Source organism: Hypanus sabinus, chromosome 14, assembly GCF_030144855.1.
Source record: "Hypanus sabinus isolate sHypSab1 chromosome 14, sHypSab1.hap1, whole genome shotgun sequence".
Taxonomy (NCBI): Eukaryota; Metazoa; Chordata; class Chondrichthyes; order Myliobatiformes; family Dasyatidae; genus Hypanus; species Hypanus sabinus.
The window spans coordinates 16,492,450-16,636,628 of record NC_082719.1 but is presented as its reverse complement, the minus strand read 5'-3'; the positions used below and the strand labels follow the sequence as shown (position 1 = coordinate 16,636,628).

General features: G+C 40.2%; 1 protein-coding gene across 1 annotated transcript; it reads left to right on the top strand.

The window, feature by feature from the left end:
- Positions 1 to 55,024: 55,024 nt before the first annotated feature.
- Positions 55,025 to 134,860, top strand: rbm46 (RNA binding motif protein 46). The gene is made up of 4 exons (XM_059988517.1): positions 55,025 to 55,175; positions 80,718 to 81,185; positions 109,051 to 109,845; positions 134,658 to 134,860. Exons 1-4 carry the CDS (start codon positions 55,025 to 55,027, stop codon positions 134,858 to 134,860), a joined length of 1,617 nt encoding a protein of 538 aa, XP_059844500.1.
- The last annotated feature ends 9,319 nt before the right edge of the window (positions 134,861 to 144,179 follow it).

The window sequence follows — 144,179 nt, the reverse complement described above, 5'->3', positions numbered from 1 at the left end:
ACTTGTCTATATTAAACTCCATCTGCCATTTTTCAGCCCATTTTTCCAGCTGGTCCAGATCCCTCTTCAAGCTTTGAAAACCTTCCTCACTGTCCACTACATCTCCAATTCCTGTATCATCAACAAATTTGCTGATCCAATTTACCACATTGTCATCCAGATCATTGATATAGATAGATCTCAACAATCATAAGGGGATAGAGGAACAGGAATATAGAAAGATGTATAAGTAACAGGGTTGTCTTAGGCATTTTGCAGGAAAACAATGGGAAAAATTAGCATAAAGGAGAAAATTTATGCCTAGGTCTTGGACAGGCTACATTGAGTACTTTATGTTTAGTTGGTATTCACCAAGCAAAGAACATGGAAGATAGTGAAATTAGTATGAGTATGATAATATACTAATGTTTGTGAGATCAGAATGGAGATGGTGATTGGGTCTTCTGAAGAGCATTAAAGTAGATAATCCAGAGTGTCTGCTGTGGTGTATTCTGGATTATTGAAAGAGACAGGAATGGAGAATGCTGGGGTCTTTGTATCCTCACTAAGTACAGGTGAGGAACTAGAGGCTGGACAGTACCTAAAGTCTCTTCATTCCACTGCAAGTACACAACATCCACTGATGCTCCCTTGTTTATCCTGCTTGTTATTTCTTTAAAAAAAATCCTACATATTTATCCAGCAACATTGTCTCTTAAGGCAGATGGAGTTCAACCCAGATAAGTGTGAGTTGGTTCATTTTGGTAGGTCAAATATGATGGCAGAATATAGTATTAATTGTAAGGCTCTTGGTAGTGTGGAGGATCAGAGGAATCTTGGGGTCTGAGTCCATAGGACACTCAAACCTGCTGCACATCATTGGCCTTCATCAATCAGGGGATTGATTTTAGCAACCAAGAAGTGATGTTGCAGCTATATAGGACCCTGCTCAGACCCCACTGTGCTCAGTTCTGGCTGCCTCACTACAGGAAGGATGTAGAAACTATACAAAGGGTGCAGAGCAGATTTGGAAAACATAGAACACAGAAAATCTAAAGCGCAATGCAGGTCCTTCAGCCCACAAATCTGTGCTGACCATGTCCTTACTTTAGAAGTTGCCTAGTGTTACCTATAGCCTTCTAAGCTCCATGTGCCCATACAGGCATTTCTTAAAGGACCCTATAGATTGCTGCTCCACCACTGCCGCTGGCAGCCCATTTCACGCACTCACCACTCTGCGTAAAAGAAAAAAACAAACTTAACCACTGACATCTCCTCTGCACCTACTTCCAAGCACTTCAAAACTATGCTAACCATTTCAGTCCTGGGAAAAGCCTCTGACTACCCGCACAATCAATCCCTCTCATTATCTTCTACACCTCTATCAGGTCACCTCTCAACCTCCATCGCTCCAAGGAGAAAAAGCCGAGTTCACTCAAACTATTTTCATAAGGCATGCTCTCTAATCCAGGCAACATCCTTGTAAACCTCCTCTGCACCCTTTCTATGGTTTCCACGTCCTTCCAGTAGTGAGGGGACCAGAACTGATCACAGTACTCTAAGTGGAGTCTGACCAGTGACCTATATAGATGCAACATTACCTCTCGGCTCTTAAACTCAATCCCGTGATTGATGAATGCTAATGCACCATATGCCTCCTTAACCACAGAGTGAACCTGTGCAGCAGCTTTGATTGTCATATTGACTCAGATCCCAATATTCCTCTGATCCTCCACACTGCCAAGATGTTATATGATGCTATATTCTGCCATCATATTTGACCTACCAAAATGAACCTTCTCACACTTATCTCATTTGAACTCCATCTGCCAGTTTTGCAGCCTATCAATGTCTCCCGGAAAGGCCTCCACTTCCTCAACCAGGTCATTTATAAAAATCGTGAAGAGTAGGGGGTCCCAGAACAGATCCCTGAGACACACCACTGGTCACCAACCTCCATGCAGAATATGACCCGTCTATAACCACACTTTGCCTTCTGTGGACAAGCCAGTTCTGGATCCACAAAGCAATGTCCTCTTGGATCCCATGCCTCCTTACTTTCTCAATAAGCCTTGCATGGGCTACCTTATAAAATGCCTTGCTAAAATCCTTTTTTTCTTTTTCAATCTTTTTATTGAATTTCATATATAAAAAAAAATAACATAATAATGAATAGGTTATAAGTGCACTAGACTTGAAATTAAATTAATAATAAGATAACAATATCCTATTAAAATATCAACAAAAAAATAGTACATTAATCAATCAAGCCTATAATAATTATACATGAAAAAAAGTAAGAATAATCATCAAAAGAAAAAAAAATTAAAAATACAAGAAAAAAATATATATTGGGAAAAAAAACACTAAACTAAACTAACATGGGCAATAATAACAGTTTATATGTATATGATAGTGTCAAAAACTCCGGAACTCCATACCAGAACAAGAATAAGCAGAGAAAAGTTCTGGAAGAGGCCAGATTAATTCATATGAAAATGTCGAATGAACGGTCCCCAAGTTTCTTCAAATTTAATTGATGAGTCAAAAATAGTGCTTCTAATTTTTTCTAAGCTCAGATAAGAAATAGTTTGAGAGAACCACTGAAACGTGGCAGGAGGATTTACTTCTTTCCAATTTTGTAATATAGACCTTCCGGCCATTAATGTTACAAAGGCAATCATTCGTCTAATTGAAGGGGAAAACTGATTACCATCCTCATTTGGTATACCAAAAATTGCAGTAATAAAATGAGGTTGTAAATCAATATTCCAAATTGAGGAAATGGTAGCAAATATGTCCTTCCAATAGTTATATAAGGTGGGACATGACCAAAGCATGTGGGTCAATGAAGCCACATCTGAATGACATCTGTCACATTGAGGGTTAATATGAGAATAGAATCGAGCAAGCTTATCTTTAGACATATGAGCTCTATGTACAATTTTAAATTGTATTAAAGCATGTTTAGCACATATAGAAGAAGAATTAACCATTTGTAACATTTTTTCCCATTTTTCTGTTGATATATTATATTGAAGTTCTTTTTCCCATTCTTGTTTAATTCTACCTGATATTTCTGGTTGTATCTTCATAATCATATTATAAATAAAAGCCACTAATCCCTTCTGACAAGGATTTAAGGTAAAAATCAAATCTGAAAAATCTATTGAAGTTGAATTGGGGAAGGATGGTAGAACTTTATGTAAAAAATTTCTGATTTGTAGATATCTAAAAAAATTAGATTTAGGTAACTTAAATTTGTTGGAAAGTTGGTCAAAAGACATCAAACTACCTTCAAAAAAAAGATCACGAAAACATTTTATACCTTTCCTTTTCCTTATGCTAAAAGCTTGATCTGTCAAAGAAGGCTTGAAAAAGAAATTAAGTAAGATAGGACTATCAAGAACAAAGTTTTTCAGAGTAAAAAACTTACAAAATTGAAACCAAATTCGTAATGTATGTTTGACTACAGGGTTGGATATCTGTTTATTGAATTTAACTAAATCAGCAGGAAGAGAAGAACCAAGAACGGAGAATAGAGAATATCCCTGTGCATCATTGCATTCTAAATTTACCCACAGTGGGCACAATGGTGAATCCAAATTTAATTTCCAATATATTAAGTTATGAATATTATTCGCCCAATAGTAAAATCTAAAGTTAGGTAAAGCTAAACCACCATCTTTTTTAGATTTCTGTAATTGCCTTTTACTTAACCTGGGGTTTTTATTTTGCCACACAAATGAGGAAATTTTTGAATCAATGTTATCAAAAAAAGATTTAGGAATAAAAATTGGTAAGGCTTGAAATAAATATAAAAATTTTGGTAAAATCATCATTTTAATAGCATTAATCCGACCAACTAATGATAAGGATAAGGGAGACCATCTTGTAGTAAGTTGTTGAATTTGATGAAGCATAGGTAAAAAATTCAGTCTAAATAAATCTTTATATTTCTTGGTAATTTTTATACCTAAATAGATAAAGTTATCAGTAACAGCTTTAAATGGTATCCTGTCATTCAATAAAGTTTGCGCGTTTAAAGGGAATAATTCACTCTTATCCAAGTTTAGTTTATAACCAGAAAAACTACCAAATTGAGCCAACAAGGATAAAATAACGGGAATAGACCTGTCAGGATCAGAAATATATAACAACAAGTCATCAGCATAAAGCGATAACTTGTATAACTTCTCATTGTGGGTAATACCAAAAATATTAGGAGATTCACGAATAGCAATGGCTAAAGGTTCTAATGCGATATTAAATAGTAAAGGACTTAAGGGACAACATTGTCTCGTACCACGAGATAATTGAAAAAAATTATTTGTAAGAACAGAAGCAACAGGTTTATAATATATTAGTTTGATCCATGATATAAAATTAGGACTAAAATTAAAATTTCTCAAAGCATTAAATAAGTATGTCCATTCAACTCTATCAAAAGCTTTTTCAGCATCTAATGAAATAACACATTCTGGGGTTGTGGGTGATGAAGTATAAATTATATTAATCAATTTTCTAACATTAAAAAAGGAATGCTGATTCCTAATAAAACCAGTTTGGTCTTCTGAAATAATCTGTGATAGTACCTTTTCTAACCTAATAGCTAAAATTTTTGTAAGAATCTAAGAGTCTACATTCAATAGCGATATAGGGCGATAAGATGCACATAAAGTAGGATCCTTATCTTTTTTAAGAATTAGAGAGATAGTAGCTTCATAAAAAGACTGAGGTAATCTCTTCTTAGCAAATGCATCATTAAAGATTTCACATAACCAAGGGGAAACCAAAGAAGAAAAAGTTTTAAAAAATTCTATAATATAACCATCAGGACCAGGAGCTTTCCCTGAATTCATTGATGAGATAGCCTCTCCTATTTCGGCCATAGAGATAGGAGCATCAAACAAGCTACGATCTTCATCTGTCAGTTTGGGAATATTCAAATTGTTAAAAAAATTATCCATCATGGACAGATTGTCATCAAATTCTGATTGATATAAAGATTTATAAAAATCTTGAAAAGTGTTATTGATTTCTTTATGATCAGTAGTCAGATTACCGTCTTGTTTATGAATTTTAATAATTTGTCACTTAGTCGAATTAGCTTTTAATTGGTTAGCCAACAATTTACCAGTTCGATCACTATGGATATAAAATTGAGCCCTGGTCCTAATTAATTGATTCTCAATTGAAGAAGATAATAATAAGCTATGCTCCATTTGAAGTTCAACTCTCTTCTTATAAAGTTCTTTGGTAGGAGTCACGGAATAAATCTTATCAATTTCTTTAATTTTATCCACAAATAAAGCAATATCTAAATATCTTTGTTTTCTTTTACCAACGGAATATGAGATAATTTGTCCACGGATAAAAGCCTTAAAAGAGTCCCAAAGTATTCCTCTGTCAATCTCTTCAGTATAGTTTGTTGAGAAAAACAAGTCAATTTGCTGTTTTATGTAGGTGATAAATTCTGGATCTTGAAGCAAAGTAGCGTTAAGTCTCCAAGATCTAGTATTATTGGAAAAGTCTGAAATCTTGATAGATAACTTCAAAGGTGCATGATCCGAAATGGCAATAGAATCATATTTACAATCAATAACATCTGTTAATAAACGATGATCAATAAGGAAATAATCAATTCTAGAATAACTGTGATATACATGTGAAAAAAACGAAAATTCTTTATCTTTAGGGTTCAAAAACCGCCATATTTCAGTAATTCCTGAATCAACCATAAAGGAATTAATAAGTGAGGCTGATCTATTCGGAAGAATTCAGATAGGTTTAGATCTATCCATCAAAGGATTCAGACAACAATTGAAATCTCCACCCATTATCAACATATATTCATTTAGATTAGGAAGGAAAGTAAATAAATGTTTAAAAAATTCATGGCAGTCAAAGTTTAGAGCATAAATATTAACTAGAACCACTTTTCGATTTAAAAAGTGAACCAGTTATCAACAAAAATCTGCCCTGTGGGTCAGAAATAATTTCATGATGTGTAAACGAAATTGAGGGGTCTATAAAAATAGACACACCCCTAATTTTGGCGGTACAATTCAAGTGAAATTGTTGATCATTCCAGAACCTAAAAAAGCATTGATTATCCTTCCTCCTAATATGGGTCTCCTGTGCAAAAATAATATTAGCACTTAGTCTATGGAATACTTTAAATATTTTTTTACGTTTAATCGATGATTTAAACCATTAGTATTCCAAGGGATAAAGTTAATAGACTTATCCATCATGCCAATATTAATTGTATATATCATAAAAGGTTAAAAAGACACATAACCCATAGTTCAGGAAGAAGGAAAAATGATTCTGGAGCAACCGGAGAACATGACACCTCAACAATATTAATAATTTAAAGTTGGCCCATAAACTAAAAGCAAAAAAATAAAAAGCAAAAGCATGAAAAAAGATCCCTACCCCCTCCCCCAACCCCACGAAAAAAAGCCAAGCGGCAGGCGCACAAACTAATACTAATATTACCCCCATTTTCAAGATGGCAACTCCATGAAAAGAAAGAAAAGAGAAACTGTATAACACCCAGATATAAATACAGGGTTGTAAAAAGAAAGAATATATATCAATCAAAATGAAAAAATAATATAAAAAAGCAAAAAATCATTAATATAAAAAAGGATAAGCATTGAAGTTTAAAGTAGTGTAATATGCCTTTAAAAAAAGATTCCATATTCAAATATAAGAAAATGACGTTTCAAAAACAGAGACTTATGGGAAGAAGAAACGACATTTTGAAAAGACCATATTATAGAATATAAATGTAAATTCACCAATCTGTTAAATTTTTTTTTAAAAAAAGGTCATCAAAACAAGATTAAAAAAGGATTCAATAACCACTACAATATATATATAAAAAAAGGTCCAAAAATTCAAAACGTTCGTCCCATTCTCAAATACAAGCAAATAAACGCTTACGGAAAGCAAAGTCTTATGGGAAGAAGAAACAACATCTTATAAAATAAATCATTATTACAAAGTCTTAACATGTATATCTAATCCAGAGGGAAAAAAATTAATTAAGAAAGAAGACATCATAGTAAAATTAAAAGAGCATCTGTAAATCATGATAATAAAAAAAAACAGGTCTACAGACCAAAGTAAAAAGCTATACCGCAGCTTCATAAGTTAAAGCCTAAAACGGAATGGCGTCTTCTCTCCAAAAATTCTTCAACATAACACATAGTTCAAATTGTACTAGAAGACCGATATTCTTCAACGAATTTCTTCGCTTCTTCCGGAGTATTAAAGAAGCGCTGACTGTCATCACTCAACGTAATTCTGAGATTCACTGGGTATCTTAAAGATTGTTTAAGTCCAATCGAATGAATCTCTGCCATCACCAGTTTAAAAGCGATTCTCGCCCTCATCACCTCGAATGAATGATCTTCAACAATACAAAAGTTGTTGCTTCTGTGAGAAATCATACCTTTCTGATGAGCTAATCGAATTAAAAGCTCTTTCTCCCGAGGATAATGGAGACGGACAATCACAGCTCGAAAAATTTCCCACAATAAGTTAGAGAAATATTCAGTTAAGTCACCAGACTCAACATTTTCGGGAAACCCGATAATACACAAGTTCTGTCTGCGAGATCGGTTTTCAAGATCGGTGATTTTAAACTTATTCTGCTCCACTATTTTAGCAGTCGACCGTACCTTCTCCTTCAAAGTTTCGATTGTACGTATTTTTTCACAAATTAACTTGTCAACAGTCGCAAACTTTTCTTCATGCCGTTCAATATCTGCTGCCTGCGATTGAAGCTTGGTATCAAACGATCTAACGACCTCTTCAAGCTCAGACATTTTCGCAGTAAGTTTATTTTCCAGACTTGCAAGTTTAGTGTCCAGAAGACTAGAGATTGCATCGAGTGATAGAGGGTCTTTAGACGATTTCTTAGGTACAGACATTTTAAGTTGGAAAAAATTAAATCAAGTATTTTAAAAAAGAAATAAATCGTAAATATCAACCCATGTAATTAAGTACGAAAAGATTTGATTAAAGGGTGATTATAGCTTAAAAAATGAAGAGCGCCTAAAAGGCAGATGTCTACGTCGCCATCTTGAAACTCCTCCCCCCTGCTAAAATCCGTGTACACCACATCTATGCCTCTACCTTCATCAATGTGTTTAGTCATATCCTCAAAAAATTCAATCAGGTTCGTAAGGCACAACCTGCCTTTGACAAAGCTATGCTGATTATTCCTAATCATGTTATGCCTCTCCAAATGTTCACAAATCCTGCCTCTCATGATCTTTTCCATCAACTGAAGTAAGACTCACTGGTCTGTAATTTCCTGGGCTATCCCTACTCTCTTTCTTGAATAAGGCAACAACATCTGCAACCCTCCAATGCTCCGGAACCTCACGCATCCTCATTGATGCAAAAATCATCGCCAGAGGCTCAGCAATCTCCACCCTCGCTTCCCCAGTAGCCTGGGGTATATCCTGTCCTGGTGACTTTTCCAACTTGATGCTTTCCAAAAGCTCCAGCAGATCCTCTTCCTTAATATGTACATGTGCAAGCTTTTCAGTCTGCTGCAAGTCATCCTTACAATCACCAAGATCCTTTTCCATAGTGAATACTGAAGTTATGTATTCATTAAGTACTTCTGGTATCTCCTCTGGTTCCATACACAGTCACACTTCATTGGTCCTATTTTGTAATGTCTTATCCTCTTGCTCTTCACATACTTGTAGATTGCCTTGGGGTTTTCCTTAATCCTGTCTGCCAAGGCCTTCTTATGTCCCTTCTGGCTCTCCTAATTTCATTCTTAGGCTCCTTCCTGCTAGCCCTATAATATTCTTGATCTCTATCATTACCTTTTGAAGTCTCTTGAACCTCTTCTTTTCTTCTTGACTAGATTTACCATGGTTCCTGTACCCTGCCATCCTTTCCGTGACTCATTAGAATGTACCTATGCAGAAACCCATGCAAATATCCCCTGAACATTTGCCACATTTCTTCCATATGTTTCCCTGAGAAAATCTGTTTCCAATTTAAGCTTCCAAGTTCCTGCCTGATAGCCTTGTATTTCCCCTTACTCCAATTAAACCCTTTCCTGACTTGTCTGTTCCTATCCCTCTCCAATGCTATGATATAGGGGATAGAATTGTGATCACTATCTCCAAAATGCTCTCCCACTGAGAGAGCTAACACCTGACCAGGTCCATTTCCCAATACCAGATCAAGTACGGCCTCTTTTGTAGGTTTATCTCTATACTGTGTCAAGAAATCTTCCTTTTCTTTCTTTTTCAATCTTTTTATTGATTTTCACATATACACAAAAAAAATAACATAGTAATAAGTAAATTATAAATACAATAGACTTGAAATCACATTGATAATAAGATAATAATATCCTATTAAACATCAACAAAAGAAAATACCTTAATCAAGTCCACATGATTATATGAAAAAAAAACAAAAATAACCATTAAAAAAGAAAAAAAAATATTAAAAAAAAATATGTGAAAGAAAAAAAAAATATATATTAAAAAAAAATAAAACACTAAAACTAAACTAACATAGGCAATAATAACAGTTTACAAGTATAAGATAGTGTCAAAGAACTCCGGAACTCCATACCTGAACATGAATAAGCAGAAAGGTCTGGAGAAGGCCAAATTAATTCATATGAAAATGTCGAATAAACGGTCTCCAAGTTTCTTCAAATTTAATTGATGAGTCAAAAATAGTGCTTCTAATTTTTTTCCAAACTCAGATAAGACATAGTTTGAGAAAGCCATTGAAATGTAGTAGGAGGATTTACTTCTTTCCAATTTTGTAGTATAGACCTTCTGGCCATTAATGTTACAAAAGCAATCATTCGTCTGATTGAGGGGGAAAACTGATTACCATCTTCATTTGGTATGCCAAAAATTGCAGTAATAAAATGAGATTGTAAATCTATATTCCAAATTGAGGAAATAGTAGTAAATATATCTTTCCAATAATTATGTAAAGTGGGACATGACCAAAACATATGGGTCAATGAGGCCACTGCTAAATGACATCTGTCACATAGAGGGTTAATATGAGAATAGAATCGAGCAAGTTTATCTTTAGACATATGAGCTCTATGTACAATTTTAAATTGTATTAAAGCATGTTTAGCACATATAGAAGAAGAATTAACCATTTGCAAAATTTTTTCCCATTTATCTGTTGATATGTTGTATTGAAGTTCTTTTTCCCATTCTTGTTTAATTCTAACTGATATTTCTGGTTGTATCTTCATAATCATATTATAAATAAAAGCTACTAATCCCTTCTGACAAGGATTTAAGGTAAAGATCAAATCTGTAGTGTCCATCAAAGTTGAATTAGGAAAAGATGGTAAAACTTTATGTAAAAAATTTCTAATTTGTAAATATCTGAAAAAATTAGATTTAGGTAATTCAAATTTATTAGAAAGTTGATCAAATGACATCAAAGTATCTTCAAAAAAGAGATCACGAAAACATTTTATACCTTTCCTTTTCCATATGTTAAAAGCTTGATCTGTCCAGGAGGGTTTGAAAAAGAAATTAAATAAGATAGGGCTATCAAGAACAAAGTTTTTCAAAATAAAAAACTTACGAAATTGAAACCAAATTCGTAATGTATGTTTAATAACAGGATTAAATATTTGTTTATTAAATTTAACTAAATCCGCAGGAAGACAAGAACCAAGAACAGAGAATAGAGAATATCCCTTTACCTCATTACATTCCAAATTTACCCATTGTGGGCACAATGGTGAATCCAAATCTAATTTCCAATACAATAAATTACGAATATTATTTGCCCAATAATAAAATCTAAAATTAGGTAAAGCTAAACCACCATCTTTTTTTGATTTTTGTAATTGCTTTTTACTTAACCTAGGGTTTTTATTTTGCCACACAAATGAAGAAATTTTTGAATCAATGTTATCAAAAAAAGATTTAGGAATAAAAACTGGTAGGGCTTGAAATAAATATAAAAATTTCGGTAAAATCATCATTTTGACAGCATTAATCCGACCAATTAATGATAAAAACAAGGGAGACCATCTTGTAGTAAGTTGATGAATTTGATGAAGCATAGGTAAAAAATTCAGTCTAAATAAATCTTTATATTTCTTGGTAATTTTTATACCTAGATAAGTGAAGTTATCAGTAACCACTTTAAATGGTATCCTATCAGTCAATAAAGTTTGTGCATTTAAAGGAAATAATTCACTCTTATCTAAATTTAGTTTATAACCAGAAAAAGTACCAAATTGAACCAACAAGGATAAAATAGCAGGAATAGACCTATCAGGGTCAGAAATATATAACAGCAAATCATCAGCATAAAGAGATAATTTATATAACTTCTCACTACGGGTAATACCAAAAATATTAGGAGATTCACGAATAGCAATAGCTAAAGGTTCTAATGCAATATTAAATAATAAAGGACTTAAGGGACAACCTTGTCTCGTACCACGAGATAATTGAAAAAAAGAGGATCTGTGGTTATTCGTAAAAACAGAAGCAACAGGTTTATGATATATTAATTTAATCCATGATATAAAATTAGGACTAAAATTAAAATTTCTCAATGTATTAAATAAATATATCCATTCAACACTATCAAAAGCTTTTTCAGCATCTAATGAAATAACACATTCTGGGATTGTGGGTGGTGAAGTATGAATTATATTAATCAATTTTCTAACATTAAAAAAGGAATACCGATTCCTCATGAAACCAGTTTGATCTTCTGAAATAATCTGAGACAGTACTTTTTCTAATCTAATAGCTAAAATTTTTGTAAGAATCTTAGAATCTACATTTAATAATGATATAGGGGAAATCTTCCTGAACACACCTAATAAACTTCACCCCATCTAAAACCCCTCACTTTAGGGAGATGCCTATCAATATTTGGGAAATTAATATCTTGCACCACAACAACCCTGTTATTATTGCTCCTTTCCTGAATCTGTCTCCCTATCTGCTCCTCAATGTCCCTGTCCCTGTTGGGTGGTCTATAAAAAAAACACCAAGTAGAGTTATTTACAAGGATGTTGTCTGAATTGGAGAGCATGCCTTAGGTTGAGTGAACACAGCCTTTTTTCTTTGGAGCAACAGGGAATGAGAGGTGACCTGATAGAGGTGTATAAGATGATGAGAGGCATTGATTATGTGGATAAGCAGAGGCTTTTTCCCAGGGCTGAAATGGCTAGCACAAGAGGGCACAGTTTTAAGGAGCTTGCAAGTAGGTACAGAGGAGATGTTTTGATGCAGAGAGTGGTGAGTGCATGGAATGGGTTGCTGGCAACAGTGGTAGAGGTGGATACTATAAGGTCTTTTAAGAGACTCCTGAATAGGTACATGGAGCTTAGAAAAATAGAGGGCTGTGGGTAACCCTAAATAGTTTCTAAGGTAAGGACTTGTTCAGTACAGCTTTGTGGACCAAAGAGCGTGTACTGTGCTATAGGTTTTCTATGTTTCTATGAAACAATGCTAACTACTGCCTGTTTTAACATGTGACTCCAAGTACCCTCCAACTAGATCTTTAACAGTGAAGAATGATGCAAAATATTATCCAGTATGACCTCTCCAGCATAATTTTTCAGCAGTCTTCTATCTACTGTCACCTTTCTTTTATACTTCGTATATTTGAAGAAACTTTTGGTATCTTCTAACTTCCTTCTAAGTTTTGCTATATTATATTGTCCACTCTTTGGCTTTTATGTTGGCTTTGACTTCCCTTGTCTGCCATATTTGTGTCATCCTGCCTTTAGAATACTTCTTCATTTGAATCTCAGTTCTGGCCAGCTCTTCTCTCATGCCTCTGTAATTCCTTTTATTCCATTATTATACTGATACTTCTGACTTTAACCTCTCCTTCTCAAACTGCACAATGGATTCTATAATATATGATCACTGGCCCTTATGGTTCAATTACCTTAAACTCTAATCAATTCCGGATCATTGCACACCACAAAATCCAAACTAGCTGCTTTCCTAGTGGGCTCAACAACTAGATGCTCTTAAAAAACAACCTTGTAGGCATTCTACAAACTCTCCCTGTTGGGATCCAGCACCAACTTGACTTTCCTGATCTACCTGCATATTGAAATCCCCTGTGATTATTGTAATACTGACCTTTCGACAGGCACTTTCTATCTCCTGTTATAATTTGTAGACCACATCTTTACTATTGTTTAGGGGTGGGGGGGGGGGGGTCTGTATATATCTCCCATCAGGGTCTTTTTATCCTTTTAGCTCTATCCACAACAATTCTATACCTGCTGATCATATGTCACCTCTTTCTAATGATTTAATTACATTTTTTTTTACCAATAGTGCCACCTGCCAACCCTGTCTACCTGCCTGTCCATTCTCCTCAAATTACAGGATGGAATCCACCATTTTATAATCACTATCCCTTAATGGTTCCATTACCTTAAGCTCTCTTAATTAATATCAGATCATTACACACCACAGAATCCAGAATAGCTGCTCCTCTAGTGAGCTCAACACGAGCTGCTCTAAAAAGCCATCTCGTAGGCATTTTAAAATTGGTGCTGTTGGGATCCAGCACCAATCTGATTTTCCAAATGTAACTACATATTGAAATCCCCTTTGACTATTGTAACATTGCCATTGGATGTTAACCTCCCAGCTATGATTCCATAATGCCCACGACATCATACCTGTCGATCTGTAACTGTGCTACTTCATCTATCTTGTTCCGTATACTGTGTGCATTCAAAAATAATGCCTTCAGTACTGTATTTAGATTTTATCCACCTATTACAATGCAACTCACCCCATTCACTACAATTTTGCCCTATCATCATCCTATCCTTACTCGCAGTCTCACTATACACTGTTTCTGTTTGTAAACCAACTACCCCATCCTCAGCATTATCACTTCATTTCAGGACTGTGTAGGAAGGAATGATTAGATATATCAGGGAGTAGCTCTGCATAGTGTTGTGGGTTGAAGGGCCCATACTGTGTTGTACTGTTCTATGTTCTGAGATAGGACTGAATTACAAGTTAATTTCTAAATTAAGTCAAGGCCTATTTTAAAGAAAGAACCGAAGGTAAAGAGGTTTCAGTGTTAGAGATGAAAAGTAAAATATCATCAGCGTATAACAAAATTTTATAAGTCATACCTTCCCTTAGTATACCAGAAATGTCCTTAGATTCTCAAAATGCTATTGCTAAGGGTTCTATAGCTAAAGCAAAAAGTAAAGGACTTAAGAGGGCAACCTTGACTAGTTCCCCGCTGTAACTTAAAGGGCTTAAAAATTTGAGAGTTAGTAATAACCTGAGCAGTAGGAGACAAGTAAATTAATTTAACCCAACAAATAAAATTAGGCCCAAAATTAAACTTTTCTAAGGTCTTAAAAAGATAATTCCACTCAATCCTATTAAAGGCTTTTTCTGCATCTATGGATAATATACATTCTGATATTTTTTTGGATGGTGAATATATCATAATCAATAACTGACGTATATTAAAATGTGAGTAACGATTTTTTAATAATTCCTGTCGGGTCATGTGATATAATAGATGGTAAAATATTTTCAAGTCTTCAAGCTAAGATTTTGGATAAAATTTTTGCATTAACATTTAATAAAGAAATCGGTCTGTATGAAGAATATTCAGCTGGATTTTTATTTTCTTTTAAGAATAAGAGCAATTAAAGCTTCATAAAAAGATTAAGGGAGTTTACCTGATTTAAAGGACTCTGATAAAACAGAGGATAAATAAGGTGTAAGTAACGTAGTGAAAGTTTTATAAAACTCCTCAGGAAAGCCATCAGGTCCTGGGGTTTTACCAGAATGTAAAGCACGTATAGCCGCAGCCACTTCTTCATTAGAAATAGGCTGATCTAACTGTGATAGGCTATCAGCAGATAATGTAGGAATGTTGATATTACTGAAAACATTCATATAGGTATCCTCTGAAGAAGAGTCAGACTGATACAACTTAAGGTAAAAGTCTTTAAATACATTGTTAATTTCAGAATGGTCGGATATCTTAGTACCATTATCTTTAAAAATTTCTGTGATTTTGGCCTATTTTGATGGCATAAGGCAAGAACTTGCAAAAATTGATTTGGATAGGATGTTTTTAGCTGAAGGGACATTTAGCAGGTTAGACATAGAAAATTGACCAACATATTATTGTAAGAGTGAAGGGTGAGACTGGGAGGATTAGGGAAGCCTGGTTGATGAAAGATATTGAAAATCTGGTCAGGAAAAAGAATGTCAAGCAAATCCCTAGAGGAGCCTAGCCTATTTGTAGGATTATAGATAAGAGAGAATTCAGGAGGATAGTATAAAGAATTTAATCTAAAGAGATTTTCTGAATACATTACAAGCAAAGTGTCTGTGTATGGAACTATAGGAGATGGATGAGGTCTTAATATTTTTCATTTCAAGGTCAGAGAAGCCAGAGAATACAAAAGAGAGAGAAATGATGTGCTGAAGCATATCCACATTTCAATAGAGGAGATGCTGGCAGCCCATTGAGTTGGATAAATTCCCAGGGCCTGATCAGATGAATTCAAGGACATTGTAGGAAACCAGGGAAGAAATTTTTATGGGTCCAACAGAAGTTTTTGTATCATTGTAGCTACAGGTAAGGTACCACAAGACTGCAGAGTGACTAATGCTATGCAAAGAAAAGATTATTGAAGAAAGGCTGCAAGGACAAGACATGGAACTTCAGGCCAGTAAGCTTAACATTAGTAAATGGACGAAATTCTAAAAGACAGAATCTACTTGAATTTGGACTTGGGAACAGTCAGCATGGCTTGAAGCATACCAAATCATGTCTTGTGAATTTACTTGAGACTTCTTGATGAGGAGAACATGATGATTGGTAAGTGCAGGGTAGTAGATTCTATCTATGTGGACTGCATGTTAGGATATGCTGAACGGTTAGATCACATGAGATCCATGGTAAACTAATTCACCAATTACAAAATTTGTTTTCTGGTATAAGTCAGAGAGTGATAGTTAAGTGTTTTTCAGATGAGAGAGAAGTGACCAGTAGTATGCTGCACAGATTTGTGATGGATCTGTTGTTTGTCATCTATATATATTAACAATTTGGATGAGAATGTACTTGCACAGTGAGCAAATTTGAAAATGACGCCATAATTGTTGGTACAGTGGACAATGAAGAAGGTTATAAGACAGCAAATTTAGGCCATTCAGCCCATCGAGTCTGCTACGCCATGGCTGATCCCAGATCCCACTCAACCCCATCCCTACCTTCTCACCATATCCTATGATACTGTGACCAATCAGAAAACTATCAACTTCTGCCTTAAATATACTCACAGACATAGCCTTCACCATAGTCTGTGATTCCCTACTCTCTAGCTTAAAAAATTTCCATCTTACCTCTGTTCTAAAAGGTTACCCCTCATTCCCTCATTTTTGAGTCTTGTGTCCTCCAGTTCTGGATGCCCCCACCTTTGGAAACATCCTCTCCACATCTCTATTCCTTTCAACATTCTGAAGGCTTCAATGCGATCCCCTTGAATTCTTCTAATTTCCAGTGAGAACAGGACCAAAGCTACCAAATGCTCCTCATATGTTAACCCCTTCATCCCTGGAATCATCCTTGTGAAGCTCCTCTGGACTGTCTCCAATGACAACATATCTCTTCTGAAATAAGGGGTCTGTTGACAATAGCTGTTGACAATACTCCAAGTGCAGCCTGACTAGTGTCTTATAAAGCCTCAGTTTTTTCTCCTTGCTTTTATATTCTATCACCCTTGAATTAAATGCAAACATTGCATTTGCCTTCTTTACCACAGACACAACTTGTAAATTAACCTTCTGGGAGTCTTGCACGAGGATTACCTAACTCCCTCTGGCATCTCTGATGTTTGAACCTTCCCCCCATTTAGACAATAGTCCGCACTACTGTTCCTTTTACCAAAATGAATTATCATACATTTCTCAACACTGTAGCCACTTTTTTGCCCAGTCTTCCAATTTGTCTAAGTGTTGCTGCAATTGCATTGCTTTTTAGCACTACCTACCCCTCAATTATCTTCGTATCATCCGTAAACTTTGCCACAAAGCCATCAATTCCACTGTCTAAATCATTGACAAACAATGTGAAAAGTAGTGATTCCAATACTGATCCTTGAGGAACACCACTAGTCACAGGCAGCCAACCAGAAAAAGCCCCTTTATTCCCACCTGCTGTCCCCTGCCATTACTGTATCCATGCCAGTATCTTTCCTGTAATACCATAGAATTTTATCTTGTTAAGCAGTGTCATATGTGGCACCTTATCAAATGCCTTCTGAAAATCCAAGTAAATGACATCCACTGCCTCTCCTTTGTCCAGCCTGCTTGTTACTTCCTCGAAGAACTCTAGCAGATTTGTCAGGCAAGATTTCTCTTGACAGAAACCATGCTAACTTTGACTTATTTTATCATTAATCTCCAGGTCTTGGCAACATCCTCATAAATCCTTTCTGGACTCTGTGTCATTAGAAAAGGCCCAGACTGACCATTGTTCACTGCAGTTCAGCAGAATGGCTATTAGGGGAACCCCTATCTTCTCATGGGGAGGAATTGCTGCACACACCCAGCAGGCAAATAAGTTAGTTTTTCCAGCATAACTATAGCAAAGTGACAGGAAGGTGTTTGAGCAACACACACACAATGCTAGTGGAACACAGCAGGCCAGGCAGCATCTATAGGAAGAAGCACTGTCGACGTTTCAGGCCGAGACCCTTTGTCAGGACTTCGTCAGGACTGACAGGAAGGTGTTTGGCTTGGATACTACAATACAAATGCTTAAGATTACAAGTATAGACAGTAATAGGTTAGTCATGAATGCACACATTTGACTTGTCTTAGATATGTCCATTTTAGAAATCCTTGTAGTTTGACTGCCGTCAGAGTGGTCAGTATCGCTCGGTAGTGTCCTTTCTAATGAGGCTCAAGCTTCTTTCTAAGATGGTTCTTTACGAGAATAAAGTCTCCTAGGCAAACTCAATGTTCATTTTCCAGTTCCTTTCCTTCCCAGTGGGCCTCCTTCACCTGCGAATGCAAGACCTGGAGAGATTTGGTTAGTGCCTGGATATACCCTATAATTTCATTTGACATTTGATTCAGGTCGATCTCAGGTAATTTTGGGGTCGGCAAGGCAACCCAGGGGCTTCTTAATGGACTGCCATATACTATTGGCTGCTGACAGACCATGTTTGGTCTGATAATGAGTTCTCACCTGGAACAAGACTACCGATAGCACTTTGAGTCTATTTTGACTGGTTTCTTGTCTTAATTTAGCCAACTTATTTTTCAGTGTCCCATCAGTCCTCTCAATCAGCCCAGTGGCCTGTGGTCTGTGGGGGCAGTGCAATGCCTGTTTAATAACTAGAGCCTGGCATAGTTGGGTATTAATCTTGCACACAAAATGAGGGACATTTGTCAGATACAACTTGCTCCAGTACCCCAAATCTGGAAATGATTTCTTTCAAAAAAATATGCACCATGGTATCAGCTTTGTTATCTGTGGTGAGATGTGCTTCGATCCATCTTCTTAAAAACATCAAGAATTACAAAACAATACTTATAACAGCGTATGAGCAGTAATTTGATAAAATCGAGTTGTAGTTGGCAGAACTGGTATCTTGGCAATGGGATATATCCCTTTGGGCGTGGGGTATCTTTTCCTGGATTATGTTCTTGGCATATGTGCTACATTCTCCAGGTCCAGGCTCTACCATGATTGCAACCATTGCCTTACCATTCCCTCCTTGCCAAGGTGAGTATTGGTATGTACAAAATCTACAATGTAACCCAGTATAGTTTCAGGTACGCAGACCTGAGGGGCAGGTAGTAAGCCAGAGGTCCTTGGTCAGTGACTAAAAACATCCAGCCAATTCCCAGGTGGCTTTCTCTTTTTCAGAGGCATCCCTCTGTAAAACACACACATCCTCAATACCAGGCATAGCCATTGATTCGGAAATGGGGGATTCAGTTTTTCCCCAGTGACTGGTCATGGGAAACAATCCGTGCTGTGGTAAGGATAGCTTGTTTTGCAGCTGATTCAGCTCTGTTGTTTCCATGGTGAATTTGACTAGTGCCTTTAATGTGTGCAGAGCATTTAATAATGGACAATTGTGAAGGAAGATAGATGGTGGATAAAAGGTTGTCAATGTAAATTTTATTAGTGATGAGCTTAACCCCTAGCTTTCTGAAGTTGGCCAAGCCATGAGCGACTCCAAAGGCATACCTAGAGTCTGTAAAAATATTGGCGATTTCCCAGTGGCTAGGATGCATGCCCTAACTAGTGAGTGCAATGAGTTTAGCTTGCTGCGCTGAGTGAGGAGAAACAAAGGAAGTGGACTCCAAGGTTTCCGTATTGGAAACAACAGCATAGCCTGTACGGCGCTGGCCTTGGTTGTCTATAAAGGAGCTTCCATCTACATAGAAGACTTAAGTGCAGGTTATCGAGGGGTGTGTCAGTCATGTCAGGTCAGACTTCTGTCAATCGGTGATTTATTGTTGCACAATCATGGGGTGGTGATTCTAGATGCTCAAGTGGGCATTCTAAAAAGGTGGCTGGGTTCACAGTAGAACAGGAAAAATGAAGAAGGGGGTTCTATAGGAGAAGGAGCTCCTATCTAGTGCAGCAGAAATTGACAAGGCCCAGGAATTTATGAATCTGAGTCGGTATAGTGTATTAACAAAGGGGGTTAATTAGCACAGGTCAAGGGCTGAATCTGGTATCTTCTGGTCTATTAATGTCTGTATTGCATTGGTGCCACATTTGATAACAAAACCTTTTAAAAACATATCAATCTTTTTTTCTGACAAACTAATACACTAGATTTTTAAAAACAGTATAATGTAATGCTTTTATATTTGTTCAGAATTGGACAAAATCAAAAATCGACCTTTCATCACAAGGAGAGAAAACAAATATTAAAATATAGAAGATTGCTCTAGCTACCCACTGAAATGTTAAGTAGATTTAAATGACCATTTTTCCCTTTAGATGGCCTCTGTGGTTTGCTTTGAAAGTCTGTACTATGACACTTCTTTCTGACAAGGCCACAGATTTTTAATACAACTACAATGATAAATAATGGATGTCTTTTTCAGATTTACAACTTTCCTGAAAATGCTTCATCTTTGTGAACTACAGTACAAAACTAATTTTAAATGGCTTTCTGAAGCTTGAATGGATTCTGACAGTTCATATTGACTTTAACTTTGTCAGCCACCTTGCTGGGCAGGGTGAGAGCACAGTACTGTTGGGACTGCTTCCCTTCTGCGTACAGTGGATCTGTTGATCGTGTGGAATAAACAGCATTAAAGTGTTCTAGGATGTCATCAGGGGTTTCATCTTTCCTGGGTTTACACTTAGTTACTTAGTTTACCTTAGTTACATCTATGGAGGGGACCAGAATGTAGGACAAGGTGTCCAATATATTTTCAATCATCTATGGTTCAGTCTGCCCAGTTGCGATTTCCTGGTCATAGTTGCCACGTCCAAGCCTAGTGGTGAGTCGTGTCTGATCAGTAGGAGCATAGCCAGGGGGAGCAAATCTCAGGAATTAGCGAAATAAATAGTCAGGACAGTTCTTAAATAATTACAGAACTCTTGGGGGTTGAGCTTTTTGTCAGAGGCAGCATTCAGTATACCACAGAGTTCAGAAGAGGTCCAGGTCTTATGGATTTGCATATTAAGTGCTTGTTCCACCACTCTGGCTTGTGGGTTAGGAATGGTTCTCATGGGCAATTGACACTGAGTCAGTATCGGTCCCAGTAAAACCATTGGCCCTTGTTCAGAGTCCATTCCCGGAAAGGTCCAGTCTAACTGTGTGTGCGGGCAGAAACAGGTTTTGGGCTTCCCGACCGTTCTGGAGGAACTACACTGGTCTGTGGTGGTGCAATGACTATCGAATTGGTGATTGAGGCACCAGTACGAGAATCATATAAGGGTGGGGAACCTGACCGTGGTAAAACAGGCACAAACGCAGTTGTGGGTAGTATGGCAGGATTATTAGGTCGACTCACCCATCTTCAGTCATCATCAGTGACATTTGGGGAATCGATTGATATCTCTGGATAGAGGTGGGGTACCTCAGAATTATTTTTATTTTCCATTTCCCTTTTCCCTTTATTCATTCTTCCATGGTCAGTATGCTTTGTCTCTGATACAATTTCTTTCCCTGCCCCTTTGTCTGTTTCTGTCCCTTATCCCATTCTTCACAAATTGCTGTCAACTCTTGCCAACTCCTAGGATTGCTCCTTTTATCATGCCCTTTTCACTTTTTCTTGTTGGTCCAACAATTTAATTTATGTCTTTCTTCTTTAATTTCTACCTCTTGTTGTCATAGGCCAAACAGGCAACCATACTCTTTACCTGCCTTCCCTTTTCATATTCCCTGTTCCGCCTGCCATATTAAAGTTAAGTCAAATGTACCTCCTGCAGGCCAATTGTCTTTTCCCAAATGTTTAGACAATTGGAACAACATTTGTCTAAGTGCACACCCATTGTATTCTGGGGGACTTGAACCACCCGTCTTGACTTATGGGAAGACTGGAACTTCTCAGTTATTCCGGGGACTCCAACTATTGTCTTCCTGGGGGACTCAAACTGCCTGTCTTCTCTTTCTGGGAGACTCAAAATGCCCATTCTCTTTTTTCCCTTTGGGTCAGTGGATTTTCCCCGCCAAAATGAGGGAACAAACAGAGATATAGATAGAGTACCTAAGGCTTTTGCACAGTGCTGTTGTAATTTTATGTATTGCACTGCAGAGCTGCCACAAAAAAAACTAATTTCATGACATATATGAATGATGATAAACATGATTCTGATATGGGTCTCCATTGTGACATTGCAGACTGAGAGGGGAAGGGCAACCATAGTAGGGAACAGGGGAATGGAGAGGGGAGTGAGTGGGAAATACCAGAAAGACATTTTGTAACGATCAATAAACTGGAATGAAATGACCTTGCTAGGTGTCTCAAGGCTGGGTGCATCTGCACTAACACTACCTCTTGCCCCTGGCACTCCTCCACCATCTGTACCACACTCACACTATGACAAACCACCCTCACCATCCCCAAAATCATTTGCTCCTGCCAGATTTACAACTTCCTCTCTGCTCCACATTGACAAATACAGTAGTGCAAAAGTCTTGCACCATATTTGTGGCTAATACTTTTGCACAGAACTGTATAATCTCTGTTGGCCTTAATCTTGTTTTCTCAGAAGTTTCTTAGAAGACTCAGAAGTCTTAGAACTGTCCAGCAGTTCTAAGCAACTAATTCACTCGGGAATGAGACAGGGCAGGTGACAGAAATTTGTGTAGGGAGACACATTATATCTAGTAATCATAATGCCATTAGTTTCATAGTCAATATAGAAAAAGACGGGTTTGGTCCATGAGTTGAGATTCTATATTGAAGAAAGGCTAATTTTGATGGTATCAGAAACAATCTGGCAAACGTGGATTGGGACAGGCTTTTTTCAGGCAAAGATGTACTTGGTAAGTGGGAGGCCTTCAAAAGTATAATTTTGAGAGTGCAGACCTTGTATGTGCCTGTCAGAATAAAAGGTAAAGATAGCAGCTTTAGGGAACCTTTGTTTTCAGGAGATATTAGGCCCTGTTTAAGAAAAAAAGTGAAGGTATAGGCAGAAAGAAATAAATGAGGTGCTTATGAAGGATAAGAAATGCAAAAGAATACTTAAAGAAATCAGGAGGGCTAAAAGAAGGCATGAGTTTGCCCGAGCAGACAAGGTGAAGGAGAACCGTGTTGCAAGGGACAAAATTGGTCCTCTGGAGATCAGAATGGTAATTTTAGGTGTGGAGCCAAAAGAAATGGGGGAAATCTTGAATGGATTATTTGTATCTGCACTTACTCGGGAGATGGACATAGACTCTATAGAAGTGAGGCAAAGCAGCAGCAAGGTCTTGGACCTATACAGATTACAGAGGAGAAAGTGTTTGCTATCTTAAGGCAAATTAGTGTGGATACATCACAAAGGCCCTAGCAGGGATAGTTAAATCACCCTTAGCAACAGCTGAGGCACCAGAGGATTGGATTCAAAGATTCAAAGCACACTTGTTATCAAATAATGTATAAGGTACACACCTTGAAATTTATCTGCTTACTGGAAACCACAGACGAAGATGTTTCTGCTGTTTAAGAAAGCCCCCTAAATATAAACCAGGATATTATAGGACAGGGAGCCTGACACCAGTAGTGGGAAAGTTATTGGAGGGTATTCTAAGGGACTGAATATATGAGTAGTTGGATAGGAATGGAATAATTAAGGATAGTTACCATAGTTTTATGTGCGGTAGATTGTGTCTAACCAATCTTACAGAGTTTTTCAGAAAGGTCAATGAAGACAAAGTAGTGAATGTAGTCTACAGGGACAAGGCGTTTGACAAAGTTGCACATGGGAGGCTCGTCATGAAGGTATTTAAAATGAGGTACTAAATTGGATTAGACATTTGTTTTGTGGGAGAAGCCAGAGAGTAGTAGTAGATGGTTGCCTCTCTGACTGGGGGCCTGTGATTAGTGGAGTGCCGCATGAATTGGCACTGGGTCTATTGTCGTTTGTTATCTATATCGATGATCTGGATCACTTCTTTTTATGTTATATGTCAATGTCTTGGATGACGAATTGATGGCTCTGTTGCAAAGCTTGTGGATGATATGAAGATAGTGGAGCAGGTAGTTTTGAGGAAGTCAAGAGGATGCAGAAGGACTTATGTAGATTAAGAAAATGGGCAAAGTAGTGGCAGATGGAAAACAGTGTCGGGAAATGCACTCTGGTAGAAGAAATAAAAGGGTAGTCTATTTTCTAAATTGAGACAAAATACAAAATTTCGAGACACAAAGGGACTTGGGAGTCTTTGTGCAGTATTCCCTGAAGGTTAATTTGCATGTTGAGTCTGTGGTCAGGAAGGCAAATATGATCTTAGCATTCATTTCGGAATATAAAAGCAAGTATGTTTTATTAGGGATAGAAACACAAAATACTGGCAGAACTCAGCAGGCCAGACAGCATCTATGGGAGGAGGTAGTGACGACATTTCAGGCCGAAACCCTTCATCAGGAGTGAAGTAATGTGGGATGGTTGAGGGGGGATAAGAAGTGGGGGGAAGGATGAAGTAGAGAGCTGGGAAGTGATAGGCTGGAAGGAAATTGGCTAGGGGGAAGGTGGAGAATTATGGGAAATAAAAGAGAAAGAAAGGTAGGGCTAGGGGGAGATTATAGTGAGGGGGGAAAAGAGAGGGAAAGAGAATCAGACTAAAATTATACATAGGGATGGGGTAAGGAGGGGGGAAGGGGTATCAGCGGAGGTCCGTGAGTTAAATGTTCATGCCGGCAGGTAGGAGGCTACCTAAGTGGGAGATAAAGTATTGCTCCATCGACCTGCGTGTGGCCTCATCTTGACAGTAGAGGAGGCCATGGACAGACATATCGGAGTGGGAGTGGTCTGTGGAATTGAAGTGTGTGGCCACCAGGAGATCCCGCCACTGCTGGAGGAATGAGCGCCAGTGTTCAGCGAAAAGGTCTCCCAGTCTGCAGCGGGTCTCCCCAATGTATAAATGGCCATATCGGGAGCACTGGGTACAGTATATCACCCCAGTTGACTCGCAGGTGAAGTGGTGCCTCACCTGAAAGGACTGTCTGGGGCCTAGGATGGTGTTGAGGGAAGAAGTGTGGGGGCAGGTGTATGTTTTATTAGGGCTTTATAAAGCACTGGTGAGGCCTCACTTAGAGTATTGTGAGCAGTTTTGGGCCCCTTATCTTAGAAGGATGGGCTGATGCTGGAGAGGGTTCAAAGGATATTCATGAAATTGATTCCAGGAATGATCAGCTTATCATATAGAACATCAAACATAGAAAACCTACAGCACAATACCTGCAGCCCACAAAACTGTGCCGAACATGTCCCTACCTTAGAAATTACTAGGCTTCCCATAGCCCTCTATTTTTCTGAGCTCCAAGTACCTATCCAAAAGTCTCTTAAAAGACCCTATCATATCCACCTGCACCACTGTTGCCGCAGCCTATTCCACACACTCACCACTCTCTGAGTAAAACCTTACCCCTGACAGCTCCTCTGTACCTACTCCCCAGCACCTTAAACCTATGGCAACCATTTCAGCCCTGGGGAAAGGCCTTTGACTATCCACATGATCAATGGCTCTCATCATCTTATACACCTCTATCAGGTTGCTTCTCATCCTCCGTCGCTCCAAGGAGAAAAGGCCAAGTTCACTTAACCTGTGGTAAGCAGCCAGTGAGTGAGTGGGCTGGTGAAGGAGTGGAGATTTGATGCTTTGACTCGAGGGATTCTGGCAGTTTTGGCAGTTGAACTGTGCAATCAAGTCAATCAAGATTTGAATAGCTCAGCAGAAAGCCATTGATAAGACAATCAAGATTTGAATAGCTCAGACTCAGCAGAAAGCAACTGATTGGGCAATTGAGGTCCAGTGACCAAGTGTTTTGAAAAGTTCAAACAAATAAATAGAGCGGTAGCTCAAGCAGAGCAGCCTGTGGAAAGCAGCCAGTGAGTGAGTAGGCTAGTGAAGGAGTGGAGCTTTGAGGTTTTGACTCAAGTGGCTTCAATGAGAACAGGCAGAGGATGAGCTTGTTCCCAGTTTGTCTTTACAATGCCTCCTGAGACAGTGATGTGCCTCTCCTGTGAGATGTGGCAGTTTTGGGGGAACTCCCCTCTCTTGCAGAGTCACATCTGCCAGAAGTGCATGCGGCTGGGCGATCTGGAAGACCATGTGAGGAATCTGGAGCAGCAGCTGGATGACCTTCGACTCATAAGGGAAAATGAGGCAGTCATAGGTGAGAGCTACAGGGAGGTAGTCGCACCTAGGCTGCTGGAAGCCGGTTGTTGGGTGACAGTCAGAAGGGGGAAGCAAAGGTGAGTAGACAGGCAGTGCAGAGCAACCCTGTAGCCATTCCCCTGAATAATATGCTTACCATCCTGGATACTGTTGGTGAGGATGACCGACCATGTGTGAGCCAAGGTGGCAGGGCCTCTGGCACTGAGTTTGACCCTGTGGTGCAGAAGGATGGGATGGAGAAGAGGAGAGCTGTCGTCATTGGAGACTCTATAGTCAGGGGAGCAGACAGAAGATTTTGTGGACGTGAGAAGGACACCCGCATGATTTGTTGCCTCCCAGGTGCCAGGGTCTGGGATGTCTCTGACTGGGTGCATGACATCCTGGTACGAGAGGGAAAACGGAAAGCAACCAGAAGTCGTGATACATGTTGGTACCAATGACATGGGCATGAAGAGGGATGAGGTTCTGAAGTGTGAGTTTCGGGAACTAGGCAGAAGACTGAAGAACAGGACCTCAAGGGTGGCGTTCTCAGGATTGCTGCCAGTGCTACGTGATAGTGATGGTAAGAATTGGAGGAGATGGCAGTCGAATGTGTGGCTGAGGAGTTGGTGCAGGGGGCAGGGTTTTAGATTTTTGGATCATTGGGATCTCTTCTGGGGAAGACCTGTACAGATTGGATGGGTTGCACCTGAACTCGAGAGGGAGCAATATCCTTGCAGGTCGGTTTGTTAGCTTGGTTTGGGAGGATTTAAACTAATTTGCAAGGGGGATGGGACCTGGAGCGATAGAGCAGTGAAAGAAATGCATGGAGTAAAGCCAGATCTAGCTAGATCTAGAGAGGCTTTGAGGAAAGAGAAGCAGAATAAAGGGTGTAAAGGTAGTAAGGTAGAAGGGCTAAAGTGTGTGTACTTCAATGCAAGAAGCATCAGGAACAAAGGTGATGAACTGAGAGCTTGGATACATATATGGAATTATAATGTAGTGGCCATTATAGAGACTTGGCTGGCACCAGGGCAGGAATGGATTCTCAATATTCCTGGATTTCAGTGCTTTAAAAGGGACAGAGAGGGGGGGATAAAGGTGAGCAGGGGTGGCAGTACTGGTCAGGGATACTATTACAGCTACAGAAAGGTGGGTAATGTATCCTCTTTTGTCAGTATGGGTGGAAGTCAGGGACAGGAAGTGAGCAGTTACTCAACTGAGGGTATTCTATAGGCCCCCTGGTAGCAGCAGAGATACCAAGGAGCAGATTGGGAGGCAGATTTTGGAAAGGTGCAAAAATAACAGGGTTGTTATCATGGGTGACTTTAACTTCCCTAATATTGATTAGCACCTGATTAGTTCCAAGGGTTTAGATGGGGCAGAATTTGTTAAGTGTGTCCAGGACGGACTCTTGTTATGGTATGTTGACAGGCTGACTAGGTGGAATGTCATACTAGATCTAGTATTAGGTAACGAACCGGGTCAGGTCACAGATCTGTCAGTGGGTGAGCATCTGGGGGGACAGTGATCACCACTCCCTGGCCTTTAGCATTATCATGGAAAAGGATAGAATCAGATAGGACAGGAAAATTTTTAATTGGGGAAGGGCAAATTATGAGGCTAAAAGTTGCGGGTGTGAATTGGGATGATGTTTTTGCAGGGAAATGTACTGTGGACATGTGGTCAATGTGTAAGGATCTCTTGCAGGATGTTAGGGACAAATTTGTCCCGGTGAGGAAGATAAAGAATGGTAGGGTGAAGGAACCATGGGTGACAAGTGAGGTGGAAAATCTAGTCATGTGGAAGAAGGCAGCATACATGAGGTTTAGGAAGCAAGGATCAGATGGGTCTATTGAGGAATATAGGTTAGCAAGAAAGGAGCTTAAGAAGGGGCTGAGAAGAGCAAGAAGGGAGCATGAGAAGGCATTGGCGAGTAGGGTAAAGAAAAACCCCAAGGCATTCTTCGGTTCTGTGAAGAACAAAAGGATGACAGGAGTGAAGGCAGCACTGATTAGAGATAAAAGTGAGAAGATGTACCTGGAGGCTGTGGAAGTGAGCGAGGTCCTCAATGAATACTTCTCTTCAGTATTCACCAATGAGAGGGAACTTTATGACGGTGAGGACAATATGAGTGAGGTTGATGTTCTGAAGCATGTTGTTATTAAGGGAGAGGAGGTGTTCGAGTTGTTAAAATACAGTAGGACGGATAAGTCCCCGGGGCCTGATGGAATATTTCCCAGGCTGCTCCACGAGGCAAGGGAAGAGATTGCTGAGCCTCTGGCTGGGATCTTTATGTCCTCGTTGTCCATGGGATTGGTACCGGAGGATTGGAGGGAGGTGAATGTTGTGCCCTTGTTCAAAAAAGGTAGTAGGGATAGTCCGGGTAATTATAGACCAGTGAGCCTTACATCTGTTGTGGGAAAGCTGTTGGAAAAGATTCTTAGAGATAGGATCTATGGGCATTTAGAGAATCATGGTCTGATCAGGCTTTGTGAAGGGCAGATTGTGTCTAACAAGCCATATAGAGATCTTTGAGGAGATGACCAGGCATATAGATGAAGGTAGTGCAGTGGATGTGATCTACATGGATTTTAGAAAGGCATTTGATAAGGTTCCACATGGTAGGCTTATTCAAAAAGTCAGAAGGCATGGGATCCAGGGAAGTTTGGCCAGGTGGATTCAAAATTGGCTTGCCTGCAGAAGGCAGAGGGTCGTAGTGGAGGGAGTACATTCAGATTGGAGGGTTGTGACTAGTGGTGTCTCACAAGGATCTGTTCTGGGACCTCTAATTTTTGTGATTTTTATTAACGACCTGGATGTGGGGGTAGAAGGGTGAGTTGCCAAGTTTGCAGATGACACAAAGGTTGGTGGTCTTGTAGGTAGTGTAAAGGATTGTCGAAGATTGCAGAGAGAAATTGATAGGATGCAGAAGTGGGCTGAGAGAGAGAAGTGTGAGGTGGTACACTTTGGAAGGACAAACTCCAAGGCAGAGTACAAAATAAAATGGCAGGATACTTGGTAGTGTGGAGGAGCAGAGGGATCCACAGAACCCTGAAAGTTGCCTCACAGGTAGATAGTGTAGTTAAGAAAGCTTATGGGGTGTTAGCTTTCATAAATTGAGGGATAGAGTTTAAGAGACATGATGTAATGATGTAGCTCTATAAAGCTCTGGTTAGGCCACACTTGGAGTACTATGTCCAGTTCTCATCGCCTCAATACAGGAAGGATGTGGAAGCATTTGAAAGGATTCAAAAGTGGAAAGTGGAGAGTTACCAGGATGCTGCCTGGTTTAGAGAGTATGGATTATGATCAGAGATTAAGGGAGCTAGGGCTTTACTCTTTGGAGAGAAGGGGGATGAGAAGAGACATGATAGAGGTGTACAAGGTATTAAGAGTAATAGATAGAGTGGACAGCCAGTGCCTCTTCCCCAGGGCACCACTGCTCAGTACAAGAGGACATGGCTTTAAGGTAAGAGGAGGGAAGTTCAAGGGGGATATTAGAGGAAGGTTTTTCACTCAGAGAGGGTTGGTGCATGGAATGCACTGCCTGAGTCAGTGGTGGAGGCAGATACACTAGTGAAGTTTTAGAGACTACTAGACAAGTATATGGAGGAATTTAAGGTGGGAGGTTATATGGGAGGCAGGGTTTGAGGGTCGGCACAACATCCTCAATGTTCTATTCTCATAAGGCATGCTCCCCAATCCTGACAACATCCTTGTACATCTCCTCTGCAGCCTTTCTATGGCTTCCACATCTTTCCTGTACTGACGCGACCAGAACTGAGCACTGTACTCCAGGTGGGGTCTGACCAGAGTCCTACATAGCTGCAACATTACCTCTCGACCCCTAAGTCAGTACCATGATTGATGAAGGCCAACACACCATACGCCTTCTTAACCACAGAGTCAACTGTGCAGCTGCTTTGAGCGTCCTATGGACTCTGACCCCAAGATCCCTCTGATTGAATTTGAATTGAATTTCAGTTTATTGTCATTTAGAAACCACAACTGCAATGCAGTTAAAAATGAAACAACATTCCTCCAGAATGATATCACAAAAGCACATGACAAAACAGACTGCACCAGAAAATCCACATAACATTTGACAATCCCCAAATCCACCAGACAGAACAAGACTACCCAGACACACCAAGTCAGGAGACCAACTCTACCACCCAACAAACCAAAAACTAAAGCTAGAAGGCCCACACAAAACCACATAGTTACAATGTATAGTTACAACAGTGCAAACAATACCATAATTGATAAAATAACAGACCATGGGCACGGTAAAAATAGTCCAAAGATGTTAAAAGACTATAAGTTTGAAAGAAACCACCACACGGTTTCCATAAGTCCTCAGGATCCCGATTGACTCATCATCCCATGCAGGCGGCAGAAGGGAATACCCCCGCTATGGACTTCCACGGCGCCACCGGACTCAGCCTCGCAGATGCAGCACACAGTGAAAGCGCCCCGACCGCAGCGAGTCCGTCGAACTTCTGAGCCTCTGACCATACCCACTGGCAAAGCCTCTCTGAGCACACTACAATGCCCCCACCACCAGCCACTGGCAACACAATCCTGAGGACTGGGGGCCTGTTCTTCCCAGCAGAGACCCGGACCTCACAACAGCAGCAGCAACGAAGGAGGCCTTCCTGGAGATTTCCAGATGTTCATCTGTGCTCCCACATCTGTTTTTCTTCAGATTAGGATTGTGCACGCCACCCCACTTGACAGATTACAGATATCAACTCCAGAGAGGCTGCCGCCATCTTAAAGTTCCTCCACACTGCCAAGAGTCTTACCATTAATGCTATATTCTGCCATTATATTTGACCTACCAAAATGAACCACTTCACACTTATCTGGGTTGAACTCCATCTGCCACTAATCAGCCCAGTTTTGCATCCTATCAATGTCCCTCTGTAACCTTTGACAGCCCTCCACACTATCCACAACACCTCCAACCTTTGTGTCATCAGCGAACTTACTAACCCATCCCTCCACTTCCTCATCCTGGTCATTTATAAAAATCATGAAGAGTAGAACAGATCAGATCCCTGAGGCACTCCACTGGTGACTGACCTCCATGCAGAATATGGCCAATCTACAAACTCTCTTTGCCTTCTGTAGGCAAGCCAGTTCTGGATCCACAAAGCAACTTCCTTACTTTCTCAATAAGCCTTGCATAGGGTACCTTATCAGATACCTTGCTGAAATCCATATACACTACATCTCCTGTTCTTCCTTCATCAATGTGTTTAGTCACATCCTCAAAAAATTCAATCAGACTCATAAGGCATGACCTGCCCTTGACAAAGCCATGCTGACTATTCCTAATCATATTATACCTCTCCAAATGTTCATAAGTCCTGCCTCTTAGGATCTTCCGCATCAACTTACCAACCACTGAGGTAAGATTCACTGGTCTATAATTTCCTTATCTCTACTCCTTTTCTTGAATAAAGGAACAAGATCTGCAACCCTCCAATCCTCTGGAACCTCTCCCATCCCCATTGATGATGCAAAGTTCATCACCAGAGGCTGAGCAATCTCCTCCCTCACCTCCCACAGTAGCCTGGGGTACATCTCATTCGGTACCGGCGACTTACCCAACTTGATGCTTTCTCAAAGCTCTATCACATCCTCTTTCTTAACATCTACATGCTCAAGTTTTACTGTCTGCTGCAAGTCATCACTATAATCACCAAGATCCTTAGTGAATACTGAAGTAAAGTATGCATGAAGTACCTCTGCTATTTCCTCTGGTTCCATACACACTTTCCCACTGTCACACTTGATAGGTCCTATTCTTTCACGTCTTATCCTCTTGCTCTTCACATACTTGTAGAATGCCTTGGGGTTTTCCTTAATCCTGCCTGCCAAGGCCTTCTCATGGCCCCTTCTGGCTCTCCTAATTTCCTTCTTAATCTCCTTCCTATTAGCCATAATATTCTAGATCTCTAACATTACCTAGCTCTCTGAACCTTTTGTAAGCTTTTCTTTTCTTCTTGACTAGATTTATTACAGCCAGCCTCAAGTATATCATGAAGGGGAGTGGTTGGGCAATTTTTGGAGTGAATGGAGAAGACGAAATCACACAGTATTTGACAGGCAGATATATCGAGCCCTCTGAAGCTGTCGGATCGATACTTAGATTTCCAATTCATGACAGGAAACCAGTTGTTGTTTGCCTTATAGTTTGCCTTATGTTTGCCTTACCTTCCCCAACAGCATCAAGTATTCTTTCAAGATAATGTTTCTGTGCAACTGAATAATGATATGGCAAGAACCACTTTATCGGAATTCATGGATCTTTGCACTCGCGATCTATTTGCAAGAAACCCTGTACTATGCGGATATTCCCAGGTTCTACATTTGAACTAATAAGAGATGGGAAAGAAGGAGAATGGGGAAAAGAGTGGAGGAGTACTCCAGGATTTTTGAAGCAAATGTTCTGGGTCGAGTGTATACTGTTGCTCCACGAAGTGATGACTTCTATCTATTTGAGACTTCTTCTTCATCAAATTTAGGGACCAGTATATTTCAAATCATTGAAATCCTTCCATCATTCAGACGTCTGCAGAGAGAGGATTGTTGCAAGCTGATGATCATTGGCAGCAAATTATGGAAGAAGCAGAGAGAACAAGAATGCCCAGAGCAATGAGAGATTTGTTTGTCATCTTGCTAACAAACACTGAAATCAACAATCTGCAGCAATTATGGAACCGGTTCAAGAATGCAGTGTCTGAAGATTTCTTACAAATGGAGATGAGAACTATCAATGATCCTAATATCATGATCGATGAGAGGCATCATGGACAAGCTCTTCCATATTTCCAAGAGCAACTTGAGAACTTGGGCAAAACACTTGAAGAATATAACTTGTCAACACCAAAAAATGGCACAATTACTCAAAGTGCTGGCAATCTGGAATTATTGCATGAACTGCAATACAACAGAGATGAACAGCAGGAATTTGTTTCACAGAAAGAGCCCCTATTGAATAATGAGCAAGGAGAAGTATATGAATATGTATGCGACTGCTTGGAAAGGACTCTCTCTTCAATGATTTTCATTGATGCACCAGAAGGAATGGGCAAGACATTTATCATCAACTTGATCCTCGCTGAAGTTAGGAGAGATGGAGGTGTTGGTATTGCTGTAGCATCATCAGGTATTGCAGCGACATTAATGCCTGGTGGTAGGACAGCACATTCAAGATTCAAAATACCACTCAAAGTCAATGAAGATGCCCTTTGTAACATCGATTTTAAAAACACCAATACTGCAAATTTACTCCAAAATGTGAGAATTATTGTCTGGGATGAGTGCCCCATGATTAGGAGGGAGAGCTTTGAAGTTTTGGACCGGACTCTTTGTGAAGTATGCGGCAAGAATGAGGCCTTTGGGGGTATTTTAACCATTTGCTGTGGCGATTTCCGTCAGCTTCTAAAGTTGTGAAACGCGGAAATGATGCTGATGTAGAGAACTCATGCATTTAAAAAATCCTACTTATGAAGAAGCTTCAAGTTTCAATTGAAGAGAAACATGCAATTGAGTGAGGAAGAAGGATGATATTCTGAGTTCTTATTGGATGTTGGAGAAGACAAGACTTAGAAAAATGAAAACGATGACATCTAATTACCTGAAGATATGATTCTGTCAGCAAAAACTATGGAAGAATGCATTGATTTCATCTACCCAACATTTGACAGTCCTGCAGAACTGTTCTCAAGGAATTCTATCTTGGTTCCTCTCAATGAAATGATGCGAAAAATAAACTTCACGTGCATTAGACGGTTCCCTGGAATCATGAAAGAATACTGTTCCTTCAGTGCTGCAAGTGAAGGAGCTAACACCACTCATTTCCAACAAGATTCCTTGATTCGGTCGAACTCTCTGTATTGCCACCACATAAACTGGAATTGAAGTGGGGATCTCCCATCATTTCAATGAGGAACTTGGATCCAACAGGGCTTTGCAATGGAACACGAATGATGGTAGAAGAACTGCATGGCAATCTCATCATAGCAAAGATAAACATTGGTGCGTTCAAAAATGACATTGTCATGATCCCAAGAATTACTCTCAATTTATCAGAAGGGGAAGATGTCCTTCTTCAGCAGAGCCAGTTACCGATACAGTCATGCTTTGCTATGAATATACATAAGGCTCAAGGCCAAACCATGGAGAATGTGTTGATTTATCTGGAAAAACTGGTATTCCAGCATGGTCAGCTGTATGTGGTTTTAAGCCTGGAAAAAAGAAATGAAAACATTAGAGTATTCTTGAAGGGTGGCAGATCAACCAGAAATGTTGTCATCAAAAGTGTCCTTCGTTAAACGAGGAGGAGCTATATTTGTCTTGCTACACATCTTCTTTAATAAACTGAGTTTTTCTTCTTTAATTTCCAAAGCACATCACATCAGACTGCACTATCTTTCTCTCAAAGGGTGCCCCAACAGTTGTCATCCCCGCTAGTATCCCCCTCCAATCCACTCATCTCCTACCTCTAGGACACGAACCTATCAATCACCCCTGCTGTGGACACTTTCTGGAGGTCCAAGATCCATTTGCTCCATGACCGCTGGACTAAGTGTGTAAATATAGGAGGGGACTATGTTGAGAAATAAATGTGCTAGGTTTTCTAAAATTGACCTTAGGCCACAAATTTATCAAAGATGCAATTCCAATTTTTACCATTAGAGCCACATCACCACCTCCAAAGCTCTGCATCTCAATGCACCTGGCACAGATGTGGTTATCAGGGAGGCTGGTAGTCTCCCGGAAATCCCACATCTGACACCCAGAACAGAACACTGCCTCTTATGACATGTCCCTTATTTTCTCAAGAGTTAATTTAAAAAAATAAGAAATCTGTCAAGCCCTAGGTGCGCTGTAGACCATGTCCTTTCCTTACCAGCTGGTAGTGGAGGCTGTGACCTTGACATCGGGAGTCAAGCAATCTCCTGAGCATATAAACGGGACCACCACTTACAATGCAAGAGGAGACCTGGGAGAAAACTGGAGGAGACAGAGGAGAGGATACCATTTGGTTCAGCTGGGAGATGTGAAGAGTGGCGCTTATTCTCATAGACGTCTGCAGAGCCAGCTGGTATGTGACAGGGTTGACATGTCTGATGATCTTAAGTGGACATGGAGCCAATTTTGTTAAACACAAAGTACACTGCAGATGCTGGGTCAAAGCAATGTGCACAACATGCTGGAGGAACTCAGCAGGATGGACAACATCAGTTGAAACGAGCAGTCAACATTTCAGGCCGAGACCCTTCGTCAGGACTGAAGAGGGAGGGGCAGGGGCCCTATAAAGAAGGTGGGGGGAGGGTGGGAAGGAGAAGGCTGGTAGGTACCAGGTGAAAAACCAGTAAGGGGAAAGATCAAGGGACAAGGGAGAGGATAGGCAGGAAAGGTGAAGAAGGAATGTAAGGGGAATGCACTCTGGGTAGTAGATGGAGGTGGCACTATGAGAGAGGTAATAGGCAGCTGGAGGAGGCAGAGTGAAACTGGGATGAGGGAAGGGAGGGGGAGAGAATTACCGGAAGTTGGAGAATTCATTGTTCGTGTCAAAACATTGAACATTGCTTCCCCTCCCCCACCCCATAATCCCCTTAGGAAAGGTTTTAAAGGCCAACGTAAGGCAACTAAAATGTCAAATAAAAGGAAAAGATTGTATATGAAGATAAGCTAGTTAATAACAAAGAGGATACCAACAGGTTTTTCAGATAAATGAAGTGTAAAAGAGGCAAAGAAAGCTTTTAAGAGCCAACATAAGGCAACTAAAAAGTCAAACAGAAAGAAAAGATTGTATATGAAGGTAAGCTAGTTAATAATAATTAAAGAAGATACCAACAGGTTTTTCCAGATATATGAAGTGTAAAAGAGATGAGAGTAAATATCGGGGCACTGGAAGATGATGCTGGAGAGGTAGGAATAGGGGAACAAGGAAATGGCAGAAAAATGGAATAATTATTTTGCATCAGTCTTTACTGTAAAAGATACTAGTAGTATGCTGGAATTTCAAAAGTATTAGGGGCAGAAGTGAATGAAGTTGCCATTACTAGGAGAAGGTGCTGAGGGAACTGAAAGATCACCCCAGAGTTTTTAAAGAGGTAGTTGAAGATATAAGAAACATAGAAAACCTACAGCACAATACAGGTCTTTCAGCCCACAAAGTTGTGCCGAACATGTCCCTATCTTAGAAATTAATAGACTTCCTCATAGCCCTCTGTTTTTCTAAGCTCCATGTACCTATCGAAAAGTCTCTTAAAAGACCGTATCATATTCGCCTCCACCACTGTTGCTGGCAGCCCATCCCATGCATTCACCATTCCCTGAGTGAAAAAACTTACCCCTGACATCTCCTCTGTACCTACTCCCCAGCACCTTAAACCTGTGTCCTCTTGTGGCAACCATTTCAGCCTTGGGAAAAAGCCTTTGACTATCCACATGATCAATGTCTTTTATCATCTTATACACCTCAATCAGTTCACCTCTCATCCTCCATCACTCCAAGGAGAAAAGGCCGAGTTCACTCAACCTGTTTTCATCAGTCATGCTCCCCAATTCAGGCAATATTGTGGAGGCATTAGAAATAATCTTGCAAGAATTCTGGCATGGATCCAGAGGACTGGAAAATTATACTCTTCAAGAAGGGAGATAGGCAGAAGAACAGAAAATTTAGGCCAGTTAGACTGATATGAGTGCTTATGAAGATGGTAAGGTGTCAATTGTTAAGGATGTGGTTTCAGAGTATTTGGAGGCACATCATTAAAATAAGCTAAAGGTGACCTGGATCTGTGCAAGAAAACTAGGTGTGACTTGTGGAGGGCTATTTTAAGAGCGAAGAAACAATTCTGAGCAAGGTTGGAGGTGACATTGGATTCATGGCAACTCTGGCAGGGATTGCAGGTCATTACTTCCTACAAAGCAATGCAACATCATGAATACTTCACTACCTGATGAGCTCAACATCCTTTATGCCCACTTTGAAAGGGAGCTCAACATTTAATACCATCATTCCTACAATCCTGATTGAGAAGTAGCAGAACCTGAGCCTCTGTACCTCATTCTGCAACTGGATTCTCAACTTCCTAACCGGAAGACCACAAGTGGTGTGGATTGGTGATAACATAGTCTCTTTGTTGACGATCAACACTGGCACACCCCAGGGGTGCGTGCTTAGACCTCTGCTCTGCTCTCTATATACACATGGCTGTATTGCTAGGCATAGCTCAAATACCATCTATAAATCTGCTGACGATACAACCATTGTTGGTAGAATCTCAGGTGGTGAAGAGGGGGCATACAGGAGTGAGATATGCCAACTAGTGGAGTGGTGCCGCAGCAACAACCTGGCACTCAGCATCAGTAAGACAAAAGAGTTGATTCTGGACTTCAGGAAGGGTAAGATGAAGGAACACATACCAATCCTCATAGAAGGATCAGAAGTGGAGAGAGTGAGCAGCTTCAAGTTCCTGAGTGTCAAGATCTCTGAGGACCTAACCTGGTGCCAACATATCAATGTAGTTATAAAGAAGGCAAGACAGTGGCTATACTTCATTAGGAATTTGAAGAGATTAGGCATGTCAACAAATACACTGAAAAATTCCATACCAGACAGGCTGCATCACTGTCTGGTATGGAGGGGCTACTACATAGGACTGGAAGAAGCTACAGAAGGTTGTAAATCTAGTCAGCTCCATCTTGGGTACTAGCCTACAAGTACCCAGACATCTTCAGGGGCCAGTATCTCAGAAAGGCACCATCCATTATTAAGGACCTCTCGCAGCCAAGGCATGCCCTTTTCTCACTCTTACCATCAGTTAGGAGGTAACAGAAGCCTGAAGGCACACACTCAGTGATTTAGGGACAGCTTCTTCCCCTCTGCCATCCAATTCCCAAATAGACATTAAAACTTTGGACACTACCTCACTTTTTTTAATATACACTATTTCTGTTTTTGGCACATTTTTTAAATCTATTCAGTTTGTGTACAGTCAGTCCCCAGGCTACAAACGAGTTCTGTTCCTTTTAAAAAAAAAGAACAAGTTCTGTTCCTGAGTCCGTCTTAAAGTCGGATTTGTACACAAGTCGAACAAGTATATCCAGTGTTATTTAGTGTCAGTTAGTCAAACGTTTGTCTTAATATATAGTATATATTTTACCTTTCTATGCATATAAAACACTTAAGAAACGTATGTATTCCAATAATTAAACCACTGCATTGGTTAGTAATAATTGTAGCTTTCATCGGGGCAGGGCCTTTGACATGCTCCATTATTCTCACTTTATCCTTTAAAATTGTTTAGATCGTTGACCGACTGTAGCCTAATGCTTTTCTAATGACCAGTGGTGTTTCACCTCTTTCCAATTGCATTATTATTTCCACTTTATTTTCAATCGTGATCGCTTCCCATCAACAGAACAGAAACATCGCAGGTGGCGGGTCCTGAGCTGCACAGGCTCCCGAGGTCCACTGGGTCCTAATGACCACTGCACTGAATTCCCCAGGTCCGAAAGGCCATCGCATTGAGACAGGTTAAATGGGACGTGGGGGCTGTGCTGGGTTTGGGTATTTGATCTCCACAATATTCCACGTGGGAATTTAAACTGGAGGTGGCAGTGGTTTTTTTTTACGATGTCGAGTTGTGAGCTCGACATCAACCTGGCATGGATGGTACGGGAGTCACTGGATCGACATCAACCTGGAACGGGGGCAGTCTGTCACTGGATAAAACTCGGGAAACTCCGTCCTCCAGCCTGGCACTAATCTCACTGCGCCACCAGCCTACCGGAACGGTGGGGGGGGGGGGGGGGAGGGTGGCAGGGTCAGGATGAATCTTGCTAAGAAAAATTTAAGCCAAATACAAAGTTACACACTCAACACGTGTCAACGGCAAAGACTTAAAATGGCAGACGGCACCGTGACCTGACTTACAATGGCAGATGGCGTTGCGATCCAACTTAAAATGGCAGACGGTGTTCTCCTTCCTTGATTCATAAGTACGAGTTGTCTGTAAGTCGGATGTTCGTAACTTGGGGACTACCTGTATATTGTAATTAATTATTTTTTTATTTTTGTTATTTTTTTCTCATCTATATTATGTATTTCTTTGAACTGCTGCTTCTAAGTTAACAAATTTCATGTCACATGCTGGGATGGTAGTTTGTCTTCCAGCTGCCGGGGTCTGTGATGTTTCTGATCGCATTCAAGATATCGTGAAATGGGAAGGAAAATAGCCAGACATCATAGTACATATTGGTACCAACAACATTGGTAGGAAAAGGGAGAAGGTTCTGAAAACAGACTTCAGGGAGTTAGGAAGGAAGTTGAGAAGAAGGACCTCAAAGGTAGTAATCTTGGGTTTACTGCATGTGACATGCGACAGGGAGTATAGGAATAGAATGAAGTGGAGAGTAAATGTGTGGCTGAGAGATTGGAGCAGAGGGCAGGGATTCAGATTTCTGGATCATTGGGATCTCTTTTGGGGCAGGCGTGACCGATACAAAAAGGACAGGTTGCACTTGGATTCCAGGGGGAACAATATCCTGGTGGGGATGTTTGCAAAAGCTATTGGGAGAGTTTAAACTAGAATTGCTGGGGGTGGGGTGGGGGTGGGAACCGAACTGAAGAGACCAGAGGAAGAGGTGGTTGGCTTACAAATAGAGAAAGCTTGGAGACAGTGCGAGAGGGAGGATAGGCAGGTGATAGAGAAGGGATGTGCTCAAACAATGGTTTGAGATGTGTCTATTTTAATACAAGGAGTATTATGAACAAAGCGGATGAGCTTAGAGCATGGATCAGTACTTGGAGCTATGATGTTGTGACCATTACAGAGACTTAGATGGTTCAGGAATGGTTTCTTCAAGTGCCAGGCTTTAGATGTTTCAGAAAGGACAGGGAGGGAGGCAAAAGAGTTGGGGGCGTGACACTGTTAATCAGAGATAGTGTCACAGCTGCAGAAAAGGGGGAAGTCATTGAGGGACTGTCTACAGAGTCTCTGTGGGTGTAAGCTAGGAACAGCAAGGGGTCAATAACTCTACGGGGTGTTTTTTATAGACCACCCAAAAGTATCAGGGATATCAAAGAGCAGATAGTGAGACAGATTCTGGAAAGGAATAATAATAACAGTTTAAAAATGCAAACACGAGGAAATCTGCAGGTGCTGGAAATTCAAGCACCACGCACAAAATGCTGGTGGAATGCAACAAGCCAGGCAGCATCTATAGGAAGAAGTACAGTTGATGTTTTAGGCCAAGACCATTCGTCAGGGCTAATGAAAGGAAAAGATAGTAAGATTTGAAAGTAGGAGAAGGAGATCTGAAATGATAGGAGAAGACAGGAGGTGGAGGGATGAAGCTAAGAGCTCGAAAGTTGATTGGCAAAAGGGATACACAGCTGGAGAAGGAAGAGGATCATGGGATGGGAGGCCTAGGGAGAAAGAAAGGGGAGGGGAGCACCAGAGGGAGATGGAGAGCAGGCAAGGAGTGATTGTGAGAGAGGCAGAGAGAGACAAAAGAGAGAAAAGGAAAGGGAGAGGAATAATAAATAAATAAGGGGTGGGGTAAAGAGGGAAGGGGGGTATTAACAGAAGTTAGAGAAATCAATGTTTGTGCCATCAGGTTGGAGGCTACCCAGACGGAATATAAGGTATTGTTCCTCCAGCCTGAGTGTGGCTTCATCTTGACAGTAGAGGAGGCCATGGATAGACATATCAGAATGGGAATGGGATGTGGAATTAAAATTTGTGGCCACTGGGAGATCCTGCTTTCTCTGCGGACAGACCATTGGTGTCCAGCAAAACAGTCTCCCAGTCTGTGTCGGGTCGTACCAATATATAGAAGGCCGCACCGTGGGCACTGGATGCAGTATATCACACCAGCTGACTCACAGGTGAAGTGTCACCTCACCTGGAAGGACTATCTGGGGCCCTGAATGGTGGTGAGGGAGGAAGTGTAAGGGCAGGTGTAGCACTTGTTCCGCTTTACAAGGATGAGTGCCAGGAGGGAGATCGATGGGAAGGGATGAGAGGGATGAATAGACAAGGGAGTCACGTAGGGAGCAATCCCTGCAGAAAGCAGAAAGAAGTGGGGGGAAGGAAAGATGTGCTTGGTGGTGGGATCCTGTTGGAGGTGGCAGAAGTTATGGAGAATTATATGTTGGACCCAGAGGCTGGTGGAGTGGTAGGTGAGGATGAGGGGAACCCTATCCCTCATGGGGTGGCGGGAGCATTGGGTGAGAGCAGATGTGCGTGAAATGGGAGAGATGTGTTTGAGAGCAGAGTTGATGATAGAGGAAGGGAAGCCCCTTTGTTTAACAAAGGAAGACATCTCCTTCATCCTAGAATGAAAAGACTAATCCTGAGAGCAGATGCAGCAGAGATGGAGAATTGCGAGAAGGGGATGGTATTTTTGCAAGGGACAGGGTGGGAAGAGGATTAGTTCAGGTAGCTGTAAGAGTCCGTAGGCTTATTGTAGATATCAGTAGATAAGCTGTCTGCAGAGATAGAGACAGAAAGATCAAGAAAGGGGAGGGAGGTGTCGGAAATGGACCAGGTAAGTTTGAGGGCAGGGTGAAAGTTGGAGGTAAAATTAATGAAGTCATCGAGCTCAGCATGTGTGCAGGAAGCAGCGCCAATACAGTCGTCGAAGTTGCGAAGGAAAAGTTGGGTTGGATACCCGTATAGGCTTGGAACATGGACTGTTCCGCAATGCCAACAAAAAGGCAGGCATAACTGGGACCCATACGGGTGCCCACGGCTACACCTTTAGTTTGGAGATAACAGGGTTGTTGTGGTGGGAGATTTTAATTTTCCAAATATTGATTGGCATGTCCCTGGAGCGAGGGCTTTAGATGGGGTGGAGTTTGTTGGGTGTGTTTTGGAAGGTTTCCTGACATAATATGTAGATAAGCCTACAAGAGGAGAGGCTGTACTGGATCTGTTATTGGGAAATGAACCAAGTCAGGTGTCAGGTCTCAGTGGGAGAGTATTTTGGAGATAGTGATCACAATTCTACCATAACATTGGAGAGGGATAGGAACAGACAAGTTAGGAAAGCAGTTAATTGGTGTAATTGGGCAGGAACTTGGAAACAAACTGGAAACAGATGTTCTGAGGGAAACGTACAGAAGAAATGTGGCAAATATTCAGGGGATATTTGCGTGGAGTTCTGCATTGATACGTTCCAATGAGACAGGAAAAGGATGGTAAGGCACAGGATGGTAAGTGCACAAAGACTGTTGTAAATCTATTCAAGAAGATAAGAGCTCACGAAAGGTTCAAAAAACAAGGTAATGATAGAGATCTAGAAGATTATAATGCTAGCAGGAAGGAGCTTAAGAATGAAATTAGGAGAGCCAGAAGGGGCCATGAGAAGGCCTTGGCAGACAGGATTAAGGAAAACCCCAAGGCATTCTATAAGCATGTGAAGAGCAAGAGGATAAGATGTGAGAGAATAGGACCAATCGAGTGTGACAGTGGAAAAGTATGTATGGAATTGGAGGAGATAGCAGAGGTACTTAATGACTACTTTGCTTCAGTATTCACTAGAAAAGGACGTTGGCAATTGTAGGGATGATTTACAGCAGACTGAGAAGGTCTCAAGATAGTGCTTATGGAGTGAGACTGTTTTAGCCTTTGCTCCAATCCTTTTACTTTTTTCTACCTACAATCACCCCCTAATTGACCTGTCTATACCTATTCTAAAGGGGTTGATACGTATGAATTTTTTTTTGACTGTTTGAATTATTTTTCAACTCGTTAAAATGTCTAAACCACGAGAACCTAAGAAATTGAAACTGGCGAAAGAACCATTAACTTTGGAAGCAATTGTGAAACTTATGGACAAGAGACATGAGAAACTGGAGAATAAACTAACCCCAAAGCTTTCTATGCTCGATGAAACTTTAAAGACAGTCAATGCAAAACTTCAATCACTCACACTGGATTCTCAACAACAAGAAGCAAGAATTTTAGCTCTCGAAGATGCCGCTTGCCAGAGAGATCGCAAAATTGAAATTCTGGAACAACGGCAATCTTTGACTTCTCAACTGCTGGATTTTTATAAATCTAAACTTACTGATCTTGAAAACCGGTCTCAAAGACAAAATCTCCAGATAATTGGGCTTCCAGAAAATTTTGAGAACGGTGATCTGACTGTATTTTTTTCTAAATTTTTAATGGACATCTTTGGCTCAGAAGTTCTGGATACCCCTCCAATAATCGACCATGCACATCACATTTCTCGTTTTCAACCAGCTCCAGGTACGAAACCACAGCCACTGATTCTCCAAATTCATTATCCTCATACTAAAGAACGTCTGATTTGGGCTGCCCAGAAAAAGGGTATGATCAGCTTTCAAAATTTCAAATTTCGTATTCTGGAAGACTGCAGTCTCGAAGTTTTGAGGGCAAGAATGGCTTTTAAATCAGGTATGTCTGAAATTCATCGGAAAGGTTACAAACAAGCGTTATTTCCAGCACAATTTAAAGTTACTCTTAAAGATGAGACTTGTCGGTTGTTCAAATCTCCAGCGGATGCCCAAAGATTTCTTGAAGAATAGTACTTTTTTCACTACGAGTTGGCTAACATATTGTATTTTTACTATGTGTATTAACTTTCTTCTTTATGCTAACAATTAGTCTATAGATTCGGACCTTTTATAATTTGATGATTCATACGTGATTCATAGTGTATTTTTACACACTTAAGTAAAGGTCCTTTTTTGGTTTATTCTGAGTTCGTTCTTTTAAAATTATTATTCTGTTTTGAAAGTAACTTTTTTTGATGTTTTTTTTAAAGCTTATATACATTTTTTATCTCTTTAACGCTTAAATATTAAGGTTTTTTAAATAAAACCTTTTTTCTAAGATGTCGTTTCTTTTTACCGTAGGAACTTAGTGCTTGGATACGTCACATTTGTTTGGATTTGTCTGAACAAGATTGAGGACTTTCTTTTAAAATATTAATATAATATTATCCATTTTTGGGTTTTAACATTTTAGTATTTTTCTTTTTTCTTTTAATCCTTTTGTTTTATATATATAGCAGTAATTTTATAGTTTAATCTTTGTTATACTAACCCTTTTTTTTGAATATGGGTGGTTTGTTTCTTTTTTTTTACTTTTTCATTTGAGTTGCTGTCTTGAGAGCTGGGGGTAAAATTTGTATTAGTTTGCCTGCTTGCCTCTTTCTGGCTTTTTTTCTGGGGTTTTGAGGGTGGGGGTGGGGGATTCTTTTTTTTGCTTTTGGTTCTTGCTTAGTTTTACTTCATGGGCTGACTCGAAACTACTAAAATGTTTGGAGTGTTGTAACTTCCGGTTCCTCCTTGAACTTGCTTCCCTCTTCCGGATTCATGAGTTCATCTTTTTTTTAACCTTATGTGTTAATTGCGATAAATATTGGCAATATGGATAAGATTATCAATTTTGTTTCTTGGAATACTAACAGTTTAAATCATCCGATCAAATGGAAAAAAAATTCAAAGTATTCCACAGAATGAATGCTAATATTATCTTTGTACAAGAGACTCATGTGAGGAAGGAGGATAGTCAACGTTTTTTTAGGGTTTGGAAAGACCAACAGTATCATTCGAATTCCCAAGCCAACGTAAGAGGCGTTTCCAGTTTTATAGATTCCTCAACCTCTTTTATACATTATGAAGCAATTTCGGACCCACAAGGTAGATTTTTGCTTCTCACTGGTTTACTTTTTAATCAAAAAGTTGTTTTAGTTAATGTTTATGCTCCAAACACTGACTGTCCTGGATTTTTTAAGTGTTTATTCACATCCTTTCCTAATCTAAATGAGTATATGTTGATAATGGGTGGGGATTTTAACTGTTGCTTAAATCCCTCGATGGATAGATCTAAGTCCACTCAGGTTCTTCGGAATAAATCGGCCTCCCTTATTAATTCCTTTATGGTGAATTCTGGAATTTCTGCAATTTGGCGATTCTTACACCCCAACGACACAGAATTTTCATACTTTTCTCATGTTTATCATAATTATTCAAGAATTGACTATTTTATCATCATGTACTTACAGATGTTATTGATTGTAAATATGATTCCATTACCATCTCTGACCATGCACCTTTGAAGCTATCTATTAAGACAATGGATTCATCTTCAAATGCTAAATCTTGGAGGTTCAACTCTACTTCAGGATTCAGACTTTCTTAACTTCATTAAACAACAAATTGATTTGCTTTTTTCAACAAATTCTACTGAAGAGATCTCTAGTGGAATATTATGGGACACTTTTAAAGCATTTATTCACGGACAGATTATTTCATACTCTGCTGGAGTTAGGAAATGAACTAATACTGAAATACTAACATTGGTCGATAAAATTAAAGAAATCGATAAGATTTATTCAGTGACTCCCAGTAAAGAACTTTATAAAAAGAGAGTTGAACTTCAAATGGAGCACAGTTTGTTATTATTCCCCTCAATTGAAAATCAGTTAATTAAATCTAGAACCCAGTTTTACATACATGGAAATAAATCTGGCAAATTATTGGCTAATCAATTGAAAACTGCTTTGGTTAAACGACAAATCATTAAGATTTGTAAACGAGATGGCACTTTGACGATTGATCATAAAGAGATAAATAAAGCCTTTCAAGATTTTTATAATTTTTTATATCAATCAGAATTTGTTGAGGATTCTTCCATAATGGATGATTTTTTAAGAAAATTGAATATCCTGAAATTAGCCACAGAAGATTGTGTACTTCTAGACGCACCTATTACGGAAACCGACATAAAAGAGGTTATTTTTTCAATGAATTCAGGCAAAGCCCCTGGTCTGGATGGTTATACTGCGGAATTTTTAAATCCTTTTCTTCTATACCCTCTCCTTGGCTTTGTAAAATTTTTAAAGATGTGTTAACTGTAGGTAAATTACCACAATCTTTTTATGACGCTTCCATTTCTCTAATTCTTAAAAAAAGATAAAGACCCCACTGAATGTGCATCCTATCGGCCTATATCCTTGCTGAACACGGATTCTAAGATTTTAACCAAAATTTTGACCACTAGATTAGAAAATATATTACCTCAAATTATCTCTGAAGACCAGACCAGATTTATTAAAAACTGTTATTCATCTTTTAACATTAGAAAATTATTTAATATAATTTATACTCCGTCATCTAAAATTCCAGAATGTGTAATTTCCTTGGGTGCTGAAAAAGCGTTCAATCGAGTTGAATGGCCATATTTATTTAATATGTTGCAGAATTTTAATTTTAGCTTGAAATTTACATCATGGATTAACTTAATATATTATAAACCTTTGGCTTCAGTTCTTACCAATAATCAGAGATCTACTTTTTTTCAGTTGTCCCATGGCATGAGGCAAGGCTGTCCTTTAAGTCCTCTATTATTTGACATTGCTTTGGAACCTTTAGCCATTGCCATTCGTGAATCACCTAATATTTTTGGTATTACCAGTAGGGAAGGGACTTATAAGTTATCATTATATGCTGATGATTTGTTACTATATATATCTGACCCTGAGGGATCTATTCTTGCTATTTTATCCTTGCTTGCTCAGTTTAGTAGCTTTTCTGGCTCCAAACTGAATGTCAATAAGAGTGAACAATTTCCATTAAATATGCAAGTTTCAATCTATAAACACTTACCATTTAAAGTTGTCACAGATCATTTTACTTATTTGGGTATTAAAGTTACCAAGAAACATAAGGATTTATTTAAAGTTAATTTTTTTTACCTTTAATTGACCAAATCAAGCAACTTGTTACCAGGTGGTCCCCATTATCTTTGTCATTGGTCGGTAGAATTAATGCTATTAAGATGATAGAATTCCCCAAATTTTTATATTTATTCCAAGCATTACCAATTTTTATTCCTAAATCTTTTTTTGATATTATTGCCTCCAAAATATCCTTGTATGTGTGGCAGAATAAAAATCCTAGATTAAGTAAAAAGTACTTACAGAAGCCTAAGGAAGGAAGGAGGCTTGGCTTTGCCAAACCGAATATTTTACTATTGGGCTGTTAATATTTGATATTTAATATTTTGGTCACAAGAATTGATTATAGCACCTTGCCCACAATGGGTAACTTTGGAATGTAAATCTGTACAAGACTTCTCATTGTTTTCTATTTTAGGATCCTTGCTTCCTTTTGCTTTATCTAAAATGAATAAACAAATAACTAATCCTATAGTTAAACATACATTATGAATATGGTTTCAATTTCATAAGTTCTTTCACTTGAATAAGTTTATCTTATCAAGCCCTATTATATCTAACTTTTTTTTCAGCCTTCTTTTATGGATAAAGCCTTTGTATTATGGAAAACAAAAAGTATAACATGTTTTCGTGATCTATTTTTAGATAACAGTTTTATGTCCTTTGAACAGCTATCCAATAAATATAATTTGCCTAAAACTCATTTTTTTAGATACTTGCAAGTTAGAAATTTCTTGAATAATATGTTACAGTCTTTTCCGAAGTTATGTCCAATGGACATTATGGAAATTTTTTTAGCTCTGAATCCTTGCCAGAAGGGTTTAGTAGCCATCATTTATAATATGATCATGAAAATACAGCCAGGAGTATCAGAAAAAATTAAGAAGGAATGGGAAAAAGAACTTCACTGTCTTATACCCACTGAGCAGTGGGAGAAAATTTTACAATTAGTTAATTCTTCTTCTATTTGTGCTAAACATGCCCTGATACAATTTAAGGTTGTACATAGGGCTCACATGTCCAAGGATAAACTTGCTCGATTTTATTCTTATGTTAATCCAACCTGTGACAGATGTCATTCTGAAGTTGCTTCATTGACCCACATGTTTTTGTCTTGCCCCTGTTTGCAAAATTATTGGAAAGATATTTTCAGTATTATTTCAACAGTTCTGAATATCAAATTGCAACCGCATCCTATTACTGTAATTTTCGGTTTACCAATGGTGGATAATAGTTGTTTATCTCCCTCAGCCCGGCGGATGATTGCATTTGTTACATTAATGGCTAGAAGATCTATTCTATTGAACTGGAAAGAAATTAATCCTCCAACTATATTTCAGTGGTTTTCTCAAACTATTTCTTGTTTGAGTTTAGAAAAAATTAGAAGTGTTTGACCCTTCAGTTAAATTTGAAGAAACTTGGAGACCATTTATTCAACATTTTCATATGAGCTAAACTGACTTTTCCTAAACCTTACTTTTATTATCCTTAATTATTTGGATGGAGGTGTGGAGTTATTGATGCTACTGTGTATATTTGACATAATGCAATGGCCCATGTTGGTTAGGTTTTTCATTTCTTGGGGGCGGCTTTTCTTATTTACTCCATTTTTTGTAACTACTATGAGTTTGGATTATCATCTATTTGTATTTATACCTTAACCTATTTATTATGTACTCTCAAGCTCTTTGTATTCATGTTTCATTTATGTTTGTTTAAAATTAATAAAAAGATTTAAAAATGTGCTGGAGCTTTTGAAAAGCATCAAGTTGAATAAATAACTGGGACCAAATGAGATGTAACCCAGGCTCCTGTTGGAAGCGAGGGAGGAGATTGCTGAGCCTCTGGCAATGCTCTTTGCATCTTCAGTGGGGATGGGACAGGTTCCCAAGTATTGGAGGGTTACAGATGATGTTCCCTTATTTAATGAAGGGAGTAGAGTTAGCCCAGGAAATTATAGACCAGTGGGTCTTACTTTAGTGGTTGGTTATTTGATGGAGAAGATCCTGAGAGGCAGGATTTATGAACATTTGGAGAGTCATAATATGAATAGGTTTTCAAGATTCAAGATTCAAAAACTTTATTGTCATTCCAACCATACATCAGCTCTGCAGGGCAGAATTAGACAGCGTTTCCCAGGGGCAAGTGCAATCATAACATAACAAACGCAACAATAAATAGTAAACACAGCAATAAATAGTAAAACACAACAGCCACATGTCAGTTAAAATCAAGTTATAAGTGTCCAGTGCAAGTTAAATGTGTCCAAAGCAGAGTCAGGTAGAGCAGCTATTTAGCAGGCTAACTGTCTGTGGGAGGAAGCTCTTTAGTAGCCTTATGGTTTTTGTTTTGATGCTCCTGTAATGTTTGCCTGATGGCAGAAGAACACACAGTTTATGGAGGGGGTGTGAGGGGTCTTTAATGATTTACCATGTCTTCTGGAGGCATCAACTCTGAAAGAGGTCTTGGACAGAAGGTAGAGAGACCCTAATAACCTTCTCTGCTCCCCTAACCACCCTTTGCAAGGCTTTTTTGTCGGCAGCACTGCAGCTGGAGTACCAGGTTGTGATGCAAAATGTCAGCACACTCTCAACCATGCCTCTATAGAATATAGTTAAAATGTTAGTGGGGAGTGATGCTTGTTTAAGTTTTCTCAGAAAGTGTAATCTCTGCTGGGCCCGTTTCACAACCCCAGTGGTGTTCCTGGACCAGGTGAGATTGTCCAAGATCTGCACCCCAAGGAACTTGATGTTTTCCACTCTTTCCACTGTGGAGCCGCTGATGCTGAGGTGCTCAGGCTGAGACCATCTGAAATTGACTATCATTTTGTGATATTAAGCATCAAGTTGCTGTCACTGAACCAGCTCTCTAGGTGTTTGACCTCTTCCCTGTACATTGTTTCATCATTTTTGTTGATGAGCCCCACCACTGTGGTATCATCAGCAAATTTATTGATCAGGTTCCCCTTGAATCTAGCTGCACAATCACGTGTTAGCAGTGTAAACAGCAGTGGGCTGAGCACACAGCCTTTTTAGGATCCAGTGCTCAGTGTGATGGAGTTAGAGATGTTCCTGCCAACACGGACTGACTGTGGTCTCTCTTCAAAAAATCCAGAATCCAGCGACACATGGCAGTGTTAAGGCCAAGCAGCGACAGTTTCTCCGCTAGTCTCTGCGGGATGATGGTATTGAATGCTGAACTGAAATCAATGTATAGGATTCTTGCATAAATGTCTTTATTGTCCAAGTAAAAGAGAACTGTGTGAATATTGTGTAGAGCAGTTGGGAGGATAAGCAAACTGTGGAGGATCCAGCGATGAGTGGAGGCTGGCTGTGATTTGAGGCTTGACAAGCTGTTCAAAACATTTCATCACTATGGGGGTCAGGGCGACAGGATGGTAATCATTCAGACAGGCTACTACTGATTTCTTTGCTACAGGGATGATTGTGGAGGTTTTGAAGCATCTGGGGACAAAGGCTTGACTAAAAGAGATGTTGAAAATCTCTGTCAGGACATCTGCTAATATATTAGCACATTCCTTGAGCACATGCCCAGGGATGTTGTCGGGACATTCCGCTTTTTGTGGGTTGACCCTGGCAAGGGTCCTCCGTGTGTGCTCTGAATCAATGATTGGAGCCGGCTGGTCAGATGGTAAGAAGGGACTGGCTCTCCCCCTTGCAGTAGTGTTTGATGCTTCGAAGTGTGCAAAGAAATTGTTGAACCTGTCTGGAAGAGAGACATCACTGTCATCAGTTTTCTACCTGATCTTGTAGTCCCAGAGCTTGAATTCCCTGCCACATCCATCTGGTGTCACCTGGGTCACAGGAGTGTCCATGTATTTTACCTGCATATGCCCTTTTCACGTTCCTGATCCCTAGTGAAAGCGCAGTCCTGGCTGAGCGAAGTGCACTCCTGTCCCCTGATCTGTAGGCTGTGTCATGGGCCTTCAGTAGCGAACGCATCTCTGTTGTCATCCATGTCTTTTGATTATCACGTGCGGTGAAGGTTTTTAGCACAGTGACATCCTCTGCATGTGGATATGTGGCATAGTCAGCATGGCTTTATCAAAGGCAGGCTGTGCCTTACGAGCCTGATTGCATTTTTTGAGGATATAACTAAAAACATTGATGAAGGTAGAGCAGTAGATGTAGTGTATATAGATTTCAGCAAGGCATTTGATAGGTACCCCATGCAAGGCTTACTGAGAAAGTAAAGAGGCATGGGATCCAAGGGGCCATTGCTTTGTGGATCCAGAACTGGCTTGCCCACAGAAGGCAAATAGTGGTTGTAGACAGGTCATATTCTGCATGGAGGTCAGTGAACAGTAGTGTGCCTCAGGGATCTGTACTGGGACCCCTACTCTTCGTGATTTTTATAAATGGCCAGGATGAGGAAGTGGAGGGATGGGTTAGTAAGTTTGCTGATGACACAAAGGTTGGAGGTGTCATCAGCAAAGGGTTGATGTGGAGGGCTGTCAGAGGTTACAGCAGGACATTGACAGGATGCAAAACTGGGCTGAGAAGTGGCAGATGGAGTTTAACCCAGATAAGTATGAAGTGGTTCATTTTGGTAGGTCAAATATGATGGCAGAATATAGTATTAATGGTAAGACTCTTAGCAGTGTGGAGGATCAGAGGGATCTTGAGGTTCGAGTCCATAGGACACTCAAAGCAGTTACGCAGGTTGGTTCTGTGGTTAAGAAGGCGTATGGTGTATAGGCCTTCATCAATCATGGAATTGAATTTAGGAGCTGACAGGTAATGTTGCAGCTATATTGGACCCTGGTCAGACCCCACTTGGAGTACCATGCTCAGTTCTGGTCACCTTACCTCAGGAAGGATGTGGAAGCCATAGAAAGGGTGCAGAAGAGATATACAAGGATGTTGCCTGGATTGGGGAGCATGCCTTATGAGAATATGTTGAGTGAACTTAACTCCTTGGAGCGAAGGAGGAAGAGCGGTGACCTGATAGAGGTGTATAAGATGATGATAGGCATTGATCACGTGGATAGTCAGAGGCTTTCTCCCACAGGGTTGAGGTGCTGGGGAGTAGAGGGAATGTCAGGGGTAAGTTTTATACTCAGAGAGTGGTGGGTATGTGGAATGGGCTGTCAACAACGGTGGTGGAGGTGGATACGATAGGGTCTTTTAAGAGGCTTTTAGATAGGTACATGAGCTTAGTAAAATAGAAGGCTATAGTAATTTCTAAGGTAGGGACATGTTCAGTACAACTTTGTGGGTTGCAGGCCCTGTATTGTGCTGTAGGTTTTTATGTTTCTATGTTTACCCCATCTTTTCAGCATCTTCAGACTTTTTCTTGTTTGTCAAAATGAGAAGTGTTTTAGCGCCTCTGGCTTCTACTCACTCAAATTCAAAAGAATTGGGGGGGGGATCTCAATAAACCAATCAAATGTTGAAAGGTCTCAATAGAGTGGATGTGGAGAGAATGTTTCCTATTTTGGGGGAGTCTAGGATCAGCCTTAGAAAAGAGGGTCCTTCAATTAGTTTAGAGATGAGGGATTTCTTCAGCCAGAAAGTGGTGAATTTGTGGAATTCGTTGCCACAGGTGATTGTGTAGGCCAGGGGTCGGCAACCATTAGCACTGAAAGAGCCATATGGACCCATTTCCCACAGAAAAGAAAACACTGGGAGCCACAAAACCCGTTTGACATTTAAAATGAAATAACACTGCATACAACGGTTTTTTTTGCCTTTATGCTATGTATAAACAAACTATAATGTGTTGCATTTATGAAATTGATGAACTCCTGCAGAGAAAACGAAATTACATTTCTGCATGCAACAAAAACATTTTGGACTCCGAAAAAAAGACATTGGGTTGAAGGTTACTCCATAGTTAGCCTACCTTGGATCGAAAAATTAAAAGAAATCGCGCACTGGCGGGTGTCAGGGATTGGCAGTGGTGACATATATTAATAGCAATAAAAAACACGTTGTGGCGGTGTGCTACATGCAGCGCTAAAATAACGACACTGCAGTCAAAGATAACTTTATTCGAACAGCCTTGCTTTAAAGCCTCCCTCAACCTGTCCCCCATGGGCGCAGATGCTCCAAAAGACACGTACTCACAAACCCCCGTAGGCTATATCTCTTAGCCGGAACGGTGGCTAATTGTGAGCCGGTTCGGATGTGCCAGGAAATGGGGTCGCCACAACGCTTTATTTAGATTGTACAAAATCACCATAATCTTCAAATTTCGAATTACATTTCAAAAACTAACAAACCACGGGGAGCCGCAGCACAGAGATGAAAGAGTCGCATGCGGCTCCGGAGCCACGGGTTGCTGACCCCTGGTGTAGGCCAAGTCATTTGTTGTATTTAAGGCAGGGACTGATAGATTCTTCATCAGTCCAGCATGAAGAGATAGAGGAAGAAGGCAGTTTTTGGGGGCTGAGAGAGAAATGGATCAGCCATGATGAAATGGTGGGGCAGGCTTGCTGGGCCAAATGGCCTTATTCTACTTGTATCTTGTGCTCTTATGGTCTTAGAATAAAACAGCCTGTCCCAATCCATACTTGCCAGATTCTTTGTGATACCATTAAAATTGCCTTTCTTCAATTTAGAATCTCCACCCGTGGACCAGACCTATCCTTTTCCTTATTTACTTTGAAATAAATGACATTATGATCACTAGATAGAAAGTATTCCCACGTTCAAACCTGCCGTCTCATCCCCACAAGTGGTTCATGTATCGTACTCTCTCTCATAGTGTTCTAATTTTTTCTGTATTTCAGTTAACCACACAATTTGTTACTTAAATGGTAGTTTTTTTCTTGTACCTTTTATCTCCATGAAACTGCGTCTTATTTTTGTTGCTGTACTTTCCTGCGCCTTCCGGTGGCAGCCTTGCCATTTCTTCAGCATTTTTGTCTTTTTTATAGATGAGGCCCAGTTGTTAACCCAGCACAAATGGAAAGTGTGCAAGCAGCTGGCCGGATTTGAACCCCAGACCACTCACCTCAAAGTCCAGTGCAGATGCCACTACACCATCTTATTGGGGAACCACTTAATTGAGCCAAGCCGTACTGTTCCTGATGTATCCCAATTAACTGGAATCTCAGTATTTTGTTTCTAAAAACAAGCCGTTGCAAGTAAATAATACATATTAAATGCATTTGTGGATACAGGTAGACCCGGAGTTACAAACATCCGACTTACGAACAACTCATAACGGACCGAGGAAGGAGAACATTGTCCGCCATTTTAAGTCAGATCGTGACGCCGTCTGCCATTTTAAGTCATTTTGACTTTAAGTTTGAGTGTGTAACTTTGTAGTTGGCTTAAAATTTTCTTAGCTAGATTCACCCCGACCCCCCCCCCCCCCCCCCGTTCCGGTCAGCTGGTGGCGCAGTGAGATCAGCACCGGGCTCGAGAAGAGAGGTTCCCGAGTTCGATCCAGTGACAGACTGCTCCCGAGCAGGCCAGGTTGATGTTGAGCTCGCAACTCAACCTCGTTAAAAAACAACTGCCACCTCCAGTTTAAATTCCCACGTGGAATATTGAGGAGGATCAAATATCCAAACCGAGCACAACTTGTCCCATTTAACCTGCAGTGGACTTTTGGACCTGGGGAATTCAGTGCGGTGGTCCTTAGGACCCAGTGGACCTTGGGAGCCAGCAGAGCTTGAGACCCACTGCCCGTAGTGTTTCTGTTCCATTGACGGGAAGTGATTGCGATTGAAAATAAAATGGAAATAATAAAGCGTTTGGAAAGAGGTGAAATGTCATCGGTCATTGGAAAAGTGTTAGGCTACAGTCGGTCAACAATCAGAACAATTTTAAAGGATGAAGTGAGAATAATGGAGCATGTGAAAGGCCCTGCCCCGATGAAAGCTACAATTATTACTAAGCAACGAAGTGGTTTAATTATTGGAATACATACATTTCTTAAGTGTTTTATGTGCATAGAAAGGTAATATATATATTATATACTAAGACAAACGTTTGACTAACTGACACTAGGTAATAATATCTGATGTACTTGTTCTGACTTAAGTACAATTCTGACTTAAAGGCGGACTCAGGAACGGAACTCGCTCGTAACCTGGGGACTGCCTGTAATATGATTTCTTCTCTTGCTGAAATCTAAAGAATTCTTTTAAGTTATTAACAGTTATCACAGCCATGGCATAATAGGTGATGCTGCTGTGGTGTAATGCCAGATGCAATCCTGACCTTAGTTGCTGCCTGTGTGGAACTTGTGTGTTTAAGTGGCTGTTGGTGGGTATTCAAGAGAGAGTAGTTACAAGGATTATATGTCAAGAAATTGCCACGAAAGCTGGCAATGATCTCCTTCTGCGTCATTCTGAAATATGAGAGATGAGCAAGTATAAAAGCAGGTGTCATATTCTTTTTGTGGAATAAAACTTGTTTTATTGTTCTCTTATGCAGATTTAAAATAGTCCTTATGACCATGACAGCAGAAAACCTTGACATGATCAATGGCACCAATAAACTTGGTTCTGTGACACAGAATGAAGCAGCACTACTTGCCTTGATGGAACAAACAGGTTACACCATGATACAAGAAAATGGACAAAGAAAATTTGGTGGACCACCACCAGGTAAGAATAATATACAAATTTTCACCAAACCATGAGGGGTTCCCATTTTTTTCCTGCACAAAATTGGCAAAAAAAATGTCCTGTCTTCGATAAGATGAAAACTTCTCTGAATTTTTGCTGTACCATTTCAAGCATAATGCACAGCCTGAAAAGTTATGCTGGAATCATATCTGCTGGTTCTACGTAGCATAAATTCTTTTAAAATAGAAGTTATTACAATTATGCTTCTCTGCTTGAGGTAAATAAAAATCCATGCAGGTACTTATTGACCTGATTACTGTACCTCTCCACTTACTCCTTACCGCAGAATATTTTATTTAAATATGGTGCTGGTTACTCATAATTTTCTTCAAAGAAGGGTTTATATCATAGGTTGCTCAATATGTGGTTATGATATTGTAACTCAATCATGTGTTACGATACTGAAAAATCAAAAAAGTACAGATGATAAGAGTCTAAAATAAAAACAGAAAATGTTGTAAATACTTAGCAGGTGAGGCAACTTCTGTGGTAAAATGAATAATGCTTCAGTTTGAAATTCCTCTTTGGAACTGAGGAAAGCTGAAAGTTGTAGAAAGAGTCAGTGGGTAGTGAAATATAAAATCTTTGTTCATGTAGGGCCAAGTCTGTTATAGTCAGATGCATTGTCATGACAAACTTGTGGAATTACTGTTAATACTTGAAATGCTTCTTGTTCTGGTACTTTATTGTCAGCTAAGCATTGCAGAGGATGTGAAAGCTGGGTTCTGCCTGAACATAGAACAGTCCAGCACAGGAACAGACATTTTGATCCTCAATGTTAGGCTAAACTAATTAAATGGATAATTAAGTGCCTAACGAACTAATCACTTCTACCTGAGCAATCCCCGTATCCTTCTATTTTCTGCATATTATTGTGCCTATCTAGGAAGCTTTTAAACACCCCTATTGTACTTGCCTCCACGACCACCCCTTGTGGCATTTTCAAGGCACCCACCACACTTTCCTTTCAATTTAACCCCTCTCACCTTAAATGTATTAGAACATAGAACATAAACATCTTCAGCACATCACAGGCCTTTTCACCACAGTGTTGTGCTGACCATGTAATCTATTCCAAAAACTGCCTAGAATTTCCTTACCACATTGCCCTCTATTTTTCTAAGCTCCATGTACCTATGAGTCTCTTAAAAGGCCCTATTGCATCCACCTCCACCACCCTCACGAGCAGTGCATTCCACACACATACCATTCTCTGCATGAAAAACTTACCCCTAACATCCCTTCTTTATCTACTTCCAAACACTTTAAAAAATATGCCATTTCAGCCTTGGGAAAAAGCCTCTAGCTATCCACACAATTAATACCACTCATCATCTTATACGCATGTATCAAGTCACCTCTCATCCTCTGTCGCTCCAAGGAGTAAAGGTCAAGTTCACTCAACCTATTTTCATAAGGCACACTCTCCAATCCAGGCAACATCCCTGTAAGTCTCCTCTGCACCCTTTCTGTAGTACAGGTGGCCCCTGCTTTTTGAAAGTTCGATTTACGACAACTTGCTGTTACGGAAGACTTACGTTAGTATCTGTTTTCGCTAACCTAAGAGGATTTTCGCTTTTATGAAAAAAGACGCCCGCTTTATACGTGTGTTTACCCTGAGAAAGACTACAATGACCGTGAAGCCTTGTGTGGGCAGTTGTTTGCGCATGCGTGTACGTGCGTACGCATACGTGTACGTGCGGAGTTTTTTTCTCCAAATCGATCTTGGTTTGCTGCCTTCCCGAGTTTGTTAAGTGAAACTACACCGTACCTACAATATTTCTCCTTTATATAGGGTGTAAATTTATTATATCATTGCTGCTTTTACTATATGTTAGTGTTATTTTAGGTTTTATGTGTTATTTGCTTTGATTTGGTAGGTTTTTTTTTGGGGTCTGGGAACACTCAAAATGTTTTCCCATACAAATTGATGGTAATTGCTTCTTCGCTTTACGTCATTTCGGATTACAAACAGTTTCATAGGAACGCTCAACCTTCGGATTGCGGGGAAACCTGTATCCACATTCTTCTTGTAGTGAGGTGACCAGAACTGAACACCGTACACCAGGTGTGGTCTGACCAAGGTCTTGTATAATTGTAACATTACCTGTGTAATATATAACATTGTAACGTATGTTTTGTTGCATTCTTAAAAAAATTCAATCAGACTTGTAATGCACTATCCCTAATCAGATTATGTCTTTCCAAATGCTCATAAATCCTGCCTCTCAGGATCTACTCCCAACAAATTGCCCACCATTGACATAAGACTCATTGGTCTATAATTTCCTGGGTTATCCCTACTCCCTTTCTTGAACAAGGGAACAACATTTGCAACCTTCCAATCTTTCGGTACTTCTCCTGTCCCTATTGATGATGCAAAGATCATCGCCAGAGGCTCAGCAATCTTGTCCCATGGTTCCTACGATAGCTTGGGGTATATCTCATCCTGTTCCAGTGACTTATCTAACTTAGTGCTTTTCAAATACTACAGCACATCCTCGTTCATAATGTCTATATGCTCAAGTGTTTCAGTCTGCTGTAAGTCATCCCCACAGTTACCAAAGTCCTGGTGAATACTGAAGCAAAGTATTCATTAAGTACCTCCACTAAATCCTCCGACTCCATGCACATTTTTCCACTTTCACAACTGATTGGTCCTATTCTCTTGCTCTTCACATACTTGTAGAATGCCTTGGGGTTTTCCTTAATCCTGCTCGCCAAGGCCTTCTCATGGCCCCTTATAGCTCTGCTAACTTCATTTTAAGCTCCTTCCTGGTAACTCTGTAATTTTGTCGAGCTCTATCAGTACCTAGTTTCTTGAACCTTTCGTAAGCTTTTCTTCTTAACTAGATTTCTACATCCTTTGTACCACCATGGTTCTTCTTCCTTACCACTTTCCCTACCTCAATGGAACATACCTATATAGAATGTCATGCAAATGTTCCCTGAACTTTTGCCACATTTCTGTCATGTATTTCCCTGTGAACATCTCTCCCAATGTATGCTCCCAAGTTCATGCCTAATAGCATTGTATTTCCCCCTACCCCAATTAAATATTTTCCAAAATTGTCTGCTCCTATCCCTTTCCAGTGCTATGGTAAAGGAGATAGAGTTGTAGCCATGACCTCCAAAATGCTCTCCCACCAAGAGATCTGGCACCTGACTTGGTTCATTTCCCAATACCAGATCATGTACAGCCTTTCCTCTTGCAGGCTTAACTACATATTGCACAGGATACCTTCCTGAACACACCTAACAAGCTCCACCCCATCTAAACCCTTTGCTTTAAGGAGATACCAGTCAGTATTAGAAAAGTTAAAATCACCCAGCACAACAACCCTATTATTACATTGTTCCAGAATCTGCCTCCCTATCTGTTCCTCAATATATCTGTTACTGTTGGGAGGGGACTATAAAAAAAATTCAGTAGAGTTATTGCCCCCTTCCTGTTTCTGACTTCCACCCACACTGACTCAGTAGATACTCCCTCCATGACTTCCTCTCTTTCTGCAGCTGTGACACTATTAGCAATGCCACACCCCACCTCTTTTGTATTAGACATTTTAGCCATGAGAAAAAAGATGCTAGCTGTCTACTCTATGTATGCCTCTCAAATGTTACAAACTTCTCTTGGGTCTCCCTTCAGCCTCCAGAGAGAACGCTCCAAGTTTGTTAAGTTTCTCCTCATTTTACATGCCCTCTAATCCATGCAACATGGTAAACCTTTTCTGCACCCACACCAAAGCCTCCACATTTTTTCTATAAAGGAGTGATCAAAAGTGAGTGTCATGCTACAGAGGTGGTCTAATAAAGCAGCAAGTTATCTTTCTGGCTCTTGAACACAATGACTTGAATAATAAAGTCAAGCTGGCCAGGCGCCTCCTTTATCAGCCTATCAACTTGTGCAGCTACTTTCTGGGAACTGTGGACTGGTAACCCAAAACCACTTCATAAATCAACACTGTTAAGGGATTTGCCATTGACATTTAACCTCCCAAAGAGCAATACTTCACACGATCAGATTAAACGAGCAGGTGCCATTTCTCCACCTTTATCTGTAACTGATCTATGTCCCACTGTATCATTTAGCAATCTTCTACACTATCCACCACACCAGCAATTTTTGCATCATATATGAACTTATTAACGCCCCACCCAAATAATTTATATTTATCTATCTAACAGAGATCACATTATGGATCCCTTTGGAACACCACCACAGACTTCCAATCAGAGTAAGTCACATTGACCACTACCCACTGTCTTCCATAGGCAAGTAATTCTGAACTCAAGTGACCAAGGATCCTGTGCATCTTAATCTTCTGAATAAGCTCACCACGGGAGAGTTTTCCTTGCTAAAATCCACATAGACAAAATCCACAGCTGAACCCTCATCAATCACTTTTGTAATTTCTTCAAAAAAACTCAATCAGTGTGTGGTTCAAAGATGCTGCCGGTTGCACATATTCATATGGAAATTTTAAAAGTGGCTTCCATGTATACAATCCACAATACTGGAGATCACTGCAAGCACATGTTTGAGCATTAGTGCATCAGATGAATGTGAATATGAAGACTTTGAAATATCTCCCCACTTATTTTTCTTCTGTATTGATTTTTTCTCAGCATTAAATTACTTCATACACAAAAAATATAATTTGTTTCGCTGCAACCTACAACAATAAGAACACTAAACAAAAATACTTAAAAGTACCATACATTAGTCAGCTTGCATCTGCCGGAACTGAAATTGGTTACAGGTGTCCCCCATTTTTTGAACGTTAGCTTTACAACACCTCGCTGTTACGAAAGACCTACATTAGTTACCTGTTTTCACTAACAGAAGGTGTTTTCACTGTTAGGAAAAAAGGCAGTATGCAAAAAAAGGCAGCGCGCATGCCAAGCAGCCGAGCTCCCCTCCCAGAACTGCATTCTAGCTGGCATTGTTTAAACACATGCCCGTGAGCATCTGTGCTTTATCTCGATTTATTTTGTGCATCTGTTAGCAAGCTGAGTTCTAAGGTATCGGAAAAGCCTAAAAGAGCACATAAGGGTATTACAGTTAGTGTAAAATTAGACATAATAAAGCATTTTGATCGTGGTGAACGAAGTAAGGATAGAGTGAGTTTGGCTAAGGGTTTGTGGAAGTTGATGAAGATGATGTTGAAGAGGTTTTGGCATCCCATGGCCAAGAACTGATAGGTGAAGAACTGATGAAGAGGAAAGGATTACAATTGAAACCAAACACAGTAGTGAACGGCCGGAAAGTGAAGTCGTCCAGGAACTGAACGTGAAGCAATTGCATGAGATTTTCACTGCGATTGACAACACTGAAATGATTGCAGCAAAGTATGACTTTAATTTTGAAAGGGTACATAGGTTTAAGGCAGGATGGTTTGAGTGCTTACAAAGAACTGTATGATAGAAAAATGCATGAGGCTAAGCAGTCAAGCGTACTGTCATTTTTCAAGCCTTCCACATCAGCCACAGCAGATGACGAAACTCGACTTTCGACATCGAGGCAGGCAGACATAGAAGAAGGTGACCTGCCTGCCCTGATGGAAACAGATGACGATGAGATGACACCCCAGTCTCCTCTACCTCCCACCACCCCAACCTCCGACGACTCAGCCTAACACACCATCTTCAGTGTCCTCACTGTCTTCCCAATTCTGGTAAGTGAAACTACACTGGACGTACATTATTTCTACTTTATATAGGCTGTGTATTTTTATGTGTTATTTGGTATGATTTGGCAGCTTCATAGCTTAAAGGTTACTGGAAAGAGTGCTTCTGCCGAGAGCGCTTGCGCCGTGTGCTTCTGCCGAGTGTTTTTGCCAAGAGCACTTGCGCCAAGTCTTTCTGCCGAGAGCGCTTGCATGAGATTTTCACTACGGTGGACAGTGCTGCAATAATTGCAAAAAAATATTCCTACTTTATATAGGCTGTGTATTTATAGGAAGCTAAGAATAATTGAGGTGCCTATGGAGTATAAGAAATGCAAGAGAACACTTAAGAAAGAAATCAGGAGAGCTAAAGAAAGGCATGAACTTAGTGTAGCAGACAAGGTGAAGGAGAATCTTTAGGGATTCTACAGATATGTTAAGAGCAAAAGGATTGCAAGGGACAAAATTAGGCCTATTTAAGATCAGAATGGTAATCCATGTGTGGAGCCAAAACAGATGAGAGAAATCTTAAATACTTTATTTGCATCTGTATTTACTCAGGAGATGGACGCAGAGTCTATAAAGGTGAGGCAAACTGGCATCAACTTTATGGACTCTGTATTGATTATAGAGGAGGCGGCAAATCAGGGTGGATAAATCCCCAGTGCCTGACAATGTGTTCCCTTGGAAACTACAGGAAACTACAAGTGCAGAAATTGCCAGAAATTATACACCAGTGAATTGGACATCAGTTGTGGGAAAGTTGTTGAAAGGTATTCCAAAGGTCTGGAGATACAAGTATTTGGATAGATGTGGACTGACTAAGGATAGTCATCGTGCCTTTGTATGTGTCAGGTCATGTCTAACCAATCTTAGAGTTTTTAAAAGACGTTTCCAGGGAAGTCAGAGTCAGAATCAGGTTTATTATCACTGGCATGTGACATGAAATTTATTAACTTAACAGCAGCACTTCAATGCAATACATAAATAAACAAGTAAATCAATTACGTATATTGAATAGGTTAACAAAAATGTGCTATGTGTGGAGCCAAAATTGTTCCTGAATCACAGAGTGTGTGCGTTCAGGCTTCTGTACCTCCTACCTGATGGTAACAGTGAAAAAAGGGCATGCCCTGGGTGCTGGAGGTCCTTAACAATGGAGACTGCCTTTCTGAGACACTGCTCCCTAAAGATGTCCTGGGTACTTTGTAGACTGGTACCCAAGATGGAGCTGACTGGATTTACAACCTTCTGCAGCTTCTTATGGTCCTGTTTAGTAGCCCTTCCATACCAGACAGTGATGCAGTCTGTCAGAATGCTCTCCGTGCTCCAACTATAGAAGTTTTTGAGTGTATTTATTGACATGCTGACATGCCAAATCTCTTCAAACTCCTAACACCCTGACACCCAAGAACTTGAAACTGCTCATAGAATCCTTCTATGAGAATTGATATGTGTTCCTTCATCTTACCCTTCCTGAAGTCCACAATCTCTTTAGTCTTACTGACGTTGAGTGCCAGGTTGTTGCTGCGGCACCTCTCCACTAGTTGGCATATCTCACTCCTGTACGCCCCCTCGTCACCACCTGAGATCCTACCAACAATGGTTGTATTGTCAGCAAATTTATAGATGATATTTGATGATATTTGAGCTATGCTTAGCCACACAGTCATGGGTATATAGAGAGTAGAACAGTGGGTTAAGCACAAACCCCTGAGGTGCATCAGTGCTGATCGTCAGTGAGGAGGATATGTTATTACCAATTGCACAGATTCAGGTCTTCCAGTTAGCAAGTCAAGGATCCAATTGTAGAGGCAGCTACAGAGGCCCAGGTTCTGCAACTTCTCAATCAGGATTGAGTGAACGATGGTATTAAATGCTGAGCTATAGTCGATGAACAACATGTGTAGCCATGAGGAGAGTCATTGATATTACATCTGCCATTGACCTTTTATGGCGATAGGCAAATTACAATGAGTCCAGGTCCTTACTGAGGCAGGAGTTCAGTCTATTCATGACTAACCTCTCAAAGCATTTCATCACTGTTGATGTGAGTGCTGCCGGGCGATAGTCATTAAGGCAGCCCATATTATTCTCCTTAGGCACTGGTATCATTGTTGCCTTTTTGAAGCAAGTGGGAACTTCTGCCCATAGCAGTGAGAGGTTGAAAATGTCCTTGAATAGTTCCGCTAGTTGGTTGGTACAGGTTTTAAGAGTCTTACCAGGTATTCCATTGGGACTTTCGGGTTCACCCTCTTTAAAGACAGCCTAACATCAGCTTCTGAGATGGCAGTCATAGAGTAGCAGGGATCTTCATAGCTGTAGTTATGTTCTCCCTTTCAAAGTGTGCGTAAAAGGCATTGAGGTCATCTGGTAGTGAAGCATTGCTGTCATTCATGCTATTGGGTTTCACTTTGCAGGAAGTAATGTCTTGCAGACCTTGCCAGAGTTTGAAATTGTCTCTTCACCCTTGAAATAGCCCTCCACAAATCATACCTGGTTTTCTGCTGCAAGCCTGGGTCATCAGACTTGAATGTCACAGATCTAGCCTTCAGCAGACGACATACCCCCTGGTTCATCCACTGCTTTTAGTTTGGGAGTGTATAGTAAGTCTTTGTGGGCACACACTCATCCACGCAGGTTTTAATGAAGTTGGTAACAACTGCAGTATACTCATCCGGGTTCGAAGATGAATCTCTGAATACTCTCCACTCCACCAATTCAAAGCAGTCCTGTTGGCACTCCTGTGCTTCCCTTGTCCATACCTTCTTGGTCCTCACTGCTGGTGCTGAAGTCTTCAGTCTCTGCCTGTACTCAGGGTGTAGAAGTACAGCTAGGTGATCAGACTTCCTGAAGTGAGGAAAGTAGATTAAGGCAAGGCACTTGACAAGGTTCCACATGGGAGGTTGATCAAGAAGGTTCAAGTGCTTGGCATTCAAGGTGAGGTAGTAAATTTGTTTGGATATTGGCTTTGAGAGCGAAGCTAGAGGATGGTAGTAGGTGGTTACTTCTCTGACTGGAAGTCTGTGAATGGTGTTGTGCTACAGGGATCAGTGCTGGGTGCATTGTTGTTTGTCATCTATATCAGTGATCTGGATGATAATGTGGTTAACTGGATCAGCAATTTTACAGATGACACCAAGATTATGGGTGTAGTGAGGAATGAGGAAATCTATCATCGCTTGTAGAGGGATCTGCATTAGCTGGAAAAATGGGCTGAAAATGGCAGATGGAATTGAATGCAGACAAGTGCAAGGTGTTGCACTTCAGTAGGATCAGTAACTAATATGTCTTACAGTTAGAATGCTGTCCATGGTACATCTGCAGTAATTTGCAAGTATCTTTGGTGTCATACCATTTTTTTCCTCAAACTCCAAGTGTTTTTAATGAGGAAATGAAACTATCTAGGCGACTTGAACATTTGAAGAGAATACACTCTGATAAAGCAAACTTGACTTATTTTCAGTGACTCTGAAAACATTCAGAAATGCAAAACACTTCGAAACATATTTTCCAGCACTTCACAACAAAGCAGTGATGGTTTGTATGCTTCATATATTTCATTGCTCATTATTAAAGTGGAGGAAGGCCGATTTCATTAACATAAAGATAACTATAAACCATATTTGTCACATATACAACGAAACATACAATGAATTGTGTTCTTTGCATCAAATCAAATAATCAAGGAATGTGCTGACCATCACGAGTCAACCATGCTTCTAGTGGCAGCACTGCATGCCCACAACTCACTGACCCTAACCATATTTCTTGGGAATGTGGGAGGAAAGCATAAGAAGAAACCTATGTGGACATGGGCAAAATGTAAAAACTCCTTACAGGAACAGTGGGAATTGAGCTTCGATTGGTAATCTCTAAAGCAATGCCCTAACTGCTACACTAACCACGCTGCCCATAATATAAGAAAGAATCTGCCAGAAACATATTGCAGATATGTCTACAGCTGAACAGTGAGAAGCATAGCAATATTCTTAAATTGATTACTGAATTAAGCATTCAAGTCTTCAAAATTACTACAGTTTCAAATAGTGTATTAAAGTGTCTCAGGCAGTTTTATTTTGAGAGCCATCTGACTTCTGTATGCAACAGCAAGTGTTCAACCTGTTCATTATTCTCAATGTAAAGCTCTTAAAGTTTTCAATAATTGAGAGCATGAGAATTAATGTCATCTACTGCTGTGAAAATAGTGGTTAATGATTTGTGCAGCCAATCATAGAGTCATAGAAAACTACAGCACAGAAACAGGCCCTTTGGCCAATCTCGTCTGTGCTGAGTCTTTCAAACTAAATGGCAAAATCACAGTTATATTTTTGCAACAAGCAGTTGTCTATGAATTACACAGTGTATGTTAAATATGTTAGGTACAGCTTTTTTTCAAGAAAGTAATAACCCGACTGTGGCATCCTGTCATTGATTGTGCCCCATCTATTGCACAAGTGAAAATGTTGGTGAGCGGATGTCCTCCTCTTTGAAAAATTGCTCAGTAACCTGAAGTATTTACTCCTCTTCGTATCTGTTTCTAGTCCCCATGCAAGTAACAATACTTGATCCATGCTGATGAAGTGAACATAACCTGCAAAGTTGATTCATCCAACTGCAGAGCAAATTTTGTTGTCCTAAGTATATTGCACAGTATGGCTTACATGTTCTCAAATATTTCAACTATTTGTCTTTGAACTGAATTGTAGCTAAGTCAAATAGCTTTAATTATTTGGTTTGGTGGCTTGGGCAGAACATCCCTTATTGCCGGCAGAATCAGTTTGAGTCATAGAGGAGTGTAGCATAGAAGCTGGCCCATTGGCCCATCTAGTCCATGCCAAAACAATTTAAACTGCCTACTCCCATTGACCTGCATCAGGACCATAGCAGTCTATACCCCTACTATCCATATACATCTCCAGACTTCTATTAAGCATCGACATCGAGCTTACATGCACCACTTTCCACATTCTCCGACCCAATGAGTGAAGAAGTTTTCCCTTATGTTCCCCTTAAACTTTTCACCTTTAACCCATGACATCTGGTTGTAGTCCCACTCAACCACAGTGGAAAAACCCTGCTTGTATTTACCCTATCTCTACGTCACATAATTTTGTATACCTTTATCCAATCTCCTTTCATTCTTCTATGTTCTAGGGAAAACAGTCCTAACCTATTTAATCTTTCTTCATAACTCAGGTCCTCTAGACCAAGCAACATCCTTGTAAACTTTTATTGTACCCTTTCAACCTTATTTACATCTTTCCTGTTGCTAGGTGACCAAAACGACACACAATACTTCATATTAGGCCTCACCAATATCATATACAACTTCAACTTAACTTCCCATCTCCTCTACTCAGCACTTTGATTTATGAAGACTAATGTGCCAAAAGCTTTCTTTACGAGCCTGTCTACCTGTGGAACCACTTTCAATGAATTAAGGACCTGTATTCCTAGATCCCTTTGTTCTACCACACTCCTTGGTGCCCTGCTGTTTAAGTCACAGTTTCTACTGCACACTTTGCACTTGTGTGCAGTAAATTTCATCTCCCATCTTTCAGCCATTTTTTTCCAGCTGATGCAAATCGCACTTCCTCGCTGTTTACTGCACCCCCAATCTTTGAGTCATCTGCAAATTTGCTGATCCAGTTAACCACATTATCATTCAGATTGTTCATATAGTCATCTGACTAACAACAATGCACCCAGCATCAATCCCTATGGCACTCCACTATTCACAGGCTTCCGGTCAGAGAAACAACCATACTTGGTATCTGGCTTCACCCGCAAAGCCAATGTCTAATCCAATTTATCTACTCCTCTTGAATACCAAGGGAATAAACCTTCTTGACCATCCTCCCATTGGGGACTTGTCATATGCCTTGCTAAAGTCCATGTTGACAACATGCAGTGCCTTGCCTTTATTCACTTTCCTCATAACTTCCTTGAAAAACTCTTATAACCATATAACAACTACAGCACAGAAACAGGCCTTCTCAGCCCTTCGAGTCCATGCCGAACTTAGGATTGGTTAAATGTGACCTATGATATACGAAGTCATCATGACTATCCTTAATCAGACCATGTCTCTCCAAGTGCTTGTATATCAATCCCTTAGAATACTAATAACTTTCCCACAACTCATGTCAAACTCACCAGCCTATAATTTCCTGATTTATATTCAGAGCCTTTCTTAAACATAATGTTACATTATGTTGAATGATTTCAATATGCAGGTAGATTGAGGAAGTCAGGTTGGTGCTGGATTTTGAGGGGGGGTGATTTCGAGAATGTTGATGAAATGGCTTTTTAAAGTAGCTCGTAGTTGAGCCCACTAGAGGATTAGGGTATCAGCTACTTCTGGATTGGGTGTCATGCAATGATCCGGACTTGATCAGAGAGTTTATGGTAAAAGAACCCGGGGCAGTGGATCATAATATGATCAAATTCACCCTGAATTTTGAGAAGGAGAAGCTAAGCACAAGGTTGTGATTGTGGGAGATTTTAATTTTCCACACATAGACTGGGAAGCCCATTCTGTAAAAGGGCTGGATGGTTTGGAGTTCGTAAAATGTGTGCAGGATAGTTTTTTACAGCAATACATTGAGGTACCAACTAGAGAAGTGTTGGCTCTCCTGTTAGGTCAGGTGACAGAGGTATGTGTTGGGGAGCACTTTGGGTCCAGTGATCACAAGGCCATTAGTTTCAATACAATTATGGAGAAGGATAGGTCTGGACCCAGGGTTGAGATTTTTGATTAGAGAAAAGCTATCTTTGAGGTGATGTGAAAGGATTTAGAAGGAATGGATTGGGACAATTCGTTTTATGGGAAGGATGTAATAGAGAAATGGAGGTCATTTAAAGGTGAAATTTTGAGGGTACAGAATCTTTATGTTCCTGTTAGGTTGAAAGGAAAGGTTAAAAGTTTGAGAGAGCCATGGTTTTCAAGAGATATTGGAAACTTGGTTCAGAAAAAGAGAGAGTTCTATAATAAATATAGGCAGCATGGAGTAAATGAGGTGCTCGAGGAATATAAAGAATGTAAAAAGAATCTTAAGAAAGAAATTAGAAAAGCTAAAAGAAGATATGAGGTTGCTTTGGCAAGTAAGGTGAAAATAAATCCAAAGGGTTTCTACAGTTATATTAATAGCAAAAGGATAGTGAGGCATAAAATTGGTCCCTTAGAGAATCAGAGTGGACAGCTATGTGTGGAGCCAAAAGAGATGGGAGAGATTTTGAACAATTTCTTTGCTTCGGTATTCACTAAAGAGAAGGATATTGAATTGTGTAAGGTAAGGGAAACAAGTAGGGTGGTTATGGAAACTATGATGATTAAAGAAGAGGAAGTACTGGCGCTTTTAAAGAATATAAAAGTGGATAAGTCTCCCGTTCCTGACAGGATATTCCATAGGACCTTGAAGGAAGTTAGTGTAGAAATAGCAGGGGCTCTGACAGAAATATTTCAAATGTCATTAGAAATGGGGATGGTGCTGGAGGATTGGCATATTGCTCATTTTGTTCCATTATTCCAGAGGAAGTAGGTAGAGTATCTGATTCCGCTCAACATGTGATAGCCTTTTCAACTTTACTGGCTAGGAGAGCTATCATGTTATACTGGAAAGAATCTAATCCACCTGATATTTTCTATTGGCTCTCCTCCGTTATGTCATGTCAGGCCTTTGACAAGGTTCCACACAGAAGGTTAGTTAGAAAAGTTCAATCGTTAGGTATTAATATTGAAGTAGTAAAATGTGGCTGGATGGGAGATGCTAGAGAGTAGTGGTGGATAACTGTTTCTCAGGTTGGAGGCCAGTGACTAGTGGTGTGCCTCAGGGATCTCTACTGGGTCCAGTGTTGTTTGTCATATACGTTAATGATCTGGATGATGGGGTGGTAAATTGGATTAGTAAGTATGCAGATGATACTAAGATAGGTGGTGTTGTGGATAATGAAGTAGGTTTTCAAAGCTTGCAGAGATATTTAGGCCAGTTAGAAGAGTCGGTTGAAAGATGGCAGATGGAGTTTAATGCTGATAAGTGTGAGGTGCTACAGTTTGGTAGAACTAATCAAAGTAGGACATACATGGTGAATGGTAGGGCATTGAGGAACGCAGTAGAACAGAATTATTTAGGAATAATGGTGCATAGTTCCCTGAAGGTGGAATCTCATGTAGATAGGGTGGTGAAGTATGCTGGCCTTTATGAATCAAAGCATTGAGTGTGGGAGTTGGAATGTAATGTTAAAATTGTACAAGGCATTGGTGAGGCCAAATTTGGAGTATTGTGTACAGTTCTGGTCACCAAATTATAGGAAAGATGTCAACAAAATAGAGAGAGTACAGAGGAGATTTTCTAGAATGTTACCAGGGTTTCAGCACCTAAGGTACAAAGAAAGGTTGAACAAGTTAGGTCTTTATTGTTTGGAGCATAGAAGGTTGAGGGGGGACTTGATAGAGGTATTTAAAATTATGAGGTGGATAGATAAGAGTTGATGTGGATAGGCTATTCCCATTGAGAGTAGGGGAGATTTAAACAAGAGGACATGAGTTGAGAGTTTAAGGGACAAAAGTTTAGGGTAACATGAGGGGGAACTTCTTTACTCAGAGAGAGGTAGCTGTACGGAACGAGCTTCCAGTAGAAGTGATAGAGGCAGGTTCGATATTGTCATTAAAAGAAAATGGATAGGTATATGGACAGGAAAGGAATGGAGGGTTATGGTCTGAGTGCAGGTCAGTGGGACTAGGTGAGAGTAAGCGTTCGGCATGGACTAGAAGGGCCGAGATGGCCTGTGTCTGTGCTGTAATTGTTATATGGTTATATATGGTTAAGATCAGATATATCATTATTACAGTGGAGTAAAGGAATTACAGAGGCATGAGAAAAGAGTTGGTCAGAATTGACTGGAAAAGGACAATGGCAACAATAAAGGCAGAGCCGTAATGACTGGAATTTCTGGGAGCAATTCAGAAGGCACAGGATATGCACATCCCAAAAGGAAGAAGGGCAAGATGACATAACTGTGGCGAACGAGGTCAAAGCCAACATAAAAGCCAAAGATAGGGTATAAAATAGAGCAAAAATTAATGGATAATTAGAGGATTGGGAAGCTTTCAAATAGCAATAGAAGACTACTAAAAAATAAGCGAACCAGTAATGTTAAAGGGGATACCAAAAGTTTCTTTAGATATTAAAGTGTAAATGAGAGGCGAGAATGGTATAACGGACTACAGGAAAATGAAGCTGGAGAGGTAAAAATGGGGACAAGGAAATGGCGGATGAACTGAATACGTATTTTGCATCAGTCTTCGTGGAAGACATTAGCAGTATTGGGGAAGTTCCAGGTGTTAAGGATCATGAAGTGTGTCAAGTTACCATTACTAGGAAGAAGGTTCTTGGAAAACTGAAAGGTCTGAAGTTAGTTAAGTCACCTGGGCCAGATGGTGTACCCATAGAAGAAGTGGCAGAAGAGATCGTGGAAGCATTAGTAATGATCTTTCAAGAATTATTAGATTTTGAAATGGTTCTGGAAGACTGGAATATTGAAAATGTCACTCCTTAAGGGGCAGGACGAAAAGACATTATAAGCCAGTTAGTCTAACCTCAATGGTTGGGAAGATGCTGAAATAGGTTATAAAGGATGTGGTTACAGGGTACTTAGAGGCACATGATAAAATAGGCCGTAGTCTGCATGGTTTCCTCGGGAAAATCTTGCCTGACAAATCTGTTGGAATTCTATGAAGAAATAACAAACAGGATAGGCAAAGGAGAATCGGCTGACACTGTGTGCTTGGATTTTCAGAGGATTTTTGACAAGCTGCCATACACGAGGCTGCTTAACAAGCTGTGAGACCATGGTATTATAGGAACGATTCTAGCCTGGATAAAGCATTGGCTGTCTGGCAAGAGACAAAGAGTGGAAGTAAAGGGGACATCTTCTTGTTGGCTGCCATGTCTAGTGGTATTCCACAGGAGTCTGTGTTGGAACCAATTCTTTTTACATTATATATTAATGATTTGGATGATGGAATTTATGGCCTTGTTGCAAAGATTGCACATGATACGACGTTAGGTGGAGGGTCAGATAGTTTTGAGGAATTCAAGAGGCAAGAGAAAGACAGACCAGGGAAACTTCTTTTACCCATGTTAGGGGGAGAAAGAGAGCCTGTGGTAGTCTGTGGGTATTGCAAGTCTGTGCCTTTATTGATGCTTTGCTGCACACTTGAGTGCTTGGGGAGGGCACCGATGCTTTTTTTTGCTGATGGGGGAGAGTGGTTGTTGCCTTGCTGTTGCTTGTGCATGGGAGGGGGAAGCTGGGGTGGGGGCTTTGAGGTTTTAATGTTTAACTCATTCGTTCTTTTGGGCATTCCTCTGTTTTCATGGATGTTTGTGAAGAAACAGATTTTCAAGATGTATATTGTATACATTTATCTGACATTAAATGTACCTATTGAAATCTATTGAAACAGATTAGGAGAATGGCAAAGAAGTGGCAGATGGAATACAATTGTAATGGGAAGTGTATGGTCATGCACTTTGATAGAAGAAATGAAAGGGTTGACTATTTTTTAAATAGAGAGAAAATATAAAAATGGAGGTGCAAAGGGACTTGGGAGTCCTTGTGCAGGATTCCCTAAAGGTTAATTTGCAGGTTTAGTCTTTGGTGAGGAAGAAGGCAGGAGATTGGTGCTGAGAGGAAAAATGGATCAGCCATGGTAAAATGGTGGAGCAAACTCAATGGGCCAAATGGCCTATTTCTGCTCCTATACCTTATGGTTTTATCTATGGTCTTAAACAGCAGAATAACATTGGCTAACCTTCAGTCCACTGGTCTCTCTCCTGTCACTAACATCTCTGCTAGGGCCGTGGCAATTTCTGATTTTCTTCCAGAGGATCAGTTTTGTCCCTTGCAATCCCTTTGCTGTTAACAGATCTGTAGAAATCCCTTCGGATTCTCCTTCACTTTGTTTGAAAGGACAACCTCATGACTCCTTTTAGCGCTCCTGATTTCTTAAATGTTTATTTGCATTTCTTTTGACTCCTTAAGCACCTCATTTGTTCTTACATGCCTATACTTGTTATGTACTTGCTTTTTTTCTTAATCACTGCTTCAATAGCTCTTGAATTTCAAGGTTCCCTTCACTTATAATTTTTACCGTTTATTCTGACAGGCACATTTAAGCTTTGTATTCTCAAAATTTCACTTTTGAATGCCTCCCACTTACCATGTACACATTTCCAGAAAACAGACTGTCCCTATCCACACTTGCCATATTATCATCCCATGGACCAGATCTATCTTATTGCATATTTACTTTGAAAGTAATGGCATTGTGATCACTAGGTGAAATTTCTGTCATCTGTCCTGTGTCATTCCCTAATATCAAAGGAAGTATAGTGCACTGTCTAGTTGGGACTGATTAAGGAAAGTTTCCTGAACATATGTGATCATCTCTATCACATCTAGTCCTTTTACAATATGGGATTCCCACTCAATATGTGGGAAGTTAAAATCACCTCCTATAACAACCTCGTGTTTCTTGCAACAGGTTGCAATCTCACTACAAATGTATTCCTCTAAATCCCTCGGGCTGTAATATAGTCTCATTAGCATGGCCATACCTTCCTTATTTCTCAGTTCCACCCATAACGCCTCACCAGATGAGTTCAGTCTGTTCTGATTTACTACTGCCATAACATTTTCCCTGATTCGTAACCCCAGTCCTCCTTCATTTAATCCCTCCCATTCTGTCATGTCTAAAACAACAGAACCCTAGAATACTGAGCTACCATTCTTGCTTCTCCTGCAGCCAAGTCTCACCAGTAACTACAATACAGGCGTCCCCTGTTTTTCAAACGTTTGCTTTATGACACCTGGCTGCTACGAAAAACCTACATTAGTTACCTGTTTTCGCTAACAGAAGGTGTTTTCACTGTTATGAAAAAAGGCAGTGCATGAAAAATGTAGCGTACGAAAAAAAGCAGTGTGCGTGCCAAGCAGCCAAGCTCCTCCCCCAGAATTGCATTCTAGCCAGCATTGCTTAAACACGTGCCTGTGAGCATTTGTGTTTTATCTCGGTTTATTTTGTGCATCCGTTAGCAAGATGAGTTCTAAGGTATTGGAAAAACCTAAAAGAGCACATAAGGGTGTTAGATTTAGTGTAAAACTAGACATAATAAAGCATTTCGAACGTGGTGAATGAAGTAAGGATATAGCAAGTTTGGCTAAGGATTTGTGGAAGTTGATGAAGATGATGTTGAAGAGGTTTTGGCATCCCATGACCAAGAACTGACAGATGAAGAGCTGATGAAGAGGAAAAGATAACAATTGAAACTGAAAGTGAAGTCGTCCAGGAACTGAACATGAAGCAATTACGTGAGATTTTCGCTGCGATTGACAACATTGCAATGATTGCAGAAAAATATGACTTTAATTTTGAAAGGTACAAAGGTTTAGGGCATACTTGCAGGATGTTGAGTGCTTACAAAAAACTGTATGATGGAAAAATGCGCGAGGCTAAGCAGTCAAGCTTATCGTTTTTTAAGCCTTCCACATCAGCCACAGCAGATGGCGAAACTCGACCTTCGACCGAGGCAGGCAGACGTGGAAGAAGATGACCTGCCTGTGCCCTGTGTTATTTGGTATGATTTGGCAGCTTCATAGCTTACAGGTGACTGGAAAGAGTGCTTCTGCCGAGAGCACTTGCGCCGAGTCTTTGTGCCGTGAGCGCTTGCATGAGATTTTTGCTATGGTGGACAGTGCTGCAATAATTGAAGAGAAGTATTACTACTTTATATAGGCTCTGTATTTATCAGATCATTCCTGCTTTTACTATTAATTTAGATTTTATGTGTTATTTGGCATGATTTGGTAGTGTTACGTACCCCGTAACTGGGTGTCAGACCAGCAGAGAAAGAAGAATCCGTTGGAGTCTGGTGGTACCAAAAACTACGGATGTTTATTAGTAAACTACACAATACAGTATCAAAAATGCAAATGTACATATAAAACAAGTTAGCAATAATAAACCTAAAAGTGTAGGAATAATAATAAGCAATAATAAACAAGGTCTATCGATGTCTAGGGGTAAATGAATTGTCATAGAAGAGTATAAAGTTCAGTTCAGTTCATACATGCTGAGGTAGTTATGGTTGTTGTGTTGTAATCGTTGGAGAGAGAGAGAGAGCAAGAGATTAGGTAGCTGCAGCATGCAAACCTTTTGTGGCTTTCTTTGCCCGTTGTCTTGTTGTGGCCATTCAGTTATGACCCCTCTGTTCTTCAGCTAGACCGTTCTTCTGTGGTGGACTCGTCACTCTGGCATGAGTGGACACACACACAAGTCCCCACCAGCCCTGCTGTCACACAGTGAGCTTTATTGACCGATCTCCTGATTCGGTCTCCGTAACCCCCACCTTTCTGTGGGTTCACAACACTCAGTCAGTGTCCACTGGTGTGTCTGAAGGGAGTCTCTCCAGACCTGTCTTTTATCCCTACTAACAGGGTCTCAGCTATCCATCAACTCTAAATGACTGTTTCCATCAAATCAGGCCATTCCTGCTGTCTCCTGAGGAATGTTAACAAGCAAAGTAAAGTCCTTGTAGTGAAAGGTAAATAATCCAGGAAGAGTCAAAATACAATAGATCGACAGTCTCTCTCTCCCTCTTATCTGCAGCAGATGTCCTTGCCTGGGCTTCATCTCTCTCTCAGTAGCAGCATAGCAACAGCAATAATTCATAGATCTCGGGGGGGGGAGATGGTTAACTCTGCACCCCATTTCCTGTCAGGTCTGTTCATCACTCATAACAGTAGGTTATCTTTTAGGTCTGTGAACATTCACAAATTTTTCCCATATAAATAAATGGTAATTGCTTCTTCACTTCACAACATTCCGGCTTTTGAACTATTTCATAGGAACACTCTACCTTCAATAGCAGGGGAAACTTGTATCATAATTCTAAGTGTTGAGCTCATCTCATTTCCTATGACACTTCTTGGATTGAAGTATATACAGCTCAAGACACTAGTCCGGGGGTCGGCATCCCGCAGCTCCGGAGCCACTTGTGGCTCTTTCACCTCTGTGCTGTGGCTCCCTGTGGCTTTGGGAAATAATTGGTCAGTATTTAATTAAAATGTATTTTATGTTAGTTTGTTAGCTTTTGAAATGTAATTCTAAATTTGAAGATTATGGTGATCTTGTACAATCTAAATAAGACTTTGTGGCGACACATTTCCTGGCACATCCAAAACGGCTCACAATTAGCCAGCATTCAGGCTAAGGGAGATAGCCTACGGGGGTTTCTGAGTACGCGTCTTTTGCAGCATCCGCGCCCATGGGGGCTGGGTTGAGGGAGGCTTAAAAGCAAGGCTGTTTAGTTCGAATAAAGTTATTCGACTGCAGTTTACTGACTGTGTGAGCACACCGCTACAACGTGTTTTTATCGCTATTAATATACGTCACCACTGCCAATACCTGACACCCGTCAGTGCGCGATTTCTTTAATTTTTCGATCCAAGGTAAGCCAACTATGGAGAATTCTAAAAAAAGAAAAGTGACTGAAGAAAACAGAACGTTTAATGATACGTGGACAGATTCATTTGCTTTCACTGTTGACGAGACTGGTTTACCGGTATGCTTAATATGCAATGAGAAACTAGCAAACAACAAAAAGTCAAATGTCGCAAGGCATTTCCAAAATAAACACGCAGCCTTTGCTCAAAAATATCCGGATGGAGATGAGAGAAAAAAAGCCGTTTCGGAACTGATGCGGAAGGTTGATCTGAGCAAAAATCATTTCCAGAAATGGATGAAGTCTGGAAAATCAACGACATATGCTAGTTATATTGCCGCTCAGGAAATAGTCAGGCACGGGAAGCAGTTTACAGATGGTGAATATATAAAAGAATCTTTCATTAAGATTTCAGAACATCTATTCACGGACTTTAAAAACAAGAGTGAAATTGTGCAGAAAATCAGGGATATGCCCCTCTCTGCAAAGACTGTCAAAGACAGAACCATAAAAATGGCAGAAGACATCACAAGACAGCAAATTAAAGACATCAATTCAGCTGTGGCCTACTCGATTGCCTGTGACGAGTCTAAAGACAAAGGTGATATTGAACAAATAGCGCTGTTCTGCCGGTATGTAAACTCTGCCGGGCCACAGGAAGAACTGATTGAGTTGATACCTCTAAAAGACCAAACACTGGGGGAGGACATCTGTGAGGCTGTCTTGAATTGTTTAAGAGCCAAAGGAATAAAGACCACCCATCTGGTGTCAGTAGCTACTGATGGGGCACCGAATATGACGGGAACGCACAAGGGATTTGTGGCTTTACTGCAGAAGTCGCTGGACAGAAAGCTGCTGACTTTTCACTGCATCTTGCACCAAGAGGCACTGTGCGCTCAAACATTTCCTCCGGAATGCACAGAAGTAATGGATGTTGTCATTCAGATTGTCAATAAAATAATGGCAAAAAGTTTAAATCACCGTCAATTCCGTTAGTTACTGGACGAGCTGGAAAGCGCATATTCTGATCTCCTGCTGCACAACAAAGTCCAGTGGCTGTCCAAAGGGGAGGTGCTGAAACGCTTTGTCGCGTGTCTGGAAGAAGTGAAAACTTTCCTGGGCAGCAAAGGGCTCACCTTTCCTGAACTGGAACAGCCAGAGTGGTTGGAAAAGTTACACTTCATGGTAGACATGACAGCGCACCTGAACACGCTGAACACAGCTCTTCAGGGGTAAGGACGCACAGCCCTGCACATGTTGGAGGATGTTTTGGCATTCGAGCGCAAGTTGACAGTGCTTGCCAGAGATTTACAGAAAGGCACTTTGTCTCACTTCCCCAATTTGAGAGAGTTCAAACAAGGTCACGACATGATAATTTCGGAGTATTTACATTCTGCAATCATCGCAATGCAAACATCGTTTGGGAAACGCTTCTGTGAGTTCAGAGAGGAAAAAAACACATTATCCTTTCCGGTCACTCCCTTAAGCATCGATCCTTCCCTACTGAATACGACTGCATTGGCAGGTGTGAGTAAACCTGATCTTGAGATGGAACTGGCCGACATAGCTGACAAAGACATATGGGTGTCCAAGTTTAGACGCTTGACAGCAGACCTTGAAGATGTTGCCCGTCAGAAGGCCATTCTTGCTCAGAATCACAAATGGAGTGATATTGAAAACCTCCCAAAACCGGACAAACGTGTTCGAAACATGGAATGCTATGCCCGACATTTATGTAAACATGAAAAAGTATGCGCTTGGAGTCCTGTTGATCTTTGGATCCACATATGTATGTGAGCAGGTGTTCTCCAACATGAACTTTATTAAAAAACATCGCGCACGCCTCACAGATGACAGCTTGCGATCCTGTGTAAAGATGAAGGTGACGTCATACAGCCCTGATGTGCAGACGCTGTGCGCTGAGGTCCAGGAGCAGAAATCCCATTAACCAAGTATGATAAATATTTTAATTGCCTATTATTTTATGTATATTCATATTTTTTCATTGTTCAGTGAAATAGTCCTTTTATTTTTCAGGCTGACAGCTGGCTGATGTTATTTTTGGTTTGCTGCTGGCGGAAAATTTAAGTTCGGCGTTTTTCATAAATACAAGAAGGACTCAAATAGACATTGAGTATTTTACTTAAAAGTAACCTTCAACCCAACGTCTTTTTTTCGGAGTTCAAAATGTTTTTGTTGCATGCAGAAATGTAATTTCGTTTTCTCTGCAGGAGTTCATCAATTTCATAAATGCAACACATTATAGTTTGTTTATACATAGCATAAAGGCAAAAAAAAACGTTGTATGCAGTGTTATTTCATTTTAAATGTCAAACGGGTTTTGCGGCTCCCAGTGTTTTCTTTTCTGTGGGAAACGGGTCCAAGTGGCTCTTTCAGTGGTAAAGGTTGCTGACCCCTGCACTAGTCACACCAGGTTGAACCTTTTGTTCTTTACTCTGTCTGAGGTCTGACCAACATTTATCTCCACAACCTCTCTATTAACTGTTTTGGCACTTTGGTTCCCATCTCCCTGCATCTCTAGTTTAAACTCCAACATGCAACACCAGCAATCCACCCCGAGAGCATATTAATCTCCTTCTGGTTCACGTGAAAACTGTCGCTGTCATAAGGTGGTAATTGGGAACGGACCCATATGCCAGACCCTGACACTGAAGTACTAGGGAGAGGACTAGGTGCATCAAGAAAGCAAGGAAAGTGGGGACGAAATGATGCTGGACAAGACAGAAGCCCTGGACAAAACTAGAAGACAGGGCATGGGCTAGGACTAGAGTAGGAAAGTGGGACCTAGATTAGGAACTAGGACAAGGACTCCGAGCCAGAGACTGGACAGGGACCCGGAACCTGGGTCTTGTCTCTGGCTCGGACTCCTGATCCAGGTGAGGACTGGACATGGGGACAGGATGAGGACATGAAGCTAATGCTTGGTCTTGATGGAGGGTGACCAGGAACAGAGAGCAGGAACGCAGAGCCTAGGTCAAGGGAGAGCAAAGCAGAAGCGGGGAAAGGCGTAGTTGGACATGGACAATAGCCCTGGATAAGACCAGGACTCAGAGCCTAGGCTATGACTTGGACTTGGAACCTCCTCAGAGCCTTGGACATGGACTGCAACCTCCATGGAGCCTTGGACTGGAGCACAGGAACACAGAACACAGAGCCGGGAACCCTCCTTGGGGACAGGACATAGGGCCGGGACTCATACACAGACAGTAAACACAGGGACACAAAGAAACAGTTCCAAGTTCAATGATAGATAGTTCCTTCTGTTGGCATGGCAAGGCTCCAGTCTCACTCTGATGGCTGAACTTGACGGCGATACAGGCGAGGACATGGGCGAGGGTTGCCAGCATAGGTGGCCAGCAAGGCTTCAGGCCAGATTTCAGTGGGAAGGAAGGGAACAGTCCAGCCTCAGGGTAACAGCAAAGATGGCCTGACTTACCCAATGGAGGCAAGGACAGGAAGGGACAGATCCCACCATAGGGTAACAGCAAGAACAGCCTGACTTACCCCACAGAGGCAAGGATAGGACACCAACAAGACAAACCAGCAACACAGTCAAACCCAGGGCCACTTATATTCCAGCCCCAATATGAGAATCAAGTGCCTGTGATTAAGCCCAACTGAAACAACGGACAGCCAGAAGACCTGGAGTCCAGAGTCCATGGACCGGAACATGGACTTCACAGACAGTCTGTTCTGTATAGATTCCACCTTCTCTGTAAGAGAGCTCATTGATCCAAAAAATTTATGTCCTCACTCCTTCTCTTAACTCCTTGATCACATGCTAAACTGTATACTCTTCCTGTTTCTGGTCTCACTAGCTCATGACATGAGTAGAAATCCTGATATCCACAACTCTGAAGATTCTGCCCTTTAATTTAGCATCTAACTCCATGCAAAATTTCTGCAAAATTTCTTTGCAGAAATTTGTCACTCTTACTGCCTATGTCATTGGTACTTACATGGACCACTACTATCTCTGGCTGTTTACCCTCCCACTTAATAATGCCGAGGACTCAATCCAAGATGTTGTAGACTTTGGCACCCTAGAGGCAACATACTATCCAGGAATCTTGTTCGCATCCACAGAACTTCCTCTCTGTTCTCATAACTAACGGACAGAAGATAGAACTCTGTCCTATCAGAAGAAGCTTGCCTCTTCTCTCACCTTCCCTTCTGCTTCACAGTCAGACTCCGTGCCAGAGACCTGACCATTGTGACTTTCCATTGCTAGGTCATTGCCCCCCCTGCCCTCCCAGTGGTTTCCAAAATGATATACCTGTTGCTGAGTGATTGGTAACAGGGGTACTGTCCATTGGTTGTTTAACCCCTTTCCCCTTCCTGCCTGTCACCCAGTTTCCTGTGTCCTGCACCTTGGATGTAACCAGCTCAGTATATGTCCTATCTATCACATTGTCAGCTTCCTGTATGATCTGGAGTTAATACATTTCCAGCTCCATCTCTTTAAAGGAGATTGATAGAAGCTACAGCTGGATGAACTTCTCACACATGGAGACACACTGGAGGTCCACATTTCCACATTTTGCAAGAGAAACATTCCACTATCCACCCTGGCATCTTTACTGTTCTAACTGAGCACATGTGAAAAAAGGAGTAGGGGAACTCTATCTACTCTGACTGAAGCCTCTCTTCACTAAAACCTGGAAGAGCTAAAGCCTCAAATCTTCACTCTAACTCTGCCCACTCCAATGATGGCCGCCCCATTTGCTCCTGCTTTACTTTAATTTGTTCTTGATAATGAATCCTGAATGCTGATTGTGATCTGCTCAAAACTCCAATACTGTCGTGTGTTGCTGCCTTTTCTACTTGATCAGTGAACCTGAGTGAATTATGTCTTCTCAGATGTCCAATTTTTCTGATTGACCTTTCCTCAAATCTCCAAAATGGCTTTTCCTAATGGAGATTTGCATGAATTTTTCATTAGAATAAGAAAGTTGATTATAATGGTATTGGGGTTTTGAGGAAATTTCTGCTGTAAAATTAAAACAAGACTGCAAGAATCTCTAAATGACCATTTTAGCCTACTGCTTTTGAATCATCACTTTTTAAGTGTAATTGACATAGAGGTATAAGAGAAGAAGAGTCAAGTTATCGTAAGGGTATGAGATGGTTTAAACATAAACGTCTTGATCTTATTCTATTTAGGTATTTACTGTATATTGAATTTGATTTTTGGCTTTAAAAATAATATTACAAGTAATATTGCATTATTGCACCTGTTCGTAATCAAATGTAAACCTTAAACTTGTTCCTTAACTCATACTAATGAATTTGATATGATAAATGATAAGAGATTTTTTTTCAAGGTTGGGAAGGCCCACCACCACCTCGTGGATGTGAAGTATTTGTGGGAAAGATTCCTCGGGACATGTACGAGGATGAATTGGTACCTGTGTTCCAGAGAGCAGGAAAAATTTATGAGTTTAGACTGATGATGGAATTCAGTGGTGAGAATCGAGGTTATGCATTTGTTATGTATACTACAAGAGAAGAGTCCCAGAATGCAATCAAAATGCTGAACAATTTTGAAATTCGTCCTGGAAAATTTATTGGTGTCTGTGTTAGCTTGGACAACTGTAGACTGTTCATTGGGGCAATTCCAAAAGAGAGAAAAAAAGAAGAAATCCTGGAAGAAATGAAAAAGGTTACTGAAGGTGTTGTTGATGTCATTGTCTACCCCAGTGCCACTGACAAAACAAAGAACCGTGGATTTGCATTTGTGGAATATGAATCTCACAGAGCTGCTGCAATGGCCAGAAGAAAGCTTATTCCAGGTACTGGAATTCTTTTAGAATTTAATGAATTTAATTTAATGAATTAGCAGATCTTCACTGTTGAATCACCAATTTTGCCAAGTGTAAATTTATTTTTTATTAATGAAAATTGTCACATGAAATTCTATGGAGAGCTTAACTTGTGGACTGGTGTTCAGTGCCGCATTTCAGGACCCTAATCTGTGCACCAGCCTTGTATTTAGACACATAGAAAACCTACAGCACAATACAGGCCCTTCACCCCACAAAGTTGTGCCGAACATGTCCTTACCTTAGAAATCACTAGGCTTACCCATAGCCCTCTATTTTTCTAAGCTCCATGTACCTATCCAAAAGTCTCTTAAAAGACCCTATCATATCCGCCTCCACCACCGTTGCCAACAGCCCATTCCACACACTCACCACTCTGAGTAAAAAAACTTACCCCTGACATCCCCTCTGCACCTGCTCCCCAGCACCTTAAACTTGTGTCCTCTTGTGGCAACCATTTCAGCCCTGGGAAAAAGCCTCTGACTATCCGCACGAGCAATATGCCCTTAGATCCCATGCCTCCTTACTTTTTCAATACTAATGCATTAGCATTTTAAAATGAATAGAATTATGGTGACGAGACCCAAAGTGCTCTCCGACAGACAGTTCTTCAATTCTTCTGCTTGCCCCAGATGATTCCCCAGGCAGAGGTCTAATATTGCAGCCTCTCTATCAGGTTACTTGGATAGACTTCACAATTTCCACTGTAAGTCTTTTATTTGGCTGTGTCTAAAAATAAATTGAAATTTCACACTAATACTCCCTTATTACGTCGTGGGTCATATCCCTGCCTACCATATGGCTCTTTCTTAAATGCTGTCATCATTTCTGGTTCCATCACTTCCTCTGTCAACACAACCAAACATCTACCACTGTTTTGTGATTAAAAAGCTTTCTTGTAGTAGTCCTTTAAACTTTAGTCCTCTCACCTTAAGGCAGTGCCTTCAAGTACTTGACATTTTCATGCTGGATTAAGCATTTTATTTCATGCTTCTAATTTCATTTACCTTGTCAGGTTTCCTCTCAGCCTCTGATGCTCAAGAGAAAATAGTCTAAGTTGGTTCAACCTCTCTTCATAAGACAATAAGACATAGGAGCAAAATTATAGGCCATTTGACCCATTGAGTCTGCTCCGTCATTCCGTGACGGTTGATTTCCAGATCCCACTCAACCCCATAGACCTGCCTATTCCCCATATATCCTGACCGATCAGGAAACTTTCAACTTCCGCCTTAAATATACCACAGTTTGTGGCAGAGCATTCCACAGATTTACGACTGCCTAGCTAAAAAAATTCCTCCTTATCTCTGTTTGAAAGGATCACCCCTCAATTTTAAGACTGTGCCCTCTGGTTCTGGATATCCTCACCATAGGAAACATTCTCTCCACTTCCACCCTATCGAGTTCTTTCAACATTCAGTAGGTTTCAATGAGATACCTATGCAATGTTTTAAATTCCAGTCAATGCAGGCACAAAGCTGCCAAATGCTTCTCATAGGTTAACCCCTTCATTCCCAGAATCATCCTTGTTAACCTCCTCTGGATTCTCTACAATGACAACATATCCTTTCTGAGATATGAGCCCAATACTGAGCCCCAAGTGCAGCCTGACTAGTGTCTTACAAAGCCACAGCACCATCTCCTTGCTTTTATACTCTATTCCCCTTGAAATAAATGCCAACATTGCAATTGCCATCTTTACCACAGATCCAACCTGTGGGAGTCTTGCACGAGGACTCCTAATTCCCTCTGCACCTCTGTTTGAACCTTCTCCCCAATTAAATATCAGTCTGCACGACTGTTTCTTTTGCTCTCTTACCAAAATGCATTATCACACATTTCCTAACACTGTGTTCCATCTGGTTTTTTTTTCCCGTTCTTCCAACTTAGACCATAAGACTATAACACAGAGGAACAGAGTTAGGCTATTTGGCCCATCGAGTTTGCTCTGCCTTTCAATCATGGCTGATCCTTTTGTTTTCTCTTCCTCAAACACATTTCCCAGCCTTCTCCCTGTAACCTTTGATGCAATGTCCAATCAAGAACCTATCAATCTCTGCCTTAAATACACCCAACGACCTGGCCTTCACAGCTACACGTGGCAACAAATTCCACAAATTCACCATGGTCTGGCTAAAGAAATTTCTCCACATCTCTGTTTTGAGTGGACGCCTCTCTATCATGAGGCTGTGCCTTCTTGTCCTGGTCTCTGTCGCCATGGGAAACATCCTTTCCACATCTACTCTGTTTAGGCCTTTCAACATTCAAAACATTTCAATGAGATTCCCCCCTCAACCTTCTAAATTCCAGCGAATACAGACCCAGAGCCATGAAATGTTCCTCATATGATAACCCTTTCATTCCTGGAATCATCCTTGTAAACCTCATCTGGACCTTCTCCAATGCGAGCACATCTCTTCTAAGATGAGGAGCCCAAAACTGTACACAATAATGTGAGGCCTCACCTCAGCATCACATCCCTGCTCTTGTATTCTAGACCTCTTGAAATGAATGCTAACATTGTATTTGTTTTCCTCACCACTGACTCAACCTGCAAGTTAACCTTTAGGGTTTTCTGCACAAGGACTCCCAAGTCCCTTTGCATCCCAGACATTTAGAAAATAGTCAACACATTTATTTCTAGTACCAAAGTGCATGTCCATGTATTTTCTAGCATTATATTTCATTTTCTACTTTCTTGACTATTCTCCTAATCAGCTTAAGAACTAAGAACTTCTGCATCCTACTTTTTCTCAACACTAGCTGCCTTTCCACCAATCTTCGTATCATCTGCAAACTTGGAAACAAAGCCAGCTATTCTATCATCTAAATCATTTACATACGGCATAAAAAGAAGTGGTCCCAACACCGACCACTGTGGAACACCACTAGTCACTGGCAGCCAACCAGACAAGGATCCTTTTGTTCCCATTCGCTCCCTTCTTCCAATTAGCCAAAGCTTTAACCATGTTGGTAATTTTACTGTAATACCACGAGCTCTTAACTTGGTAAGCAACCTCATGTGTGACACCTTGTCAAAGTCCAAATATATAACATCCACTGCATCCCTTTACCTATCCTACTTGTAATCTCCTCAAAGAATCCAACAGGTTTGTCAGGCAGGATTTTTCTCTAAGGAAACCATGCTGACTTTTCCCTATCTTGTCCTGTGTCACCAGCTACTCCATCACCTCATCCTTAACAATTTTGACGTTAACGTCTTCCCAACCACTGAGGTGATGCTAACTGTTCAATAATTTCCTTTCTGCTGCATTGCTCCTCTCATAAAGAGTGGAGTGACATTTGCAGTTTTCTAGTCCTTTGACACCATGGCAGAATCCAATGATTTTTGAAAGATCATTGCTAATGAAGCCACTATCTCTAACGCTACCTCTTTCAGAACTCTAGGATGCAGATGATGGAAGTCAGAGAGTGATAGTGGAGGATTGCTTCCTTGAGTGGTGGCCTGTGACTAGTGGTGTGCCACAGTGCTAGGTCCATTGTTATTTGTCATCTATATCTTTTCTTTTCTTTTTCAATCTTTTTATTGAGTTTCATATATGCATATAAAAAAACAACATAATAATGAATAAATTATGAATACAATAGACTTGAAGTCGCATTAATAAGATAACAATATCCTACTAAACATCGACAAAAGAAAATACCTTAATCAATCAAGTCCATATAATTATATATGAAAAAAACCCAAAAATAATCGTCAAAAGAAGAAAAAATTTGAAAATATGTGTAAAATATATATTGAGAAAACAAAACACTAAACTAAACTAACATGGGCAATAATAATAGTTTACAAGTATATGATAGTGTCAAAAAACTCCGGAACTCCATACCTGAACAAGAATAAGCAGAAAGAAGGTCTGGAAAAGGCCAAATTAATTCATATGAAAGTGTCGAATGAACGGTCTCCAAGTTTCTTCAAATTTAATTGATGAGTCAAAAATAGTGCTTCTAATTTTTTCCAAGCTCAGATAAGAAATAGTTTGAGAAAACCACTGGAACGTGGTAGGAGGATTTACTTCTTTCCAGTTTTGTAATATAGACCTTCTGGCCATTAATGTTACAAAAGCAATCATTCGTCTGATTGAAGGGGAAAACTGATTACCATCCTCATTTGGTATGCCAAAAATTGCAGTAATAAAATGAGGTTGTAGATCGATATTCCAAATTGAGGAAATGGTAGTAAATATGTCCTTCCAATAGTTACGTAAAGTGGGACATGACCAAAACATATGGGTCAATGAAGCCACTTCTGAATGACATCTGTCACATTGAGGGTTAATATGAGAATAGAATCGAGCAAGTTTATCTTTAGACATATGAGCTCTATGTACAATTTTAAATTGTATTAAAGCATGTTTAGCACATATAGACGAGGAATTAACCATTTGTAAAATTTTTTCCCATTTATCTGTTGATCTATTATATCGAAGTTCTTTTTCCCATTCTTGTTTAATTCTAACTGATATTTCTGGTTGTATCTTCATAATCATATTATAAATAAAAGCTACTAATCCCTTCTGACAAGGGTTTAAGGTAAAAATCAAATCTGAAAAATCCACTAAAGTTGAATTAGGAAAAGATGGTAAAACTTTATGTAAGAAATTTCTAATTTGTAGATATCTGAAAAAATTAGATTTAGGTAATTTAAATTTGTTGGAAAGTTGGTCAAAGGACATCAAAGTATCTTCAAAAAAAAAGATCACGAAAACATTTTATACCTTTCCTTTTCCATATGTTAAAAGCTTGATCTGTCCAGGAAGGTTTGAAAAAAAAATTAAGTAAGATAGGGCTATCAAGAACAAAGTTTTTCAGAGTAAAAAACTTACGAAATTGAAACCAAATTCGTAATGTATGTTTGATAACAGGATTAGATGTTTGTTTATTAAATTTAACTAAATCAACAGGAAGACAAGAACCAAGAACAGAGAATAGAGAATATCCCTTTACCTCATTACATTCCAAATTTACCCACTGTGGGCACAATGGTGAATCCAAATCTAGTTTCCAATACATTAAGTTACGGATATTATTTGCCCAATAATAAAATCTAAATTTAGGTAAAGCTAAACCACCATCTTTTTTAGATTTTTGTAATTGCCTTTTACTTAACCTAGGGTTTTTATTTTGCCACACAAATAAGGAAATTTTTGAATCAATGTTATCAAAAAAAGATTTAGGAATAAAAATTGGTAAGGCTTGAAATAAGTATAAAAATTTCGGTAAAATCGTCATTTTAATAGCATTAATCCGACCAATTAATGATAAAAATAAAGGAGACCATCTTGTAGTAAGTTGTTGAATTTGATGAAGCATAGGTAAAAAATTCAGTCTAAATAAATCTTTATATTTCTTGGTAATTTTTATACCTAAATAGGTAAAGTTATCAGTAACAACTTTAAATGGTATCCTGTCATTCAATAAAGTTTGTGCATTTAAGGGAAATAATTCACTCTTATCTAAGTTTAGTTTATAACCAGAAAAACTACCAAATTGAACCAACAAGGATAAAATAGCGGGAATAGACCTGTCAGGGTCAGAAATATATAACAGCAAGTCATCAGCATAAAGTGATAATTTGTATAACTTCTCATTACGGGTAATACCAAAAATATTAGGAGATTCACGAATAGCAATGGCTAAAGGTTCTAATGCGATATTAAATAATAAAGGACTTAAAGGACAGCCTTGTCTCGTACCACGAGATAATTGAAAAAAAGAGGATCTATAATTATTTGTAAGAACAGAAGCAACAGGTTTATAATATATTAATTTAATCCATGATATGAAGTTGGGACTAAAATTAAAATTTCTCAATGTATTAAATAAGTATGTCCATTCGACTCTATCAAAAGCTTTTTCAGCATCTAATGAGATAACACATTCTGAGATTGTGGGTGGTGAAGTATGAATTATATTAATCAATTTTCTAACATTAAAAAAGTTTGATCTTCTGAAATAATCTGTGATAGTATTTTTTCTAATCTAATGGCTAAATTTTTTGTAAGAATCTTAGAATCTACATTTAATAGTGATATAGGGTGATAAGATGTACATAAAGTAGGATCTTTATCTTTTTTAAGAATTAGAGCGATATTAGCTTCATAAAAAGATTGAGGTAATCTCTTCTTAGCAAACGCATCATTAAAAATTTCACATAACCAAGGAGAGAGCAAAGAAGAAAAAGTTTTAAAAAATTCTACTATATAACCATCAGGACCAGGAGCTTTCCCTGAATTTATTGATGAGATAGCCTCTCCTATTTCAACCATAGAGATAGGAGCATCTAACAGGCTATGGTCTTCATCTATCAGTTTAGGAATATTCAGATTGTTAAAAAAATTATCCATCATGGACAGGTCACCATCAAATTCTGATTGATATAAAGATTTATAAAAATCTTGAAAAGTATTATTGATTTCTTTATGATCAGTAGTTAAATTACCGTCTTGTTTACAAATTTTAATAATTTGTCGCTTAGTCGAAATAGCTTTTAATTGATTAGCTAACAGTTTGCCAGTTCGATCACTGTGAATATAGAATTGAGCCCTGGTCCTAATTAATTGATTTTCAATTGAAGAAGATAATAATAAACTATGTTCCATTTGAAGCTCAACTCTCTTCTTATAAAGTTCTTTGGTAGGAGTCACGGAATAAATCTTATCAATTTCCTTAATTTTATCCACTAATAAAGCAATATCTGAATATCTTTGTTTTCTTTTACCAACAGAGTATGAGATAATTTGTCCACGAATAAAAGCCTTAAAAGAGTCCCAAAGTATTCCTCTGTCGATTTCTTCAGTATAGTTTGTTGAGAAAAACAAGTCAATTTGCTGTTTTATGTAGGTGATAAATTCTGGGTCTTGAAGCAAAGTAGCGTTAAGCCTCCAAGATCTAATATTATTGGAAAAGTCCGAAATCTTAATAGATAACTTCAAAGGTGCATGATCCAAAATAGTAATAGAATCATATTTACAATCAATAACATCCGTTAATAACTGATGATCAATAAGAAAATAGTCAATTCTAGAATAGCTATGATATACATGTGAAAAAAAAATGAAAATTCTTTATCTTTAGGGTTCAAAAACCGCCATATTTCTGTGATTCCCGAATCAACCATAAAAGAATTAATAAGTAGGGCTGATCTATTCGGAAGAGTACGGATAGGTTTTGATCTATCCATCGAAGGATTCAAACAACAATTAAAATCTCCACCCATTATCAACATATATTCATTTAGATTAGGAAGGGAAGTAAATAAACGTTTAAAAAATTCAGGGCAGTCAAAGTTTGGAGCATAAATATTAACTAGAACAACTTTTCGATTAAAAAGTGAGCCAGTTATCAACAAGAATCTACCCTGTGGATCAGAAGTAATTTCATGATGTGTAAATGATATTGAGGGGTCTATAAAAATAGACACACCCCTGATTTTGGCGGTGCAATTCGAGTGAAATTGTTGACCCTTCAGAACCTAAAAAAACGTTGATTATCCTCCCTCCTGATATGGGTCTCCTGTGCAAAGATAATATTAGCGTTCAGTCTATGGAATACTTTAAATATTTTTTTACGTTTAATCGGATGATTTAAACCATTAGTATTCCAAGAGATAAAGTTAATAGATTTATCCATCATGCTAATATTAGTTGTGTGTATCATAAAAGGTTAAAAAGACACATAACCCATAATTCAGGAAGAAGGAAAATTGATTCAGGAGCAACCGGAGAATATGACACCTCAACAATATTAATAATTTAAAGTCGGCCCATAAACTAAAAGCAAAAAAATAAAGAGCAAAAGCGTGAAAAAAGATCCCTACCCCCTCCCCCCAACCTTCGAAAGAAAGCCAAGTGGCAGGCGCATAATCTAATACTAACATTACCCCCATTTCAAGATGGCAGCTCTATAAAAAGATTAAAAGAAAACTATTAAAATTAAAATTATTACGAACTCCATGGAGCATGTGGAGATCTTCCAACCACCAGGCATTCTTTCTTTCTTTCTTTCTTTCTTTTTTTTTTCTATGGGGCAGTTAGGGGGGAGGGGTTAAGGGGAGGGGGTATGGGTTATATACATTGTTTTTTCATACTTTGTAATCATTTAAAAATGCAATAAAAAATTATTAAAAAAAAAAAAAAAAGAAAACTATATAACACCCAGATTAAGATATAGAGTTGCAAAAAGGAAATATATATCAATCAGGATGAAAAAAAACTAATATAATAAAACAAACAATCATTAATAAAAAAGTATAAACATTAAAATTTGAAAGTGTAATATACCTTTAAAAAAAATTCCATGTTTAAATACAAGAAAGATGACGTTTCAAAAGCAAAGACTTATGGGAAGAAGAAACGCCATTTTGAAAAAGCCATATTACTAAATACAAATGTAAGTTCAGCAATCTATTAAAAGAAATTTAATAAAAAAAAGTTATCAAAATAGGATTAAAAAAGGGATGTAATAAACAGTACAATATATATAAAAAAAAGACCAAAAAAATCCAAAACATTTGTCCCATTTCTAAGTACAGGCAAACAAATAAATGCTTACAGAAAACAGAATCTTACGGGAAAAAGAAACGACATCTTGAAAAAAAAGTAAATCATTATTGCAAAATATAAACGTATATGTCCAAAACAGAAAGAAGAAAAAAAAGATATTATAAAAATTAAAAGGAACATCTATAAACAATGATGATAGTAAAAAAAAAACAGACCCGTAGATCAGGATAAAAAGTTATAACCCAGCTTCGTAGGTTAAAACTTAAAGTGAAATGGTATCCTCTCTCCGAGAAATCTTCAACATAACACATAGTTCAAGTTACACTAGAAGATCGAAATTCTTCAACAAATTTCTTCGCTTCTTCCGGAGTGTTAAAAATTTGCTGACTGTTGTCGTTCAGCGTAATTCTAAGCTTCGCTGGATACATTAAAGCTTGTCTAAGTCCAATTAAATGAATCTCTGCCATCACTGGTTTAAAAGCGATTCTGGCTCTCATTACCTCGTATGAGTAATCCTCAACAATTCGAAATGTTTTGGTATTGTAAGAAATCATACCTTTTTTATGAGCTAATCTAATTAAAAGCTCTTTCTCACGAGGATAATGAAGGCGAACAATCACCGCTCGTGGTTTATCAGTTGTAGACGAAAACCTCGCAACTCTGTGAGCGTGGTCGATAACAGGTTTAGATTGTAGACCTTCACCACCGAAAATTTCCCACAGTAATTTAGAGAAAAATTCAGTTAAATCACCGGACTCAACTCTTTCGGGAAACCCGATGATTCACAAATTCTGTCTGCGAGATCGGTTTTCGAGATCAGTAATTTTAAACTTATACTGATCTACAGTTTTAACAGTCGATTGTATCTTCTTATCCAACACTTCAATTGTACGTACTTTTTCAACAATTAATTTTTCAAGAGTCGCCAACTTATCTTCATGCCGCTGAATATCTGATGCCTGCGATTGAAGCTTATTATCAAGCGATCTAACAACTCCTTCAAGTTCAGATATTTTCGTGGTAAGCTTGTTTTCCAAACTTGCCAATTTACTTTCCAAACTTGTTGCTTTACTTTCCATTTTACTTTCCAGCTTGCTTTCCAAACTTGCAAGTTTAGTATCCAGAAGATTAGAAATTGCGTCGATAGATAAAGGCTCCTTAGACGATTTCTTGCTTGTAGCCATTTTAAGTTCGACAGAATTGATCAAATATAGTTTTAGGAAAAAAAAAGTCAATCGAAAATATCAACTCATTTGATTAAATTCGAAAAGATTTGATTATAGTTAAAAAAAAAAGAAGAGCGCCTAAAAGGCAGATGTTTACGTCGCCATCTTGAAACTCCACCCCCGTCATCTATATCAATGACCTGGATGATAATGTGGTAAATTGGATCAGCAAATTTGCTGATGATGCAAAGATTGGAGATGTAGTGGACAGTAAGGAAGGTTTTCAAAGCTTGCAGAGGGATCTGGACCAGCTGGAAAAATGGGCTGAAAAATGGAAGATGGAGTTTTATACAGACAAGTGTGACAGACAGTGTTTTATACAGACATTGCACTTTGGAAGGAAAAACCAAGGCAGAACATACAAGATAAATGGTAGGCACTGAGGAGTGCAGTAGAACAGAGGGATCTGGGACTACAGATATATAATTCCCTAAAAGTGGCGTCACAGGTAGATAGGGTAGTAAAGAGAGCTGTTGATACATTGGCCTTTATAAATCAAACTATTGAGTATAAGAGTTGGGATGTTATGGTGCAGTTGTAGAGGCTGAATTGGTGAGGTTGAATTTGGAGTATTGTGTGCAGTTTTGGTCACTGAATTACAGGAAGGATATTAATAAGGTTGAAAGAGTGCAGAGAAGGTTTACAAGAATGTTGCCGGGACTTGAGAAACTGAGTTACAGAGAAAGGTTGAATAGGTTAGGACTTTATTCCCTGGAGCGTAGAAGAATGAGGGGAGATTTGATAGAGGTATATAAAATTATGAATTATGATGGGTATCGATAGAGTGAATGCAAGCAAGGTTTTTCCACTGAGGCTAGGGGAGAAAAAAACCAGAGGACATGGATTAAGGGTGAAGGGGGGAAAGTTTAAAGGGAACATTGGGGGGGTCTTCTTCACACAGAGAGTGATGGAAGTATGGAATGAGCTGCCAGATGAAGTTGTAAATGCGGGCTCACTTTTAACAGTTAAGAAAAACTTGGACAAGTACATGGATGAGAGGTGTATGGAGGGGTATGGGCCAGGTGCAGGTCAGTGGGACTAGGCAGAAAAATGGTTCGGCACAGCCAAGAAGGGCCACAAGACCTGTTTCTGTGCTGTAATGTTCTGTGGTCCGAGTGACGTATGTACCTTTTGGTCTTACAACTTTTTAAGCACCTTCTCTCTTGTAATAGTAACTCTACCCACTTCTCTTCCTTCACACATTACAACATCTGACACACTGCTAGTGTCTTCCACAGTGCATACTGATGCAAAACACCATTTAGTTCATCAGCCGTCTCCTTGTTCCCCCAATATTATTTCTCCTGCCTTATTTTCTAGTGGTCGTATATCCACTCTCATCTCTCTTTTATTTTTTACATATTTGAAGAAGATTTTACTATCCACATTGATATAATTTGCTAGCTTGTTTTCATATTTCATTTTTTACCTTCTAATGATTTTTCCAGTTGCTCTCTGTGGGGTTTTTAAAACTTCCCAATCTTCTATCTTCCCACTAATTTTGCTTTGTTGTAATGCCCTCTTTTTGTTTTTACATTAGCTTTGACCTCCTTTGTCAGACAGGGTTATACAATTTTGCCAGTTGAATATTTCTTCATTTCAGGAATGCACATGTCCTGCACCTTCCTTTTATCCCCCAGAAAAACACACCATTGCTGCTTCGCTGTCATCCCTGCCAGCATCTCATTACAATTTACTTTGGCCAACTCCTCTCACCTACCACTGTAATTTCCTTTACTCCACTGAAATACTGCTATGTCAGAATTTACTTTCTCCCTATTAGATTTGAAGTTGAACTCAAATCATATTGTGATCACTGGTTGCTAAGGGTTCTTTTACTTTAAGCTCCCTAATCACCTATGGTTCGTTACATAACACCCAGTCTGATAGCTGATCCCCTAGTAGGCTCAATGACAAACTGCTCTAAAAAAGCTATATCTTGGGCATTCAACAAATTCACTCTCTTGAGATCCATTACCAATCTGATTTTCCCAATTGACCTGCATGTTAAAATCTCCATAACATTGCTCTTTTGACATGCCTTTTCTATTTCCTGTTGTAATCTGTGATCCACTTCCTAGCCACTGTTTGGAGGTCTGTATATAATTGCCATCAGGGTCCTTTTATCCTTGCAGTTTCTTATCTCAACCTACAAGAATTCAACATCTTCCAATTCAATGTCACATCTTTCTACTGATTTGATGGCATTCTGTACCAGTAGAGCTATGCTTCCCCCTCTGCCAACCTCCCTATCCCTCCAATACAATATGTCACCTTGGACATTCAGCTCCCAACTAGAACTATCCTTCAGCCACGATTCAGTAATGGCCACATCATTACCTGGCAATCTGAAGTTTTTTAATCTACCGTTTCTACCATTAAAAATCTGAAATCTTTTAATCTACCATTTTTGGCCCCATTCCCAAACAATATTTATCTTGCCAAGTCACTTTAAAACTTTCTTCACTCGCCAATTTCTGTATTGTCTATAAATTTTCTAATCAGTCCACCTATAATTTTGTAAAAGAAAAGAAGTCTGAATGAATACCTGCAGAACACTACTGGTCCTTGACCTCCAGTCAGAATAATACCACTCCACCACTACATGTTATCTTCTATAGCTGGAATCCAAGCTACCAAGTCACTATGGATCCCATAGATCATAATCTTCTAGTCCAAGCTGACCATGATAGTCCTTATTAAAAGCTTTACTGAAGTCCATCTAGACCACATGTAGTGCCCTTTGCTCATTAATGATCTCTGCAGCCTCCTCAGAAAACTCAAGGAGGTGGGGGTATGGCAGAAAAGATGAGTCAGTGTTGGTGGAAAGAAACAGGAAGAGAGCAATAACTCCTGGGTGTATTTTATAGACCCCCCCCCCCCAATAGTAACAGTTACATCAAGGAGCAGATAGGGAGGCATTTTCTGGAATGGTGAAGAATAATAATTGATTATGGACAGTCAGCATGGCTTTGTCAAGGGTAGGTTGTGCCTTACAAGCCAGATTGAATTCTTTGAGGATGTAACAAAACACATTATTGAAGGCAGAGCAGTGGATGTAGTGTATATGGATTTCAGTAAGGTTTTTGATAAGATTCCCCATGCAAGACTCATTCAGAAAGCAAGGAGGCGTGGGATCCAAGGAGATCTGGAATTGTCTTGCCCACAGAAGGCAAAGGGTGGCTGTAGATGGTTTGTATTCTGGATGGAAGTCGATGACCAGTGGTGTTCCACAGGGATCTGTTCTGGGACCTCTTCTTTGTGATTTTTATTAATGACCGGAATGAGGAAGTGGAAGGGTGGGTTAGTAGGTTTGCTGATGGCCTAAAAGTCGGGGGTGTTGTGGATATAGTCTGGAGGGTTGTCAGTGTTTACAACGGGACATCGATAGGATGCAGAACTGGGTTGAGAAGTGGCAGATAGAGTTTGACCCAGTTAAGTGTGAAGAGGTTCATTTTGATAGGTCAAATTTGATTCAGAATATAATATTAATGGTAAGACTGTTGGCAGTATTGTGGATCAGAGAGATCTTGGGGTCCATGTCTGTAGGACATGCAAAGCTGCTGTGCAAGTTGACAGTGTTGTTAAGAAGGTGTATGGTGTGTTGGTCTTCATCAAACATGGAATTGAGTTCAAGAGCCATGAAGTAATGTTACAGCTATATAAGACCTTAGACCCCACTCGGTGCACTGTATTCAGTTCTGATCACCTCACCACAGGAAGAATGTGGATATTATAGAGAGAGTGCAGAGGACATTTCCAAGGATGTTGCCTGGATTGGGGATTATGCATTAAGAGGTTAGGTTGAGTGAACTTGGTCTTTTGTCCTTAAGGTGTATAAGATGATGAGGGGCATTGATTGTGTGGATAGCCAGAGGCTTTTTCCTGGTCTGAAATGGCTAATATGATGGGGCATAGTTATTAAAGTGCTTTTAAGTAGGCACAATGGGAATGTCAGAGGTAAAGTTTTTGCACAGAGACTGGAGGGCTCGTGGAATGCACTGCTAGCGATGGTGGTAGAGACGGATACAATAGAGTCTTAGATAGGTACATGGAGCTTAGAAAAATTGAGGGTTTTACGGTAGGGAAATTCTAGGCAGTTTCTAGAGTAGCACAACATGGTCAGCACAACATTGTGAGCTGAAGGGCCTATAATGTGCTGTTGATTTTTATGTTCTGTGTTCAATGAAGCTTGTGAAACATGATGACCTCCCCTGAACTGACTTTAATATTTATACTTCTCCAGCTTCACAAGATCCTATTCTTAAGAATTTTCTCTAATTTCTAAGAATTTCTACCACTGATGCAAGAGTCATTGTCATATTATATGGTTTGGCTATATTGCCCTTGCTGAAACACCTTGCCTGTCATGAGACATACAAAGGTTTTGTTCAGCAACAGAGTCATAGAGCACTGCAGCATCAAAACAAGCCCTTTGGTCCATCAAGTCTGTAATAGATCAAATCTCAATCAATTTGTCGAAAGTTAAAATCACCTGTGTGGCATGCGGCCAAGTGGTTAATGCATTGGACTAGTGATCTGAAGGTTGTGAGTTTGAGCCCCAGCTGAGGTAGCGTGGTGTGTCCTTGAGCAAGGCACTTAACCACACATTGCTCCAATCCACCCAGCTGAAAATGTACCAGCAAAATGATGGGGGTTAACCTCGTGATAGACTGACGTCCTATCTGGGGCAGGGTGGGGGGAGAGGTCTCGTACTCTAAATTGCTTCACGTCATGGAAACCTGCATAAACACCAGCCTGATGAGCTTATAAGGCTTGGGACAGACTTTTAACTTTTTTAAAAAATCACATGCTATCACAATCTTTCTTTAGTTACAACTGTCTGCAATGTCTAAATCCCATTGACATTGGGATGATATATAGTATTACCATTAAAGTGGTCATTCCTTTCTTATTCCTCATTTCCACCCACTTAGTCTGAGCACTGCCGTGACATATTCCATGACTCAAAATGCCATCCCTCATCCTTTAAACCCTCTTGCCATGTCTAAAACAATCTGGAACCCCAGAACATCAAGTTGCCAGTCCTGTCCCTCCTGCAAACCACATTTCACCTATGACTACAATGACATAGTTCTAATGCTGATCCACTCTTTAAGTTCATATTCCTTACTTTCAATACTTCTAACATTGAAATAGATGCAACTCAGAAAATTATTCCCACTATGGTCAACATTTTGATTCCTGTGTTTGTATTGTTACGATACAGCACCAATGAATATATAATTGAGACAGGTTTTTTTTATAAGCAAATAAAACTTCTATTAAACACTGCTCAAAAAATCCAAGAGTAAACAAACGACTAACTTAACTGGAAGTCAGCTGCTATATGGCAGCTCGAACAGTTCTTAAAACGAGAAATGTGAACACAATTCTTAAAAGTAGTAAATGCAAAAGTCCAAATGATTTACACAGTCAATTTGGAAAGACTTTCCTTGAAGTAATAAATTCTCTTACGACGTGACGTTACTGCTGATCCCAGCTGAAATATGCTTTGTCTGAAGGATTTACGATGAAGGAAATAAAAACGGCTTAAATAGACTGACCTTTTCCTTTTGGTGAATAGCTCACTGCCCCAGTCCTTTCTGCTGTTACAGCAGGGACTATCGTGGGTGCAGATTACTACATTCTGAATGAAGATTCCATAAGGTCGAACCTGTTTTGCTGCTGACACCAACTTTACTCGATCCTTCAGCTTCCTGAACTTCAATAATTCTTCACTCTCCGACTGGACTTTAACTGGCAGCGAATTTCAGAACTGCCAGCACAATGATTCTTACGGAAGAAATTAAAACTCCATTTTTAAATGAAACTGCATCATAAAATCAAATACACAGCAGAACGGAGTCACTGACGAATTAAGCCATGAACTGACCTGTGTCACAGTGAGGCGTGCTTCTTTTATACCTGTTGAAACAGGCCATCACATGACCTCTCACTGGTGGGAAAATTACATCACCCCACCATCACAAGACCATTACATCATGCCCAGCAGAGACTCAATTACATCATGGTCAGGTGACAGTCACAAGATACCCACAGGTACGTAACAGTATGCAGGCTTAAAAGCATCTTTCCCCAAAACCACCTCACTGTCTCAAGTCAAGTGAAGTCACTTTTTATTGACATTTCAACTATAAATTGTTGGTACAGTACACAGTAAAAATGGTCCTCCAGGACCATGGTGCTACATGAAACAACACAAAACTACACTAGACTATGTGAGACAACTCAAGGCTACACTAGACTATGTAAAACAACACAAAAACTACACGAGACTACAGTCCTGCAAAGGACTACATAAAGTGCACTAAACAGTGCAGGACAGTACAATAATCTGCCATAACACACTAGTTCCCATTCACCTGCAACTTCAGTTTAACCACCACCTCCCCCCCCCCCCCCCGCCCGAACAACACAAGCAAAGCTTCCCACGAAGATAATAATCCTCCAGTTTAGTTGCAAACTGTCTCATCTGTGCAGGTCCCGCCTTCACTGGAATAGAGCTCAATGGTCCAAATATCTGAAGCCCTCCTTCCTGCACCATCATCTTAGCCATATGTTAAACTGTATCATCTTACTATTTCTACCCTCAGTACTACATAGCACAGGTAGCAATTCTGAGATCACAACCTTGGAGATCTTATCAATTAATTTAGCTCCTAACTCCCAGAATTCACTTTACAGGACCTCATCATCTTTCTTACCTTTGTTATTACCTACCAATGTTAGCCATGACCTCTGGCTGCTCACCTTCCCTCTTACAACGTTGATCTGAGATCTCCCTGACCCTGACACCTGGGAGGGAACATATCCAAGACGAATTTTGTTGTTGTCCACAGATCTCCTATCTTTTCTGAACAAATTAATCTTTTGCCACCATAGCTAGCCTCTCTTCCCCCTTCCCTTTTGAGCCACAGAGGTGTTCTCACTACCAGAGACCTAATTGCTGTGACCTTCCTCTGGTAAGTCATTCCTCCCTTCCCCTACAAACAGTATCCAAAGTGGTATACTTGTAAATTGAGGAGAACATCCACAGAGGTCCCTGTATGGGCTTCCTATCTCCTTTCCCTCTCCTGAGGGTCACCTAGTTACCTGTGTCCCTCATCTTAGGTGCAGCTACCTTCTAGTATCTCCTGTCAATCAACCCTTCAGCCTACTGAGTCCTGAATAATCTCAGTTCATCCAGCTCCAGCTCCATTTCTTTAACAGTGTCAGTAAGAAGCTGCAACTGTATTGAATTGACTTTATTTCTTATATCCTTCACTGACATGAAGAGTAAACACCTTGAGGTTATGTCTCCATCTAAATGTGCAATGTGCAATCATAATAATTTATAAGAAATAGAATAATCAATGAAACATAGAAATACACTCCAGTTAGCGTAATTTAATCAGTCTGATGGGCTGGTGGAAAAAGCTGTGTCGGAGCCTGTTGGTTCTGGCTTTTATGCTGCAGTACTGTTTCCTGAATGGTAGCAGCTGGAATAGTTTGTGGTTGGGGTGACTTGTGTCTCTAGTGACCCTCTCACACCTGACTTTGTAGATGTCCTGAATCATGTGAAGTTCACAACTACAGATGCACTGGGTTGTCCACCCTCTCTCTGCAAAATCCTGTGATTAAGGGTACAGTTCCCATACCAAGCAGTGATGCAGCCTGTCAGGATGCTCTCAGTTGTGCCCCTGTGGAAAGTTCTTGGGATTTGGGGGTCCATACCAAACTTTCTCAACTGTCTGAGGTGAAAGGGGTGCTGTTGTGCCTTCTTCACCACACAGCTGGTGTGTACAGACCACATGAGGTTCTCGGTGATGTGGATGCCGAGGAATTTAAAACTGTTTACCTTCTCAACCCCAGATTCATTGATGTCAACAGGGGTTAGCCCATCTCCATTCCTCCTGTAATCCACAACCAGCTCCTTTTTTTTGTGACATTGTGGGAGAGATTGTCTTATTGACACCACCGTGTCAGAGAGATGACTTCTTCCCTGTAGGCCACCTCATTATTCTTTGAGATTAGGCCAATTAATGTAGTGTTGTCGGCAAATTTAATGAGCAGATTAGAGCTGTGGGTGGCTTCACAGTCATGGATATACAGGGAGTAAAGGAGGGGATCTAGTACACAGCCCTGAGGGGCTCCTGTGTTGAGAGTCAGAGAGGTGGAGGTGAGGGAGCCCACTCTTACCACCTACCAGCGATCTGACAGGAAGTCCAGGATCCAGCTGCATAAGGTGGGGTCAAGACGGAAGTCCCTGAGCTTCCTGTCGAGCCTGGATGGAATTATGGTGTTGAATGCTGAACTGTAGTCCAAGAACAGCATTTTCACATAAACATCCATCTTCTCCAGATGTGTAAGGACAATACCTAGAGCAGTAGCTATTGCATCTGTCGACCGGTTGTGTCAGTAGGCGAATTGTAGGGGATCCAGTTTGGGTGGTAGCATGCTGCAGATGTAATCCTTGACTAGACTGTCAAAGCATTTGCACTTCTTGCAGGTGTAGTTGTTAGAAAACTGGAAGCCGCTCTGTCTTCCCACATCCTGAAAAGGAGTATTTCACTATCCTGCTTGGCATTCTCACTGCTTTTAACTGTGCATTAAGAAGGCAGGAATGAAAGAAACTTACCTGAAATCTACCTACAATCTTCCATCTCTCCTTGCCAAAGCCTCTGAAGCTGAAACCTCAAGCTCTTTCTGCAATACTATCCCACTCCAACAATGGCTGCTCCAATTAAACCTAATTTCTTTTTATTAGCCCTTGCCAAGTGCCTAATCACTGCATGATCCCAAGCATGCAGAATGTCTCAAATGGCCCTGTTTGCTTTTTAATATGTTGTTCCTACAATGCACAATTTGCTTGCTCCTCAATCTCCTATCTTGCCTCTCTTCTATCAGACCTTGAGACTTAACCACATTAATGTTCTTCAAGAGTCCCAATACATCCTCCTTGATGATAAAATGTAGAATATTGGCACATCCCCTTGGGGCATAGTGTGGCACATTATAGCTCAGAGCGTCGGAATTCAGTTCTCATGTTTCCTATAAGTGTTTGGACGTTCCTTTCTGTATGTGCATGGGTTTCCATCTACTGTCAAAAGACCTGCCAGTTAGTAGGTTAATTGGTCATTGTAAATTGTCCCGTGATTATGTTAGGGTAATTGATGAGTTGTAGGGTGATGTGGGACAAAGGGTCTATTCCATGCTAAATTTCTAAATAAAAAAAATAAATATCCCACCATCCCTCTGTGTCTTCTTGGTGAATACAAATGCAAACTGCTCTTTTTGATCTTCATACACTTCCTGGCTCTGGGAATACTGTCCTTCCTTTGTCCTTCAGTGATTTAGCCTCTCCCCATTTGCTCTAAATGGCTTGAGATTCTTTTTAATCTGACTCACCAAGAAGATTACATGGCTAGTTTTAGCCTTATCAGCTTTCTAAACTTTACATGTGTTTCCTTTTCGATTTTGACTGAATTTGCAGCTTCTCTCATCATCCAAGGTTCCCAAACCTTGCCAATTTTGTCTTTCTTCCACACAGGCACTTATTAGTTCTGACTTCTGTCCAGCTGTCCGTTTAAACAATTCACGCATATAGACTTAACCAATTCAGCTATTGTCCTGTCAATACTCTCCAGCTCCTGTCTAATATACCAATTGATCTTATCCTTATCCACTACGTTTGGAGAACCTACAGTTTTTCACTGAAACTGGCCAAACTTATTTCCCAAAACTAGTTGAATTGGATTATCAATGTACTGTGTCAAGAAACACTCTGGATACACTTTACCAATTATGCCTCCTCTAATCTTCCCGTACTAAGTGAAATTAAAGATATCATCTACAACTACCCTGTTACATTGAAATCTTCGCATTATTTGTAACATACAGTATCTGTAGTCAGCATCAGCATGGCTTTGTTAAAGGAAGGTTGTGCCTTACAAGCCTGATTGAATTTTTTGAGGATGTGACTAAGCACATTGATGAAGGTCGAACCATAGATGGATTTTAGCAGGGCATTTGATAAGGTACCCCATGCAAGGCTTATTGAGAAAGTAAGCAGGCATGGGATCCAAAGGGACATTGCTTTGTGGATCCAGAACTGGCTTGCCCGCAGAAGGCAAAGAGTGGTTGTAGTCAGGTCATATTCTGCATGGAGGTTGGTCACCAGTGTTCTGCTTCAGGGATCTGTTCTGGGACCCCTACTGTTTGTGATTTTTATAAATGACCTGGATGAGGAAGTGGAGGGATGGGTTAGAAAATTTGCTGATGACACAAAGGTTAGGGGTGTTGTGGAAAATGTGGAGGGCTGTCAGAGGTTACAGCAGGACATTAAAAGGATGCAAATCTGGGCTGAGAAGTGGCAGATGGAGTTCAACCCAGATAAGTGTGAGGTGATTCATTTTGGTAGATTAAATATGATGGCAGAATGTAGCATTACTGGTAAGACTGTTGGCAGGGATCTTGGGTTCTAAGTCGATAGGTCACTCAGAACTGCTACTCTGTGGTTAAGAAGGCATACGGTGCATTGGCTTTCATTAATCATGGGATTGAGTTTAAGAGCTAAAAGCTAATGTTGCAGCTATATAGGACCCTGGTCAGACCCCACATGGAGTACTGTGCTCAATTCTAGTCGCCTCATGATAGGAAGGAAGTGGGAAGGTCCAGAGGAGATTTACAAGGATGTTGCCTGGATTAGGGAGCATGCCTTATGAGAATAGGTTGAGTGACCTTGGCCTTTTCAACAACGGAGGATGAGAGGTGACCTGATAGAGGTGTACAAGATAATGAGAGGCATTGATTGTGTGGATACTCAGAGACTTTTCCCCAGGGCTGAAATAGCTAGCACGAAAGGGCACAGTTTTAAGGTGCTCGGAAGTAGCTACAGAAGAGATGTCAGGGGTAAGTTTTTTACGCAGAGTGATGGGTGCGTGGAATGGGCTGACAGCGGCTGTGATGGAGGCGGTAACTATAGAGTCTTTTAAGAGGCTTCTGGATGGCTACGTGGAACCTAGAAAAATAGAGGGCTGCATGTAAAGCCTCAGTAGTTTGAAGGTTTGGCACAGCTTTGTGGGCCAAAGGGCCTGTATTGTGCGGTATGTTTTTCTTTGTTTCTATGTAATACAGTTTTTCCCTAAATTATCATGTACACTATACAACTGCTGAAAAGGCAACAAATTTCACAACATATGCCAGCAATATTAAAACTGAATCTGATTCTGAAACATGAGGAAATCAAATGTAAAGAGACTATGTTTACAGCAAGTTCCTTAGCAGTGCTGAGGAAGTTCCTTAGTAGATGGATCTTGGGATCCAAGTTTATAGCTCTCTGAAACTGGCTGCACAGGTTGATAAGGTGGTAAAGGCAGCATATAGCTTGCTTGATTTTTATTAGTAGAAGCACTGAGTTCAAGGGTCAAGAAGTTATGTTGCAGCTTTATAAAACTGTTTGGACTCCATCTGGACTATTGCAGGCATTTCTGGTCACCTCATTTTAGGAAGGACATGAAGGCTTTGGAGAGGGTGCAGAGATGGTTTGGCAGGATGCTGCCTGGATTCAAGCAAATGTGCTATAATAGGAGGTAAGCCAAAATTGTGTTATTTTCTCTGAAGCAGCAGAGGATGAGGATCTGTTAGAAATTAATGAGATTATGAGAGTATTATTTTCTGAGTCAGAAGGTCTAATACTTGTGAGAGGGGCTAAGTTCAAATGAGATTGTGGAGCAAGTTTTAAATGAGTGGTATGTATCTGGAATGCTCTGTCGGGGGGTGGTAGAGCCTGTTCCTGTGTTGCATCATTCTATGCTTTGGCAGAATAGCTCTGGCAGGAGTGCGAGTAGGAGCGATCTTCAACTACTAACTCACTTGGTGAGTGAGTGACTGAGTCTACTTTAGCACTCCCAGCTCGGCTCAGCTCAACTCAGGCCAATGCTGAAGATCGTTGGGAGAGAATACACATAGAAATGCCACAAAGCTGTGCCAAACATGTCCTTACCTTAGAAATTGCTTAAGGTTACCTTTAGCCCTCTATTTTTCTAAGCTCCATGTACCTATCCAGGAGTCTCTTAAAAGACTCTGTTGTTTCTGCCTCTACCACCATTGCCAGCAGCCCATTCCATGCACTCACCACCCTCTGCATTTAAAAAAAAGCGTAACCTCTGACATCTCCTCTGAACCTACTTCCCAGCACCTTAAAACTGTGCCCTCTCATGCTATTATTCCAGCCCTGGGAAAAAGCTTCTGACTATCCACACGATCAATGCCTCTCATCATCTTGTACACCTCTATCAGATCACCTCTCATCCTCCATCACTCCAATGAGAAAAGGCCAAGGTCACTCAACCTATTCTCATAAGGCATGCTCCCCAATCCAGGCAACATCCGTGTAGATCCCCTCTGAACACTTTCTATGATATCCACATCCTTCCTGTAGTGAGGCAACCAGAATTCCACACAAATAACACCTGAATAGTTGCCACATTTCTTCTGTACTTTTCCCTGAGAACATCTGTTTCCATTTTAAGCCTCCAGTTTCCTGCCTGATAGCCTCATAATTTCCTTTACTCCAATTAAACGCTTTTCTAACTTGCCTGTCCCTATCTCTCTCCAATTGTAAAAGAGGCAGAATTATGATCATTATCTCTAAAATGCTCTCCTACTGAGAGATCTGACACCTGACTAGGTTCATTTCCCAATACCAGATCAAGTACAGCCTCTCTTCTTTAGGCTTATCCACATATTGTGTCAAGAAACCTTCCTGAACACACCTAACTCACTCCACCCCATCTGAACCTCTTGCTCTAGGGAGATGCCAATCAATATTTGGGAAATTAAAGTCTCCCTTCACGACAACTCTGTTATTATTACACCTTTCCAGGATCTGTTTCCCCATCTGCTCCTTGATAACCCTGTTACTATTGGGCGGCCTATAAAAAACACCCAGTAAAGTTATTGACCTCTTCCTTTTCCTAACCTCCACCCACAGAGACTCCGTAGGAGACAAACCCTCCATGGCATCCACCTTTTCTGCAGCCGTGACATTATCCCTGATCAACAGTGCCACGCCCCCACCTCTTTTGCCTCCCTCCCTGTGTTTTTCTGAAACATCTAAAACCTGGCATTTGAAGTAGCCATTACTGCCCTTGCACTATCCAAGTCTCTGTAATGGCCATATCATCATAACTCCAAGTGCTGATCCACACTCTAAGCTCATCTGCTTTATCCATGATACTCCTCGCATTAAAATAGACACATCTCAAATCATCGAACTGAGCATGTCCCTCTCTATCACCTGCCTATCCTCCCTTTTGCACTGTCTCCAAGCTTTCTCTATTTGTGAGCCAACCTCCCTTTCCTCTGTCACTTCAGTTCGGTTCCTACACCCAGCAATTCTAGTTTAAACTCTCCCCAATAGCCTTAGAAAACCTTCCCATCAGGATATTGGTCCCTCTTGTATTCAAGTGTAACCTGTCCTTTTTGTATAGGTCACATAGAAGAGGTCCCAATGATCCAGAAGTGTGAACCCTGCCCCCTGCTCCAGTCCCTCAGCCACTCATTTATTCTCCCCCCTCATTCTATTCCTATGCTCACTGTCACGTGGCACAGGCAGTAATCCTGAGATTACTACCTTTGAGGTCCTGCTTCTCAACTTCTTTCCTAACTCCCTGTCATCTTTTTTCAGGACCTCCTCCCTTTTCCTACCCATATTGTTGATACCAATATGTACCACAACCTCTGGTTGTTCTCCTTCCCACTTCAAGATATCGTGGACATGATCAGAAACATCCCAGACCCTGGCACCTGGGAGACAAGCTACCATCCGAGTTTCTTTCCTGCGTCCACAGGATCACCTATCTGATCCCCTAACTATAGAGTTCCCTATCACTGCTGCCATCCTCTTTCTTTCCCTACCCATCTGAGCCACAGGGCCAGGCTCTATGCCAGAGGCACGACCTCTCTTGCTTCCCCCAGGTTGGCCTTTCCCTCCAACAGTACTCAAGTAGGAATACTTATTGTTAAGGGGGACAGCCACTGGTGTAGTCTCTAGTACCTGCTTCTTGCCCTTCCCTCTCCTGACTGTTACCCACTTCTCTATCTCCTATGGTCCCAGGGTGTCTACCCTCCTATAGCTCCTCTCTATCACCTCCTCACTCACCCTGATCAGATGAAGGTCATCGAGTTGCAACTGCAGTTGCGGTCCCTAAGGAGCTGCAGGTCGACACACCTGATGCAGATGTGGTCGTCCGGGAGGCCAGGAGTCTCCAGGACCTCCCACATCTGACACTGAGCACAGAAAACCTGCCTCACACACATACTTTGTCTTTATTTTAAACAGATAACCTATCTGGCCTCAACCCCTTATCGCCAAAGCCCCATTGAGCCAAAGACTTCCTACTCTGTCTCCCTCAACTCTGATGCCCGCTTCGCCGACAACTGCTCTGTAAATCTGTCTTCCTTTTAAACTCTTCCTGCTGTTCTCACTGGCTGACTTCACGTGCTTGCGTAGTCGTGGCCCGTTCAGACTGCTGAAGAAATAATCTAAAGAATTACAATATGTTTATATATATGTTTATAAGTAATGTAAAAACAGAAATATAAACATAGTGAGGTAATGTTCATGGTTTCAATGTCCATTCAGAAATCTGATGGCAGAAGGTAAAAAGCTGTTCTTGAATCACTGAGTGTGTGCCTTCAGGCATCTGCACCTCCTTCCTGATGGTAACAATGAGAAAAGGGCATGTCCTGGGTGGTGGGGGTCCTCAATAATGGATGGTACCCTTTTTGAGGTACCACTCCTCAAAGATGTCTTGGATATCACAGAGGCTAGTACCCAACATGGAAGTAGCTAATTTTATAACTCTCTACAGATTACTACAAACCTGCGCAGTAGCTGCCTCCCCCCCCATAGAAGATGGTGATGCAACCAGTCAATACGCTCTCCATCTGTAAAAATTTTCATGTGTTTTAGGTGACATTGCAAATCTCCTCAAGCTCTTAATGACATATAGCTGCTATCTTGGTTTCTTTATAGCTGCATCAGTATGTTGGGACCAGGTTAGGTCCTCAGGGATGTTAACTCACAGGAACTTGAAATTGCTCATTCTTTCCACTTATGATCGATTGATGTGTGTTCTCTTGTCTTGCCCTTCTGATGTCCACAGTCAGCTCACCAGTATTGAGTGCAAGGTTGTTGCTGCAACACCACTCAACTAGCTGGTATATCTCACTCCTATAAGCCCTCTTTACCATCTGCGATTCTGCCAACAGTGATTGTATCATCATCAAATTTATAGCTGGCATTTGTGCTGTACTGAGTCATGGGCATAGAGAGAATAGAACAGTGGGCTAAGCGCACATCCTTGAGGTGTGCCAGTGTTGATTGTCAGTGAAGCGGAGATGTTATTACTAATCCGCACGATTGTGGTCTTTTGATTAGGAAGTCGAAAATTCAGTTGCAGAGGAAGGCACAGAAGCTCAGGTTCTGTAGCTTTTCGATCAGGACTGTAGGAATGATGCTGTTAAATGCTGAACTCTAGTCAACAAGCAGCATCCTGACATAGATATTTGTATTGTCCAGGTGATCCAAGGCCATGTGGAGAGCCAATGCAATCACGTCTGCTGTAGACCTATTGTGGCAATAGGCAAATTGCAGTGGCTCCAAGTCCTTGCTGAGGCAGGAGTTGTTTCTAGCCTTGACCAACCTCTCAATGCACTTCATGTATTAAATTCTATCTGCATCTTCTCCAACCATATCTGCAACTGATCTATATCCTGCTGTATTCTTTAGCAATTTTCTGCAGACACCACCAGTCTTTGCATCATTTACAAGATTACAAATCCACCTGTTTACATTTTCATGAATGTCATTTATATATACTGTATCACAATCAGTTGAAGTCCTTGCACAGCTTCCTGCAGAACACCAGCTTTGTTCCTTTTGCAAGAATAAGTCCTGTTGACCATTACCTTCTGTCTTCTAATGGAAAGTCAATTGTGAATCCAAATGGCCAAGTCACCGTAGAATCTGTGCATCTCAATCTAATGCAGAATTTCCCATGAGGGACCTTGTCAAATGACTTACTAAAATCCAGTTGAAACATTCATGGCTTTACTTTCATTAGCTTCCTTGAGAAACACTACTGTTAGTAAAGCCAGATCTTACCCACTCAAATCCATATTGACTGTATTTAATTAAGCCATGATTTTCCATTTGCTCATAAATCCTATCCCTTACTATCCAACATACTCAAATTGCTGGAGGAACTCAGCAGGCCAGGCAGCATCTGTAGAAAAAAGTACAGTCAGTGTCATTTAGGATCTCACCCACATACTCCATCCCCTCCAGTACATGTTCCTTCCTCTATCCTTGAGTGGTCCTACCTATTCCTAAGTATCATCTTGCTTTTAATGTAAGATACCCTTATCTTGCCATCTTTGTGCTTCCAGTTTGCTGGAATGTACCTGTTATGTACTCTGTGCAGTTGGTCTTTAAACAACCACATCAGATTCAAAGAGGCAATATCTAAAAGGGGCATACTTGTTGCTGAGGTTAATAGTCACAGGGGAACCTTCCATGAACTGCCGACATCCCTTATTTCTTCTGGTATTTACGTCTATCTGAAGCCTATGTCTTGCATTCAGGAGGCTGCATCCTATATTGACGAGGTTGAAGTCACCCAACACAAGCTTGGTGTTGTGAACTTTACCTGATCCACCTATATTGTTACTTCTAGTGAACTATGAAGTCACTTAGAGGTCTCTTTGTACATTAACACTCCTAAGATCCCCGTCACTTATTCTACACGTTACCAGAATATGACATCCCAAAGTATATTTCTTCATTTTTCTGAATTAAGTTCTTTCTGTGATTGTTGTACCCAACTTTACTAATTCCCACAGCACACTTAACAACATTCTTTACTGACTAAAACTCCACCAAAGTTTTTATTATCTCCAAACTTACTAATCACTGAGTTAACTAATGCTAAAAATCTCTATAGTTGCATCATTGTAAGAATTTTGGTGTTCTGTATTTTTTATTGAAAATGTACCAAATGATATAAATTGATGTAATTTCACCTTGATGGTTTATGTTTGCATCTCTTGCTTAGTATTATTTTTCTATAACTTGCTAATGTCTGTAATTAATTTGCCAAATTTTCATTGTGTACAATCTACCCCTTCGCCATTAATTCAAAAACTCAAAAGTTCAAAGTAAATTTATCATCAAAGTGCATATATGTCACCATGTGCAACCTTAAAATTTCATTTTCTTGTGGGCATATGCAGTAAGTCTAAGAAAGATAAGAGAATCAGTGAACGACCCAAACCAACAGGATGTAGAAACAATCTATATGCAAAAGACAAAAAGCTATTTAAATATAAAAATGAAATAATAATAATAAATAAAGAAACAATAAATTTTGAGAACACGAGATTAAGAATCCGTGAAAGTGAGTCCATAGGCTGATGGATCAATTCAGTCACAGGGTGAGTTGAATCCCCACTGATTCAAGAATTTGATGGTTAAGGAGTGATAACTTCCTGAAACTAGCTTATTGCCCCTTAACCATCAAGTTCTTGAATCAGTGGGGATAACTTCACTCACCCTGTCACTGAGGTTCTTGTAGCTTCTTCCTGAGAGCAGCAGCGAGAAGAGAGCATGGCCTGGGTGGTGTGGGTATTTGATGCTGCTTCCTGCGACAGTGCTCTGTGCAGATGAGCTAAGTGGCAGGAGGGCTTTACCCATAATGGACTGTAGGATTTATGTTCAAGAACATTGGAGATCCTTTACAAGGTGGTGTTGCAACCAGTCAATAGACTTCCCACCACACAACTATAGAAGTTTTCAAAATCTGATTGGTTCATGAATGTTACCTAATTATAACTTTTTTTGTGTGATTTATATATTTTGTAATTTTATGTCTGCATTACACAGATGCCCTAAAACAGCAAATTTCTCATCATAGTAAACAGTGATAAATAAATCTAATTCTGATTCTGATTATCAATAGTCTTAACACTTAACAACATAAATTTATGATTATGTTTCTTTTTAAAATTTTTCAGGTACTTTTCAGTTGTGGGGACATACTATTCAAGTTGATTGGGCAGACCCTGAAAAAGAAGTTGATGAGGAAACTATGCAAAAAGTTAAGGTTCTTTATGTGCGAAACCTGATGATATCTACAACAGAGGAAGCAATCAAGATGGAGTTTAACAAAATCAAACTTGGAGCAGTTGAACGTGTGAAAAAACTCAGAGATTATGCATTTGTGCACTTCTTTGACAGAGATGATGCTGTTACAGCTATGAATATTATGAATGGGAAATATATTGATGGTGCTAGCATTGAAGTCACCCTTGCAAAGCCAGTTAATAAAGATGGGTCTTGGAAATACACTCAAGGTAATCAAGTCACTCTTAATGGTGAAAGTCAACGACTGACATTTACAAACAAAGAAGACGGAGGACCTAAAACACCAGGAAGGTCTCCAAGTTTACCAGCACGTTTGAATGGTCATCATAGTCCGTGCTCTCCTGAACTGGAAAGATGCACATATCCTCTATTTCCAGGCATAAAGCTCATGCCTTTGAGCATTTATTCCTTAAAGCCCAGTCATTTTCATTCTTCAGTTACACACTTGGAATATTACTGCAACAAAAATAATTGGGCACCACCAGAATATTACTTATATTCTACTACAAGTCAGGATGGAAAACAACTGCTTGTTTATAAGATAGTTATTCCATCCCTTATAAACAGTTCAGAAGGTACGCTGAGCCATTTTATGCCTGATAAACTCTGCACAATGCTGGAAGATGCCAAAGAGCTGGCAGCACAGTATGCACTGACGCATTTAGGTAAGTATTTTTTATTATTCCTGACTGTGTAATTTTCAGATGAACAAAAATAATAAATGTCAGCTTGTATTTTTAATTCATAAATAAGGCAGTTCTTATCATAGGTCTTGTGTTCTATTTGTCGTAACTTGCAGGATGTAGTAGGAATTAATTTTTATTTTGCAGATTACAGCTTCCATTGGAATGAACATGCGTGTAATCTTGAATTCACTAGAGCCCACTGAATCTATACCTTCAAGAGGAATTACTTAGGTCCTATTTCTCTGCTTCTACCCAATAGCCAAGAAAATTAATTCCCTTTTAAAAAGTCCTGCTTCCTTCTATGGCAATCTCATAGTTGGGTCATGACCATTCTGCAGATTTTTCTACCTGTGCCTTTTGCTGATTTCTTTAAACTTGAATCTCCTGGCTTTTGTTAAGTGGTGCAGCTCTCCAGTTACCCTATTTAAATCTGCCATAATCTTATAGGTATTGATCATATCTCCTGAATCTTTTGTTTTTAAAGGTACAATAATCTAACCTTGTAACTGAAGTCCATCATCTCTGGATGCAATCATCAGAGAAAGCCTTAGGGCCACTGCATCCTTTCAAGATCTGGTGATGAGAATTAGAGTAATCCTGCAGTTGTTTAGAGGGTTATGAAAATTTTATGGACATGAAGAGTCTTAATTTATGATGAGCCTTCCCAATTTGGCCAGGTCTAAGGTAGGCAAGTGAAGAATGGCATCAAATCAGTAGAAACATGTGACATAGAATTGGAAGATGTTGAATCCATGTGGGGTGAGTTAGAAACTGCAAGGGTAAAAGGACCCTGATGACAATTACATAAAGGCCTCCCAGCAGTGCCTGGGATGTGGACCACAGATTACAAAAGGAAATTAAAAAGGCATGTCTAAAGGGCAATGTTATGATAGTCATTGGAGATTTTAACATGCAGGTCGATTGGGAAAATCAGGTTGGTAATGGATCTGAAGAGACTGAGTTTGTTGAATACGTATGAGATGGCTTTTTAGAGCAGTTTGTCATTGAGCCTACTGGGGGATCAGCTATACTTGATTAGTGTTATGAAATGAACCAGAGGTGGTGAGGGAGCTTAAGGTAAAAGAACCCTTGGGAGGCAGTGTTTACAATATGAGTTCAACTTGAAATTTGATGGTGAGAAAGTAAAGTCTTACATAACAATATTTCAATGGAGTAAAGGAATTTACAGTGGTCTGAGAGAGGAATTGATCAAAGTAAATTGGAGGGGATGCTAGCAGGGATGACAGCAGAGCAGCAATGGTGTGAGTTTCTAGGTAAAATGAGGAAGGTGCAGGATAGATGTATTCCAAAAATGAAGGAATACTCAACTGGCAGAATAGTATAACCGTGGCTGACAAGGAAAGTCAAAGCTTATGTAAAAGCAAAAGAGAGGGCATACAACAGAGCAAAAATTAGTAGGAAATTTTTAAAACCTACGGAGTGCAACTTAAAGAATCATTAGGAGAAGAAAGATGAAATATGAAAGCAAACTAGCAAACAGTATCAAAGTGGATAGTAAAAAGCTTTTTCAAGCATGTAAGAAGTAAAAGAGAGATGTGTGATCACTAGAAAATGAGGCCAGAGAAATAATAACAGGCCAAGGAGATTGCAGATGAACTAAATGAGTATTTTGCATCAGTTTTCACTGTGGAAGACATTAGAAGTGAATGCAGTTAATATTACAAGGGAGAAGGTGCTCAAAAAGCCGGGAGACCTAAGTCACCTGACTCATGAGTCACCTGAACTAAATGAACTGCACCCTAGGGTTCTGAAAGAGGTAGCGATGGAGATTGTGGAGGCATTAATAATGATCTTTCAAAAATCATTGGACTCTGGAATGGTGCCAAAGGTCTGGAAAATTGCAAATGTCACTCCACTCTTTTAGAAAGGAGGAGGCAGCAGAAAGAAAATTATAGACCAGTTAGCCTGACCTCAGTGGTTGGGAAGATGTTGGAGCTAATTGTTAAGGCTGAGGTGATTGAGTAGTTGTTGACACAGGACAAGATAGTACAAAGTCAGCATGGTTTCCTTTAAGGAAATTCCTGCCTGACGAACCTGTTGGAATTCATTAAGGGGATTACACGTAGAAAGGAATCAGAATCCAGTTTATTATCACTGGCATATGTCATGAAAATTGTTAACTTAGCAGCAGCAGTTCAATGCAATAAATAATATTGAAGAAGAAGAAAATAATAAATAAGTAAATCAGTTACAGAATAGGTACATTGAATACATTAAACATCGTGCCAAAAACAGAGATAATATATATTTAAAAAGTGAGGTAGTGTTCATGGTTTCAATGTCCATTTAGGAATCGGATGGCAGACGGGAAAAGCTATTCCTGAATCATTGAGTGTGTGGCTTCAGGCTTCTGTACCTCCTACCTGATGGTAACAGTGAGAAAAGGGCATGCCCTGGGTACTGGAGGCCCTTATTCATGGACACTGCCTTTCTGAGCCACCTCTCCTTGAAAATTTCCTAGGTACTTTGTAGGCTAGTACCCAAGATGGAGCCAACTAAATTTACAACCCTCTGCAGTTACTTTTAGTCCTGTGCAGTAGCCCCACCACCAACCCTCAAGACCAAACAGTGATGCAGCCTGCCTGAATGTTCATCTGTAGAAGTTTTTGAGTGTATTTGTTGATGTACTAAATCTCTTCAAACTCCTAATGAAGTATATTCGCTGTCTTGCCGCCTTTATAACTGCATTGATATGTTGCGACTTGGTTAGGTCCTCAGAGACCTTGATAAATGTGAAGTTATCCACTTTGGAAGCAGGAACAAGAGGGCAGGGTATTGTATGAACGGTGTAAAGTTAGGTAAGGGAGAAATGCAAAGAGACCTCGGAGTCCTAGTTCACCAGTCAATGAAGGTGAATGAGCAAGTGCAACAGGCAGTGAAGAGGGCAAATGGAATGTTGGCCTTTGTTACAAGGGGAATTGAGTACAAGAGCAAGGATGTCCTTTTGCATTTGTACAGGGCCCTGGTGAGACCACACCTGGAATATTGCGTACAGTTTTGGTCTCCAGGTTTAAGGAAGGACATTCTGGCAATTGAGGAAGTGCAGCGTAGATTCACTAGGTTGATTCCTGGGATGGCAGGGCTGTCTTAATCAGAGAGATTGGAGAGATTGGGCTTGTACACGCTGGAATTGAGGAGATTGAGAGGGGATCTGATTGAAACGTTTAAGATAATTAAAGGATTTGATAGGATTGAGGCAGGAAATATGTTCCAGATGTTGGGAGAGTCCAGTACCAGAGGGCATGGATTGAGAATAAGAGGTCAGTTATTTAAAACAGAGTTGAGGAAGAGCTTCTTCTCCCAGAGAGTTGTGGAGGTGTGGAATGCACTGCCTCGGAAGGCGGTGGAGGCCAATTCTCTGGATGCTTTCAAGAAGGAGTTAGATAGATATCTGATGGATAGGGGAATCAAGGGATATGGGGACAAGGCAGGGACTGGGTATTGATAGTGAATGATCAGCCATGATCTCAGAATGGCGGTGCAGACTCGAGGGGCCGAATGGTCTACTTCTGCACCTATTGTCTATTGTCTATTGACACCCAGGAACTTGAAACTGCTCACTCTCTCCAGTTCTGATCCCTTTATGATGACTGGTATGTGTTCCTTCATCTTACCCTTCCTGAAGTCCACAATCAGCTCTTTCATCTTACTGACGTTGAATGCAAGGTTGTTGCTGCGACACCACTCCACCAATTGGCATATCTCACTCCTGTACACCCCCTTGTTTCCATCTGAGATTCTACCAACAATGGTTGTATCATCAGCAAATTGATAGATGGTATTTGAGCTATGACTAGCCACACAGTCATGGGTATAGGGAGAGTAGAGCTGTAGGCTAAGCACACACCCTTGAGGTGCACCAGTGTTAATAGACAGCAAGGAGGAGATAGTGGTCTAAGATTGTGGTCGTTCAGTTAGGAAATCAAGGATCCAATTGCAGAGAGAGATACTGAGGCCCAGGTTCTGTAACTTCTCAATCAGAATTGTGGGAATGATGGTATTAAATGCTGAGCTATAGTTGATGAACATCAGCCTGACATGGGTATTTGTGTTGTCCAGGTGGTCTAAGGCTGTGTGAAGAGCCATTGAGATTGCATCTGCCATTGACCTATTGTGGCGATAGGCAAATTGCAGTGGGTCCAGGTTCTTGCTGAGGCAGGAGTTCAGTCTGGTCATGGACTAACCTCTCAAAGCATTTCATCACTGATGACATGAGTGCTGCTGGGCGATAGTCATTAAGGCAGCTCACATTGTTCTTCTTAGGCACTGGTGTAATTGTTGCCTTTTTGAAACAAGTAGGAACTTATGTCCATAGCAGTGAGAGATTGAAAATGTCCTTGAATACTCCCACCAATTGGTTTTTCAGAGCCTTACCAGGTACTCCGTTGGAACCTGCAAAAGTTCACAGTCTTTAAAGACAGCCTAACATCGATCTCTGAGACAGAGATCACAGAGTCATCAAGTGCAGCAGGTATTTCACAGCTGTACTTATATTCTCCCTTTCAAAGTGGGCATGGAAGGCATTGAGTTCATCTGGTATTGAAGCATCACTGCCATTCATAGAATGGAAGAAAGACATGACAATGGCTGACAAGTGAAGTCAGAACCAAAGTAAAACCAAAAGAGAGGGCATAGCATGAAGCCAAAGCTAGTGGCAAGATAGAGGATTGGACAGCTTTTAAAAACTTGCAGAAGGAAAATTAGAAGGTCATTAGGAAGGAAAAGATGGATTATGAAAGGAAGCTGGTGACTAATATCAAAGAAGATACTGAAAGCTTTTTTAAGTATATAAAGGGTAAAAGAGAGTTGAGGATAGATATAGGACCAATAGAAAATGATGCTGGAGATATTGTAATGAGAGATGCAGAGATGGCAGAGGAAAATAAATGCGTGTTTTGCATCAGTCTTCACACGGGAAGACATCTGAGGTATACCTGACATTCAAGAGTGTCAGGGCAGTGAAAATTATGACTGAGTAGGTGTTCATGAAGCTTAATGGTCTGAGGGTGGATAAGTCTCCTGGACCTGATGGAATGCACCCTTGGGTTCTGAAGGAAGTAGCTGGAGAGATTGCGGAGGCATTAACAATGATCTTTCAAGAATCAATAGATTCTGGCATTGTATCAGATGACTGGAAAATTGCAAATGTTACTCCCCTATTTAAGAAGGGTGGGAGGCAGCAGAAAGGAAACTAGACCTGTTAGCTTGACATCAGTGGTTGGAAAGTTGTTTTAATTGATAGCACTGGACGACTAAGATTTTGCTTCGTGAATATCTTTAGGTGTATCTTTTGAATTTTGGGCTACTGATCATGAAAATCACCATGAAATTTTCCTATCATGCACCATTTTTTAAAATAAACTTATGTTTACTATTTCAATTCATAATTCAAGTCAATTAAAATGTTCTCTACAATGTCAACTGGAAAGATTCCTATCTTGTCCAGGCATGCTTGGGCATACTTTGGTGGCGCGGCTGCTGCATGGCAGGACAGGTTTTAGTAATAATTATTAGGTTCAGGATTGTAAGGATAGAATTTGCTATCACCAGGCACAAAAATTTCTATGAAGAATTTTGATTGAGACAGATGCTTTCCAGAATAACTGATGCTAAGATTAAGGAAAACATTTTTGTTGGTCTACAAATCAGACAGGCAATTTGAAGAATTTCTACTGGGACAGGAGAAAGTTATATGGAAGGCATTCAAGGAAGTTGTTGAAATTTCTCTTGGCATCTACGGAGCACCAAACTACATGCAACTGGTTGGTAGCATGCTTCAAGCATACAAAATCATGAAATGCAACATGTCACTAAAGATTCATTTTCTGCATTCCCATTTAGACTTCTTCCTTGCAAATCTTGGTGCTGTTAGTGACAAGCATGGTGAAAGGTTTCACCAGGACTTTGCGGTCATGGAGAAAAGATACCATCAATGCTGGAGAATTGTTGTTGGACACTTAAGTGAGAAGCCTCAGACACAGTACAAATGAAAATCATTAACAAAATATTTTAACTTAGTTGAACTATTACAAAGCATCAGCACTATTATGCAATTAAACACATTATATTCAATAAAAGTTAATTTGTTGTTTCTCCAAATTCCTGAATGATACAAGTAGTCTGAAATTATATTTGTGTTCATCTTCAAGCAGTCTATCATAAACAGAAAAAAATTCTGAGGAAGTAACACTTTTGAAAAAATTTGTTATCCATTGTAGTTAGGGATGAAATTACAGAGTACTTGGAGGCACATGACAAGATAGGCCAAAGGAAAATTTTCCTGCAAGGAAAATCTTGCCTGACTAACCTACTGCAATTTTTTTGATGAAATTACAAGCAAGGTAGACAAAGGAGATGCAGTGAATTGATGTACTTAGGTTTTCAGAAGGCCTTTGACAAGCTGTCGCACAGGAGGCTGCTTAGCAAGATAAGGAATTACAAGGAAGTTACTAGCAAGGGTGGAGCATTGGTTGATTGTCAGAAAGCAAAGAGTGGGAATAAAGGGATCCTATTCTGTCTGGGTGCCTGTTATAGCAGGAGTTCCACAGAGGTCAGTGTTGGGTTGGCTGCTTTTTTCTGTCAATGTTTTGGACTACGGGATTAATGGATTTGTGGCTAAATTTGCCAATGATACAAAGATAGGTGGAAGAGTGATTGGTGTTGAGGAAATGGAGCTTGCAAAGAGATTTAGATAGTTTAGGAGAATGGGCAAAGAAGTGGCAAATGAAATACAATGTTGGAAATTGTATGATCATGCAATTTGATGGAAGAAATAAACAGGTAGACTATTATTTAGATGGAGAGAGAATTCAAAATGCAGAGATGCAAAGAAACTTGAGAGTCCTTGTGCAGGATACCCTAAAGGTTAACCTCCAGGTTGAGTCAGCGGTGAAGAAGGCAAATGCAATGTTGGCATTCATTTTCTAGAGGTTTAGAATATAAGAGCAAGTATGTGATGTTGAGGCTCTATAAGGCACTCATGAGACCACATTTGGAGTATTGTGTGCAGTTTTGAGCTCCTTATTTTAGGAAGGATATGCTGACATTGGAGAGGATTCAGAGAAGATTCACAAGAATTATTCCAGGAATGAAAGAATTACTGTATGAGGTATGTCTGGCAGCCTGTATTCTAAGACTGTATTCCCTGAAGTTCAGGAGAATAAGGGGGGATCTCATAGAAACATTCCAAATGTTAAAAGGCCTGAACAGATTAATATAGCAAAGTTATTTCCCATGGTCGGGGAGTCTAGGACAAGAAGGCATGACTTCAGAATTGAAGAACATCCATTTAGAACAGAGATGCAGAGAAATTACTTTAGTCAAAGAGTGGTAAATCTGTGGAATTTGTTTCCACAAATGGCTGTGGAGCCCAAGTCATTGGGTGTATTTAAGGCAGATATATTTAGGTTCTTGATTAGCCAGGGCATCAGAGGGTATGGGGGAGAAGCCAGGAGAATTGGAATGACTGGAAAATTGGATTAGCTATGATTGAATGGCAGAGTAGATTCGAATGGCCTACTTCTGCTCCTATATCTTATGGTCTTATGCTCTTGGGTTTCGCTTTTTAGGGAGTGATGTCTTGCAAATCCTGCCAGAGTAATTGTACATCAGATGTCGCCTCCAACCTCATTTGAAATAGTCTCTTCACCCTTGAAATAGCCCTCCGTAAATCATACCTGCTTTCCTGGTACAGACCTGGGTCGCCAGACTTGAATGCCACAGATCTAGCCTTCAGCGGATGACATACATCCTGGTTCATCCAGGGCTTTTGGTTTGGGAATGTACAGTAAATCTTCATAGGCACACACTCATCCACACAGGTTTTAATAAAGTCAGTAACAACTGCAGCAGTCCACTGATTCAAAACAGTCCTATAAGCACTTCTGTGCTTCCTTTTTCCATGCCTTCTTGGTTGTCACTACAGGTGCTGAAGTCTTCAGTGTCTGCCTATACTCAGGGAGTAGTATAGCCAGGTGATCAGACTTCCCGAAGTGAGGGCATGGTATAGCATGGTAGACATTCTTGATGGTGGTGTTACAGTGGTCCAGTGTATTGTTTCCTTTGGTATTGCAAGTGATTGTTTCAGACTAGCCTGGTTAAAATCCCCCAAAATGATGGTGAAGGATTAGGGTGCGTTGTTTCATGAAGGTTGATCCCATTGCTAAGATCATCTAAAGCCTGATTGACATTGACCTAAGGTGGAATGTATGGCACTACCAAAATGACCCCGGAAGTCTCCTGTAGTAGGTAAAAAGGACAGCACTAAACTGCTATATATTCCAGGTCTAGTGAGCAGAATTAGGACAGCACTGATGTTTGTGCACCAAGAAGAGTTGATCATAACACAACACAAGTTCACAATGGAAGACAGAGGAGCAGAAGTAGCCATTCGGTCCATTGAGTCTGCTCCGCCACTCCACCATGAGCTAAACTATTCTCCCATCTAGTTCCAGTTTCCAGCTTTTTCCCCTATCCCTTGACACCCTGACTAATTAGATACCTATCAATCTCCTCCTTAAACACCCTCAATGATTGGGCCTCCACAGCTGTATGTGGCAACGAATTCCATAAATTCATGACCCTCTGGCTAAAAAAATTTCTCCTCATCTCTGTTTTAAATGGGTACCCTCTAATTCTAAGACTGTGGCCTCTTGTCCTGGATTCACCCACCAAGTGAAACAGCCTTTCCACATCTGCTCTGTCCAACCCTTTCAACATTCAAAATGTTTCTATGAGATCCCCTCTCATTCTTCTATGCTCTAATGATTACAGTCCAAGAGCCGACAAACGCTTTTCATATGTTAGCCCCTGCATTCCAGAAATTCTCCTCGCAAATCTCAACTCTCTCCAACATCACTTGCATCCCTTCTAAGATAGGGGGGCCCAAAACTGCACACAGTATTCCAAATGAGGTCACACCAGTGCTCCATGGAGTCTCATCAACACCTCCTTATTCTTATACACTATTCCTCAATGCCAACATAGCATTCACTTTCCTTACTGCCAATCCAACCTGGTGGTTCACCTTTAGGGTATCCTGCATGTGGACCCCCAAGTCCCTTTGCACTTATGATTTTTGAATTTTCTCTCCATCTAAATAGTAATCTGCCCGATTACTTCTTCTTCCAAAATGTACAACTGTACATTTCTCAACATTGTACCTCATCTGCCATTTCTTGAACACTTCCTGCTCCTCCACCTATCTTGGCATCATCCACAAACTTAGCCACAAATCCATAATCTAAATCATCGATATACAGTGTAAAAAGAAGCGGCCCAACACCGACCCCTGCGGAACTCCACCAGTAACCCGCAACCAACCAGAATAGGACCCCTTTATTCCTACTCTTTGCTTTCTACCTATCAGCCAATGCTTCACCCATTCCAATATCTTTCCTGTAATTGCATGGGCTCTCATCTTATTAAGCAGCCTCTTATGTGACACCTTATGAAAATCCAAATACACAACATCCACAGCCCCTCCTTTGTCAATCTCATTTGAGATTATTTCAAAAAATTCCAATAGGTTGGTGAGGCAGGATCTTCCCTTCATGAAACCATGCTGGCTTGGGCCTATCTTGTCATGCACCTCGAGGTATTTCATAACCTTGTCCTTGAGGATGGGCTCCAATAACTTTCCAACTACCAATGTCAGACTAATAGGTCTGTAATTTTCTTTTTGCTGCCTCCCTCCTTTCTTAAACAGCGGAACTACATTTGTGACCTTCCAGTCCTCCGGAACCATGCCAATCATGAGGCATACTCCTCCATCCCTCTGCTTTTGAGAGACTCTATAGATCTATCCTGACAGTGTATAGTAAACCAGTTGGTTTGAATCATTGCATCTGGTACAGAAGGGGTTAACCAGGATTCCGTGAAACAAAGGACACACGCTGTCCTAATGTCCCTCTGATTCAACACCCTAGCTCTGAGAATTCCTTGAGGAGATTACAAGTAGGATAGATAAAGGGGATGCAGTGGATGTTGTAGATTTGGACTTTCAGAAGGCCTATGACTAGGTGCCACACTTGAGGCAGCTTAACCAGTTAAGAACCTATGCTACTACAGGAAAATTACTGGCATTATTAGAGCATTGGCTGATCGGTAGGAGGCAGTGAACGGGAATAAAAGGATCCTTTTCTGGTTGGCTGCCAGCGACTAGTGGTGCTCTGCAGGGGTCGATGTTGGGACCACTTCTTTTTATGCTGCATATCAATGATTTAGATGATGGAATAGACGGCTTTGATACAAGTTTTCAGATGATAGTTCGGTGGAAGGGCTTGCAGTGTTGAGGAAACAGGTAGGCTGCAGAAAGACTTAGATTAGGTGAATGGGCAAGAGAGTGGCAAATGAAATACAAAGTCATGCACTTTGGTCGAAGAAATAAATGGGCAGACTATTTTCTAAATGGAGCAAGTCCAAAAATTTAAGATGCAAAGGGCCTCGGGAGTTCCTGTGCAGAAAGGTAGAGTCAGTGGTGAGGAAGGCAAATGCAGTGCTAAGATTCATAAAAACATAGAAAACCTACAGCACAATACAGGTCCTTTGGCATGACTACAACAGGATGAGGGAATAGTTGGCTAATGTGGATTGGGAGCACAGGCTATTTGGCAGGACAGTTGAGAACCAGTGGAGTACTTTCAAAGAGATTTTTCACAGTGTTCAACAAAAATATATTCCAGTCAAAAGAAAGGACAGTAAGTGTGGGGAGAGCCAACCTTGGATAACTAAGGAAATAAAAGATAGTATCAAATTAAAAGCTCATGTGTACAAAGTCGCGAAGAGTAGTGGGAGGCTGGAGGATTGGGAAAATTTAAAAAGCAACAAAGAACAACTAAACAAAAAATAAGGAGAGGGAGAATAGAGTACGAAATTAGCACAAAATATAAAAACAGATAGCAAAAGTTTTTACATTAAGCGGAAGAGGGTAGCTAAAGTCAATGTAGGTCTCTTGGAAGTTGAGAAGGGGAAATTGATATTGGGTGATAAGGAAATGGCTGAGGCATTGAATGACTATTTTGTGTTGGTCTTCATGGTGGAGGACACATCTAATATGCCAAAGAAGATGTTAAGGATGAAATGGGAGGTGAGGACCTTGGTAAAATCACTGTCACTAAAGAGATAGTGATGAGCAAACTAGTGGACTGAAGATAGATAAGTCCCTTGGTCCTGATGGGATGCATCCCTGGGTGCTGAGGGAATTAGCAGAGGTAAAAGTAGATACGTTGGTAATCATTAACCAAAATTGTCTAGACTCTGGGCAGGTAATGGCGGATTGGAAGACAGCAAATGTCATGCCACTTTTTTTAAAAAGGATGTAGGCAAAAGACGGGCAATTATAAGACAGTTAGCTTAACATCTGTAGTCAGGAAAATGCTTGAAGTTGTCATTATGGAAGAAATAGCAAAATATTTAGATGGAGTGATTCCATTAAACAGATTCAGCATGGATTCAGAAAGGGCAGGTCCTGTTTGCCAAACTTTCTAGAGCCCTTTGAGAACATAATGAGTGTAGTGGATAGAGGGGAACGAACGGATGTCACATACTTGGATTTCCAGAAGGTGTTTGATAAGGTGCCACACAAGAGACGTATAAATAAGATATGGATGCGTGGCATTGGAGGGAGTATATTGGCATGGATAGTGGACTGGTTAACAAATAGAAGGCAGAGAGTTGGTATAAATGGGTGTTTATCTGGTTGGCAGTCAATGGTGAGTGGGGTGCCGCAGGGGTCAGTGCTGGGCCCGCAGTTGTTTACCATTTACTTTGATGATTTGGAAGAGGGGACTGAGTGTAGCGTAGCAAAATTTGCTGATGACATTAAACTGATTGGAAAAGCAAATTGTACAGAGGATGTTGAGAGTCTGCAGAAGGATAAGTGAGTGGGCCAGGCTCTGGCAGATGGAATACAACATTGGTAACTGTGAGGTCATCCACTTTGGAAGGAGTAATAGAAGAGCAGATCATTATTTAAATAGTGAAAGATTGCAGCATGCTGTTGTGCAGAGGGGCTTGGGAGTGCTTTGCATGAATCGCAAAAAGAGAGGGATTGAATTCAAGAGCTCGAAGGTCATGCTGCAACTATACAGGGTACTGGTGAGACTGCACCTGGAGTACTGTGTGCAGTTCAGGTCTCCGTACTTGAGGAAGGATTATACTGGCTTTGAAAGCAGTGCAGAGGAGGTTCACCAGGTTCATCTCCAGAGATGAAGGAGTTAATTTTTGAGGAGAGATTGAGTTGCCTGGGACTATACTCTCTGGAATGCAGAAGAATGAGAAGGGATCTTATGGAAACATACAGGGGATAAATAAGATAGAAGAAGGAAAGTTGTTTCCATTGGTAGGTGAAACTAAAACTAGGAGACGTTCCCTCAAGATTCAGGGGAGAAGATTTAGGACAGAGATGAGGAGAAACTGTTTTTCCCAGAGAGTGGTGAATCTGTGGAATTCTCTGCCCAGGGAGGTGGTTGAGGCTTCTTCATGAAATATATTGAAGAAACTGATAGATAGTCACATAGTAGGGGAATTAAGGGTTATGGGGAAAGGCAGGTAAATGGAGCTGAGTTTATGGACAGATCAGCCATGATCTTATTGAATGGCGGGGCAGGCTCGATGGACTGGATGGCCTACTCCTGCTCCTATTTCTTATGTTCTTTAATATTATTGGCTTGCTTACTTTCATATTCCATCTTGACCTTCTTAATGGTTTTTTAGTTGCCTTCTGTTAATTTTAAAATCTTCCTAATCCACTACTTCCCACTTTTTTTTTCTCTGTTAAATGCCCTCTTTTTGGCTTTTATGTTGGCTTTGACTTCTCTTGTTGGCCATGGTTGTGTCATCTTGCCTTTAGAATACTTCATCCTCTGTGGGTTGTGTCTGCCTTTTTCACAGGAGCAGAATTAGGCTTTTTAGCCCATTGAGTCCACTCTGCTGTTTCATCATGGCTGATCCAAATCCCATTCAGCCCCATACACCCTGTACACCATATCCCTTGATGCCCTGACCAATCAGGAATCTTTTAACCTCCACTTTGAATATATCCACAGACTTGGCCTCCACCAAAGCCTGTGCCAGAGTATTCCACACATTCACCACTCTGGCTAAAAAAGTTCCTCCTTACTTCTGTTCTAAATGGTTGTCCGTTATTTTTGAGGAAACATTCTCTTTTTCTTTTTCAATCTTTCTATTGAGTTTCATATAAATATAAAAAAACATAACATAATAATGAATAGGTTATGAATACAATAGACTTAAGATTACATTAATAATAGGATAATAATATCCTATTAAACATCAACAACAAAAAAGTACATTAATCAATCAAGTCTATATAATTATATATGAAAAGAAACAAAACTAATCATCAAAAGAAAAAGAAAAAAAAATTAAAAATGTGTGAAAGAAAATATATATATGAAACAAACACTAAACTAAAACTAACATGGGCAATAATAACAGTTTATAAGTATATGATAGTGTCAAAGAACTCCGGAACTCCATACCTGAACAAGAATAAACAAAGAGAAGGTCTGGGAAAGGCCAAATTAATTCACATGAAAATGTCGGATGAACGGTCCCCAAGTTTCTTCAAATTTAATTGACGAGTCAAAAATAGTGCTCCTAATTTTTTCCAAACTCAGATAAGAAATAGTTTGAAAAAGCCACTGAGACGTGGTAGGAGGGTTTACTTCTAGAGGAAACATTCTCGCCACATTTACCTTACCTAGTCCTTTCAAAATTTGGTAGGTTTCAGTGAGATCCCCCACATATTCTCCTAAATTCCAATGAGTACAGGCCTAAAGCTGCCAAAAGCTCCTCATCCCCCTTAATTCCTAGAAGAAACCTCGTGAACATCCTCCAGACTCACTCCAATGACAATATATCCTTTCTGAGATAAGAGGCCCAAAACTGTTGACAGTACTCCTAGTTTGGCCTGACAAGTGTCTTATAACGCTTCAGCATTATTTCCTCATTTTTACATTCTGCTCCCCTTGAAATAAACGCCAACATTGTATTTACCTTCTTCACCACAGACTCAACCTGTGAATTAAACTTCTGGAAATCTTGCACAAGGACTCCTAAATCCCTTTGCACCTCTGATATTTGAATTTCTCCCCATTTACATTTATACTATTGCAATCTCCTTTTACCAAAATGAATTATCATACATTGTATGGAACACTTGCCACTTTTTTGCCCATTCTTGACATTTGTCTGTCCTGCTGCGTATTGCTTCCTCAGCACTACCCCTCCACCTATCTTCCTGTCATCCACAAACTTTGCCACAAAGCCATCGATTCCACCATCAAAATCAATGACAAACAATGTGAAACATAGCAGTCCCAATACTGACTCCTGAGGAACAACACGAGTTACTGACAGCCAACCAGAAAAGGCCCCTTTTATTCCCACTGGCTACCTCCTACCTGTCAGTCATTTTTCTATTCTTGCTTAATCTTTTCAGTAATGCCATTCTATTTTATCTTGTTAAGCAGCCTCATGAGAGGCACCTTATCAAATGACTTCTAAAAATCTAAGTAAATGACATCCACCGTCTGCTTTGTCCACACTGCTTGTTACTTTCTCAAAGAATTCTAACAGATCTGTCAGGCAAGATTTCCCTTCACAGAAAGCATGTTGACTTTGACTTCATCATTAATGTCCAAATACCCCAAAACTTCGACACGCACAAAATGCTGGTGGAACACAGCAGGCCAGGCAGCATCTATAGGGAGAAGCGCTGTCGACGTTTCGGGCCGAGACCCATTTGAAGAGACCTGTGTGTTGTTGTTTGAATTTCCAAGCATCTGTAGATTCCCTCATGTTTACCCCAAAACTTAGTCTTAAATATGGAATCCCAGTACTTTCCCAACCACTGAGGTTAGGCTAACTAACCTATGATTTCCTCTCTTTTGTCTCCCTCCCTTCTTAAAGAGTGGAGTGACATTTGCAAATTTCCAGTCCTCTGGGACCATGCCAGATTTAAGTGATTCTTGAAAGATCATGAGCATTGCATCCATTATCTCTTCAACAACCTCTTTCAGGACTCTGGGATGTAGTCCATCTGGTCCAGGTGGCTTACCCACCTTAACACCTTTGAGTTTGCCTTGCACTTTTTCATTTGTAATGACAATGGCACTTACTCCTGCTCTCTGACTCTCATGGACTTCTAGCATACAGCTATGTTCTTCCAGAGTGAAGAGTGTTGCAAAGTGCCCATTGAGTTCATCTGTCATTTCTTTGCCTCCTAATACTACCTCACCAGCATAACTTTCCAGTGGTGCAATACCAGCTCTCACCTCCCTTTTACTCTTTGTATAACTGAAAAACTTTCTGTATCGTGCTTTATATTATCCCCCAGTTTGTCCTCATATTTCATCTTTTCCCTTATAGTTTTTTTAGTTGCTTTCTGTTGGATTTTAAAAGCTTCCCAATCATCCAACTTCCCACTCACTTCTGTGCCCTTTCCTCAGCTTTTATGTAGTCCTTCCATTGTAAGCCACGGTTGCCTTGCCCTGCCATTTGAGAACAACAACTTCTTTGGGACATATCTTTACTGCACCTTGTGAACTATTCCCAGAAACTTCAGCTACCTCTGCTCTGCCATCATCCCCACCAGTATCCTGTTCCAATTCAACCTGTGCAAGCTCCTCTCCGATGTCTCAGTAATTACCTTTATTCCATAGCAATACTGATACATGTGACCTTTTTCTCCCATTCCAATTTCAGCATGAAGTCAATCATATTATGATCACTGTCTCCTTTTTATTTTAATTTTTTAATTGAAGTTCATCAAACATTTCCAAAAGATGTATTTCAGACATTGTACATATATATCATATAATCATGTATGTCACAAATCTCCACATAGTATTTATCTGAGGTATACACTTATAGAAAAGAGTGGAAAGAGAAAACAAGCAAAAGGAAAAAACTATGTACAAGTACGGAGTAATGTTTTTTACAACAGATTCATTGATTTGTGAGAACAAAATCAGGCCTATGAGGCATTATGTAGTTAAAACATTTTTCCCAGTATGAATCAAATTGTTCCAGCTTATGATTAACAGATGCTGTTAATCTTCTCCATTTTGTAAATGCCCATTGTAATTTCCATTCATGCATTTTAAGCTGGGATCTCCTGTGATAACAATTTCCTAGTAAGAGTCTTTTTACCAGCCACCAACAGTATATTCATTAAATATTTATCTCTTTTCAGCCATTCTTGAGGTATATATCCAAAATATCTGGTGTTACTCTCTAAGGGTGTTTCACATTTAAAGATGTCTTGTAGTGCATTGTGTATCCCCCTGCAATAGTCTTTGATACCAGGGCAGTCCCAAAAAATAGGATAATGATTTGCATTTTGATTTCTACAATTTCTCCAGCAAGCAGGGAGGTTACTATCAAAATGGGATTTCTGAGAGGGTGTAATAAAATATCTTATCAAGTTTTTCCAACCAAACTCCCTCCATTTCTGTGAACTGGTACACTTCCATTGATACCTCCATATTATTGTCCATTCTTCCTCAGATATAATTATCCCTACTTCCTTCTCCCATTTTGTTTTAATGTATGAAGTCAAATGTGTTTTAAGATTTGACAACCCCTTATACATGCTTGAGATGATTCTACTACTGTTATCTAAATTATATGGTTTTCTAAATAGCTCTATCAAGCATGTACTTGCATTGGTTACATTTTTAAGTGTCTTATTAACATATTGTCACATCTGTAAATACTAATAAAAATCTTGTTTTTCTAATAAGTATTTTAAGCACTTAAGCATTTTAAGCATTTCAAAACTGAACAGTGTTCCTTCTTTCATTATGCTGCAAAGAACTGTAATAAGAACTGTCCTTAAACCTAGCATCCAATTTATTTGGTATAAAATCTGAGTCATATGCACACCATTTAAGAATTGCAGTATCTCCCTCTAGATTATATTCTTTTATAGTAGATTTCCATATTTTAAGAGTCAGTTTCATCCATGGGTTATCAATAGTATCTATGCACCTTTGAAGGTTGTTATCAGCCAAAATTGCTTGTATGGGGATGGGAAGTACCCGCTCCTCATTGTTTTTCCATTGAGCGTCATATGATGGTTTGCACCAACATACCACAGCTCTCAACTGTGCTGCAAAATAATAATCTCTAAAAGAGGGTAGGCCCCATCCCCCCTATTCCTTTGCTAATTGCAAAGTTTTGAGACGAACTCTAGGCCTTTTACCCTGCCAAATATACCTTGATAACATCTAGTTATTGAACCATTGAATTGATCTTGATTAATCTCTATTGGTAGGGTCTGAAAGAGATATAACAGTCTGGGCAGTATATTCATTTTAATAGACTCCATCCTTGAACTGAGACTGAAAAAATGAATCAGGTTCCATCTTGCCATATCTTCCTTAATTTTTTATATAAAGGCTGATAATTACATTCTGATAATTTTGCCAAATCTTTTGGCATAATGATGCCCAAATATTTGAAAGACTCTGTTTGCCATGCCCAGGGATATCTACTTTCATTTTCTCTTGGTGGGCTATAGTAATATGTGAGTAATTGGGTTTTATCTATGTTGATCTTGTATCCTGATAATTGACCATATTATTCTAAATTGCATCAATTTAGGTAAAGAGTATGTTGGTTGCCCGAGATAAATCAAAATGTCATCCGTGTAACAAGCCAATTTATACTCTGTCCCTTTGATAATGATTCCCTTGATATCTTAATTTTGTCTGATGTATTGAGCTAATGGTTCCAGATATAATGTGAAGAGTAGCAGTGGCCATGCATAACCCTGTCTCATGCCCCTTTCAAGGGTAAGACAATTTGACAAATATCCATTGATTTTAATCCTAACAGTAGGGTTGTCATATAGTGTCTGTATAGTTTTAGTAATTGTGTCTTGGAAACCAAATCTATGTAAAACTCTGTAAAGAAAATTTCAATTAACCGAATCAAATGCCTTTTCAGCATCCATGCTTATCACTATTGCTTGGATTTTATTTTTTTGTATATAATCCATAATGACCTTTGTATATTGTCTTGTGTTTGGCTTTGTCGTATAAAACCTGTCTGATCATTACGTATCAGTATGGGTAGAAACTCCTGTAATCGTTTGGCCATGATGGAGGTAAATAATCTATAATCTACATTAAGAATGGATATTGGTCTAAATGACCCACATTCCATTTTATCCTTGCTTTCTTTCAGTATAGCTGAGATTATCACTTCTTTCCAACTGGGTGGCATTTGTGCTTTTTTTAGAGCCCAGTTCAGTGTGGGGAGTAAAACAGGAATTAATTTAATTAATGTACCACTCTGCCATATACCCATCTGATCCCGGTGACTTGCCTACTTTAAGCCTACTAATTGCAGCTTTTAATTCAACTTCAGTTATGTCAGCAGTCATCGTTCTATTTTGTTCTTCGCTTAAAGTGTCTAGAGAATTCAAGAAGATGTCAATTTGGGTTATGCTTCCCCCTGGAACTTTGGAATATAGAGTTTTGTAAAACATTTCAAAAGCTTCTTGAATTTCTCTTAGCTTATGTTTTCTTATTTTTGTTCTTGGGTCCTTAATTCTATGAATTGTATGTTCTGCTATCTTTTTTTTTCAGTCTCCACGCCAGTATTTTCACAGATTTTGATCCACTTTCATAATGTCTCTGTTTCAGAAACATTAAATTTTTCCTGATTTCTTGCATAGCCAAACTATTAATTTCATTCCTAATTTTTAAAATTTCCCCTAATGTATCCTGTGCCAAATTCAATCTGTGTTTTTTCTCTAGTTCCTTCAGCCTATCTTGTAATTCCTCTAATGTTTTATTCCTTATTTTTTTCTTGTATGAAGATATCACTATAATTTTCCCTCTTAAGATAGTCTTCAGAGAATCCCACAAAATGGGAGTCGAAACCTCTCATTATCATTAAATTCTAAGTAGAGACCAATTTCTTTTTTAATTTGTTCCTTAAAGTACGGATCATTGAGTAGACTTGAATTTAGTTTCCAAATAGTATTCTTTGGTTGTTAGTCAAAATCAACAGATAAATACATAGGTGCATGGTCACTTACATCCATTGTCCCAATTCCACAGGCGTTTATTTTGTGTTTGTCTTTTCCAACTGTTACAAAATAGTCTATTCTTGTATATACAGAATGGGGAGCAGAATAATGAGTGTAATCCCTTCTGTGGGGGAAAAGTCCCTCTATATATCAATTAAATCAACATCCTCAAAAAGTGTATTAACTTTCTTATGTAAGGATTTTGTTTCATAGGTTTTTCTATTGGAAGAGTCTAAGTTTGATTGTAATTGTAAATTTAAGTCTCCCCCACGTATCAGGAGACCTTCTGTTTCTGCTACCATAATATCAGTAATTTTCTGAAAGAAACCAGTATCACTTCGCAGGGTGCGAATATATTCAATAGAGTAACTGAATTTCCGTCTATATTCCCCTTTACCAGAATATACCTGCCCTCTTTTATCTCCCATTTCAAATACTTTTTCAAAATTTAGTTTGAGATAAGAATAGCAACTCCTCTCTTATGTCCTGATTTATATGCGGAGAAAAACAAATTAGTGAAGCCCATTCTCTTTAGTTTTCTATGCTCATTATCACAAATGAGTTTCCTGTAAAAATACTACATGTGCTTTTTCTTTTTACATTTTGGATAAAATTCTATTACGTTTGATTGGATTTAATAGCCCATTGACATTAAAAGAAATGAATTTTACTTTGTCCTTAGCCATCTGTATTTATCTGTCAATGTATCATTGAAATTAGGAGAATCGATCTACTCCCTGAACAAATAAGGACCAAGAAACGCAAATAATAACAAAAATGGCAACAAATGAGTGTTTCCAAGGCTGAGGTCTCTGGTAGATGACGTTGCGTTGAGCTAGAGGAAATATCTAGCCTTGGGGAATAACCCCTCCTACTTGTGAGTTGAGGGCCCCCATTGCAGTATTCATAAAAGTCAGTGAACAAATCCATTACACAGAAAAGATTTCCCTGTGTACTCCTCCTCTCTCTCTCTCTCTCTCTCTCTCTCTCTCTCTCTATATATATATATATATATATATATATATATATATATACACACACACACACACACACACACACACACACACACACACACATATACATATATATATATTACATGCATCCACATATATGCGCACATACATATTTTTTCATTTTGGTATGGAAAAAGGAGTAAGTGAGTGACTAAAGAATAACAACTAAGTAATATAAAATCCACATTATAATAAGTATTTCTCGAGATAGGTATATCACCATCTACTTTTGCCTCCGTTTAGCTTCTCAACATTTTTAAATTTAGCCAAACCTTATGACTCTTCTGGAGGGGGCGAGGGCAGTCTTTGAAAAACTCCCAGTCTCTTCCTGATATACCTCTTTCGGCCTCCTCCCGTCTCCTCCCTTCTTGATTCTCGCACTATTTCCCAAGTGGAGCGGGATAATTCCTCTGCCAGGCTTTCCCTCGATTTAATCACGCTGATGGGCAACACTCTGGCCTTCATGTCTGTAGTCGCTTTTTCCAGTGTCTGATACAGTTGGATCCCATCTTGATAAAACACTCGAAGCTTAGCAGGGTACAGAGTTTGAAATCTAATTCTTTCTTGCTTTAGTATTCGCTTTACTTCAAAGTATTATTTACATTTCTGCAGGACCGCGGAGGTGGGGGTAATCTTGGTTGAAATATATTAATCTTTCATCTAAAAACACCCTCTTCTTACCCCAGGCCCTTTGTAGAATCTCCACCTTGGTACTGTATCGAAGAAATTTTATTATTATTGAGCGTGACTTATCTGCTTTATTTTGGGTAGGCTTCGGGATGAGTGCATGATGCGCTCTCTCAATTTCCAGCTCCATAGACAAGGGAAGCTCCAGTGCGTCCCGCAGCAACTTTCCGACAAACTCCGTCATAGACAAGCCCTCTGTTCCTTCAGGAACGTTGTATATTCTAATATTTTTCTGCCATAATCTTCCCTCCAGGTCAAGCAGTTTACCTTCTTGTTGATTTAATATTTTTATTGCCTTACTTAGTATCTGTGCCACGTTTTGAATGTGATCTTCCACCTTCTCAATTCAAGTCTCTGCCGCCGCTATTTTTTGATTGACGTTGGTGAGCTCTGACTTAATATCATGTAGCTGCTGTTTTATATCTTTCTTGAACTCCTTTATCTCTTTAAAATTTTGATCATATTTGCTGCTTCACCTGAACGAGGCCCAGTGTCCGCCTCGCTAGCATGCAGTCGGGTAGGAGAGCTGCTTGCTGCACTCCTCTCGGCCGCAGGCTTTGCAGTGTTGCTTTTTTTAATTTCCATTCTTTTTCCCCATTCTTGCCCCTCTTATCAGTTAAAATACTTGCAAAAAATACTATATTTGATGGGTTAACAGGGCTTAATACGTGTTTTTCTGGAGGAGCTAGTGACTTAAGCTGCCATTCTCAACAATGATGTCACTGGAACCATGATCACTGTCCCCTAAAGATTCCTTTACATTAAGATGATTAATACAATCTAAGATAGACCCTCATCTTGGCTGCTCTTTGGCCTGTATATGATTCCCGTAATGTTTTTTTTTTATCCTTGCAATTTCTGAACTGCATCCACAAAGATACGGCATTCTCTGGCCTTGTCACCTCTTTCTAAATATATAATTCTATCTCTTACCAACAGAGCCACACCACCACCTATGCTTTTCTGTCTGTCCTTTCTATACAAAGTATATCCTTTGATGGTAAACCTCTAACTATGACTTACTTTCAGCCACGGCTCAGTGATGCTCACAACATCATATCGAATTATCTCTACTTGCACAATGAGTTCGTTCTGTGTGAGAACTCCTAATTGCTTTTGCATCTCTGATTTCTGAATTTATAGAGCAGTTTTACATTGAGCCCACTAGGGAAAGGCAGTTCTGGATTGGATGTTGTGTAATGAACCAGATTTGATTTGGAAGCTTCAAGTAAAGGAACACTTAGTGATCATAATATGGATGAATTGACCTTGCAGTTTGAGAAGGAGAAAATAAAGAGAGATGTATCATATTATCGTGGAGTAAAGGGAATTACAGAGACACAAGAGAGGAACTGGCCAAGTTGATTGAAGGGGACATTAGCAGGGATGACAGCAGAACCACAATGGCTGGAGATTCTGGGAGCAATTTGGAAGGTGCAGGATAGATACATCCCAAAGAAGAAGTATTCCAAAGGAAACCATGGCTGACAAGGGAAGTCAAAGACAGGATAAAAACAAACTAAAGGGCATCTAATATTACATAAATGAATGGGGAAGTAAAGTTTTTAAAAACCAACTGAAGACAACTTAAAAAAACAGAGAAAAAAATATGAAGGTAAGCTAGCCATAATATAAAATAGGATGAAAGAAAAGGTTTTTGGGGGTTTATAAGAGTAAAATAGATATTTTTTATCCAGTTGGATATTGGATGGCTGGAAAATGATGATGAAGAGTTAGTAATAGGGGAAGAACTTAAATATTTTGTGTCAGTCTACACTGTGGAAGACATTAGCAGAATGCCAAAAATGTGAACGTTTTCGGGGGCAGAAATCAGTGTTGTTGCTATTACTTTGGAAGGTCCTTTGGAAGCTGAAACATTTGAAACGGTATCCAGGGTTCTGAAATGTGTACCTCAAGAGATTATGGAGGCATTAGTAATGATCTTTCAAAAATCACCTGGATTCTGGAATTATTCAGAGGACTAGAAAATTGTAAATGTCACCCAACTTTGTATGAAGGAGGTAGGCAGAAGAAAGGAAATTATAGGACAGCTAGTTTAAACTTCAGTGGTTGTAAAGATGTTGGAATCAATTATTAAAGGTGGGGTTATGGGGTTCTTGGAGGCACATGAAAAACAGGAAGTGATCATAAAATCCACTGTGCACTTTGAAAGTGAGAAGCTGAGATGTAATTGAGCTGTAAATACGGAAGTAGTTGGCCAAAGTTGATTGGAAGGGGACACTAGCAGGGATGATGGCAGTGACTGGAGTTTCTTAGAGTAACTTGATGCAGGATCAATTCGTGCCAAAGAATAAGCATTTGAAAGAGAGGATGGGGCAAGTGTGGCTGACAGGAGAGTCAAAGATAGCATAAAAGTAAAGGAGAGGGAATATTAGTGGGCAAAATAAAAAATTAGTGGGCAGTTTTTAAAAATTACCAGAAGGCAACCATAAAAGCAATGAGAGAAAAGAAGGCAAGCTAGTCAAATGTCAAATGAGAATACCAGAAGTTTTTATTTTAGATACTGAATTAAAGAAAGGCAAGAATGAAGTGGAATTTAACAGAATGACGTTGAACATAGACTGATGCTCGGAATGACATGGAATTTCTAAAGGTGCACGTCAGTCCATGGTTTCCTCTGCTGCCGCAATTAGGCTACATTCAGGTGGGAGGAGCAACACCTTATATTCTGTCTGGGTAGCCTCCAATCTGATAGCATGAACATCAATTTCTCAAACTTGTGGTCATTTTCCCCACTTTCTCCTTCAACATTCCCCTCTCCCATTTCCCTCTCTCTCCTTACCTGCCCATCACATTCATCTGGTACTCCTCCCTCTTCCTTTTCTTCCATGTCCTTCTGTCCTCTTCCATCAAATTTCCCCTTTTCTAGTCCTTTTATCTCTTTCACCAATCAACTTCCCAGCTCTTTACTTCACCCACTCCCTCTCCCAATTTCATCTATCACCTACTACCTTCTACTTCTTTCTCTCCTTCCCCACCTCCCCAACTTATTACCTGACTTCTAATTTATTTTTTTCTAGTCCTGATGAAGAGACTGTTATGTCGACTATTTACTCTTTTCCATAGATGCTGCCTGGCCTCTGAGTTCCTCCAGCGCTTTGTATATATTACTTTAATTTTCAGCATCACAGACTTCCTCTTGTTTAAGGTTGTGGATTAATGTTTTGTCAGGGGTGAAAAAAGTTAGTTATTAGTTGCCTGTGTTAGATAGACATATACTTTAGTAGCTGCACATTGTATTCCATGTTTAAAATTCAGCTTCAATAAAATGAGAGGGATTTTAGAATAGGAAACAACGCAGAACCAGTACAATGTGTGTACATTTTTAGCAATGAAAGGTAAAGTTAATCTCTTAATGGGTGATGCGAACGGAGGATATGGAAAGAAATGATCAGGTGTAATCTTGTTTTGAAAGAGCAGGGTTAGAGTCAGAAATAAGTTCAGGCCAAGATCAGACGAAAAAAGTACAGATAACCTTGATTTATAATTCATTTCATACTTGGTGACAATCATGTGATCTCTGTTGACACTTTCATGCTCAAAACCTATTATTTAATCTTGGTTTTAACTAACATCTTTATATCTTTTATTTTCATGTTTGCACTTTACCCAATTGTAAAGCATTTTATAACTACATAATTTCTATGAAAAGTCCTCTATAACCGATTCTTCATTGTTACCACATATTTTCGATGGAACTTGTCAGTGAATTTTCTCTTTATTCAATTCAGTTGAATAAAGACAAAATTTATCTTGTATAGTAAATCTTCAAGATTACTTGCTGTGATGAGTATTTAAAAAAATTTCAGACATATTTTTGAAGAAATTGTAATTTTGTAAAATTCATGAAATAAATCCTCCAATAATAACACAACTGTCTCTGAAAGCAACTGTCTATATACTATAATGCATATAGTTCAATTAGTAGAAATAAAATTCTGTAATTATATACTTTCTATAAAATGATTTTTGTGTATTTACAGACTACAGCTTGCGTCGGAATAACTCGGTCAATAGTTTATCTCAAGTTGGTGCATCTCTCCAAACTTCTGCATCTAGTTTGCTTCAGTACACATCTAGACCTTATTCTTACCCTAGCTATCCATTGTCAGCAACACTACCACTTGGTAACAATAATCACATTGGACAACGCCTGCATCTTTCAAGTCATGGGTCTTATTTCTAAAGCATTATAAATTGAATATCTCCAAATTGTATATGTTTGGGGGGGGGGAATGGAAGTTGGCTTTCTAAAATAATTGTGTTCATTTGTTATACTATGAAATTTACTGAGGCACAAATGTATAATTCTCTGTGTATTAAAAGTTTATTAAATTGTTTATATGTTCTTGTTAAAGTGTTTTGAACACCGTTGGCACATTTGGCATGATTCATCACTTTTGGGATCCAAGTTTGTTGTCTTGCAGTATATTTACTCTAGATTATTTAGGTTGTTACTAATGTAGCAAAATTAAGAGTGTTAGGATTTATATCTACAGCAATGTTGTGTTTTCCTTCCATGTAAAAGTGTTTTTTACCTCACTGGGGTTGCCTTTCATCTAAGCCATCCACAAGAAATTTGACAAGGTTGGACACAACACTTACTTAACAATCCATCAGTTTTTATCTTACCATTGTATCAATGGAAAGCTCAAGAAACGATGCTCTGCCACAATTAGTTTGGGTTGTCCGCACATAGTTGGGTTAAATTACTTCCACTGGTTCAAATTGTTAAATTGAGTTTTCTTGTTTTTCCCAAAGCCTGCATGTTCCAGTTCAGAGATTATTTATATTGTATTAGTTAATTTGTTGCAATCATGTGTTCAATTAAACTTCAGCAAAATTTGTACTGCTTTGATTTATTTTTCAAACGAGAATAGATGACTGATGAAGACGAGAAACCAGAACTCCATCTATGCAGACAGAGAGCATTATTCATGTATAAGCTATTCCAGGGTCACAAATGTCCAATTTATGGACATACATATGAGCAAGCACACAGGATAATATTAAATTTAGAAGTGTGATGTACGTATATATCTTTGTTTTCACACATGGCAGAAGCAGTTTGCTCTCTCACTCTCCTTCTTGAGTATTGGTTCTCTCTTATCAATCTCCTGTGCTTTTAATATGATTCAATGCAGTACTATTACCATGTGAAATTATTTTAGTGCATTTTCCAACTTACTGACAAAATCGACATGGGCATGTGTTGTTACATGGGAATGGCTTGTGTTATATTTGTTCTTGAATTGAATTGACTTTATTTCTTACGTCCTTCACCATACACAAGTAAAAATCTTTGTTACGTTGCCATTTAAATATGCAATGTGCAATCATAGTAATTTATAATAAATTGAACAGTCAATAGAGTTCACTCAAGCCGGTGTGAGTTCATCAGGCTGATGGCCTGGTGGAAAAAGCTGTCCCAGAGCCTGTTAGTCCTGGCTTTTATACTGCGGTACCGCTTCCCAGATGGTTGCAGCTGGTAGGGATGGCTAGGGTCCCCAATGATCCTATGGGCCCTTTTTACTCACCAGTCCTTGTAAATGTCCTGAATCATAGGAAGTTCACAACTACAGGTGCTCTGGGCTGTCCACAGCACTCTCTGCAGAGTCCTGCGATTAAGGGAGGTATAGTTCTCGTACCAGGCAATGATGCAGCTGGCCAGGATGTTCTCGATTGTACTCCTGTAGAAAGTTCTTAGGATTTGGGGGCCCATACCAAACTTCCTCAACTGTGTGAGGTGAAAGAGGTGCTGTTGTGCCTTTTTCACTACATAGCTGGTGTGTACAGACCATGTAAGGTTCACGGTGATGTGAATGCTGAGGAACTTGAAGCTGTTTATCCTCTCAACCCCAGATCTATTGATGTCAATAAGAGTTAGATTGTCTCCAATCCAGCTCCTTTGTTTTTGCGACATTGAGGGAGAGGTTGTTTCCTTAACACCACTGTGGGCTACCTCGTTATTGTTTGAGATTAGGCCAATCAATGTAGTGTTGTCGGCAAATTTAATGAGCAGATTGGAGCAGAACGGAGTAAAAGGGGGGGCTCAGGTCATAGCTCTGGGGGGCAGAGGTGAGGTCTGAGAGTCCAGGGACCTAGCTGCACAAGGAAGGGTCAAGTCCGAGGTCTCTGAGCTTCTTGTCAAGCCTTTCTTTCTTTTTCAATCTTTTTATTGAGTTTCATATAAATATAAAAAAAACATAACATAATAATGAATAGGTTATGAATACAATAGACTTGAAATTACATTGATAATAGGATAATAATATCCTATTAAACATCAACAAAAAAAAGTACATTAATCAATCGAGTCTATTTTTGTTTTTTTCATATATAATTATATAATCAAAAGAAAAAGAAAAAAAATTAAAAATGTGTGAAAGAAAATATATATATGAAACAAACACTAAACTAAAACTAACATGGGCAATAATAACAGTTTATAAGTATATGATAGTGTCAAAGAACTCCGGAACTCCATACCTGAACAAGAATAAGCAGAGAGAAGGTCTGGGAAAGGCCAAATTAATTCATATGAAAATGTCGAATGAAACTTGTCAAGCCTGGAGGGAATTATGGTGTTGAATGCTGAAATGTAGTCCAAGAACAGCATTCTCACATAAGCATCCTTCTCCAGATGTGCAAGGACAGTTTGTAGAGCAGTGGCTATTGAGTCATCTTTTGTTAGGTTGTGTAGGTAGGCGCATTGTAGGGATCCAGTTTGGGTGGCAGTATGCTGCAAATGTAATCCTTTACCAGCCTCTTAAAGCATTTGCTTATTATTGAGGTGTGTGACAGCACACCAGTCATTCAGGCATGTTTCCTTGGTCTTTTTTGGTACAGGGTCAATGGTGGATAATTTGAAGCAAGAGGGCACTGTGCACAGGGAGAGGGAGGGATTAAAAATGTCTGTAAACACACCTGCCAATTGTGTTGCACACTTCCTAAGTACTTGCCCCAGGATGCCGTCTGGTCCTGCAGCCTTGCAACTGACCCCTCCTTTGGAAACATATGCGTACCTCCACCTCAGAGACGACCAGGTTGTGGCTTTCCTCGGAGGCTCAGAATTAGTGACATCAAACCGAGCATAAAAGCGATTGAGAGAGATGGGGTGAGGGGGGGGGGGGTTGAAGGAGAGGGGGTAAGATAGAAGGGGTGTGTGAGAAGGGGTGGGAGTTGCAACAGGGTGAGAGTGAAGCAGGTAGAGATGGAAGTTGAGAGAGAAAGTGGTGAGATGGGGGTTCGGCTGTTAAGAGAAGGGGTTGAGAGAGTTGGTGGTGAGGGTGAGGGGGATGAACAAGCTGGTGGGTGAGAGGGGCAGCAGAGAGTAGGGGGTTGAGAAAAGAGTGAAGGGAGTAGGGTGTGAGAGGGTGGTGAAAGTGAGGTGGTTTAAGAGAGGTTGTGAGAGTGGGGGTTGAGAGAGTAGGTAAGTGGAGGGGGGATGAGAAGGGGGTGCAGAGAGTGGGAGTGAGATTTGAGAGGGGTTGAGACAGGCAATGTGGAAGTAGGTGTAGGGAAGGGTGAAGGGGGTGAGAGAGTGGGTACAGTAAGGAGGTGTGAGAAAGTGGGTGGGGCAGAGGGGTTTGAGAGTGACGGATGTGGAAGGGGGTGTGAGGGAGGAAGTTGAGAGAAGCAGAGAAGTTCAAGAGAGGGTTGTGAGTGATGGGGATTGAAAGAAAGAGTGGGGGTGGAGAGAGGGTAGTGAGGAAGGAGAGTGGGGCATTGAGAGTGGTGGGTGAGAAAGGGGGTGACGGGGTTGAGCGAGAGGGGTGGTGAGAAATGGTGTGAGTGAAGGGGAGTGGGGGGTTGTGAGAGGGATGTGACAAGGGTGTGACGGGCTGATTAGAGATGTGGGTAAGAGAAAAGGGGTTAAGGGAGAGAAGAGTTGAAAAAAAGAACGGAGAGGGGTGAGGGGGGTTGAGAAAGATGGGGTTTGAGTGAGAGAGTGGGGTTTGAAAAAGGGATTGTGACAGAGGAGGTAATGGGGCGATGAGAGTGGGAGTGAGGGGGTGCTGTGAGCAAAGGGGAGAGAGGAGGATGGGGATGAGAGTGAGGTTGAGAGTTGGGTGTTCTGAAAGGGCAGCTGAGAAAGGGTGAGCAATGGTGACGGGAATGATAGACGGCGTGAGAAAGGAAGGGGGTGAGAGGGGGCTGATGAAAGATGAGAGTGAGAGAAAGGGGGTTGAGAAGGGTTGTGTAAGAAAGAAGGGGGTGAGAGGGGTCATTGAAAGGGGGGTTGAGAAAGATGGTGTTTGAGAGAGATATGGGTGATGGGGTGAGAAAGGAGTGACAGAAGGAGATGAGAGGGGTGAAAGTGGAGGGGGTGGTGAGATGGGGGCTGATAGACGGGCAATGAGAGCAGGGGTGAGAGAATATGAAAGAGGGTAGTAAGAGTGAAGGGCAGTGAGATAGAGGGGGTTGACAAGGGGGTGGTGAGAGCAAAGGGGAGTGAGAGATGAAGGTAAGTGAGTGAGAATGGGAATGGGGTTAAGAGAGGGGAGGGGAAGTGGGGTAGAGAAGGGTGAGAGTGATTAGGTAAAAGGGGGAGAGAGTGTGAGGGAGTGGGAGTTGAGAGGTTGAGAAAGAGCAGGTGTGATGGAGTTGAGAGGGGGTGATAAAAAGGGGCAATGCAAGGGGTTGAGAGGGTAGGTGAGAATGGGGGTGAGAAATAGAGGAGGGTGATGGGGTGAGAGTGAGGTGGGTTAAGAGAGTTGGCAGTTTTGAAAGATGGGGTGTGAGGGGTAAGAGAGGAGGGTGAGGGGTTGGGAGAGTGGTGGTGAGAGAGGGTGATGAGAGATGAGGGGATACAAGAGGGGTTTAAGAAATAAGGATGTGAGTGATAGAGGGTGTTGAGAGAGCGGGAGTGAGAGATTGAGGGGTTTGAGGATGAAGCAGGTGAGAGATGGGGCTTAAGAGAAATGGGGTATGAGGGCAGCTTAGAGAGAGGTGGGTGACAGTGGGGTTGAGAGAGGGGGTGAGAGGAGTGAGATGGGCATGAGAGAGAAGTGAGAGGGTGGTGAGATGGGTTGAAAGAATGGTGAAAGGGGATTGAGGGGTTAAGAGAGAGGGTGTGAAAATTGTGGGTTGAGAGAGGTGGGGACAGCAAAAGAGCAGGCCAGAGAAAGAAGGCGTGAGTGAGAGAGAGTTGGGTGACAGTGGGTGAGAGAAAGAGAGGTGTGGTGAGTGAGGGAGGATGGGAGGGGTGGGTGAGGAAGGGGGTGAGAGAGGAATAAGAGAGACAGTTGAGAGGTATAGATTGTTGAGGGGGGGTGAGAGAGTGACAGAGAGAGAAGAAAGTGGTGAGTAAGAGAGGGAGTGCCACAGAGAGGTTAAGAAGAGGGAGAGAGAGTGGGGTGAGAGGTGGGCAGTGAGTGGGGGTGAAACGGGGCATTGAAAGAAATGGGGTGAGAGAGACGGAGTGAGAAGGGGTGGGGTGAGAGAGGGGAATAAGAGGAAGGGGTGAGGGGTGTGAGAGAGGGGTTGCAGGTGAGAGAGGTGGTGTGAGAGATGGGGGTAGGAGGGAGAGAATGGTTGAGCAAGGTGAGCTGAAGGAGAGGAGAGAGTGTGGTGAAGGGAGAAGGGTGTGTAGTGAGAGCAAGGAGAGAGTGGCGAGAGAGCGAGGGGACGGAGTGGCGGAGAGCAAGGGGGTAGAGTGGCGAGAGAGCAAAGGGGGGATGGTAAGAGTGAGGGGAGAGTAGTGATAACGAAGGGGGAGTGGCAAGAGCGAGTGGTGTTGCTGAGAGATGGGATCAGAAATCTATAATCTTTCACTTTGAATATGCCCACGGGCTGGCCTCAAACATCAAAGGTTAGGAGACCTCGTGCAAGCATTTCAGAAGTTTATTGTGTTGTTCTGGGATCAATTCTTTCTATGTTATATTTCAATGATTTGGGTGATGGAATTGATGATTTTGTTGCAAAGTGTGAATACAATATGCAGATAGATGAAGTGGCAGGTAGTTTTGAGGAAGTGCAGTGGATACAGAAGGATTTAGACTGGATGGGCAAATAAGTAAATAAGTGGCAGATGGAATACCGTGTCGGGAGGTGCATGGCCATGCACTTTGTTAGAAGAAATTAATAAATGGAAAAGGGTTGACTATTTTCTAAATGGAGAGAAAATACAAATGTACAAAAAACTTCAGTCAAAGGGACTTGTGCAGGATTCCCACCAGACCATAAGGCATAGGAGCAGAACTAGGCCATTCAGCCCATCCAGTTTGCATGGCTGATCCCCCATTGCACTCAACCCCATACACCTGCCATCTCACCATGTCACTTGATGCCTCATGAGAGGCACTATCAAATGACTTCTAAAAATCTAACCAAATAACATCCACTGTCTCTGCTTTGTCCACACTGCTTGTTACTTCCTCAAATAATTCTAACAGATCTGTCAGGTAAGATTTCCCTTCACAGAAACAACAACTTCTGTGGGACATATCTTTACTATGCCTTGTGAACTATTCCCAGAAACTTCAGCCTCCTCTGCTCTGCCATCATCCCTACCAGTATCCTGCTCCAATTCAACCTGAGCAAACTCCTCTCTGATGTCTCAATAACTCCCTTTATTCCATAGCAATACTGATACACGTAATTTATGCTCTCCCACTCCAATTGCATTATGAAGTCAATCATATTATGATCACTGTCTCCTAAAGGTTCCTTTACGATAAGCTGACTAATAAAATCTGGGTTATTACACAACACCCAATCTAAGATAGACCCTCATCTTGGCTACTCTTTGGCCTGTATATGATTCCCGTAATGTTTTTTTATCCTTGCAGTATCTGAACTCCATCCACAAAGATACGGCATTCTCTGGCCTTGTCACCTCTTTCTAAATATATAATTCTATCTGTTACCAGCAGAGCCATACCACCGCCAATGCCTTTTTATACAAAGTATATCCTTTGATGTTAAACTTCTAACTATGATTTTCTTTGAGCCACAACTCGGTGATGCCCACAACATGGTATCGAATTATCTCTAATTGCACAATGAGTTTATCCGACCAGAGGGCTCCTAATTGCTTTTATTTCTCTGATTTCTGAATTTGCCCTCCATTTGGAAAATAGTTGTTATTCCTTCTACCAAAGTACATGAGCATGCACTTGCCTACATTATATTCCATCTGCCACTTATTTGCACATTCTCCTAATCTCTCTAAGTCATTCTACTGACTGCCTGTTTCCTCAACACCACCTATCTTTGAATTGACTGAAAACTTGGTCAATGACCCATCAGTTCCATCATCTGAAGTAATTGACATATAGTGTGAAAAGCCGTCACAGCACTGACCCCTGCAGAACAGCAATCAAACAGAAAAGACCCCTTAATTTACACCTTCTGTCTCCTGCCAGTCGGCCAATTTTCAATCATAAATAGGAGAAAATCTGCAGATGCTGGAAATACAAATAACACACCATAGATGATCCCTGGCATGCTGAATTCCTCCAGCATTTTGTGTGTGGAGCCAATTTTAATGCATGGTTATCATCAACCAGTTGTGCCTGTTTCCATACATGTTAGAAGACATTATTTATAAGAGATTATGAGGGAATATTTTTCTCTTAAGGAAACAATGCTGACATTAGCCTAGTTTATCACGTGCCTTCAAGTATCCCAAAATCTCATCCTTAATAATGGATACCAACAACTTTATGGCCAACAGATAATTTTCTGTCTTTTACTTCCATGTCTTCTGAATGAGTATAGTAACATTTGCAATTTTCCAGTCATAGAAAGGTAAAGTACAGAAACAGGCTCTTCAGCCCATCTAGCCCTTACCAAACCATTTAAACTACCTATTCCCATTGACCTGGACCAGGACCATAGCCCTCGGTACCACTACATCCATGTACCTAAACAAACTTAAATGTTGAAATCAAATTTTCATGCATCACTTGCGCTGGCAGCTCATTCCACACACTCACAATCCTCCCTCACTACTATTCGGCCCCAAACATTCCTTCCAAGTGAAGCGACACTTCATCTGTGAGTCTATCAGGGTCATCTATTGTATCTGATGCTCCCAGTGTGGCCTCTATATCAGTGAGACCCCACACAGATTGGGAAACTGCTTCACTGAGCATCGAGGCTCCGTCCGCCAGAAAAAGTGGGATCTTCCACTTCCCATTCCCATTCCGACATGTCAGTCCACGGCCTCCTCTACTGTCACGATGAGAGGCCACACTCAGGTTGGAGGAGCAATACAGTATTCTGTCTGAGTAGCCTCTGGTATGCGTGATGAACAGATCTGATGGACAATGGGGTGCAGAGTGACCCATTCCCCCCCTGAGAACTATGAACTATTGCTGTTGTTATGCTACTATTGAGAGAGAGAGATAAAGCCCAGGCAAGAACATTTGCTACAGATAAGAGGGGGAGAGAGACTGTTGATTAACTGTATTATGACTTCTACAAGGATTATTTACCTTCTACTACTTTGCTCGTTAACATTCCTCAGGAGATAGCAAGAGTGGCCTGATTTGATGGTCACAATCATTCAGAGTTGATGGATAGCTGAGACCCTGTGAGTGGGGATAAAAGACAGGTCTGGAGAGACACCCTTCAGACACACCAGTGGACACTGATTGAGTGTTGGAACCCACAGGAGAGGTGGGGGGCTTTGGAGACCGAACCAGGAGATCGGTCAGTAAAACTCATAGTGTTACAGCAGGGGCGGTGGGGACTTGTGTGTGTGTCCACCTCATGTCACAGTGACGAGTCCACCACAGAAGAGCGGTCTAGCTGAAGGACGGAGGGGTCATAGCTGAATGACCACCATAACAACGATACGACGGATTAAGAAAGCAAGGGAAGGTTTGACTGTTGTAGCTGTTACCTCTGGCTCGCTCGCTCTCTCTCTCCAACAATTACAACCCAACAACCATAATTACCTCAGCACACATGAACTGAACTGAACTTTATACTTTTGTATGACAATTCAATTACCCCTAGACAGCTTATTATTTTTCCTACACTTTTAGTTTTATTACTGCTAACTTGTTTTATATGTATATTTGCATTTTTGATATTGTATTGTGTAGTTTACTAATAAACACCTTTAGTTTGGTACCACCAGACTCCAACGGATTCTTCTTTCTCTGCTGGTCAGACACCCAGTTACGGGGTACGTAACACCTCCAACCTTGTGGCATGAACATTGATTCCTTGAACTTCTAGTAATGCCCCACCCCTTCACCATTCCCCATTCTCATTTCTCTCTCTCACCTTATCTCCTTATCTGCCTGTCACTTCCCTCTGGTGCTCCTCCCACTTTTCTTTCTTCCATGGCCTTCTGTCCTATCAGATTCCTCCTTCTCCAGCCAGGTATTTCTTTCGCCCATCAACTTTCCAGCTCTTTACTTCATCCCTACCTCCCCCACCCCACCTGTATGACCTATCACTTTGTGGTTCTTCCTCCTCTCCCTCCACTTTCCCCCCACTCCTCATCTTTTTTTCCACTCCTGATGAAGGGTCTTGGACGGAAACGT

Bases quoted from the DNA above. Each gene is read 5' to 3' on its own strand.
- rbm46 (XM_059988517.1), top strand. From the start codon at position 55,025: ATGACAGCAGAAAACCTTGACATGATCAATGGCACCAATAAACTTGGT. The intron at 55,176-80,717 runs GTAAGAATAATA...TTTTTTTTCAAG, and splicing joins ATTTGGTGGACCACCACCAG to GTTGGGAAGGCCCACCACCA. The intron at 81,186-109,050 runs GTACTGGAATTC...AAAATTTTTCAG, and splicing joins CAGAAGAAAGCTTATTCCAG to GTACTTTTCAGTTGTGGGGA.